The 114,042-nt window shown below is 43.6% G+C and overlaps 2 protein-coding genes and 3 non-coding genes across 5 annotated transcripts; all 5 read left to right on the top strand.

Annotated features, from left to right (window-relative positions):
• Nucleotides 1-6,464: 6,464 nt before the first annotated feature.
• Nucleotides 6,465-71,861, top strand: LOC140210111 (sortilin-like). Its single transcript, XM_072278953.1, has 20 exons — nucleotides 6,465-6,700; nucleotides 18,518-18,577; nucleotides 26,534-26,607; nucleotides 28,298-28,400; nucleotides 33,114-33,278; nucleotides 38,894-38,967; nucleotides 43,794-43,843; nucleotides 45,910-46,037; nucleotides 46,436-46,580; nucleotides 49,799-49,954; nucleotides 51,078-51,184; nucleotides 51,691-51,793; nucleotides 56,215-56,386; nucleotides 59,164-59,354; nucleotides 61,094-61,283; nucleotides 62,259-62,375; nucleotides 65,658-65,766; nucleotides 66,110-66,222; nucleotides 68,659-68,773; nucleotides 70,929-71,861. The coding sequence occupies exons 1-20, from the start codon at nucleotides 6,527-6,529 to the stop codon at nucleotides 70,941-70,943; spliced, it is 2,361 nt and encodes a 786-aa protein (XP_072135054.1). The 5' UTR covers nucleotides 6,465-6,526; the 3' UTR covers nucleotides 70,944-71,861.
• Nucleotides 71,862-88,131: 16,270 nt separating this feature from the next.
• trnav-cac (transfer RNA valine (anticodon CAC)) lies at nucleotides 88,132-88,204 on the top strand. Its single transcript has one exon. It is a non-coding gene; the product is annotated as a tRNA-Val (tRNA).
• A 2,611-nt stretch (nucleotides 88,205-90,815) lies between these two features.
• trnav-cac (transfer RNA valine (anticodon CAC)) lies at nucleotides 90,816-90,888 on the top strand. Its single transcript has one exon. It is a non-coding gene; the product is annotated as a tRNA-Val (tRNA).
• A 2,443-nt stretch (nucleotides 90,889-93,331) lies between these two features.
• LOC140209556 (ciliary microtubule-associated protein 3-like) lies at nucleotides 93,332-113,373 on the top strand. Its single transcript, XM_072277820.1, has 6 exons — nucleotides 93,332-93,385; nucleotides 97,349-97,488; nucleotides 100,258-100,353; nucleotides 103,469-103,602; nucleotides 108,796-108,913; nucleotides 109,218-113,373. The coding sequence occupies exons 1-6, from the start codon at nucleotides 93,367-93,369 to the stop codon at nucleotides 109,284-109,286; spliced, it is 576 nt and encodes a 191-aa protein (XP_072133921.1). The 5' UTR covers nucleotides 93,332-93,366; the 3' UTR covers nucleotides 109,287-113,373.
• Nucleotides 99,401-99,473, top strand: trnav-cac (transfer RNA valine (anticodon CAC)). The gene has a single exon. It is a non-coding gene; the product is annotated as a tRNA-Val (tRNA).
• Nucleotides 113,374-114,042: the final 669 nt, after the last annotated feature.

Raw genomic sequence — 114,042 nt, 5'->3', positions numbered from 1 at the left:
CTTGGCCAATATCTCCCTATTACATTGAGTGATCTCAGTAGGGGCGGCCGAACTGTTCACATGGTCAAAACCAGGCACTCCGGTCTGAACCAGGTAAAATGGCTGAACTGGAGTTAGCATTGCGCAGTGGTTGTTATATACCGGTTGGCATTGTTGTTATGCTGTTGTTGATATTTTTTATATGTTGTAAGTCCAAAACATAAATCTAATTTAAAAGAAAAGATGGAGAGTCCAAAAGGTGTGATGCTAACTTAGTTTATACCTTAAGTGTGGCACACATATATCATGTGGTAGCATCATGATGTATGCAATTCATTTATTTTAACAATTGACCTGTAATGAATTACTTAAATGAACAAAGAATGCCTAATCAACAACATTTTTAAAAGATTAGTTCAATATCACTGAAATGTTAAAAACACCACAGTATTGTACTTAGGTTGTCATTGGTTTTGGGTGGTGTTGTACCATGGTTGTTGGGATTGTTGTATGATACTTGGTTTTGCTGCTGGTGATGTTCTAGGTTGACTGTTGTTATATTGTTGATGTACTGTGGTTGTTTTGCTGAACTACAGTTGGCGATTGTTAATATACTGCTATTGTTGCACAGTAGCTATTTTGCCATTGTAAGGCTTCTGTCGGTATTGTTTCACAGCAGTTGGTGTATATATTGGAACACCTTTGAAGTTGCTGCACTGCTGTTGCATCGTTGTTATTGTTGCTGCACTATGTTGTGGTAATATTCTTATTCTTGAAATTGTACCATTGTTAATGTTGTTGCATTGTTGTTGGACTCTTGTACCACTGTGTAGAGTGTGTTACAGGGTTGTTGGACTGTTGTACCACTGTGGAGACTGTGTTGGTGTTGGACTGTTGTACCATTGTGGAGACTGTGTTGCAGTGTTGTTGGACTGTACCATTCTGGAAACTGTTGTACCACTTTGGAAAGTGTGTTACAGTGTTACTGACATGTTATACCACTGAGGATAGTGTTACAGTGTTGTTCAACTGTTGTCATACCACTGTGGAGACTGTGTTGGTGTTGTTGGACTGTTGTACCATTGTGGAGACTGTGTTACAGTGTTGAACTGTTGTTCTACCACTGTGGAGAGTGTGTTACAATGTTGAACTGTTGTACCACCGTGGAGATTGTGTTACAGTCTTGCTGACCTGTTATACCACTATGGAGAGTGTGTTACAATGTTCTTGAACTGTTGTACCACTGTGGAGAGTGTGTTAGTGTTGCTGACATGTTATACCACTGAGGAGACTGTTACAGTGTTGTTGACCTGTTGTTGTACCACTGTCGAGACTGCATTACGATGTTGTTGGGCTGTTGTACCACTGTGGAGAGCCTGTTACAGTGTTGTTGACCTGTTGTACCACTGTGGAGAGCGTGTTAGTGTTGTGTGAACTACTGTGGAGAGTGTGTTACAGTGTTGTGTTGAACCACTGTGGAGAGGGCGTTACGGTGTTGTTGAACCACTATGGAGAGGGTGTTACGGTGTTGTTGAACCACTGTGGAGAGGGTGTTACAGTGTTGTTGAACCACTGTGGAGAGGGTGTTACGGTGTTGTTGAACCACTGTGGAGGCTGCGTTACGGTGTTGTGTTGAACCACTGTGGAGACTGCGTTACGGTGTTGTTGAACCACTGTGGAGACTGCGTTACGGTGTTGTTGAACCACTGTGGAGACTGTGTTACGGTGTTGTTGAACCACTGTGGAGAGTGTGTTACGGTGTTGTGTGAACCACTGTGGAGAGGGTGTTACGGTGTTGTGTGAACCACTGTGGAGAGGTTGTTACGGTGTTGTTGAACCACTGTGGAGAGGGTGTTACCGTGTTGTTGAACCACTGTGGAGAGGGTGTTACGGTGTTGTTGAACCACTGTGGAGACTGCGTTACGGTGTTGTTGAACCACTGTGGAGGCTGCGTTACGGTGTTGTTGAACCACTGTGGAGAGGGTGTTACGGTGTTGTGTGAACCACTGTGGAGAGGGTGTTACGGTGTTGTTGAACCACTGTGGAGAGGGTGTTACGGTGTTGTTGAACCACTGTGGAGACTGCGTTACGGTGTTGTTGAACCACTGTGGAGACTGCGTTACGGTGTTGTTGAACCACTGTGGAGAGGGTGTTATGGTGTTGTGTGAACCACTGTGGAGAGGGTGTTACGGTGTTGTTGAACCACTGTGGAGACTGCGTTACGGTGTTGTTGAACCATTGTGGAGACTGCGTTACGGTGTTGTTGAACCACTGTGGAGAGGGTGTTACGGTGTTGTGTGAACCACTGTGGAGAGGGTGTTACGGTGTTGTTGAACCACTGTGGAGAGGGTGTTACGGTGTTGTTGAACCACTGTGGAGACTGCGTTACGGTGTTGTTGAACCACTGTGGAGACTGCGTTACGGTGTTGTTGAACCACTGTGGAGAGGGTGTTACAGTGTTGTTGAACCACTGTGGAGACTGCGTTACGGTGTTGTTGAACCACTGTGGAGACTGCGTTACGGTGTTGTTGAACCACTGCGGAGAGGGCGTTACGGTGTTGTTGAACCACTGTGGAGACTACGTTACGGTGTTGTTGAACCACTGTGGAGACTACGTTACGGTGTTGTTGAACCACTGTGGAGAGGGTGTTACGGTGTTGTTGAACCACTGTGGAGAGGGTGTTACGGTGTTGTTGAACCACTGTGGAGACTGCGTTACGGTGTTGTTGAACCACTGTGGAGAGGGTGTTACGGTGTTGTTGAACCACTGTGGAGACTGCGTTACGGTGTTGTTGAACCACTGTGGAGAGGGTGTTACGGTGTTGTGTGAACCACTGTGGAGAGGTTGTTACGGTGTTGTTGAACCACTGTGGAGAGGGTGTTACGGTGTTGTTGAACCACTGTGGAGAGGGTGTTATGGTGTTGTTGAACCACTGTGGAGGCTGCGTTACGGTGTTGTTGAACCACTGCGGAGAGGGTGTTACGGTGTTGTTGAACCACTGTGGAGGCTGCGTTACGGTGTTGTTGAACCACTGTGGAGAGGGTGTTACGGTGTTGTTGAACCACTGTGGAGAGGGTGTTATGGTGTTGTGTGAACCACTGTGGAGACTGCGTTACGGTGTTGTTGAACCACTGTGGAGACTGCGTTACGGTGTTGTTGAACCACTGTGGAGACTGCGTTACGGTGTTGTTGAACCACTGTGGAGACTGCGTTACGGTGTTGTTGAACCACTGTGGAGAGGGTGTTACGGTGTTGTTGAACCACTGTGGAGAGGGTGTTACGGTGTTGTTGAACCACTGTGGAGGCTGCGTTACGGTGTTGTTGAACCACTGTGGAGAGGGTGTTACGGTGTTGTTGAACCACTGTGGAGAGGGTGTTATGGTGTTGTTGAACCACTGTGGAGGCTGCGTTACGGTGTTGTTGAACCACTGTGGAGGCTGCGTTACGGTGTTGTTGAACCACTGTGGAGACTGCGTTACGATGTTGTTGAACCACTGTGGAGAGGGTGTTACGGTGTTGTTGAATCACTGTGGAGGCTGCGTTACGGTGTTGTTGAACCACTGTGGAGAGGGTGTTACGGTGTTGTTGAACCACTGTGGAGAGGGTGTTAAAGTGTTGTTGAACCACTGTGGAGACTGCGTTACGGTGTTGTTGAACCACTGTGGAGAGGGTGTTACGGTGTTGTTGAACCACTGTGGAGACTGCGTTACGGTGTTGTTGAACCACTGTGGAGAGGGTGTTACGGTGTTGTTGAACCACTGTGGAGAGGGTGTTATGGTGTTGTTGAACCACTGTGGAGGCTGCGTTACGGTGTTGTTGAACCACTGTGGAGGCTGCGTTACGGTGTTGTTGAACCACTGTGGAGACTGCGTTACGATGTTGTTGAACCACTGTGGAGAGGGTGTTACGGTGTTGTTGAATCACTGTGGAGGCTGCGTTACGGTGTTGTTGAACCACTGTGGAGAGGGTGTTACGGTGTTGTTGAACCACTGTGGAGAGGGTGTTAAAGTGTTGTTGAACCACTGTGGAGACTGCGTTACGGTGTTGTTGAACCACTGTGGAGGCTGCGTTACGGTGTTGTTGAACCACTGTGGAGAGGGTGTTACGGTGTTGTTGAACCACTGTGGAGACTGCGTTACGGTGTTGTTGAACCACTGTGGAGACTGCGTTACGGTGTTGTTGAACCACTGTGGAGAGGGTGTTATGGTGTTGTGTGAACCACTGTGGAGAGGGTGTTACGGTGTTGTTGAACCACTCTGGAGAGGGTGTTACGGTGTTGTTGAACCACTGTGGAGGCTGCGTTACGGTGTTGTTGAACCACTGTGGAGAGGGTGTTACGGTGTTGTTGAACCACTGTGGAGAGGGTGTTATGGTGTTGTTGAACCACTGTGGAGGCTGCGTTACGGTGTTGTTGAACCACTGTGGAGACTGCGTTACGATGTTGTTGAACCACTGTGGAGAGGGTGTTACGGTGTTGTTGAATCACTGTGGAGGCTGCGTTACGGTGTTGTTGAACCACTGTGGAGAGGGTGTTACGGTGTTGTTGAACCACTGTGGAGAGGGTGTTAAAGTGTTGTTGAACCACTGTGGAGACTGCGTTACGGTGTTGTTGAACCACTGTGGAGAGGGTGTTACGGTGTTGTTGAACCACTGTGGAGACTGCGTTACGGTGTTGTTGAACCACTGTGGAGAGGGTGTTACGGTGTTGTTGAACCACTGTGGAGAGGGTGTTATGGTGTTGTTGAACCACTGTGGAGGCTGCGTTACGGTGTTGTTGAACCACTGTGGAGGCTGCGTTACGGTGTTGTTGAACCACTGTGGAGACTGCGTTACGATGTTGTTGAACCACTGTGGAGAGGGTGTTACGGTGTTGTTGAATCACTGTGGAGGCTGCGTTACGGTGTTGTTGAACCACTGTGGAGAGGGTGTTACGGTGTTGTTGAACCACTGTGGAGAGGGTGTTAAAGTGTTGTTGAACCACTGTGGAGACTGCGTTACGGTGTTGTTGAACCACTGTGGAGGCTGCGTTACGGTGTTGTTGAACCACTGTGGAGAGGGTGTTACGGTGTTGTTGAACCACTGTGGAGACTGCGTTACGGTGTTGTTGAACCACTGTGGAGACTGCGTTACGGTGTTGTTGAACCACTGTGGAGAGGGTGTTATGGTGTTGTGTGAACCACTGTGGAGAGGGTGTTACGGTGTTGTTGAACCACTCTGGAGAGGGTGTTACGGTGTTGTTGAACCACTGTGGAGAGGGTGTTACGGTGTTGTGTGAACCACTGTGGAGAGGGTGTTACGGTGTTGTTGAACCACTGTGGAGAGGGTGTTACGGTGTTGTTGAACCACTGTGGAGACTGCGTTACGGTGTTGTTGAACCACCGTGGAGGCTGCGTTACGGTGTTGTTGAACCACTGTGGAGAGGGTGTTATGGTGTTGTGTGAACCACTGTGGAGAGTGTGTTACAGTGTTGTGTTGAACCACTGTGGAGAGGGTGTTACGGTGTTGTGTGAACCACTGTGGTGAGGGTGTTACGGTGTTGTTGAACCACTGTGGAGAGGGTGTTACGGTGTTGTTGAACCACTGTGGAGAGTGTGTTACGGTGTTGTTGAACCACTGTGGAGAGGGTGTTATGGTGTTGTTGAACCACTGTGGAGAGGGCGTTACGGTGTTGTTGAACCACTGTGGAGAGGGTGTTATGGTGTTGTTGAACCACTGTGGAGACTGCGTTACGGTGTTGTTGAACCACTGTGGAGACTGCGTTACGGTGTTGTTGAACCACTGTGGAGAGGGTGTTATGGTGTTGTGTGAACCACTGTGGAGAGGGTGTTACGGTGTTGTTGAACCACTGTGGAGAGGGTGTTACGGTGTTGTTGAACCACTGTGGAGACTGCGTTACGGTGTTGTTGAACCACTGTGGAGACTGCGTTACGGTGTTGTTGAACCACTGTGGAGAGGGTGTTACGGTGTTGTTGAACCACTGTGGAGACTGCGTTACGGTGTTGTTGAACCACTGTGGAGACTGCGTTACGGTGTTGTTGAACCACTGTGGAGAGGGTGTTACGGTGTTGTTGAACCACTGTGGAGAGGGTGTTACGGTGTTGTTGAACCACTGTGGAGACTGCGTTACGGTGTTGTTGAACCACTGTGGAGACTGCGTTACGGTGTTGTTGAACCACTGTGGAGAGGGTGTTACGGTGTTGTTGAACCACTGTGGAGAGGGTGTTACGGTGTTGTTGAACCACTGTGGAGAGGGTGTTACGGTGTTGTTGAACCACTGTGGAGAGGGTGTTACGGTGTTGTTGAACTCCCGTTGCGTCACTGTGAGAGCTGCGTCATTGCGTTCTTGTGGTACCCCGAACTGCAGACGCCAAACAGGAGGCGGGCCCAGTGATGTCACGCGATCGGATTGATGTGGGGTCCGCCAATCACCGGCGGCGTTCTGGGCAGGGGGTCAGCCCATTGGATAGCACCTTGGGCGAGGCGGAGACGAAGCTTTAAAGCGGCCGTGATGCCGGCTTGGCGCTGACGGTGCTGCGTGAGGTGAACATGTCCGAGGCGGCGGGGCTGCTCCGGCTGCTGCTGCTGGCGGCGGCTGCCGCCGCGACTCCCGCCCTGGCCTCCGCCTCACGACTGCCCCGCGGTAGCGTCAGCGAAGCCGAAGGGGTCTCCTGTCAGCAGAGCCGGGCTTTCCAGGACAACCTGACCGAACACACGCACGAGGTGAGCGGGGGGTCCCGGGGGTCCGCCATCCGCCATCCGCCATCCGCCATCCACCAAGGGTCGGGATCAGGGAGATCGGGGGTGGGAGTCGGAGCGGAGGTCCCGGGGGCGGCGATCTTGGAAGAGTGATACCTGGGGGTCCAGGCGATAAGGCTGGGGGACGGGGAGCTCCAGCTGGTGATCCGGATGTGGTCTTGAAAGGAGGTTATTCGGGGCAGTACGGCCTGGGGGACAGGCGAGTCCTGCCGTGGCTCCAGGTGGAGGATCGTTGCGCAACCTCGGTGTCCGCAGTCGCACTTAGTGTTCTCTATGATGCATCGACTGTGACATTTCACCTGATGTTGAAGGGTGAGGCGTTCGTTCCACAAGGTGCTGGCACTTGGCAAACCGGGGTTTTGTTGCGATGTTTCCCTGGGCGACCGTCCGCTGGTCTCATACTGTCCATCTGTTTGCCAGGCCGAGGAGCAGCCTCGATGGGCCGAATTGCCTAATTCAGCTCCAATGTTTTATGGTCACATGGTCTCCACCTCCGGTTCCTGTAAGAATTCCCTTCTCTCCCCCCGACTCTATCAGATAAACAGATTTTACATACCAGAGCTTCAATCATCTCTGGTTAAGCCTTCACTTAGTTGACATCTGAATTGAATCTATTGTGTTTTCTGCTCTTGCCCTCTCCTCCCACTCAGTGAAAAGATGGGGTTCATTTTATTCTTGCATTGCACCCCACCGTTTACAGATCTCCCTCCATAATCATCTTGCCAGCACCAGGAAATTCTCACTTGCTCTCTTCCAACGTCTAAAGGGACCATTCCCCCCTGACTCTAGTCTATCTCCATCGATGTCAACTCACAGCACTGCCCTATCCAAATACAAGGAAGGCAGCACCTGTTTCTGTCACCACGAGGACCCAACCAGCTTATCCAGGCAAAGCAGTTCTTCTAATATAGTGTGTTAAATTCAGTGCTCAGGATGAGGCCCCATCTGCATCAGAGAAATCAAATGTGTGACTATTCTGTTCAGTCTGCAGGAGTGATTGAGAAGGGTCACACACCACCAGGTTCAGGAACAGTTATTATACCTCAACCAACAGGCTTCTGAACCAGCACTTACCTCAACACTGAACTGATACCACAACCTATGGACTCACTTTTAAAGACTCCACAACTCATGTTCTCCATGTTATTTACTTTTACTATTTCTATATTTTTTGAATATGCAGCTTGCTGTCCTTTGCACATTGGTCATTTGTCAGTTTTTTGTGTGTAGTCTTTCAATGATTCCTATTTCTTTGTTCTACTGTAAATGCTTGCAAGAAAATGAACGTCAGGGTAGTAGTATATGGTGATGTATGCATACTTTGATAATAAATTTACTTTGAAGTTGGTGGCCACTTTGACTCTCCATCCCTGTGTTTATGACTTCTTGTGCCAATCCAGTGAAGCTGAACACAAGCCTGGGCCAGTGATCCATCTCCTGTTGAAGTACGTCACACCCTACAGGAACTTCAGATTCAAAGGTTAAAAGGTTCAAAGTACTTTTATTATCAAAGTACTGTATGTATGCAGAATACGACTTTTCAGTTTCGTCCTCCCACAGGCAGGTACGAAATAGAAACACGTTGGAATTTGTTCAAGAAAACATCAAATACCCACCGCGCGATAAAAGAACAAATTGCGCAAGCAGCAAAAAGCGGGCTAATAACCCATAGAATATAAAATATCGAACCAGGAGTCTGGCAGTGTTCAGCTTAGTTCAGTTCAGCGCTGTACAGCTAGCCCACTGTGGGCTGCACGCAGAGCCATTCTGCACTGAAGCACCCCAGTCTGTTTTGATTGCCCTGATCAGACCGCTCAAAAACAGCAAAAAGAGTAACCAAAATCCGGAAGTCCATCCACCATGAACCTCAAGGGAGGGAGGGAGGGAACGTTGACTCAGACCATGAGATGCCTGTGTCAGACATTTTCATGCCTTACAAGGCGCAGATTGCAAGTCTGTGTGGGGCGCCACTCCTCGCACAGACACTAGAGCAATGTGTGGTTAAATGCCTTGCTCAAGGACACAAACACAGCTGCCACAACTGAGACTCGAACTAGCGACCTTCAGGTCACTAGACAAATGCCTTAACCACTTGGCCATGTGCCCAATGTGAACCTCAAAGTCCCCCAAAATGACTCCACAGCCTCGCTGATCAATCCTTCCAGCATTGACCCCAAGGCTCCTGCGCGTTCCACCGACAGCAGCTAGGAGAGGAAGAGGAAGACCGGTCAAACACAGGCAGAGTGGACCAAAAAACCTCAGCTCTCATCCTCGTCGACTTCAACCTTGCTCAACTCCTCAGTGGAAGAGAAGCAGTGGAGTTGATCATGGTGTCCAGGCCTCCAGGCTGCACACTCTGCTCCAAACCTCACCAAACTCCCTTAGAGACAGCAAAGCACCAGATCGCTCAATTGGCCTGAAAACACACCATCGAAACAGCTCACACATTCCAATCGCACACAGCTCAGTAGCGGAATCATATTTGAAAGTAGTTTCGTAACCTCTCTGCAGGACGTCGCCGTTGGTCGCGCTGTTGGCTGGCACCATCTTGTTCAGATAACCAACTTGTTCAGTTTTGTTGGAACTGACCAGTTCTGATGAAACTTCACCAACCTGTTACACAAGGGTTGGCTGTCTCTCTCCAGGTGTTGTCTGACCTGCTAGGTAGTTCAGAGAGTTTATTTTCAGATGTCTAGCTAAAGCAGTGAAATATGTCTCAAAGTTCCAGCAGTGACTTTGCCCTCTGCTCCGTTCTGTCAGCTCCTCCACCACCCCCGTTTACATCTCCAGACAGATGTGTCCAGGATCGTGAGCAACACAGTGGATGAATATCATCCTAGATAGGGTTGGGAATGTTTGTCTCAGTCCCTTTTATTGTCTCCATTTTGTTGTAGAATTGTAAATTTGCAATATACATATTTTTATAACAAAAAAGACAGCTAAACTGTGATTAACAAGCTGTAGTTAGCATGGTGTTATTACAGCTTGGGGCGTCGGAGTTCGCCGTTCAATCCTGGTGTGCTCTGTAAGGAGACCCTGTATATTCACCCCATGGAATGCATGGGTTTTCTCCAGGTCCTCTGGTTTTCTGCCACAGTCCAAAGACGTACTGGGTAGGTTAATTGGTAAACAACCAATGTGCAAGACAAACTGTGCAAAAAAAAACTCAGAGCACGAGTCCCTGAAAGTGAGTCTGTAGTTGATGGAATCAGTTCAGTATTGAGGTGAGTGAAGTTATCCATGCTGGTTCAGGAGCCTGATGGTTGAACGATAATAACTATTCTTGAACCTGGTGACCTGCGAGGCTTCATCCTACCCTGATGCTGTCTTGTGATATGAAACTCTTTGGAAGTGTAGTGGCAGGCACTTAACCTTATATATTCTGTCTGTGTGACTAAACATCTGGTCGTTATCACAGTTTTGGGCTGCTGGCTGTATGTAAATTGCTTGTCTTATTTCAGACATTGCGCTAGTAACTGCACTTTTTTAAAAAAACTGTGTTTACTGAAAAATGTTTCTGCTCTGTCAGGAATTATTTTTAAAAATTGGCATTGATTAACATTTGTGAAGTGAGTTATAATGTCCTGAGGTTTGAAAAATGTTCTAAAATTAATTCCATTCCTGAATTTCAGGAACTTTGAAGTTCAGCTTTGCTCTCTCATTGCATCTGCTTTCTCTTGCTTGTCTTCTGGTTCCTTATCTTCGCAGTATCAGTTTGAAATATAACTGATTTGACGCAAATTATAGCATAAACAGAAGAAAGTCTGCGGATGCTGGAATTGTAAGCAACGCACACAAAATGCTGGACGAACTCAGCAGGTCAAGTAGCATCTATGGAAAGCAATAAATAGTCAACATTTCAGGCTGAGACCTAAAGAAGTCCTGCAGAAGGTTCTCGGTCTGAAACATTGACTGTTTATTCCTTTCCATTGATGCTGCCTGTTGATCATTTCCGCTTTCTGCATATTTAAGTCCACCTTACCTGTCAACAAAAATGGAGTACATACACAAGTAATGTCATTTAATCTTTAGAATACCCTTAACTTTTTTAAGTCACAAAGTTGCATCAGAATTTTTAAAAGTAAAAGGTTTTTAATGAGTTTGTTTATCACTCCTGTAATGCCATAAATACAGTTAAACTACTTTGTGAGCATCAGGGTTTGTGAACATACTGAGTAAAGAGTATTTTCATCCAACGCAATTCATGTTCTTAAAAATATCCTCCTAATCAATATAATTTCATAAATACCATGGGTGTAGAAGATTCTGATTTTAATTGGTATGAAACTAGACGCTTTGATTTTAAGTAAGCATTTTGAATTTTCGGAAGCTACTGTTATTGGAAATGTGCTGTCAAATTTGGTAACAGTGAAGATCATGAGATGTGTTCGTCAGATTATAACTTGGTGTGTGTACTAAAATCCTCACTTCCTATATAAACCAGTTTATACTGCTCAACACGTGGTTGCATGCTGTGGTCACTAAGTAATGTAGGGGGTAGAATCTGTTCTCTTTTTGAGGCTTGTGTATTTGTAGTGACAGGCATGTCAGAACAATTCATATTCGGAATCCTAAGTATTTTGTGATTTGATTATTTTAATTTATTTTTGAAACAAGCGCTGTAGTTTCAAAAGCAGTCACAATTTATGAATTGCAGCTGTGAAAATGTGCAAGTTTTTAAAGTAGGTGTTATCTGCATTCTTTAAAGTGTATGTGAGACTTGCAATTTTCAGTGTTTCTGCTGGTCCTTGTTCAGAACTTCCTTAAGTTTATGTACAAGCCAAATTGCAACTTCAAGATTCTAATTTTATTTCAGACATTTCATATGAGGATAGGTTGAGTGAGCTCGGGCTTTTCTCTTTGGAACAAAGGAGGCTGAGAGGTGAATTGGTATAAATTGAGTGGAGAATCAGAGGTTTTTTCTCAGGACGGAAATGGCTAATACGAGGGGGCATAATTTTAAGGTGATTGGAGGAAAGTATAGGAGATAGTTTTTTTAATATACAGAGTGATAGGTGCATAGAATGTGCTGCCAGGATTGGTGGTAGAGACAGATACCTTAGGCCATTTAAGAAACTTAGATGGGCACGTGTATAGAAAACTGTTTTACTATGTACAAGGGAAGGGTTAGATTAATCTTGGAGCAGGTTGAAAGGGTGGCAGAATATTGTTGGCCAAAGTGCCTGTACTGTGCTGTTAAGTTGTATGTTTTGTTTCTGACTGGAGCGTCTCAGTTTGTGTAGAAGATTACTGTTTGTAACTTGGGCAGTATTTTTCTCTGTTGTGTTTATTTTTCACTTGCATTGTTGATTTTTAATCCATTTCTACTGATTACATCAGTTACTTTTACTGGTGCATGGTACTAGTTTGCTTTTTGCCTTACTTTGTTGATACCTTGTTTTCCTTTATAAAAAATCTGGTTCACTACAACTTTCCTCCTTGTCAAGCTTTATAAAATAATTACTGTGTAACTCACCTCTAATTGTTGGCTCATTCTGATTTGAATATAGTGAGTCACTCTTCCTTCAGTTAGTCCTGACGAAGGGTCTCGGCCCGAAACGTCGACTGCACCTCTTCCTAGAGATGCTGCCTGGCCTGCTGCGTTCACCAGCAACTTTGATGTGTGTTGCTTGAATTTTGTGTTCATTTCTGGTCATCACATTTTAGGAAGGATGTGGAATCTTTAGAGAGGGTTCAGAGGGGATTTACCAGGGAAATGCCTGGATTGGTGAGCATGTCTTTCGAGAATTGATTGGATTTCTTCTTTGAAGGAAAGGAGGATGAAAGATGACTTCATAAAACTGTTCAAGATGACAAGATGGGGCAGCATGGTAGCATAGTGGTTAGCATAGCATTTTACAGTACAGGCGTCCCGGGTTCAATTCCCGCTGCTGCCTGTAAGGAGTTTGTACGTTCTGCCCATGACCCTGTGGGTTTCCTCCCACAGTCCAAAGGTTGGTAGGTTAATTGGTCATTGTAAATTGCCCATGATTAGGCTTGGGTTAAATTGGGAGATTGCTGGCTGGTGCAGCTCGAAGGACCGGGAGAGCTTATTCCGCGCTGCACCCGAATAAGTAACAAAGAGGTGTAGATTGAGTGGACAGCCAGAGACTTTTCCCCAGGGCAGAAATGGTTACTACAAGGGGGCATGATTTTAAGGTGATTGGAAGAAAGAGGAGGTAGGTTTGTACACAGAGTGGTGGATGTTTGAATCACCCTGCCAAGGGTGGTGGTGGAGGCAGATACATTAGGGAGATTTAAGAGACTTAGATAGGCACATAGCAGAAAGAGAAATGGAGGCCTATGTGGGAGGGAAGGGTTAGGTTGATCTTGGAGTAGGTGAAGGGTCAACACAACATTGTCGACTAGATGGCCTGTACTATGCTGTAATATTCTATGTTCTAAAAGTGGGGCTTGTATGTAAGGTTTTGTGCTAGTTAGATACAATATGGAAACAGACCCTTTATCTCACTGAATCTGCACACAACCATCCAAGGTCCATTTACAGAAGTCTCCATGTTCCCCTAAATTCCCTCCCCATGCCTACATTCACACAGTCTCTCTCCAGACTCCACTTCTCACCTACACACTTAGCAAGTTACAGTGACCAGTTAATTTTCCAGCCAGGTCCTTTGTAACTTGCTGTAAACAACGCAGTGATGGAAGTACTCAACATTCCAAGTCAATGACCTGTTTGAAACCCGCAGAGTCATTTTGGTTATTTCAGGTTTCAAGTTTAAGTTTCTTTCTCTTTAGAAAAATATGCCACCATCTGTACAAATAAGCTGGAATATTCTTGACTTGTAGCTCGCCTGTGTTCTCTGGTATTGGTTGCCATGGTAATATAGCCCCAAAACCCAGAAATTCCTTAATAGAATATAAATTGCCTTGTACGCAATATTTTTTAAGTTTGCAGCGTGTTTGCAGTACATAAACTTAGTTGTATAGCTAAGTTCACTTTGTCTTAGTGAATTTTCCTGTCTGCTACAAAAATAGCTTTTTATGGTGTTATCTGCATTTGTGTACAGAAGCGTATGGCCTCAACAGTTACGCGGTTAACTGCTGTACTGAAATAGTTCCATCTTCCTGTGTGATGTGCTATTCTGCCAAATAGTCTGAAATTGGTTCTTCACTTGGTTCAGTGTTGGTGTTTTGCTGCTGCACAATCTGAACTGCTGCACTATAATCGTGCAGAACTTCTTAGATGGTTCTAAAAGTTCTATTCCCTTCTTTTACTCTTAGCTTAGGGGTAATAGACTTAAAATCACTTGAAAGCTGTTTTCAAATTTGAGCGAAGCCCAATAGCCTTTATGTTTTGGTATCCCACACAAAACATATTTTGCCCAAGCAGTACTGAGGCAATAGCTTTGTTTGTGTGGCAAACAGAAACTGTTTTCATGTGTTCGACTAAACTTTTTTTTTACAAGACTAACTTTTCCACTGAAAAGAAGGAATCCAATAGGAGAGGACCATGGAAGAAAGGGAAAGAGGAGGGGACCTAGAGGGAAGTGATCGACAGGTGAGGAAAAGAGGTGGGGTGACAGGGGAACCAGAATGGAGAGAAGATTGGAGGCTATCCAGACGGAATATAAGGTATTGCTCCTCCCAACCTGAGCTCGGCCTCATATTGGCAGTAGAGGAGGCCATGGACCAACATGTCAGAATGAGAATGGGAAGTCAAATTGAAATGGGTAGCCACTAGGAATTCCTGCCTTTTGCGGCGGATAGAGCGAATGTGCTTAACGAAGCGCTCCCCCAGTCTACATCAGGACCTTGAAAGGCGGGGAGGAGCAGGTGTAGTGCTTGTCCCACTTGTAGGGTTAAGTGCTAGGAGGGAGAGCAGTGGAGAGGAAAGAGTCACTCTTTCAGTAATTGGTATTTCAGAAAAGTTGATGCAAGATTGTGTTCAGTCTGCAGATTGTGAAATCTGGTAATAGAACAACAAATTAATCTTCGTAGTGCATGTGATGTGAGCAATTAAGGTAGATGAATTTTCCATCTAATTGACTGTTACAAGAACTCTCAATAGTTCTGAATGATGCCTGATCTTTGGGGTGGGATCAAATTTTTCACAGCTCTTCCAGTTGCTGTCAAACATGACCAGCAAAGGCTGTCAACAGCTGCTGAATAAACTTTTCCCCTCTCTCAGAAAATACCAGGCACCTGATCACCAGCTGTCAGCTAGCAACAACCATACTGATGTTCACCGTGCATTGAAGAAAATTATTCGAAGCACACTCATTGAAAAGTTAAAATGTCATTGGCGTTAAAGTTCAAAGTAACTTTATCATCATATCACCATATGCAATCTTGAGATTCAGTTTCTTGTGGGCATTACAGGAAAATAAAGAAATACCACAGGGTTTATGAGAGACTATAGATAACAAAGACTGACATACGTCCAATGTACAAAACAGGATTAATCGTGCAAATAATAAATAAAAAAGAAGAATGATGAATTCTGAGAACATGAGTTGGGGAGTTTTTGAAGGCGAGTCTGTAGTTTGTGGAGTCAGTTCAGAGTTGAGGGGTGTGAAGTTATCCACGCCAGTTCAGGAGTCTGATGGTTGAAGGATAATAACCGTTCCTGAACCTGGTGGTGTGGGACCTAAGGCTTCTGTGCCTCCTGCCTGATGGCAGCAGCAGGAACAAAGCATGGCCAGGATGGTGGATGCTGCTTCTCAGAATCGGGTTTATTATCACTGGCATGTGCCGTGAAATTTGTTAACTTAGCAGCAGCAGTTCAATGCAATACATAATATAGAAGGGAAAAAAATTAATAATATAGGTTAAAAATCGTGCAAAAAAAGACAGAAGTAAGATGTATATTAAAAAAGTGAGGTAGTGTCTAAGGGTTCAATGTCCATTTAGGAATCAGATGGCAGAGGAGAAGAAGCTGTTCCTGAATCGCTAAGTGTGTGCCTTCAGTCTTCTGTACCTCCTACCTGATGGTATTTGTGGGCATGTGGCCAAGTGGTTAAGGCATTGGACTAGCGTCCTGAGGGTCGTGAGTTCAAGCCCCATCCGAGGGAACGTCTTGTGTCCTTGAGCAAGGCACTTAACCACACATTGCTCTGCGACGACACTGGTGCCAAGCTGTATGGATCCTAATGCCCTTCCCTTGGACAACATTGGTGTCGTGGAGAGGGGAGACTTGCAGCATGGGCAACTGCTGGTCTTCCATACAACCTTGCCCAGGCCTGCGCCCTGGAGAGTGAAGACTTTCCAGGCGCAGATCCATGGTCTCGCAAGACTAACGGATGCCTTTATTATTTATTATTATTACCTGATGGTAACAGTGAGAAAAGGGCATTTCCTGGGTGCTGGATGTCCTTAATAATGGATGCTGCCTTTCTGAGACACCAGTCCTTGAAGATGTCCAGGATCCTTTGTAGGCTAGTGCCCAAGAAGGAGGTTGTCCTTGTAGATGACTACTCACAAAGACTGACAGGCAACCAATGTGCAAAAGAAGACAAACTGTGTAAAAAAAGGATAATAATAAATAAATAATGCTGAGTACATGTATCGTAGAGTTCTTGAAAGTGAGTCCATAGTTAGTGTTCGGTGTTGAGGTGAATGAGCTTATCCACACTAGATTAGGAGCCTGATGGTTGTAGGATAATAACCATTCCTGAACCTGGTGGTGTAGGATCTCAAGGCTCCTATACCTCCTACCCAATTGTATTAGCAATCATGGCTTGGATGATCCACTACTTGCAGCCTTTTTTCTCTAGAGATTGTTACCATCCCCTCAGATCAAATTTAAATGGGATTTTGAATGTGCTGTGACAGGCACTAGTTTGGATAATTATTTGTCATTTGCCACACATCACATACTTTGAAAGTTAATACATTTTGTTGGCCAAGCATATTTTGCAACCATGGTTACTTCGTCCTTCTGCCATGCATAACCTTTAAGGACAAATTTTCAAGTTGGACCAGCTAGCAAGGAATTCCAGGTAAAATCTAGAAAGTTGGAAGTATTTGAGGCAACCAGACATGTTCAGTAATATCAAGGGTGGTGTTGGTGGCAATTGTAACTGGTCAGTGGAAATGCTGAAACACAGGCGTATAAAGTTCAGTTTCCCTCTCCAACCCATTCTCCTGCTTTCTGCCCATATCTTTTGAAGCCCTCACTAATCAAGGGGCTGTCAAGCTCTGCTTTAAATATACAGTTTCTAATGACTTAGCCTCCACACCCGTCTGTAGCAATGAATTTCATAGACTCAGTACCTTCTGGCTAAAGAAATGTCTCCTCATCTCTTTTCTAAAGGGACATCCTTCTATTCTGATGACCTTTTGCATCACAACCTGGTACTCCAGCTGCAGTGCTGTCGACAAAAAAGTCTTGCAGGGGGTGGTTAGGGGAGCAGAGAAGGTTATTGGGGTCTCCTTACCTTCTGTCCAAGACCTCTTTCAGAGTCGATGCTTCCAGAAGACACGGTACATCATTAAAGACCCCTCACACCCTCTCCATGAACTGTTTGTTCTTCTGCCATCAGGCAAACGTTACAGGAGCATCAAAACTAAAACCACAAGGCTACTAAACAGCTTCCTCCCACAGGCAGTCAGACTGCTAAATAGCTGCTCTACCTGACTCTGCTTTGGACGCTTTTAACTTGCACTGGACACTTATTACTTGATTTTAACTGACATGTGGCTGTTGTGTTTTACTACTTATTGTTATGTTTATTTAGTGTTGTGTTTGTTATGTTATGATTGCACTGCCCCTGAGAAACGCTGTCTCATTCTGCCCTGCAGAGCTGATGTACGGTTAGAATGACAATAAAGTTTTCTGAATCTTGAATCTTCCAAAGAGATGAGATGTGCCCTCTGATCCTAGACTCCCCCACCATTGGAAGCATTGTATCTAGATCCTCACTACCTAGACCTTTCAAAATTTCAATTTTAGTATTCACTCTTGAGTTTCACTATGCAATATTGTAAAGAATGAGAGAACAGGCACATCCTTCTCCCCAACCCCTTGATTGTTCTACCCCCCCCCCCACCCCAACACCAGTGGTAATATTAGCGTTCAGTCAATCATAGTGTGCTGTGATGTATAACGTAGGTGATCATGGTCTTTCCATGAGCATGATTGCTCTTGGTAAATCTTTCTACAGAAGTGGCTTGTCGTTGCTCTCTTCAGGGCAGTGTCTTTACAAAACAGGCAACCCTAGCCATTATCAATACTCTTCAGAGGTTGTCTGCCTGGTGTCAGTGGTCACATAACCAAGACTTGTGATCTGCACTAGCTGCTCATTTGACCGTCCACCACCTGATCCCATGGCTTCACTCAACCCTGATTTTTGGGGGGGGGGGGGTGGGGAGGAGGAGGAGGGGGGGCTAAGCAGGTGCTACACCTTGCCCAAGGGTGACCTGCAGGCCAGTGGAGGGAAGGAGCGCCTTACACCATCTTTGGTAGAGACATATCTCCAGCCCACCACCCATAATGTTAGTGTAGCCAGATAACTTACTAGAGTCTGTAACTTTGGGGCATGGAAGGGAGCTGTAGCAATCCAGATGGTCATAGCGAGAATATGGAAACCTTGGAGAAAGTTCTCTCCATGGATGCTGCCTGACCTACTGAGGTCTTCCAGCATTTTGTTTGTGTTACTCGAGAGCATGCAAACTCCATACAGCGCTGCAAGGCAACTCTGAGACAGGTTAGCGGTGTTATGGAGTAGCGGCAGGAAGAACTCTGCCCCATAGTACATAAGTACAAATCAGGATATGACATTTTTCTTTGCAATAAAAATGCTAAACACTTTATTTTTGCAGTATCGGTTTGTGGACCTGAGTGGATCTGTGACATTGGCATGGGTTGGTGATGGAACTGGTGTAAGTATGATCTGAGCTATGTTTTTCTTAGTTTTGTCTCTACATTTTGTAACCTCAAATGTCAGCACCATGCTGAAACAAAGAGGTGGGCGGCTATTTTAAATGAAACATTAAATGTTCTCTAGAGCCTGTACGTACATCTTGTGGAATGTAAGATAAACCTAGTCAAATTTGAGAAAACAAAAATGAGATTTAATCAGTTTTCAAGTTGACACTTTTATTATGGTATTGGATGGCAGAAATTTTATGTGCATATTAAAGTAATCTTTGATGTAGCATGTTTTGAAAGAACTTTCTACAACAAATTTGTTTGTCCACATATTATATACGGATGAATTTATTCCATATCTCAAATTTAGGGCAGTGATTTGTGATTGCTATCAGGGTAAGTGATAGTATTAGCCAACCTGCCTTTTCGCCATTTGGGTTACAGAAATTTGTAAACACTTTAAACCACTTTTTCTATAATTCTGTTTACATTGTAATATGTGATTATATTTATGTACTTATACCCATTTTATTCCATATCTGTACTTTAACTTATAAGTATTATTATAATTATAATTGTCTTCATTGCAAGTTCCACCAACATATTACAACAAATTTCTAATACATCCAAATGTATATGTTGAATAAAGTTGATCTTTGATCCTTGACAATATTATTAAAGATCTTCCTCACGGTCTGCTGGTATGGGAAATGTATTGCTCTGGCTGCTGTAGAGGTGGCTGAACAGAATTCGTGAATGTGTGTCATGTTTTGACCATCAGATAATTTTCTTTTGACTGCGAATTATAAATAGTGACACATACCTGTCACGTACCCCATGACGGGTTAAAGAACCAGCAGAAATGGAAAACACTTTGGAGTCTGGTATTGCTATAACTAATGGCATTTATTAGTAACTACACAATACAGTAATATAAATGCAATAAATCAAACAGATTAGCAATGATTATATATAAGTAAGTATATCAGTAAGTGTGGAAATATATGAAGACCAAGCTTCTTCAAGTCTAGGGGTAAATAGGTACAGTCTAATGATGATGAGTCAAGTTCAGTTCAGTTCGTGGTATTGAGTTGAGTAGTGATGAAGAGAGAGGGAGAGATTTGAGTCTTCAGGTGAGCTAACGCCATCAATCTTCCCATTGTCCTCCGAAATCCTTTAGAAGTCACCGACTGTGACCACAACAAAGGGGACCGTTCTTCTGTGGTGGAGCTATCAAACCAGGCAAGAGTTGGACACACAAATAACTCCCCACCGGTCACACCCTGTTCACACTGCGAGAGCCACTGATCGATCCTTCAAAACCCATTTTTTCTGTGGACACAACAAAGCTCATTCAGTGTCCAAAACCATGTGTCTGAGGTCTATCATCTGACCTCCTATTTATCTCCCTGTGCTTAATACCAACTGCCACTCGAACAGCTCCTCCCTTCTCTGTCTGTAAGAATTTCCAAGCAGTTGGTGTTAAATACCTCTCTCTCTCTCTCTTTTCAAAAGCACAGTTCATAGGGGTAATTCAGGACCCCATCACACCCCCTTCCTTGAGAGAAAAAATTTTGAAGAAGGCAAAATTTTTGTTTAACTGGAAATTTCAGAGCTTGAAACAATACATATATATTCATCAGATGACAGAGCAAAACGTGCACAATTTCCAACTTAACATCTGGATAAACAATCAGCTATAATATTGTCAGTACCTTTCACATGTTTGATTTTCAGGTCGTATTCTTGCAATAGCAGACTCCAATTTAATAACCTTCTATTCTCATCCTTCATCTTAGTTAGAAAAACCAACGGATTGTGATTCGTGTAAACCACAAGTGGCCTCTGAGCAGGACAAACATAGACTTCAAAATGTTGTAAAGCCAGAATAAGTGCTAGCAATTCCTTTTCGATGGTGGAGTAATTTTTCTGGTGCACATTAAATTTCTTTGGGAAATAGGCTACTGGGTGTTCAATGTCATCCACTCCCTTCTGTACCAGTACCGCCCCAGCAGCTTCGTCACCAGCATCTGTTGCTATAGAAAATGGCTTGGAAAAATCAGGTGCCTTGAGCACAGGATGATAACACAGAATGGTTTTCAGATGTTCAAATGCCTCCTGGCAAAAATCACTCCATACAAATCTTTCACTCTTCCCTAGGAGTTTTGGTAAGGGGAGAGCGATATCAGCAAAGTTCTTACAAAACTTACGATAATACCCAACCATTCCTAAAAATCTTCTTAAAGCTTTCTTGCCGGTTGGAATAGGAACCTCAGCAGTAGGTTGAACCTTGGTCTGTACAGGAGCCAGTTGGCCCTGGCCTACTACATAGCCCAGATATGTAACTGTGGCATGGCCAAACTCACTTTTAGCAAGGTTCACAGTAAGATTGGCCTTAGGAAGTCTGTCAAACAGTTTTTCTACCGCTGCAATATCCCACGTGTCATTCCAGACCACTAAATCGTCAATATAAGCCCCTGTGTTTTCTAAACCTCTAATCACAGAATTGATCATTCTTTGAAATGTCCCCGGAGCATTTTTCATCCCCAAGGGTAAAACATTATATTCATACAGTCCAGACGGTGTCACAAATGCTGATATCTCCTTAGCCCTTTCTGTCAAAGGAACACACCAATATCCTTTTAACAAGACAATCTTTATAAAGTAAAGAGTCATCCACTCTCTCCTTGTTCCTTCTTGTTTCCAATTTCTTGTTCAACCATTTTACTTTCCTCTAATTTCATTCTGTAAGGATGCTGTCTGATGGGCTGGGCTGAATTTACAATGACGTCATGCCCTTCAGCTGTACACTGACTTAGAATGTCAGGGAATAAATCTTTATGCTTGCTAATTAATTCCTTCACTTGTTTTTGCGGTGTAGGTTAAAACTGATGGACTTTCTCAGTAATATTTTTCAAAACAAGGGAATTCTTAAATCTTGTTGATTCAGTGGGTTAAAATGATTTTTCATCTCATTTTCAGCCTCCATGACTCCATTTGTTTTTATAACAGTACCCACAGGTGCTACCTTATCAAACAAGTGTTTTATTTTAATTTGAACATTCTGCAAGCTTTCCTTTGCAAGGTCACAAACCTTATTAAATCTTTTCCGCATATTGACCCATATTTCCACATCAGACCACAGTTCTCTGAGTAGGGTCAAAGGTCCTTTTGGCCTGTGACCGAACACAGGTTCAAACAGACTACCCTCCAGTGATTTTTGAATCGTATCTCCAACAGCAAATAAGAGTAGGGGAACCCCCTCTTCCCAGTTTTTCCCATTTTTCACACAATATGTTTTAATCATGGTCTTAAGAGTGGAGTTGAACCATTCCAAGATTTCCTTGGACTCTGTGTGATATGCAGATGACACAATGTGCTTAGCTCCCAGTTCTCCAACTATCCCCTGGAATGTTCTCGAAGTAAAGTTACTACCTTGGTCAAGTTGAATTTCTTTGGGCAGACCTATCAGTGTGAAAAACTTAATGCTTTTACCACATTCTTGGCCTTGATGTTTCCGAGAGGCATGGCTTCAAGGAACCTAGACGCAGCACACATAATTGTTAACAAGTACTGATGACCAGCTGCAGTCTTTAGCAATGGGCTGACACAATCCACTATGACCCTAGAGAAAGGTTCACCAAAAGCAGGTATCGGTTTAAGTGGTATTACTTGAATAACCTGATTAAGTTTCCCCTCAACTTGACAGGTATTGCAAGTCCTGCAAAGATTCACAACATCCCCTTTTAAATTAGGCCAGTAGAATTCCTTCATAAATCTGTTCCCTGTCTTTCCCACTCCAAAATATCCACCTGAAGACATATTGTAAGCCACATTTAACATTTCAGCCCTGTAAACTTTCGGAATCACTAGCACAATAGCCCAAACCTCACTTGCAGGCACAGTGGCTGGTCTCCACTTCCTCATCAACACCTCATCTTTAGGGTAATATCCCACTGTCTCTTTCTGAATTTCATCCTCAGAGAGAGCTGTCTCTTTTAAACCCACCATTTCAGAATCTTTATTCTGTTCCTCTATGAATTCCTTCCTCGACAAACCTTTCTCATACACCTTACTCTCCAAATCCTGTTGTAACATGGAAGGTAGAGAAGTCTGTGACACATCATCAGACTTTAAACCTCTGGTTTTGCTATTATGGGCCTCAGCAGACTTTCTAAACATGCTTCGAGTAATTACGCATGTGGGATAAACATCAGTCTTTCTGTGTGGTTCATTAGCAACAGCTTTGCTCATTAGTCAAATTGTTAAATCACCCTTTCCTTGGAGAGGTGTCAACCTCCCCACATTGTTTACTAAACTTAGCACCATCACCAGACTTATAAGAACCATGTGTACATTGTGGAAGAGGCCAAACAATCCATTTGTCAAATTTCTACGACCTTTACTTCGATTTGTCTCCCTAGCAACTTCCACCAGTGATCCCTCCTGGTCACAACAACCCCTCAAGTTTTGTCTCTCCACACCCCAAACTTGAACAATCATAATCTTGAAGGTGTTTACCTCCAAAATGTTGAAACAAAATTCAACGGAGGGGGACATACTTCCTCAGCAGGCCTTTGTCTGGGTCAAAGGTCATGCAACCAATTCAACCTTCCCCAGTACTTTATTCAAAAGTCCAGGAACAACACTTCTCCCATTATTTTCAGTAACACTTACCTCACCAATTTTTATCTCATTACTAACTTTTAAAACACTGTCTAATACAAGTGACTGAGAATTCTCAATTTCCACTGGTACCAAGGTTAACCCCTTATTCACTGACCCAAAACCATCTGACACGAAAGAACTGCATTCCTTTCCAACCAAGCCAGACACCTCAGACCTTAACTGAGTTTCAACACAAGGTTCAGTATCCTGTGAATCCACAGGTACTTCAACAACCTGAACACAGGCAATCGGGACAGCTGCCTCTTCTGGGCTTTCATCACATGTCCCAGTTTCAAATTCAAGGTCACCCCGAACCTCCCAGCTACTCTCTGGGTAACTCTCATCTGGAGTAAACTCAACCTTGTGGGTTAAAACAATTTTGTCTGCTTTCTTAGCGAACCCCCACAGGGTGGCAGCATCCTCTTCATCTAGGTATGCCCTTGCATCACAACTTTTAAATTCGTCAAACAAAACAAGCTCTTCCGAGCTGTAAAAATCATCAGGGTACGACACTAAACCTCTCAGCTGCCACACCTCCCTCTCAAACTGTCTCTCTCGTTCTATCTCTTCTCTCCATTTGTCTGCCTCTTCTCTCTGTCTGCCTTTCTAGCCTCACGAACCCTCTGCTTTTCTGCTTCATCAGCCTCGAGCTGTTTTAATTTCAATTTCAATTGCAACTGAACCTCAGCCTCAGTAAGTACCTTACCTTCAACGAATAACTCTTAACACCTCGTCAGCAAACTTCCCCTTAGTTATATAATGCTGGGCTATTGCCGTCTGCATCTGAGCTTTCCTCATTTTAGTGGTCACCTTTAGTCTTAACTTTTGAGCAATTGCCAACAGCACATCCCTTTTAGCATCATCCAATGCTTCAGGGGTTGGTTCTGCCATAAAATTACTAATCTCAAACTCCTTTTCTGCTGACATTCCAGACAAGCAAATCAAAAGGGATTTTCCCCAATCAATTCAAACAAGCCTCCCACACAACTTGTTCATATCCCGGATGAGCCCCCAATTTTGTCACGTACTCCGTGACAGGTTAAAGAACCAGCAGAAATGGAAAACATTTTAGAGTCTGTTATTGCTATTAACTAATGGAATTTATTAGTAACTACGCAATACAGTAATTTAAATGCCGATAAATCAAACAGATTAGCAATGATTATATATAAGTAAGTATATCAGTAAGTGTGGTAATATATGAAGACCAAGCTTCTTCAAGTCTAGGGGTAAATAGATACAGTCTTACGATGATGAGTAAAGTTCAGTTCAGTTCGTGGTATTGAGTTGAGTAGTGATGGAGAAAGAGGGAGAGATTTGAGTCTTCAGGTGAGCTGATGCCGTCGATCTTCCCGTTGTCCTGCAAAGTCCTTTAGAAGTCACCGACTGTGACCACAACAAAGGGGACCGTTCTTCTGTGGTGGAGCTATCAACCCAGGCAAGGGTTGGCACACAAATAACTCCCCACTGGTCACACCCTGTTCGTACTGCGAGAGCCACTGATCGATCCTCCAAAACCCACTTTTTCTGTGGACACAATAAAGCTCATTCAGTGTCCAAAACCATGTGTCTGAGGTCTATCATCTGACCTTCTATTTATCTCCCTGCGCTGAATACCAACTGCCACTCAAACTGCTCCTCCCTTCTCTGTCTGTAAGAATTTCCAAGCAGTCTTTGTAGAAATGTAAACATACTGTGAGCAGTCTTCGCCTCTCTCTCTCTTTCGCTCTCTCTTAAAAACAAGATGTCAGTGTTAAAATCTCTCTCTCTCTCTCTCTCTCTCTCTCTCTCTCTCTTTTTTCAAAAGCACAGTTCATAGGGGTAATGGAGCACAGTTCATAGGGGTAATTCAGGGTCACATACCAAATATGTAAAGTCTTTTAAAGTAAAGCATGGGTGTCTTCCCCACATAGTAGTAAGAAATACTCACCGTGTTATCCTGTTTGTCATTATTTTGTGGAACAAATTTCATAAACCACAACTATCAGCTTGCAAATTTCATAAACCACAACTATCAGCTTGCAAATTTCATAAACCACAACTATCAGCTTGCTATGTGTTGCCTGGCTCTACGGAACGGAAGCTTGATTGGGTCTGTTTAACTTTTTCTTGAACGCTCATCTGGTATATTTATTTATTATTTATTGATATACGGTGTGGTTTAGGCCCTCTGGCCCTTTGAGCTGTGCTACCCAGCAATCTCCCAATTTAAGGGAGGGGAGGGGAAGATGGCGGCGCGATGCAGCACGCACAGCCGCTCCGAAATGATATCATATTTGTTAAGTAGGGGCCGTGCAGAATCTTGATTTGATGGAGACAGACGTGAGAAGCATGGAGGAACATCTGGAGAAACTTCTGAAATGCCCGCTTCGCTGCCGCTGCTACTGTGTGAATCCCTGGAGGGGAAGGCCCCAAATCCTCAGCTTTGCCTATTGCCTGTTGCCAGGGCCGGGGTTGAAGCGCTCGGCAGAGATGGTTCACGGTACTCGGTGTCGGAGGGCTGGTTGGAGGCTCGAAGTTTTTGGACGGACTCGAGTCGGCTATGGTTGGGTCCTTCCAGGGTGCTGCATCGGCAAGTTTGCGGCGCTGGAAGCTCATGGCAGGGAGAGTTTTTTTTTCTTCCTTCTACCGTCTGCATGAGATGATGGGACTTTCGAGAGACTTTGAGATTTTTTCTTACCGTGCCCATGGTCTGTTCTTTATCAAATTACAGTATTGCTTTGCACTGTTGTAACTATATGTTATAATTATATGGTTTTTGTCAGTTTTTCAGTCTTGATTTGTTTTGTGTTTCTGTGATATCATTCTGGAGGAACATTGTATCATTTCTTAATGCATGTATTACTAAATAACAATAAAAGAGGACTGCGTGTCCTCATAATCTAATCTAATCTAATTAAATCCTAGCCTAATCACAGGACAATTTACATTGACCAGTTAACCTGCCAACCAGTTTGTCTTTGGACTGTGGGAGGAAAGCAGAGTTCCTGGAGAAACTCACGCGGTCACAAGGAGAACATACAAACTTCTTACAGGCAGCAGCAGGAATTGAATCTGGGTCACTGGCACTATAAAGCTTTGTGCTGACCACTACTCTACCATGCTGCTGTGATTACTGACCTATTGGCCATAAATCAAAAACTAGAAAATGGGAGTTGAGTTGGATAGCTTTTTTTCCCCCATATCTATGAATGTAAATATTTTGTTTTTGGAGTTCAAACTGTTTTGGTTCTAAGCATTTTGTGTTGATACGGTGGAAAGTTTGGTCATGTGATTACATGTATTTTTTTCGATCACAGGTTCTCTTGGCATTAACAACTTTCCAGTTGCCGTTGTTGGGCAAACACTTTGGACAATCACAGTTGTACAGAAGGTAGTGTATAAAGCTTTCAGTGTCTTTTGAAATGGAAATTTGAGACAACTGAGGATGTTACATTAATGAGTTTCAACTTGTAGGTTTGGAGAATAATAAATCCCATTGCAGAAAACAATTTTGGGTGATTAATAGACCATGCTGAAGTTAGGGATGTCTGAAAAATAAATTCCTTTTAAAGTAAGGAATAGCAGTGACAGCTGTCTCACTTACAACAGAGCATCCTGCATATCTCTTCAGACAATTTCCTTCGTTTGTGCAGAGAGGTATGATGTCGACAATCATGGTCTTTCCATGACCAGGATTGTTCTTGGGAAATTTTTCTACAGAAGTGGCTTGCCATTGCCTTCTTCTGGGCAGTGTCTTTACAAGATGGGTGACCCCAGCCATTATCAATATTCTTCAGAGATTGTCTGGCGTCAATGGTCGCATAACCAGGACTTGATATGAACCCGCTGTTGATATGACCATCTACCACCTGCTTCCAAGGCTTCACATGATCCTGATCTGGGGTGGGGGGGGGGCTCTAAGCAGGTGCTACACCTTGCCCCAGGGTAACCTGCAGGCTCATGGAGGGAAGGAGTGCTTCATACCTCCTTTTTAGAGATATATGTCTCTGTAATAAACCAATTTACAAATATACTGGTAATCTTTCCTCTTCCCTCCATCCTGATGCAGGGTCTTGACCTGAAACATCAACTTACAGCATTTGTGTCCACTGATTCTGCTTGAGCCTCTGATGTCTTCCAATATTTTGTATCGGATTCTGCCTATTGCCAATTCTTGTCTTCACGCTCTACCTGTATATTTACCTCATCAACTAATACACTGAGCCCTTTGTACACCAACATTTGCAAATTTCTCGATATTTAAAGAATTTTTGTTCTCTTGAATGTGGTCCCACAGAACACATTTGGTGCCTTCCTGCACTCATTCAGTCTGTGCCTCTTTGCCTCCTTACAAATTCTCATACCTCATTTTTCACCTAGCTTTGCATCAGTTGCAGACTTGTATAGTACATATTTTTATCCAAGCAATTAATACAAATAGCAAACAGCCTAATAAAGGCCAACATGTTAATTTGACCTCAGATTCACTGTATATATCTCAAGTGAGTGAATTAAGTCATTGGAATAGAATTAGGCCATTTAGCCCATCTAGTCCACTTCACCAGTTCATCTTCACTGATTTATTTTGCCTCTTAACCCCATTCTCCTGCCTTCTCCCAGTAACCCTTGATGCCCCAACTAATCAAGAATCTATTAACATCCACTTTAAACGTATCCAATAAGTTGGCCTCCACAGCTTTCTGTGGCAATGAATTCCACAGATTCATCACCTCCTGGCAAAAGAAATTCCTCCTGTTCTCTGTTCTGAGGGACTTTCTTACAATCTGAAGCGATGCCGGCTGGTCCTAGACTCCCTCACTATAGGAAACATCACCTCCATGTCCAGTAGGCATTTCAATATTCAATAGGTTTCAATGAGATCCTAAACTCCAAGTACAGGCCCAGAGCTCTTCATACGTTAACCTTTTCATTCCCACGGTAATTCTTGTGAACCTCATCTGGACTCTCCAATACCAGCACATCCTTTCTTAGATAAGAGGCCCAAAACTGCTCATGATACTCGGCACTTTCAAATATTGTTTAATTATCCTGGGCTTTATCGTATTTTACTTTCGTTTCAGTGATAATTATGGGAAGACTTACTCTGATATTACAAAGCTCATCAATAATACATTCATTCGTACTGAATTTGGAATTGCTATTGGTCCTGACAACTCTGGAAAGGTAAATCATATTTGATTGCTAGATCTGTTCAAATGATATAATGCTACTTTTTATTGTTTTTAAAATGTCCTTACATTTTATTGATTTTGGACCTCCTGCTGTAGTCAAGGTTAGGATTGACAGCCCTGGATTATTTTGCTGCATCATGTAAAACTGCAGGTGTCGTCCATTCTGTGTAGTCAGCACTGGTATGGTATGCCATGCTCATATCAGTGAAAACGATCATTTTGGGCTGCTTTGCATAAAAACAAGAACAGTCAGAAGGGGGAACAGTTTCTTCCTTCAAATTATTAAGCTTCTGAACTCCCTGTGGCATCACATTCAAAGTGTCACTGGTTAATCTGTTATGTACCTTACAATATTTAATTTATGCACTTTAGTTTGTTTATTTATTTGTGAACCATCTGTAGATTTCATCCTTATTTTCATAAGTTAATATGTGTTATGTATGCTGCAGTGCTTTACTCCCTGGTTCAGAGAAACTTTGTCTCATTTATATGCATGTGTATAGTTCTACGACAATAAACTCAGGGTATGGAAAATATTAGTGAAAAACTTGATCAGGCATATATGGGTAGCTTAATCGATACAGGAAGACTTAAAAGTAGGAAAAGATTTTTAATAACTCAACTATGAAATAAGACAATTTTTTTTACTAATGCTATTTGTGGACTACAAGATAAATATCAACAAGAATATGAATCAGGTTTAATAGCACTGACAAATATCGTGAAATTTGTTGATTTGCAGCAGCAGTATAGTGCTTTACATAGAAAACTAATTACAATGATATATTATTAGATCTCATTGAAACCTATCAAATATTTAAAGGCCTAGATAGAGTGGACATGGAGAAAATGTTTGCTATAGTAGGAGAGTCTAGGAATAGAGGGTACAGCCTCAGAATAGAGAAACGTTTATTTAGAACGGAAACGGAGGAATTTCTTCGGCCAGGGGGTGACGAATCTGTCAAGTTCATTGAATGAACTGCTGCGGAGGCCAAATCATTGAGTGTATTTAAAGCAGAGGTTGATAGTTTTTTGATTAGTTAAGGTGTAAAAGGTTACAAGGAGAATGGGGTTGAGGGAAATAATAAATCAGCAATGATGGAATGGTGGAACAGACTCGGTGAACCGAATGGCCTAATTATGCTCCTATGTCTTATGTATATATAATCTGGTGGTGGTGGGGAAGAAGCTGTTCCAAAATACACAAGTTTTTTCTGTTTTTCTATAAGCCCATCACCCCTACTGGGGCATCAGCTGTTGATAGCGGCTTGCCAGAATCCTCAAGGTCTTTGGAGCCTCTGTTGGCATTTCTGTAGCTCTGTGTTTTATGGATTGGGGTTGCTAGCTCCATTCCCGACCCTCGTCCTTTCACAGCCAGGCTTGGGACTGTCCGTGGCAGGGTTCAGGTAGCTAGAAGTAGCAAATAAAACGTTGGGACAGTCAGCAGATTGGATAGTAGGTCGGGTAAACTAGGAAAGTTACAGCTGGAGAGCCTGCATTAAAACTAATCAGCTCAGGTTTTATCTGAAGTTGTTCAGATAAGTTTTGATTTCCAAGGATTTGAACTGTGCTTGGATGGAAGATGAGCTTCTGTTTCATGAGTGTGCTTTGCACCTGTTGCCAATATATCAGAGGCTAAGGACAGAAAGAAGTCAACATGATCACTGAAGTGACTGGCAAATGGAAATTTGCTCTCTCTTTTGATGTTGCTGAAAGCAGGCATCCAATTCTGCCTTTCCTTTCTACCGTAGAAAGGAAGTCATGTTCTCAGTAGCAACTGGGATACCCTAAATTGGGTTGGGGGGAGGGTGTAGATACACTTTGGGTGGGGATGCGTCTCTACCAAAGGAGGTGTAAAGTGCTCGCTCCCTCCTGCAGGTCACCCTTGGACTTGCTGTAGCACCTGCTTAGCCCCGCAACACACACAAAAGGCTGGAGGAACTCAGCCAGCCAGGCAACATCTGTGGAAAAGAGTACATAGTCGACGTTTTGGACTGAGACCTTTTCATCAGGACTGGGGAAAAGAAGATGAGAAGTCAGAGCAAGGAGGTGGGGTGGGGGAGGTAAATGATAGGTGAAACCGGGAGGGGATGAAGTAAAGAACTGGGAAGTTGATAGGTGAAAGAGATAAAGGGCTGGAGAACGGAAATTTGATAGGAGAGGGTAGAAGACCATGAAAGGAAGGGAAAGTGGAGGAGGTGATGGGTAGGAAAAGAGATGAGGTGTGAGAGAGAGAGAAACGGGAGTGGGGGAATGGTGAAGGGGGGGGGGGCAAGACGACCCCAACAGACTCACAGGTGAAATGTAGCTTCAAGCCTGATGACATGAACATCAATTTCTCAAGCTTCTGATAATTGCTTCCCCTGCCCCCGACATCGCAGTGTTGTCATGGTGAATGAATTAGGGTTTCGTTTGGGTTTACATCTGCCTATCGGAGTTAAATGGATTTGAAGCGTCTTCATGAAGATGTCCAAATCTTGCTTTTGTAAATTTGTGGCTATTCATTCCATTTCATCAGCATGTGAAGTAATAATGTATGTCTAGAGGTACATGGTTAGTACTGTTCCACAGGAACTGCAATAAGACCACTACGGATTGTGTGATAAATTATAAATAACCTGAATGAAAATATTAAGGTAAATTTGCAGATGATGCAATAATAACAGTGAATATGTTCAGAGGAATCTTGGGGTTCAAGTCATAGCTTACTGTAAGCGACTGCACAGCTTAGTGACGGTAAATAGACAATAGGTGCAGTAGGCCATTCAGCCCTTCGAGCCGGCACCACCATTCACTGTGATCATGGCTGATCATCCACAATCAGTACCCTTTTCCTGCCTTCTCCCCATATCCCTTCACTCCGCTATCTTTAAGAGCTATATCTAACTCTTTTTTGAAAGAATCCAGGGAATTGGCCTGCACTGCCTTCTGAGGCAGAGCATTCCATAGAACCACAACCCTCTGTGTGAAAAAGTTTTTCCTCAACTCTGTTCTAAATTGTCTACCCCTTATTCTTAAACTGTGGCCTCTGGTTCTGGACTCCCCCAATATCGGGAACATGTTTCCTGCCTCTAGCGTGTCCAATCCCTTAATAATCTTATATGTTTCAATCAGATTCCCTCTCATTCTTCTAAATTCCAGTGTATACAACCCCAGTCGCTCCAATCTTTCAACATATGACAGTCCCGCCATCCCAGGAATTAACCTCGTGAACCTACAGTAAATAAGGCATATGGCATGCTTGCTTTTATTGGTTGAGGAATTGAGTTCATGAAGTTGGGAAGTTGTTGGCAGTTATATAAAAACTTTTGTTGGGCCACATTTGTAGTATCACCCCATTATAGAAAAGATGTGGATGCTTTGGAAGGAGTATCTTTTTTCCTGGGGGTTGAAATGTCTAGTACTTGAGGACATACATTTCAAGCTGGGGAGGGGTTAAGTTCAAAGGAGATGTGAGGGTCAGTTTTGGTTTACACTGTGGGGTGCCTGGAATGGTCTAGCAAGGTTTTAAGTGGAGGCAAATATGATAGAAGCATTTAAAATGTTCTTAGATAGCACATAATGTGTAGCGAATGGAGGGCTATGGACATTGTGTAGCCAAAAGGGATTAGTTTAGGCATTTAATTACTTCCACACAACATGATAGTTCTCTGTCCCCTCCCCCCACCTTTTAAATCTACTCCTCAGCTATTTTTCTCCAGTCCTGCCGAAGGGTTTTGGCCCAAAACGTTGACTGTACTTTTTTCCATAGATGCTGCCTGACCTGCTGAGTTCCTTCAGCATTTTGTGTGTGTTGCTCAGTACAGTATAGGCTCTTCAGCCCACAATGATTTCCAGCATCTGCAGATATTCTCGTTTATACTTTATACTTTATTGTCGCCAAACAAGTGATACTAGAACGTACAATCATCACGGTGATATTTGATTCTGCGCTTCACACTCCCTGGATTACAAATATTAAATATTAAAAATAGTAAAAATTAGTAAATATTAAAAATTTAAATTATAAATAGAAAATAGAAAAATGGAAAGTAAGGTAGTGCAAAAAAACGGAGAGGCAGGTCCAGATATTTGGAGGGTACGGCCCAGATCTGGGTCAGGATTCGTTCAGCAGTCTTATCACAGTTGGAAAGAAGCTGTCCCCAAATCTGGCCGTACGAGTCTTCAAGCTCCTGAGCCTTCTCCCGGAGGGAAGAGGGACGAAAAGTGTGATGGGCCAAAGGGTCTGTTGGGTGCTGTTTTGTTATCAGAGTTCAGTAGTACTATACAAAAACAGACCTTCTCACCCATTGACTCTGCACTGATGTTAAAAACTGATTTTTGCTAATCCTTCATTGGGGTTCCCATAGACCCTTACCATTAACCAGGGGGTTCGTGGGCCTACATTGATACAACTTTATTTTCTTCTTAACCCATAAACTGCCCCAAGATTCTCCCACTCACGGACACGCACATTGGGCAGTTACCACCAGCCTGCACACTTTTGGGAGCACTGGTCATGAGGATAATGTGTGCATTCCACAGTGACGGCACCAGATGTGAGGATTGAATGGGGCAGCTGGGATTGTGAGGTAACAGTTTTAGCTGTGACACTGTAATATTCTGGACAGCATTGATAAACAACTTGAGAAATTACTCTGTATTTTAAATGGAATTTTAGCTGTGGATTTTAAAATATTGATTGTGCTTTTTCCTTTTATTTTAGGTGATCCTTACTGCTGATGTTTCTGGAAGGAGTAGTGGTGGGAGAATATTTAGATCAAATGATTTTGGAAAGAATTTTGTCGCTACAAACCTTCCTTTCCATCCACTATTGCAAATCCTTTATCATTCAGAGAATTCGGAACATCTGTTGGCATTAAGCGTCGATGTAAGTATATCAGAGAGAAAATACTAGTTAATTTTTACTACAATATAATACAATACAATAAATACAATATGTTTTGTTTGTGCCATTTTTAGCCTTCTGCAATTGGTTTTGTCATTATAATCAGCATCTTTTGATTTGACACATTCATGGCTTTCTGGAATCAATGTCATCTTGTATTATTAAAAAAATCAAGATTAGCTTGCTGAAACACAGTACGTGTTTTGTTTTATGTCAATGACTAACAGTCTAAAGATGTGCTGGAACAGCTGCAAACTGTTACACTATCCACTACACCACTGTGCCACACTACACTTCCCTCTGGCCCAAGCTATTTTATTCCACCACATTTTCCCTTGCACCATTGTCCTTTCTGTCAGTCTCATCACAGTACATCTTTTCACTTTTTGAAATTCATTCACCTAATAGATAATGGGGCTTCTCTCTGCTTAGCATTTGTATAATTCTCTTTCTGAAGGATGAGACATCAGATCTCTGTTTACATAGAGACATAGAAAACCTACAGCACAATACAGGCCCTTCAACCCACAAAGTTGTGCCGAACATGTCCTTACCTGAGAAATTACCTAGGGTTACCCATAGTCCTCTACTTTTCTGAGCTCCATATACCTGTCCAGGAGTCTCTTAAAAGACCCTATCGTATCCGCCTCCACCAGTGTTGCCGGCAGCCCATTCCACGCACTCACCACTCTTTGCATAAAAAAAACTGATATCTCTTCTGTACCTACTTCCAAGCACCTTAAAACTGTGTCCTCTCGTGCTAGCCATTTCAGCTCTGGGGGAAAAAGCCTCTGACTATCCACACAATACCTCTCATCATCTTATATACCTCTATGAGGTCACCTCTCATCCTCCATCGCTCCAAGGAAAAAAGGCCAAGTTCACGCAACTTGTTCTCATAAGGCATGCTCCCCAATCCAGGCAACATCCTTGTGAATCTCCTCTGCACCCTTTCTATGGCTTCCACATCTTTCCTGTAGTGAGGCGACCAGAAATGAGCACAGTATTCCAAGTGGGGTCTGACCAAGGTCCTATATAGCTGCAACATTACCTCTCGGCTCCTAAACTCAATCCCACGGTTGATGAAGGCCAATTCCCCATATGCTCTCTTAACCACAGATTCAACCTGCGCAGCAGCCTTGAGTGTCCTATGGACTCAAAGCCCAAGATCCCTCTGATCCTCCACGCTGCCAAGAGTCTTACCATTAATACTATATTCTGTCATCACATTTGATCTACCAAAATGAACCACCTCACACTTATCTGGGTTGAACACCATCTGCCACTTCTCAGCCCGTTTTTGCATCCTATCAATGTCCCGATGTAACCTCTGACAGCCCCCCACACTATCCACAACACCTCCAACCTTTGTGTCATCAGCAAGTTTACTAACCAGTCCCTCGACTTCCTCATCCAGGTCATTTATAAAAATCACAAAGAGTAAGTGTCCCAGAACTGATGCCTGAGGCACACCACTGGTCACCGAACTTCATGCAGAATATGATCCGTCTACAACCATTCTTTGCCTTCTGTGGGCAAGCCAGTTCTGGATCCACAAAGCAAGGCCCCCTTGGATCCTATCCCTCCTTACTTTCTCAATAAGCCTTGCATGGGTTCCTTGTCAAATGCTTTGCTGAAATCCAGGTCTCTGAAATGGCCACAACATCACAGCTCCAAGTACTGATCCACACTCTAAGCTCATCTGCTTTGTTCGTAATACTCCTTGCATTAAAATAGACACATCTCAAACCGTTGGTCTGAGTGCGTCCCTTCTCGATCACCTGCCTATCCTCCCTTTCGCACTGTCTCCAAGCTTTCTCTATTTGTGAGCCAACTGCCTCTTCCTCCGTCTCTTCAGTTTGGTTCCCACCTCCCAGCAACCCTAGTTTAAACTCTCCCCAACTGCCTTAGCAAACCTCCGTGCCAGGATATGGGTCCCCCTAGGATTCAAGTGCAACCCATCCTTTTTGTCCAGGTCATGCCTGCCTTAAAAGACGACCCAATGATCCAGAAATCTGAATCCCTGCCCCTTGCTCCAATCCCTCAGCCACACATTTACTCCACCTCACTCTATTCCTATACTCACTATCGCGTGGCACAGGCAGTAATCCCGAAGTGACTACCTTTGTAGTCCTGCTTCTCAACTTTCTTCCTAACTCCCTGTAGTCTGCTTTCAGGACCTCCTCCTTTTTCCTGCCTATGTCGTTGGTACCAATATGTGCCACGACCTCTGGCTGTTCTGCTTTGCACTTCAGGATTTCATGGACGTGGTCAGAAACATCCCAGCCCTGGCACCTGGGAGGCAAACTACCATCCGTGCTTCTTTCCTGCGTCCACAGAATTGCCTGTCTGACCCCTTAACTATAGAGTCCCCTATCACTGCTGCCATCCTCTTCCTTTCCCTACCCTTCTGAGCCACAGGGCCAGACTCTGTGCCAGAGGCACAGCCACTGTTGCTTCCCACAGGTTTGCAATTTGCATTCACGGTTCTGGTTTGTTACAAAAAATGTTGAAAGCTATAGGCAGTGATCTGAGCCTGCAGCTTTAAAATTTAACTAATAAAACTAATTAGGCAAAATAGCGTAGCAAAAAGTGAACATTGACCAATGCAGCGTGGTTAACCAAACGTTTCACAGTACCAACTCTAAATTGGGGGTTCTATTCCCGCCACAGTCTGTAAGGAGTTTGTTAGTTCTTCCTGTGAACTTTTCTCCAGAATTTTATGGGTGTTGCTCTGGATGGTTTGTTATCTCACACGTTCCCAAGATCAGGTCAGTCAGTTGTGGGCATGGTATGTTGGCACCAGGAGCAGGCTGCCCCAGCACTTCCTCGGACTGTGTTGGTCGTTGACGCAAACAACGCATTTCACTGTATCGCAAATGAGAAAGTCTGCAGATGTTGGAAATCAAAGTAATACAAAATGCTGGAGGAACTCAGCAGGCCAGGCAGCATCTATGGAAAAAAATAAACAGTCAATGTTTCCTGCTGAGGACCTTTATTGGAACTTCATCATACATTTCACTGTATGTTTTGATGTACATGTGACAAATAAAGCTGATCTTCATAATCAACCAATTCCCCAATTCCACCTTGAAATGTGCAATATGTTGTTGGCAAAAAATAACATTTTCAGTTGAATTAGCAAAATTCAAAGTTTCTAATCTTTCTTAATGGTTTAATAATTCAATGGTTCAATTTAATATTAAATAATGTATACATTATACAACCTGAAATATTTACTCTTTGCCAGCATCCTTGAAACAGAGAAAGAAAATCCCAAAGAATGAATAAGAGAAAAAAGTTGGACCCCCACGGAACCCCTCCCACGCACAAGCATCAACCGTCCAACCACTTGCTCCAGCAAAAACATCGACCCCCCCACCCCACCACGCAAGCAATGGCAAACCCCCAGAGACCATGATCTAGAGTCCATCAAAAACTATTGTTTTTGATATCACTAACGAGAGAGGTATTGAGAGAGTGCTTCTGCTACAGTGAGAGTAAAGGCCAACAGCTTGCTGTTTCGATGTTACTTAACTGTAGTATTCCAACAAAGCTAAATTCTATTGTACTTCTTGCTGTAAACCCCTGCAAGAAAATTAATCTTAGGGTAGTATAGAATAACATACACTTTATAGTATTGATAAACTTATAATTATAAAATTCATAATATATTTTCTTTAAATTATCACTAAAACCAATCAGGTGGAAGTTTACTGGATGTTGTAAGATTGCACCCCAAGCAATGTCCTTCTTTGAAGATCACTTTTTCTCCCTTAATTCATCCCTTGCTGCTTTTTGCTTGTCACCATGCACTGGATATTCTAAAGTAGTTTATTACATGAATGGGAGTTAGCTCAAGAGAGGCAGATAATGAGAAGTCAACGTTTAAGCCACAAGGCATATTGTTTTATTACGTGCATTTCTACAACAAACAAATGTTTGTCAGTGAGCTGGGAATGTTTATATAGAACAAAACAATCATTGAAATACCTATTCCCATTCCAACAGGTCAATCCATGGCCTCCTCTACCGCCGCGATGAAGCCACACTCAGGTTGGAGGAGTAACACCTTGCATTCCATCTGACTAGCCTCCAATCTGATGGCATAAACATCAATTTTTCAAACTTCCTTGCACCCCCCTTCTTCACCATGCCTCATTCCCATTTCCTTTCTCACCATACCTGCCCATTACCTCCCTCTGGTGTTCCTCCCCGTTCCCTTTTTTCCATGACCTTCTGTTAGATTCCTTTCTCCAGCCCTTTATCTGTTTCACCAATCAACTTCCCAGCTCTTTACGTCACCACTCCCCCCCTCCCGGTTTCACTTATCACCTACCACTTTGTACTATTCCCTCCCCTCCCCTCACCACCTCACTCTGACCTTTCATCTTTTTTCCCCAGTCTCAATTAAAGGTCTTGGCTCGAAATGTCCACTGTTTACTCTTTTGTATTGATAGCCTGCTGAGTTTCTCCAGCATTTTGTGTGTGTTGATTGGAATATAGATGCTGGTAATCTAAATTGGTTTCATTATACAAATGAGATTATTTTTGCATTGGGGCACATCAGGATCAGTACATTTTGGCCCGATTAGGCAGCAGTCCCAATTATTTGAAGTTTCATGAAAATAGTTAAAAAGGTATAAAGGAGGCAGACTGTGTAACTGAGTAATAAATAATATATTTCAATGAAATACAGAACGACTTAGAACACTACCAGTACTACAACAGTATAAAACTGTAGTAGTCTAATAGTTATCGCCGGAGGAAGTCATCCAGGTTGTGGTCTGTGTTCTTTTGATTGATTGTAAGTGAACAACATTAGCACAGGCACCTTGTGCAGATAATGTCTTCCTATATTGCTTTTGATGATTGCATCCTCTTAATCAGGGTTTCCCAACCTGGGGTCCATGGACCCCTCAATTAAAGGTTGGGATCCCCTGACCTAAACCTTCATTTTCATTGTAACATTGACGATGATTGTTGATACCTTCAAATTCTTTGCAGCTTCTAACTTGTTGAAGTATTATACGCTGGATGAATTCCTCTGGCAATAATTATTAGGATCAGTTCAGTTTTATAGTACTGTAATAGTATTGGTGCTGTTCTAAGTTTATTTAGGTATATAATTTGTTTCGTTTTCATTCCCAATCCCAGCTATTTCTGCACCTCCAAGCCTGAATACTTGAAACCACAGTGAGCAAAACAGTTCTGAAATGTCTTACTGCTCATTTCTTGCCAGTTATCAGTGACAAAAATCACTGCTGTTTGAACACAAACACACACAACTGACGCTATTTAAAAACTGCTCTAAGCGCAGTGTAGTGTCTTAACGGCCACACAAGTTCACACGACTGAGGCTAGTTAGAAACTGTTAGGTAACAGTCTCTTGTTCCAATTAAGCAGCATAGTTTCCCAAGTAAGCAAAGGAATCCTGGCTATTTTTTCAATGAGTTGTTCTGTAAGAGTTGTCCCAAATAACGGGTTGCCTGGTTAACTGATGCCCAGTGAACCAGAATCCACTGTGTACTCATGACACATTGATTTGTCTAATCCTGTTTTTCTTTTGACTGCTGTCTTATTCAATAATATTCCAGAATGAGTTGTGGTTTTCCCCTGATTTTGGTGAAATATGGAGAAAAATACATGACTTTGTATGCCTTGTGAAGTGGTAAGTAAAATTTGGTTAATAGTTACCTCAGTGGCAGTTTATTTTAACATTTGCAATAACTAATTAGACTTGAACTTTTTGTTTAATATGGCACCATTTCCAAGTCTAGAGTGGTCCAAGCTCTCCATTAAAAGTGAGGTGGGAAGTTGGCTAGTGTGGTTGGAGAATGTGGAGGGTTTGTAAGACAAGTAAACTTCAGTCTGATTTGAAGTGTACCTGCTATAGTCACCCCTGGTTTATGAAGGCAACTCCAAAGAGTTTATTAATGACCTTATTTCAGTGCTGCCTTGCAAGAGACAACTATAATAGAATGGATGTGAAGCTACAGAGCAGAGGTTCCCAGCCTTTTTTATACCATGGATCAATACCATTAAGCAAGGAGTCCGTAGACTCCAGGTTGGGAGCCCTTACTAGCAGCTCAATGTTCTGGGGTTTTATTGTTGTACACGTGACAGAGCAGGAGGGATTAAAGGGGGAGGGATGGCATTACCAGTCAGGGAGGATGTCACAGCAGTGCTCAACCAGACTGCAGAGCTTGTCTAGTGAGGCTTTATGGGTAGAACTGAGGAATAAGAAAGGTATGACCACATTGGTGGGACTATTTTAAAACCCACCCAACACTCTGCAGAATTTACAGGTGCAAATTTGTAGAGAGATTGCAGACTGCTGCAAGAAACATAAGGTTGTGATGGTAATACACGCACAGTGCTGGAGGAACTCAGCAGGCCAGACAGCATCTATGGAAAGGAGTAAACAGACGACGTTTTAGGCTGAGACCCTTCATCAGAACTGGGAAAAAAAGATGAGTCAGAGTAAGAAAGTTGGGGGAGGGAGGAAGAACCACAAGGTAATGGGTGAAACCGGGAGTGGAGGAGGGGTGAAGTAAAGAGCTGGGAAGTTGATTAGTGAAAGAGATACAGGGTTGGGGAGGGAGGAATCTGATAGGAGAAGAAGAAAGATAAGGTGGAGGAGCACCAGAGAGAGGTGATAGGCAGATAAGGAGATAAGGTGAGAGAGGGGAATGGTGAAGGAGAGGGTGGGGGGGCATTAGCAGAAGCTTGAGGAATCTATGTTCTTGCGATCAGGTTGGAGGCTACCCAGACGGAATATAAGGTGTTGCTCCTGTAGTCTTGAGTGTGGCCTCATTGCAACAGTAGAGGAGACTGACATGTCGGAATGGGAAGTGGAATTAAAATGAGTGGACCCTGGGAGATCCCGCTTTTTCTGGTGGACAGAGCGTAGGACATACAGATTTCAAAGGGGGATGTGTATGCTGTTTTGAGACAAATTAGGGTGGATAGATCCCCGGGGTCTGGTGGGTTGTTCCTTTGGACCCTGTGGGATGCTAGTGCAAAATTGCAGGAGCCCGAGCAGAGATGTGTAGAACATCCTTAGTCACTGGTGAGGTACCGGAGGGCTGGAGGACAACCAATGTTGTTTTGAACTTTAAAAAAGGCTCCAAGGATAAGCCAGGAAATTGTATGTCGGTGAGTATGATATGAGTAATGAGATAGTTATTGGAAGATATCCTGAGGGAATGAATATATATTTGGGTAGTTAGTGAGTAATTAGGGATAGTCAACATAGTTTTGTGTGTGGTAAGTCGTGTCTAACCAAGAAAGTTGAAGGCAAGGCCTTTGACGAGATCCCACATGCAAAATTGGTCAAGAAGGTTCAGTCATTTGGCATTCATGAGGTAGTAAATTGGATTAGACATTGGCATCACAGAAGAAGCCAAAGAGTGGTAGTAGATGGTTGTCTCTCTGACTGGAGGCCTGTGACAAGTGGTGCGCCTCAGGGATTGGTGCTGGGTCTGTTGTTGTTTGTCATCCATGTCAGCAATCTGGATGATAATGTGGTAAAATGGAGCAGAAAATTTATACATGAACCGAGATTGGGGGTGTAGAGGACAGCGAGGAAGACTATCATAGCTTGCAGCGGGATCTGTACCAGTTAGAAAAATGGGCTGAAAATTGGCAGAAGGGATTTAATGCAGACTGGTGTGAAGTATTTCACTTTGGGAAGCCCAACCAGGATAGGTCTTACATGGTAAGAGGTAGGGCACTGAGAAGTGCGGAAGGACAGAGGGAACTGGGACTATAGATCAATAATTCCTTGAAAGTGGCATCACAGATGGAAAGGGTTGTAAAGAAAGCTTTTGGCACATTGGCCTTCATAACTCGACGTATTGAGTACAGGAGTTGAGATTTTATGTTCAAATTGTACAAAGCATTGGTGAGGCCTAATTTGGTGTATTGTGTACAGTTTTGGTCACCCAGGTACAGGAAAGGTGGGAACAAAATTGAAAGAGTGCAGAGAAAACTTACAAGGATGTTGCCAGGTCTGGAGGACCTGAGTTATAGGGAAAGGTTAAATAGATTAGGACTTCATTCCCTAGAACGTAGAAGATTTATTCCGTAGAACATAGGGAGATTTGCTGGAGGTAGACAGCATTTTGAGGGGAAGAGACAGGGTAAATACAAGCGGGCTTTTTCCACTGAGGTTGCTTGGGACAACAATCAGAGGTTATCGGTTAAGGATAATGGGTGAGAAGTTTAAGAAGAACATGAGGGAAACAACTTTACTCAGGGTGGTGAGTGTAGACCGAGCTGCCAGTGCAAGTGGTGAATGTGGGTATTAAACATTTCAGAGAAATTTGGATAGGTACGTGGATGGGAAGGGTATGGAGGGCTATGGTCAGGGTGCCGGTTGATGGGATTAAGATTTATGGTTTGGCGCAGACTAGATAGCCAAAGGGTCTGTTTCTGTGTTGTCATTTTCTGTGACTTTATGACTAACAGCTGTTTCTGAGATACTTGTGGCACCAACAGTCATTGAACAGTCAAAGTCACTTCGATCACATTCCTTCCCCAATTTGATTTTTGATCTGAACAACAACTGAATCTCTTGATCATGTCCACATGCTTTTATGCATTGACTTGTTGCCACATGATTGGCTGAATAGATATTTGCATTAACAAGGAGGTTTACTTAATAAAGTGGCTCATGTTTTTCCATTGTTTAAAAAAGGATCGAAAAGTAATCCGGGAAATTATAGGCCAGTAAGTTTAACGTCGGTAGTAGGTAAGTTATTGGAGGGAGTACTAAGAGACAGAATCTACAAGCATTTGGATAGACTGGGACTTATTAGGGAGAGTCAACATGGGTTTGTGCGTGGTAGGTCATGTTTGACCAATCTATTGGAGTTTTTCGAGGAGGTTACCAGGAAAGTGGATGAAGGGAAGGCAGTGGGTATTGTCTACATGGATTTCAGTAAGGCCTTTGACAAGGTCCCGCATGGGAGGTTAGTTAGGAAAATTCAGTCGCTAGGTATACATGGAGAGGTGATAAATTGGATTAGACATTGGCTCGATGGAAGAAGCCAGAGAGTGGTGGTAGAGAATTGCTTCTCTGAGTGGAGGCCTGTGACTAGTGGTGTGCCACAGGGATCAGTGCTGGGTCCATTGTTATTTGTCATCTATATCAATGATCTGGATGATAATGTGGTAAATTGGATCAGCAAGTTTGCTGATGATACAAAGATTGGAGGTGTAGTAGACAATGAGGAAGGTTTTCAGAGCCTGCAGAGGGAGTTGGACCAGCTGGAAAAATGGGCTAAAAAATGGCAGATGGAGTTTAATACTGACAAGTGTGAGGTATTGCACGTTGGAAGGACAAACCAAGGTAGAACATACAGGGTTAATGGTAAGGCACTGAGGAGTGCAGTGGAACAGAGGGATCTGAGAATACAGATACAAAATTCCCTAAAAGTGGCGTCACAGGTAGATAGGGTCGTAAAGAGAGCTTTTGGTACATTGGCCTTTATTAATCAAAGTATTGAGTATAAGAGCTGGAATGTTATGATGAGGTTGTATAAGGCATTGGTGAGGCCGAATATGGAGTATTCTGTTCAATTTTGGTCACCAAATTACAGGAAGGATATAAGTAAGGTTGAAAGAGTGCAGAGAAGGTTTATAAGGATGTTGCTGGGACTTGAGAAACTCAGTTACAGAGAAAGGTTGAATAGGTTAGGACTTTATTCCCTGGAGCGTAGAAGAATGAGGGGAGATTTGATAGAGGTATATAAAATTATGATGGGTATAGATAGAGGGAATGCAAGCAGGCTTTTTCCACTGAGGCAAGGGGAGAAAAAAACCAGAGGACATGGGTTTAGGGTGAGGGGGGAAAGTTTAAAGGGAACATTTGGGCTTCTTCACACAGAGAGTGGTGGGAGTATGGAATGAGCTGCCAGACGAGGTGGTAAATGCGGGTTCTTTTTTAACATTTAAGAATAAATTGGACAGATACATGGATGGGAGGTGTATGGAGGGATATGGTCCGTGTGCAGGTCAGTGGAACTAGGCAAAAAATGGTTCGGCACAGCCAAGAAGGGCCAAAAGGCCTGTTTCTGTGCTGTAGTTTCTATGGTTTCTATGGAATGTTTTTTGGGACATTTGTGACTGACTGTGTAATTTATGAAGCATAGTATTGTTTTATAGTCCTTGACCGATCAGTAAATACAATATCATCTTTGTGGTTATTGTGTTATCTAGACGCCTTTATTACTAAACAGTGTTAACAAAAAAAAATTATTAGTGTCCAGAGATGGTAGCATGTTCTCTCATATATCTGATTCAGTGTGTATAAAGAACTGAAATGTCTCCCACTCATCAGATACATTGCCATGAATTAGTTCATGTTTAAAACTCCAGGGTTTTGCTAGTGGTGTTTAATTTGCAAATCTAACTCGTACATCTGTTTTGTTTTAGTTCCTGTCTGTAATTCATGCATTATCATCATTTGTTTCTCTTTCTTTTTGTCCTCAGGGGGCCAAAAAATAGAGTTTTCTTCACTACCCACCTGAATGGATCTTGCAGTAAGTTGCCTCTCCGAAGCACTTAAATCCCACATCCCAATACCTCATGACAAGCTCTCCGAAATGTTTTTTGTCTTGGTTCATAATTCAAAGTGTAACGTTGATATACAGGTCTCTTGTACTTTTCTGCTTCCATTTGTGTGCTTTTAAGGGTATGGTTCTTATGTTGGCATCACATTTACTACTGAAGGAATTATATAGAATATAAAATGGTATTGCATAAGATTTTGCAAATAAAGCTGCTCTGGCAGGTTTTGTGCGCATAACGAAAGTTGCCGCCCTTTTTCTTCATTATGAACAAACCAAAATCGGTCAGTCACCTTGTATTGACGACATTACGTCAGAAACCATCTCCTAAAGTGAACACAACAACTCAATGACAGTGTTTCTGAATTATGTAGAACATTTCCTATTATGAACAATACGTGTCACCCGTCACCCATTACATACCTGCACAGGAACAGGCCCTTCAGCCTATGCTGAACATGGTTCTAATTTAAACTCCATATCCGCTTGCAATGGATCTATGTCCCTCTATTCCATGTTCTTGTGCCTGTCTAAATGGCCCTTAAACATTGCTGTTGCTTCCACCATCTCCACTGGCAGCCTGTTCCAGGCTCCAAACACTTCTGTGTACTTCAAATCAAAAGGAAATAAAAACTCACCTCGCACATCTCCTTTAAATTTTCCCCATCCCTTTAACACTAAAAGCAAATTGTTGTCGTGTGAACAAAATCACCGGAGAGACTTGGCTGACCAAATGAGGCACAGCAGGCATCATATTGAGACCCTTTCAGAGGAAGAGATCTGCTTGACCCAACACTACATCACATTCTATATGCTAAAGATCAGAGGACAATTCCATATTTACAATGCATCCACAATGCTTCCTTTGAATTACACACAGCACCCTCTTTGCACCCACACTACAGACACTCTAATGAATTTTAGCTGTGATTCATGGCCCTTAGGAACCCATTGTTTAGAGTTGCATTTTAAATTTAACCTACAGTCCATATTCGGATTTGAAGATTGGTGGCTGAAGTTAGTTGCTGAAGTACTAACCCCAGAAACACCGTAACACAAATATTTAAAGTGCAGCCACTATAAGGACGCAACAAAAAATTTGTTCAAAGCAAGCTCCGTCGTTATCACGTTGTGTGACAATAACCCGATCTTTAGCGATCCGTCACAAGTAGTTCTGCTAACAGTTCAGCATTAGCAAAAGTGCACCCACACCATTCTCCTTGTTCAGGGAGAAAGAGGAAGTTGAAAGGTGGGACAGTTGTGTAGTCCTGTAACTGGTTTGAGTGAATCTGCTGAGTAAACCATTTTCAAAGTTTTTTTGTGGCTGACAAAATGGTGTGAGTTAGCAGAAATGCAAACAAGCTATTACTACTCAAATTTTGCTTCTGTAGTTACAGAAGAGTGAGTCTCCTTTGGTCAGTTGTGTTGGTTGAGTTACCAGTACAATATTCTGAGTGCCTTTTCAAGGGAACTTAAATGTTTAATTACTTTTAAAAATACTTTTGTAAAATAGTCAACTTTTTTCTATATATTCAGTTTTACTTCATTTAAGTCTCTTGCTAGTATTCATGAATTCAGTAACTGCAGGTAGTCTTTTTAACTGTATAAAACTCTTGCCTAGAATTGATTCAATCCTCCATTAAGGAGCAAACTTTTGGTACCAGAATCTGTGTATCCATCAGTAATAACTGCACATATTTATTTTCTTTTACCGTGCTTTTTGTGCACGCTGATTTTGCAACACCCGTTTTTGGTTGTTTCCCTATTTTAGTGAAACATTGAGCATAAATCACAGTAAACTCTCCAGTATTGTTCTTTACAGATTGCAGATCAAATCATCACGGATTTTGTTTCAATCAGGCGGCCAGATTTTTGAGTTTATAATACAAAGCATTTGTTTTTTTGTAGTCCAAATGTATTGGAGCTTATTTGTATGTGTTAACTGCTATGCAAAATGTTGATTTAAATATTCTAGTAAATGTTAAACAAGATACCTGTTAGTAATGTGTTTCGCAACCCATGAACTTTTGTTTTTGTAGCTGCAAAGGGTTTGTTGGAGCTCAAACGAACAGATGATTTTGGAAATACTTTCAAAACTATTGCGTCAAAAGTTTATTCATTTGGACTAGGGGGCAGTTTCCTCTTTGCTTCAGTTATGACAAACAAGGTAAAGATTTTTTTTTAGAAATACTCAAATTTTTTACACAACTTGAATTGCTCTTAGTGATACAGACATAAAGCACTGCAGCACAGAAGCAGGATCTTTGGCTCATCTAGTCCATACCAAGCTATAAGTCTGTCCAGACTCATTGACCTGCACCTGGGCCATAGACCTTCATACCCCTCCCATCTATGCATTTATCCAAATTTCTCTTAAATGTTGCAATTGAACCTAGATCCACTACTTCCGCTGGCTGTTTGTTCCACACTTATTACTTTATTCAGTATGGCTGTGTAGTTTTAATTTACGTATTAAATGTGCCTTACAAATGTTGTTTTTTGTAATCCTTGGATGTTCTCACCATTATTCATTAAAAAGTTTTCATTATTTACATTGTCACTTAGGCCAGTTTAAGGGCACTCCATGTGTCTAAGGATATGGGAGAGACCTGGAATATAGCACAGTTGCCTCACGTAACCACTGAGCAGTTCTACTCCATTCTGGCTGCCAATGATGACATGGTGTTTATGCACGTCGATGATCCTGGTGGTAGGTAGTCACGGTTATCTTCCTCTCATTTGACTACACTCTCCCTTGTCTGTAGATAGATGATCAGCTGCCATTTGTGTGCCGAAGCATCTCCTCCTTTGCTTCCATCATCTCCTTTTTCCCTGCACAGTCTCTGTACAGTTAAATATCAGAAAGATTAACTATTGATTTCCGTGCTAGATTCCAGCCATTGATTTAATTGCTCCCCTTCACCTCTTTTCAAAAGTTACCTTGGCCCATCAGCATCACCAAAACTGTTTCTCCAGCCAGAATATTGGACTCTGTTGTCATCTTATTATACCAGTAGATGATTTCCACTTGCCAAGTGTCAGCCCACCAGCCACTGAAGTTTTTACCTTTGTCATTCTGCAACCTGATTATTCCATTAGCCTTCTAGGAGACTTCCCATAAAATTCAATTCGAGAAATTTTAACTTGGGTATATTTGGAGCAAATCTACCCTTGTTCTGTCCTGCACTGCATCCATCAACCAAGTCCTTGTTGACTTTGCCCAGCTCTGTTCTCCTCAAAGCCTTCACTTTAAAATTGTAATTATTTTTAATGTGCTTTCCAGTTCTACTCCTTCACAACTCTAAAGTTCAGATTTGCTCTTTTGTGCATCTCTCATTAAATGCTGGAGGAGCTCAACAGGTCAGGCAGCATCTATGGAAATGAATAAACAGCTGATGATTCGGGCAGAGAGCCTCCTTCAGAACTTGCTTTCTTCCTTCTTCCCTTTGTGTCCTGAAGAAAAGTCTCAACCCAAAACGTCAACTGTTTGTTCATTTCCATAGGTGTTGCCTGACTTGCTGAATTCCTCCAGCATTTTGTGCGTGTTGCCAGCATCTGCAGAATCTCTTGTGTTTGTGCATCTTCCCTATGCTTATACAGTACTGTGCAAAAGTCTTTGGCACGTGTATATTGCCAGGGTGCGAAAGACTTTTGCACAGTACTCTAGTAATTTTATGTATTGCACTATATTGCTGCTTCTGCAAAAAAAACCCAAACAAATTTCATGACCGATGTGAATAATGATAAACTTGATTCTGATATCGTTCTCTATTGTGGACTAAGAGTGGGAAGGGAACAGGGAGAGAGAAATCATGGTTGGGGAGAGGGAGGGAGTGGGAAGCACCAGAGAGATGTTCTATAATGATCAATAACCCAATTGTTTGGAATCAAACGATCTTGCCTGGTATCTCAGGGCAGGGTGTGTCTGCATCCACGCCACCACCCCACCCCACCGCTCCTACTGTCCCACACCCCTCCCACAGCGCTGCACCCTTGCCATTCCCAATATCCTTTGCTCCCACCAGATCTACAAATTGGCTCTCAGCTCTATGTTGACAAGTACCATACTGTGCAAAGTTCCTAGGCACCCTAGCTATATACGTACCTATATGTGTGTCTAAGATTTTACATAGTAGTTTAACTATCCACTCACTTGTTCCTTAGACCATAAGACATAGGAACAGAATTAAACCATTCAGCCCATCGAGAGCCCTGCTATTCCAGCATGGCTGATCCTGGATCCCACTCAACCCCATAACTTAACTCGAACTTGTGTCATTAGGGTGTCCTGTTCTGAAGGTGTTTCAGGAAACCTCCACCTAATCACTCAGCAGGTCAGAATTTTCAGTGGAGAGGAATAAAGAGCCAATGTTTTGGGCCGCAACTCTTTTCGAGTCTTCTCCATGGATACTGCCTGACCTGCTAAGTTTTCCATAGTTTTGCTTATTGCCCTGGAATTCCAGAATCTGCAGAATCTCTAGTGTTTATGATTTGCTGCTTCTTATCAAACGTTTTGCCAGTCCCTTCCTGGTATTTTTCTGACTAGGGTGACATGAAAGACTGGTATTACTTTCTGAAGTGCCCTTTTGTTACCCCGCATTGTTTGATATCATTCATGGTTTTGAATTCTGAAAGCATTTTGAGCCACCAAATCAAACAGTTGATAACTTGAATCCTCAACTTATCTTAAGCACTTGTTAGAGGATTCCATGTAGTTTGTCCTTCAGTTAGTCCTGACGAAGGGACTCGGCCCAAAACGTCGACTGTACCTCTTCCTAGAGATGCTGCCTAGCCTGCTGCGTTCACCAGCAACTTTGATGTGTGTTGCTTGAATTAACAGCACCTGCAGATTTCCTGTTGCTTGTCTAATAGTAAACTGTCTTTAAGTCATAGTCATACTTTATTGATCCCAGGGGAAATTGGTTTTCGTTACAGTTGCACCATAAATAATTAAATAGTAATATGTAAATTATGCCAGGAAATAATTCCAGGACCAGTCTATTGGCTCAGGGTGTCTGACCCTCCAAGGGAGGAGTTGTAAAGTTTGATGGCCACAGGCAGGAATGACTTCCTATGACGCTCTGTGCTGCATCTTGGTGGAATGAGTCTCTGGCTGAATGTACTCCTGTGCCCACCCAGTACATTCTTGGAGACATCGTCCAAGATGGCATGCAACTTGGACAGCATTCTCTTTTCAGACACCACCGTCAGAGAGTCCAGTTCCATCCCCACAACATCACTGGCCTTACGAATGAGGTTGTTGATTCTGTTGGTGTCTGCTACCCTCAGCCTGCTGCCCCAGCACACAACAGCAAACATGATAGCACTGGCCACCACAGACTCGTAGAACATCCTCAGCATCATCCAACATATGTTAAAGGATTTTAAAAGATGTTTAAGGCTTGTTTGCAATAGAAATTCCAATTAGAATTTTATTGAGATGCGGCATGGAATAGGCCCTTCCGGTCCTTTGAATTGTGCTGCCCAGCAATTCCCCCGATTTAATCCTAGCCTAATCACAGGACAATTTACAATTAATCTGCCAACCAGTACGTCTTTGAACTGTGAGAGGAAACCGGATCATCCGGAGGAATCCCATGCACTCACTGTTTAAATGTCACAAGTTACTTCTCCTCTGGCTGTCGAGTCTGCTGCTCCAGTTCTCGGGAATGGAACCCTTGCTTAATCAAGGGACTACCAGTGCTAGGAATTGAGCTTTTTTAAATTAATAAATTACTGCAGTAATTTAATTCTATCTCACTGATCTGCATTGATTAAAATTGCAGTGGTATTCATGTGCACTACAGTACCTTTTTAAAAGCATCTGAGCTTGTCTAAGATTTCCAACATCTACACCACATTGTTCTGTTTGGCTTATTCTGTTCAACTAACTCATAGCATTAAATTTTGGTTTTCTTCCCCATCCAGACACAGGCTATGGTACCATTTATGCTTCAGATGATCGCGGAATAGTGTATTCTAAGTCCCTTGAGCGACACTTGTACACAGCGACAAGAGGCGAGACGGACTTCACAAATATTACCTCACTGCGTGGAGTATATGTTAGTAGCATACTTGCAGAAGGTAAGGAAACTCTTGTTTACAGGGTGGAGGTATTGTTGGTCAAACTAGTGTTAATTGCTTATCTCTAATCATCTGCAAAGTAGTGGTAGTCACTGCTTTGACCATCTGGGATGTGACTCCTATTCTTTTTTTTAAATTTTATTTTTATTTGGATAAGGAATTCACAAATATCATGTACTTTTTTCACACATATAACCTTTTCCATTTTTTTATATGTATAAAACTACAATTATTTATACATTCTTAAGTACACATTGAGATGATATAAAAGGAAAATAAACATTTAAATAGATAATTATGTACTGTGGTAAATCTAACCTATTAGGCTAAGTAATACAGTGCGATTAGATAAAAAGTTCTGAGATTGGATCTAATTTTGATGAAGAATGCACTTTAAAACTTCAGCAGTATAATTAAACTCTTTCGTAAAAGCAAGCATGTAAAATTGCATTATGTTAAGCTTGATATTATTTGGAATCTTGTTCCCTTTTCTGAAAAAAACATGCAAGATGCTGGAGGAACTCAGCATGTCAGACAAGTTGATGCTGCCTGACATGAGTTCCTCCAGCATTTTCTGTGTTTTACTTAATATTTCCAGCATCTGCAGACTCTCTTGTGTCCCTTTTTCTGAAAAGTAACAAAGGAAGGGAGATAAGTAAGCAAAAATTAGTAAATATAACAGTTTCCATATTAGGTGATTAGTGGCTTTAGTGCAAGCTTTTATTATTAAACTGTGATGTGCTGGTTTTGGTATTCAGTATGTGCTTGACTGGTGCACAAGTCTTCTGTTTATTAGATGCTCTGAGAACTTGCTTAATGGCTATCTTTTTTTTCCCCTTCATCTTCCTGCATCTTTGTTTCATGTGGAAGGGGTAAGATGGCCGAACTGCTCTCTGCTTACAGTTTTTGTGTTGGCTAATGAATTGCACCTTAAGCTGAGAATCTGCGGCTCTGTGATTGGGCCAAAATACTACTGTAGGTTATACAGTGATGGAAATGTCTGTCACTCACTGCAACCTGGCTTCTAATTTAATGTCACTTCACTGCTGAAACCTCCAGTAGTTGTAATTAGATTTTGGTATCATGTCTAGACTATTAAATACTGTTTGTGTTTTCTCTTTAGATGGTTCTGTTCAGTCTGTCATTACATTTGATAGAGGAGGGAAATGGCAGCCGTTAAGAAAACCAGAAAACAGTGATTGTGATTCAACTGCCAAAAATAAGGATGAGGTGAGTATATGCTGAAGATGTAGCTCTGAGTCCTCGTGATGTGTTAAGATCTTTCCTCTGCCGCATGCTGATGAGGGATTTGTGTATAGAACATCGAACAGTAAGCACAGTACAGGCCCTTCGGCCCACTATGTTGTGCTGACCTTTTGGCCTACTCCAAGATCAAGCTAACCTTTTACTCCCACGTAGCCCTCCACTTTCATCCATGTTCCTATCTAATAGATAAGTCAAGTATAATTCAAATCATTTAAAAATGGTAGAACTTTCTAATTCACATCTTCCGCTGGTATACCGGTAAAAAAAGAGCCATTTTAGTAAAGTTTACCACAGAACAGAACCATTAATTTGTTATTAGTTATAATTCATGCCTCTTGAGTGTTGTCCCTCTGCCAAAGTATATGTTTATTCTAATATTTACTTTTAAAATATTTTTATCTTAACAGAAAACAATCTCTGCAGTTTGATTCATTATTGAGTAGTCCTAATTCTTGTCTTTGATTCTCCAGTGTAGTCTGCACATCCATGCATCCTACAGCATTTCTCAGAAACTGAATGTGCCGATGCCACCGCTGTCTGAACCCAATGCTGTTGGTCTGATCATTGCACACGGTATTAATCTAAAACTTTTTAATCATCTCAGTGTTTTCTTTCTCTAGACACTACAATATCATCTAAGCTATTTGTCTATTTCACTATTCCCCTTTAGCACTATTTTTATTGTACCTTCTAGTAACCTTTTATTGTGCTTTACTGCTGCCACAAAACAGTTTTGTCTTTTAATTTTTAGTAAATTGTTGACAAGTTTTGTAATTTCTCTTTTGATTTGACATGATGCACAATTGTTTGTGGATTAGTTCTAAAAATCCAAATTCCACAGCATTTCAGAATCAGGTTTAATATCACCGACATGTGTCGTGAAATTTATCGATTTGGGCAGCAGTGCGTTGCAATACATACAGTGCCTTGTAAAGGTATCTCAACCCCAACAACTATTTTTACATTTTACTGTCTCAGTTTCTAAATTTAAAATATATTGAAGCAGGATTTTTAGAACTAATCTACAAACAATTGTGCATCATGCCAAATCAAAAGAGAAATTACAAAACTTGTCAACAGTTTACTAAAATTTAAAAACCAAAATTGTGAGGCTGAAAAAGAATTCATCCCCTTTGTAATTACTACGCTGACTTTCCTCGGGTGCAGTACTGCGTATTACCCTACCAACTCACCGAATTTGTTGATGTAGAAAATTGGGGGATCACCTATTTTCAATGAATTCATAATAAATACCCCCTTTCTCTGTAATGTCAAACAGTGTGGTAGATTTTCAATAAATCAAACCAAATAGATAAAGCAAAAGAGCATTCAAGATAAGTCAGGGACATGATAATAGAGAAGCACAAATCTGGGGAAGGGCACAAATCCAGCTCAAAGGCACTGAACATGCCTTGGAGCTCAGTGCAGTCCATCATGAAAAAGTGGAAAAATATGACCACTGGTTAGGTCAGGCCACCCCTCTAAACTTAGTTGCCAGAGAAGAATGGCACCTATAAGAGAGGCTACTGTGATGCCAACAGTCACTCTGAAGGAGCTGCAGAAGTCAGTGGCTGCATTTGAAGCTCATGGCTCCACAATTTCTAAGGCCTTGTGCAAAAAAGGGTTTTGTAGGAGAGTAGCAAAGAATCCCTGGCTTTTAAAAAAAAAGCCCTTATCCTTGCCCATAAAAACTTTGCGAAGCTACATTTAGAAGATACTGTAAAGATGTGGAAGAATGTCTTGTGGTCTGATGAGACTAAAGTGGAACTTTCTGGCCTCAACACTAAGCAATACGTATTACTGCGCATCAGCCAGGTAAAGTATGATGGATGTGGGGATGTCTTTTCTGTAGGAGGGACTGGAAATCTGCTCAGGACTGATGAGAAGATGAAAGCTGCTCTATAGAGAGACCCTGGATAAAAATCTGCTCACCTCTGCCAGAAAGCTTAAACTGGGGAATAAGTTTGTCTTTCAGCAGGACAATGACCCAAAGCACACTGCCAGAGCAACCACGGGGTGGCTTCAAATGAAGAAAATTGATGTCCTTGAGTGGCCCAGTCAGAGTTCTGACCTTAACCAGATCTGGCTAAGCCTCGATTGCTGGCCAATGCCGCTCGCAACTAACCTGGCACAACTTGATCAATTTTACAAGGAGGAATGGGAAAAATTTTGCTTCATCATATTGTGCAAAGCTAATACAGACTTGTCCAAAAAGGCTACTGGCTGTGATAGCTGAGAGATGGTTCAGCTGAGTACTGAGCAAAGGAGTATGAATACTTTGAACTGTTGACATTTCAAAGTTTCTGAATTTTTTAGCTTTTGATGCTTTATAATTTTCTGTTTTTTTTTTGGAGGGGGTTACTGTGAAAAAAGGAGCATGTGATTCACAAATAAAAATTCTCAGTTAAATTGATCAAAATCCTGGTTGTAATACTCATTGATGTGAACAAAGAATTGGGGGCTGATTACTTTATCAAGGGATCGTAGGGGAAAAAAAGTCTAAATTACAAAAAGTATATATAAAAATAAATAAATAATCTGTGCAAAAAGAGAGGGAAGATGCTGAGGAAGTGTAAATGGGTTCATTGTCTATTTAGAAACCTGACAGCAGAGGAAAAGAAGCTGTTCCTGAAATGTTGAGTGTGTGTTTTCAGGCTCCTGTACCTCCTCTTTGATGGTAACAGTGAGAAGAGTTCGTGTCTTAGGTGAAGGGGGCCCTTAATGATGGATGACATCTTTTTGAAGCATCACCTTTTGAAGGTGCCCTGGATGCTGGGGAGGCTAGTGCCCGTGATGAAGCTGACTGAGTTTACAATTTTCTACCTGTTTTCCGATCCTGTGGCCTGACCCCTACATGCCAGACGGTGATGCAGTTAGAATGCTCTCTGTAGAAATTTGCAAGTGTCTTTGGTGACATAGTAAATCTCCTCAAACTTCTAATGAAGTATAGCCACTTTTGTGTCTTCTTTGTAATTGCATCAATATGTTGAGCCCAGGATAGATCCTTAGAGACAGAAACTGCTGTGACCCCTCGATGCGGGGTGCTGTGTGTTCCCTCAACTCCCCCTTCCAGAAGTCCACAATCAATTCCTTGGTCTTACTGACACTGAATACAAGGTTACTGTTGTGACACCACTCAACCATCTGTTCTATTCCGCTCCTGTATGCCTTCTTGTCACCACCTGAAATTCTGCCAACAGTAGTTGTCTTGCTGGTGAATTTATAATGCCGTTGACATGTGCCTAGCCACACAGTTGTGGGTGTAGAGAGAGTAGAGCAGTGGGTTAAGCACGCCATCACTGATTGTCAGTGAGGAGGAGGTGTTACTTCCGATCTGCACTCATGTGCCAGTGAGGAAGTGAAAGGCCCAGTCACAGGGGGAAGTACAGAGGCCTGGGTCTTGGAGTTTGTTAATTAGAACTCAGGGTATGTTGAATGCTGGGCTGTAGCCAATAAACAGCAGAATATGTCAGTGACAATGAACCTGATTCTGATTTTGGAAGCATTGGTGATTTTGTGTAGTGGTAGATTTTAATTCTGCTGTTTCCCTTCTTGGTCCACTTGCATTGGCTGACTGTTGCTTATCTTGAGTACCTTCCTCCCAGAAATCGTAATAGCTCATAATGGTAGATCATCAGGGCGTGGGTCTCTGCTGCACACAGGCAGGAACTGAATGATCCTTCAATATTGCCAGTAGAGTGGCATTAACATGTCACTCTAAAGTTTGTCTATAATTTTGTTGTGGAATGCACTTTAGATATTGAGTACTTGCATCTTTTACTTTTTGAGCCACAGGAGAGATGCTGAGCAAAAAGTATATTAATGCCGTTAAGGAAAACCCAAGTATTGTTACAGCATCTTGCTAACATGTCGTTTGAATCAATTAAGTACTTCAGAATCAATTAAGTACTTCAGAATCAGGTATATTATCACTGACATATGTAGTGAAAATGGTTGTCTTGCAGCAACAGTACAGTGCAATACTCTGTACTGCCTATTATGTCACTGGCGTTTAGGGCAGTAATGAAGGTCCACCATCTCTGACCATGTCCAGGGCTTCCTTCATCTTGACAGTAGCTCTGTTTTCACTGCTCTCGGTCGTGCAAGTCCTAGATGGAGATTCAGGAATACCATCCCACTCAGATGTAGAAGGATTTTCATTACTGTTTCCATAACAGTTTTGTTTTACCAGTCAGGATTGTTAGCCCTGAGTTGAACCCCCGAACCTGAAGGGCTGGTGAACTACTCTTATTCTGGCCTGTGGCCTCTGCCCTTTGACCTGTTTGGCATGGGTGACCCTACCAAGTGCCAAAGCATAAAGCCCTGACTCCAGCCAACATAGCTCTCCGGGTCACTGAGGCACATAGGCCTCTAAAACCTACGGCATGATTGTAGCCCTTTTGGAGGTATGAACTGTAAATTACAATAAAAGCATATTAAAAATAGATCAGTGATACAAAAAGAGAGCAAAAATAGTTCATGGGCTATTCAGAAATCTGATTATGGTGTGGAAGAAGTTGTTCTTGCTCAGACTGTATCAAATAAAACAGATTTTCTTCAGTGCAGATGTTTATTGAAAATCAATAATGTTGCTCTTGGTGCTTAAGAAGGGCTAATGGAAAACCACTTAAGTAGAAAAGATTTGCCAAGAACAATGTGGTCATGGAAAGACCATGATCGCCACGACAAACAACACTGCACAAAACTAGCTAATGTTTTTGAACAGCAGCTAGTTTATAGTACCAATCTGTTCTCTTTAATGCATGGCTATTAAATTTTAATGTTCCCTTCCTGCATTAGAACTTCTTCCTAGTCATTTAAGATGTTCCTTCAAGTGAGAGTAAAACTATTAAATGTTCTTCTACTGTTGTAGCAAATTGTTAAGTGATGGGGTTGCATATCTACGGTTTTCAGCAATGTGAGATTTTATCACAGAGGTAATTGCTCGGTTTTTAGTCACCCAATAGTTGTAATTTCTGTTTCGTCATTTCTAGGCAGCGTGGGGGATGCTATCTCTGTAATGAATCCTGATGTGTACGTGTCTGATGATGGTGGATACTCTTGGTTTAAGGCTTTAAAGGGACCCCATTATTATGCCATCCTGGATTCTGGAGGCTTGATAGTTGCTGTGGAGTATAACTTGTATCAGCGTGTCAATACCATCAAGTAAGTATTGTTGCTCAATAACATGCCAGTGCATTTGATTGTCAGTCTCCTGGAGATAGTTGCATAGTGTCAGGAGTGAGAAGCAATTTCTTCAATATATTCAACCATGAGGTGCCTGCATTTTCATAAGTATACTAATTATACTGGATGTCCGTAGAACATATGTGGTTGGTATCACTTCAGAATACTTTCAAAGATCTTAAAATTTGATTTTTTTTCCCCCTGTGTGGTGAGTCATTTGGTTCGTGGGGGTTTAGATTTTGTACAGAAGCAATTACAATATCACGTTGTATTAGGAGCATAGAAAATAACAGGTTTGGACTTCCACGCCTACTCAAAAGTTCAGTAAAAACAAAAGACTAATAAAGCTAATCAAGGAAAATCAGTATCATCATGATCTAGCAATAGATTTTTTAAAAATAAAAATAGAATCCTTGGCTCTTTTGAAAAATAGCATGCATTTTGCTGAATCTCAAAAATACAACATGGATTCAAGTGAATGTTCCATTCTTGAAGTGCTCTCGAAAGAGAATTACTAAAATAGGAAGGGAAAGGGGGATTTCAGTGACAAACAGACTGGAGAAGCAGGCAGTTTTGAAAGCTAGAGATAGTCATGAGGAAATTTGTTCATGAAATGTTTAGATTAAGAGAGACTCATAGCAGAATCAGGTTTATCATCACTCACGTATGTCATGAAATTTGTTTTTTTTTTGTGGCAGCAGTACAGTGCACTACATAAAATTACTACAGTACCGTGCAAAAGTCTTAAACCCCCACCTATATATTAACACGAGGAAGTGTGGGGATGTTGGAAATCCAAAGCAACACACACAAAGTGCTAGAGGAACTCAGTCGGTCAGGCAGCATCTGTGGAAAAGATTGAATGGTCGACATTTCGGGCTGAGAAGGAAAGGGGAAAAGGCAAGCTGGAAGGTGATAGGTGAAGCTAAGTGGGTGGGAAAGGTCAAGGCTGGAGTTGAAAAATCTGATAGGAGAGGAGAGTGGACGATTGGAGAAAGGGGAGGAGGAGAGGACCCGGGGGAAGTGATGGGTCAAAGGAAGTATAAATTCAGACTGGAGAACAGAGGAAGTGGGGAGGTGGGGGTGGAATCGATATTTATACCATCGGGTTGTGGGTATCCAGACGTTTATTGGGGGGACCACTTCGTTGAGCACCTCTACACCATCTGTCAGAAGCAGCACCTTCCGGTGGCCAAACGTTTTAATTCCAGTTCCCATTCCTGTTCCAACGTGTCAGTCCATGGCCTCCTTTTCAGCCAAGATGAGGCCACCCTCAGGGTAGAGGAGCAACCCCTTGTATATTCCATCGGGGTAGCCTCCAACCTGACGGCATGAATATCGATTTTCCCGTCTGGTAAAAAAAACTCCCCCTGCCCCCAAGGGAGTACATGGGTTAATAAGTTATGCAAGATGCATTTAACAGTGTTGTTTTCCTAATTTCCACTCATCATTCATCTTTAACGTCCGTGCCCAACTCATCCGGCATTAATGTTAAGATGAAGACCTGTCATTCCCTGTTTCCCTCACTTCAGTCAGTGCTTTGGAACTTGGTCAGCCAACCAAACTCTAATTCAAAACCCTCCAGGTGCCTGTCAGCTTGTCCTTTCTTGTTTTACTGGAGAATTAACTGGACAATAATGAACAGAAACTGCAGTTTGTCAAGCAGCTGATTTTTTTTGTTGTTAATGGAACAGCATTATTAATGTTGCAAGTTCAGGATGGATTGACCGCAGTACCTAGCCTTTGTGCATAACCCATGCATCCATGGGTTTATTCTTCTGATTTATTAAATGGGTTTTTGAAAAAACTATCTGAATAGAACATAGCGCACAGAACAGTATAGCACAGTTCAGGCCCTTTGCCCCACGTTTTTAACGTATTCTAACATCAATCTAACTTTTCCTTCCTACATTCTTCAGCCCATCACCCCTACTGGCCACAGGCCACTGACAGCAGATCGACATAGTCTTCTGTCCTGAGCCAGACTTTCAATTTGTCCCCAGGTGTAGCCCACCTCATCCTAGTCTAGGCAATGATCCTTCTAGTATCAGGGAGGGATGAGGTCTTTGCAACCTCTGTTGACATTTCTGTAGCTCTGGGTTTTGACAGAAAGGGGTTGCCGGCCCATGCCTGACCTTCCTCCTTTCGCAGATGGGCTTGGTGGAGTTTCCCTCCTACATATCCCTCTATCTTTATTTAATCCATGTACCTATGTAAAAGTCTTTAAAATGTCCCTGATGTATCTGGCCGCATATTCCAGACACCAACCACTCTGTGTAAAAAAAGAACACTTACCTCTGACATCCCCCTATACTTTCCTCTCAACTCCTGAAAGTTTATGACCCCTTGTATTAGCCATTTAATACCAGCTTCCTAATTATTTCTCTCCCTGATTATTGTAAAAGAGGACAGTTTTTCTGAGCTTACTATTCTAAGCCTCTTTGAAATGTTATTTTAAAGTTAATTTTGATCCTGGTTCATATATCTATGCTTCACTGGCTCGTCTGGTAGTTTGGCAGAACCTTGATGAGGTGGATTTAATTTGATCATCATTCTTTTTTGACAGAAAGCAATGAAAGACCGCCCAACTTGGGTGCTCAACCAGAGTGCAGAAGACAACAAACTGTGCAAATAGGAAAAGAAAAATAATAATAATACATAAATAAGCAATAAATATTGAGAACATGAAATGAAGAGTCCTTGAAAGTGAGTCTCTTCTGTAGTTCTGTGTCTCAGTGAGTTTCTTTGGTTTCTAGGTTTTCAATCGATGAGGGACAGTGCTGGTATTCATATAAATTCACCAAAGACCCCATTATATTTACTGGCCTTGCTTCGGAACCAGGAGCTAGATCGATGAATGTCAGTGTCTGGGGATATGTGAACCTCATACTTACACAAAGCTGGGTCTCAGTCACCATCGACTTTGAAGAGCTCCTTACAAGAGACTGTGAGTTCAGATTCATTCCTCTGGAGAGCCGGTACAGTTTAAGTGAAACACCTTGGCGGTTATTGAATTCGAACTGTCTCGTTGTTGCTGAATGTCATTTAAGTTGCAAGTACTCGAAAGATTGTAGGCTGTTACTGCGCAGGCTGACAAATGAGTTAGGTTGTTTAGCGCCGGGTCTCTTCCCGATGATTTGTCGTCACTGTGATCTTTATGCCCTCCACTGTTGAATGCGTTTGTGGAGAGAAGTTACTGGAACCACTGTCATATTGCAGCAAGTGGTTTATTTTAAACCAAATACAGCTTGGTTTGAACATAAAGGCTCTGCAACGATGAATGACTCGGCTATTCAATTTAGTAAATGGATTAACACTAGTTAAAATAAATATGTTTCCTTGCCCTTTAATGTTATTTATTGAGCGATACGGTACAGAGGCCCTTCTGGCTCTTTAAGCCGTGCTGCCCCGGCAACCCCACAACCTCATTTAATCCTAAGCCAGTCATGGGACAATTTATAATGACCAACTAACCTTTGCACTGTGGGAAGAAACCAGAGCACCCGGGGAAAACCCATGCATTCTACAGTACAGACTCTCTACAGAATGGTGTGGGAGTTGAACATGGAGCAGCAGACCGTCCCGAGCTGTAATAGAGTTGTGCTATCCACTACACTACCGTGGTGCCATCGTTGGGTTCTCTTGATCAGATCGGATTCATTTATTTAATCACGCGTTCATCAAAACACACAGTGAAGTCCATCATTTGTGTTATCAGCCAACGCAGCCTTAGTACGTGCTGGGGGAAGCCCGCAAATGTCGCCACACATTCCGGCACCAACGTAGCATTCCCACCATGTTCAGCAGAGCAACGCTAACAGCAAAACAAGCCCCTTCCACTCACTCACTCACACACACATATAGGCCTTGACCCCGGACTCTCAGACATCAGGCCTCCAAGCTCCGGTCCCTGGCCCTGACTTGCAGGCTCTTGTGCCCTTTGTCTGGACAGACAGATCATAGAGTCTGAGTCACACAGCACAAATACAGTATGGGTCCTTCAGCCCACCTCATCCGTGCTGAACATCCTAAGCTAGTCCCATTGCCTGGGTTCGACCTATACCACTCCAAAACTTCCCTATCCGCATACCCGTCTGTGTCGTTTAAATGTGGTTCTACCCACCTCCAGCACTTCCTCTGGCAGCTCAACCCGTGCACATATACCAGCCCCTGTGTGGAAAAAGTTGCCTCTTGAGTTCCTATTAAGTCTTTATTCTCTCACCTTAAACCAATGGCATCTAGTTCTTAATTTCCCAACCTTGGACTAAAAACTCCTCAGCCTTTATATAAAATCACCCCTCAGTTTCCTATGCTCTAAGGCAGGGTTTCCAATCTTTTTTTTTAATGCCATGAACCCTACCATTAACTGAGGGATCTATGGACTGCAGGCTGGGAGCCCTACTCCAAGGAGAATTGTCCTGGTCTGTCCAATGTCTCCTCTACCTCAATCCCTCGAGTCTTGGGGTGGACCAACGGCATCTCAGACATCACAACACTGAGATGACCACTTGGGCTGTTCACAGTAACTAATTAGTATTTAGAAGAGCAATTGATGAGCAGTACCATAGAAAACTACGGTGTGAGTACTGGGATTAGTAGAGGTACATGCTTTTGAGTTAGCATTAACACATAGGGCTGAAGGGCCAGATTCTTCACTGACTCGGTGTTTACTTCTTATTTCCCCAGGTTCTGATGATGACTACATACAGTGGCTTGCCCATTCGAGTAACGTTAATGATCCCAATGATGGCTGTATGTTGGGCTACAAAGAGAAGTTCCGCCGCTTGAGGAAATCATCGTTGTGCCGGAATGGACATGGCTACATCGTCAATAAACAGCCCAATGTCTGTCCCTGTACCCTGGATGATTATCTGTGGTATGCTGCTTATCCAATGGTTCACGTTACATCTCTTCATCCATTCTAACTGTTTGAAATATGTAGCATTTGGTAAATCAGCTGATTATTACAATAGTCTAGAAATCTGTGAAGTACCTTGTAGTGGGCAAATGTGGACTAGGTTAGCTTTGTGTGGGAGCAGAGGGATATCGGGGTCTTCACCCGTAGATCCCTCAAAGTTTTCATACAACTTGTTAGGGTTGTTAAGAAGGTATATACTGTGTGTTGGCATGTATTAGTTGAAGGATCAAGTTCTAGAGCCATGAGGTAAAGTTGCAGCTCTATAAAACACTGGTTCGACCCCACTTGGAGCATTGTATTACAGTTCTGGTCGCCTCAGAACTGAACACATCATACCTTTAGAGAGGTGCAGAGAAGATTTACTAGAATTCTGCATGTATTGGAGAGTACACCTTATGGGGATAGATTAAGCTGGCTAGGACTTTTCTCTTCGAAGCGAAGGAGGGTGAGAGGTGACGATTAGCGGTGTAAAAGGTAAGAGGCATAGATAGAGTGGACAACCAGTGAATTTTATCCATGGCAGAAATGGTTTAATATGAGACAGCATAATTTTAAGGTGATTGGAGGAAAGTATAGGGGAGATGTCAGAGGTAGATTTCTACAGAGAGTGGTAGGTGCGTAGAATATGCTGCCCGGGTGGTGGTACAGGATGATGCATTAGGGACATTTAGGAGACCCTTAAACACATAGATGAAAGGAAAATGGAGGGATATGTGAGAATGAAGCGTTAGTTTGATTTTGGAGTAGATTAAAAGATTGGCACAACATTGTGGGCCGAAGGGCCTGTTCTGTACAGTACTGATCTAAAATGTAGTTCTATACAGCTTCAGAAACCTCCGAGTCAACCGACAGCAGTGTTAGATGAATTTTGAGGTTTGATAAATAGTCTTGGAAAGACTTTATTTCTCAAGCTTGTTATCTTTTCCTCTCCAGTGACTTTGGATACTATCGAAAGGAGAATAGCTCAGAATGTATCGAGCAGTCTGATCTTAAGGGCCATGACCTGGAGTTCTGCCTACAAGGGAAAAAAGAAATACTGAAGACAAATGGGTATGAATGTATCCTAACCAAATTCATGCGGCGGGGGGGGGGGGGGATTTATACATTTGCACAAACGTTGCCTCCTAATGCGCCTTCCACACATCTGAAGTTCTATAAATGCAGCTGGGGTTAATGGTTTGATTTGGGAGAGAGTAGATGGACTTGCAGGATATTTAGCGAGGTTTGGCCTTCCGTGCAAATTTCGTTCCAGGTCAAGAGCATCATTTCGTCTGTACTCCTGTTAGGTTGTCAGATAACCTGACTTGGTGATGTGTATGCCCACCAGAATTAAGCACTAGAAATCTCTGGCTAATCCAGCAGTTTCCCCCCATAGTTTAAACAGTTAGTCTGTGACATCTATGGAAGCACAAAGTCAAAGTAACATTTATTATGTAAACCGTCAGACTCCTCAATACCCAGAGCCTGGACTGACACCAACCTACTGCCCTCTACTGTGCCTATTGTCTTGCTTATTATTTATTGTAATGCCTGCACTGTTTTGTGCACTTTATGCAGTTCTGGGTAGGTCTGTAGTCTAGTGTAGTTTTGTGTTGTTTTACGTAGTTCAGTGTAGTTTTTGTATTGTTCATGTAGCACCATGGTCCTGAAAAACGTTGTCTCGTTTTTACTGTGTACTGTACCAGCAGTTATGGTCGAAATGACAATAAAAAGTGACTTGACTTGACTTGAAAGTAGTTATGTTACTAAATACTACCTTGAGATTTACTTTCTTGCAGGTTTTAACAGAAAAATATAAAATACAATAGAATTCATAAAGATAAACCTACACTGATAACCATGGATGGAGGTGTATAGAGGGATATGGTCCAGGTGCAGGTCAGTGGGACTAGGCAGAGAAGAGGCTCGGCACAGCCAAGAAGGGCCAAAAGGCCTGTTTCTGTGCTGTAATGTTCTATGATTCTATGGTTCAATGTGCAAAAGAAGACAAAATGCGCAAATAAATGAAAGTAATAATACTGAGAACATGAGTTGCAAAAAGTTCTTTAAGTCTATAGGCTGTAGAATCAATCCCAAGTTGTGGTGAGTGAAGTTATCCATACTGGTTCATGAGCCTGATAGTTCTCGGGTCAAACCTGTTCCTGAGCCTGGTGGTGTGGGAACTAGAGTTTCTGCACCTCCTGCTGGACGGGAGCAGCAAGCAGAGAGCATGGCCTAGATGGTGAGAGTCTTTGATTATGGATGCTGCTTTCTTGTGGCAGTACTCCATGTGGGGAAGCCTTTCCCTGTGACGGACTGAGCTGTATCCACTTCTTTTTGTAGCCTTTTCTATTTCTGGGCATTGGTGTTTCCATACCAGACCATGATGTAGGTAGAATCCCTCCACTGTGCATCTATAGAAGTTTGTCAAAGTTTTTGGTGTTGTGCCAAATCTGTATCAACGTCCAAGAAAGTAGAGGTGCTGTCGTGCCTTTATTGTGAATATCAGAAAACCGGTGTCCCAGGTTTACTGATGGGTCAGGCCCAGTCTGTTGTTCATTGAGAACCAGATGGATGATCTATTAAGTAACTGCTGGTGTGGAGCAATGGGCCAGTAAGTCCTGGCCCAATACACACCAAGGATTCAAAGTTTTGAGCTCAGTACCCCAACCGGTTTCCGGCATGTGTAGAGAGGATGAGAAGTACCTTGTTCCTTGGAGGATAAGTTGTTCAGAACTGACGGGGAAGGATAGCATTGAATCCACCAAGCAGTGGACGTGTTCTGATTGCCAAATGTGTTCTATAAACTCCACTTCCAGCAGGTCCTCCACAGGTGACGACAGGGCTCCATTTCTGAAACCCTTCGTAACCTGGGCAGTTCATAATTTGGAAATGCAGCCCCAAAAAGAGTTCCTACAGGGCAGAAGGTGCCTGGAAAGGTCTGTTTTCCGTGGAAACAGTGAGCCTGGAGAAGCATTTTAAATCTTACACTATAAGATGCAGGAGAAGAATTCATCCCATCAAACCTACTCTGCCGTTTGATCATGGCTGATTTATTATCCCTCTCAACCCCATTCTCCTACTTTGCACATTTCTTTGTTTTTACCATTTTTAATGATGAAGCTGATGTTAACAAATGTGGCCTGCAGACGAGTTTTTGGTGGTTTTACAAAGGATACTGATGCTGGCCTGGGTGTTGTATCCCTAGACAGGATTCTTAAAGTGGGTATCAGTGGGTTAACTAGAAAATATTCTTCTTGGGTTTGATGTGGCAAAGTTTCAAGTAGTGTCAAGAACAGTTGCCTGCAGCACCTGGCAAAGCCACCCCGTGGTGTCCCAAATACTCATTTGTATGTATGAGCTGCACAGAAATCCAGTACTTGTACAGAATTTGCTAACGTTTGTGATTTTTTTAAATGAGGCAATAAACAGGAACTGAAGCATAAAGGATGTGATTCCTATTAAATGTTTGACCTTATCAGCAACCTCCATGTATTCTCCTGGTTTAATGTGATTTGCAATTTTACATAAAGGACTTTTTTGTTTAAGATACCACGTCCACTTTGTCAATTATATTTGAGATCTTCAAGTCAGTCATGTGCTCTTTTGAAAAGTTTGCCATAAAAATTGTTCACTTTAATTTTGTGGTGTAGTCCGGAATAGGTTAGGGCTATTTTCCATGGAGTATAGGAGAACGAAGGGAGATTTGAAGGAGGTATGCAAAGTTGGGGGCGATAGACAGGGCATAGGTTTTCTCCAGGTCCTCTGGTTTCCTCCCACAGTCTAAAGATGTACCGGCTAGGTCAGTTGATCGTTGTAAATTGTGCTGTGGTTAGGTTAGTGTTAAATCAGGGTTGTCGGGGGTTGCTGGTCAGTGCAGCTTGAAGGGCCAATTCACGTTGTATTCCTAAATAAAAATAAATAACGCAAACAGGCTATCTCCGATGAGACTGGAACCAGAGGTCACTGGGTAAGAGTGAAAGATGAAATATTTAAGGGGAACCTGAGGGGGAACTTGTTCGCTCTGAGGATGGTGTGAACGTGGAACAAACTGCCTGCAGACATGTGGATACAGTTTCAATTTCAATATTTAAGAGACGTTTCGATTATGTGCATGGACACGAGGGGTGCGGAGGGCTGCGGTTCAGGTGTGGGTCTATGAGAGTAGGCAGAATAACGGTTGAGCATGGAATAGATGGGCCAAGGGGCTTGTTTCTGTGCTGTAGTACTCTGAATCTAGTCATGGCTTTACCATGAGCTAAACACACTGAAGACTGATTATTATGTTTAATTCATTCTGGACCATTTTAAAGTTTCATATGCTGACAGATTTGTAAATATCTTGTACTTTAGATACCGAAAAATTCCAGGAGACCAGTGTTATGGAGGTGTCCAAGTGGATCGCACTGTGAAGGATATCAGTAAAAAATGTGTCAGTACTTTGATTGAACCCCAGGAGCTGGTAAGTGCGCCTATAGTCAAGATTTGCCAATGGGGGCATTTTGACTTAGACAGAAACAAAAATAACATTTTGGATAGAATAATAAATTTCTTGGTTAAAATATGCACAAGTAGTGTTAGCTTTTATTCTGCAAACATTTTCAATTTGACAATTATGGCTAATTGTTTGTATTGAATTGTAAGATATTAAAATTGGCAAGACTGATTCTGGTTTAAATGCTGCTGTTCAGTCCTTGGTAATACTGGCTTAGCTTTTGGGAGCACCGTCAAAGTGGCTTGAAGAGGGAACTGAAATCTCTGATTATAACACTATATGGATTAAATAAAATTTCCTTTGATTTCAGCTTGGTTCACACAGTACCAACTCTGTGCCAATTATTGCCACAGTAATAGTACTTTTACTGATCGTGGTAATCTTTGGAGTGATCTTTATCAAGAAATATGTATGCGGTGGACGGTAAGTAGATGTGACTTTCTGTTGTTATACGTAACAAACTTTAATTTTCCACTTCAGGTCATTGTCCAGTTAGAAAATTATTTTGAAAATGGAAGGGAACAAATCCAATTTTTTTCCTCCGGTGATGGGGGTTCAGTGCAGGGAAGTTGATTTGTCTTGTATTTCAGGCTGTATTTTGCTTGCTGTCTTTGAGCCATTTCGAATGCGCTGTTAAGTTACCCATGAATTAAATTTGTACGTGCGGTTGTCTTGGGGATCTCTAATAGTGCATTTGTTCAAAAGCTTGTCAGCTGTAGCAGGGTTTGCTGGCCATTACCTCCTACGGGGCAAAAATTAATGTCATAAATGGCTGTGATGCATCACTCCCCAGTGAGCTGAGCACCTTTTAGGAATGCTTTGAAAGGGAGAAAAAATGCACCTGTGTAAATTGGGATCAGCCAGCTACCTTTATCTGGCTGAGAAGTGCAGGTCAAGGTTCAAAGTGTACTTGTTATCAAGGTATGTATACAGTATATAACCCCTGAGATGCGTCTTCCTGCAGACAGTCACAAAGCAAAGTAGTACCATGGAACCCATTCAAAGAAAACCTCAAACGTGCAAACGTGCAAAAGAAAAAGAACAAATTGTGCAAATGCCAAAACACGAGCAAATAGCACACAGAATATTAAACATCAGACTTCAGAGGCTTGAAGCAGGCTGGGAGCGTTCAGTTCTATTTAGTGCTGTGTTGCTCATTGACTACAGGTTGCAGAGCCAACCCGTTCCAATCAAAATAGTGCAAAATAGCGATGATGAAAGGGTTCATCAGAAACCAGAAACACACATAACATGAACAGCAGATTCTTTTAAAAATGAGTCCACTCCACAAACTGCGGCAATCAAACCTTGCCCAAGACTCCTGCACCTTAGAATGAAATATTCAAGGTTTATCCACTTCACAGGTTTCAGTAAGGTCCTAGTTTAATGTGCAATGGCTTTCATTAGAATCGTAGCATAAATCTTGGGTCAGATTTGAATATGGTACACACTGGGAACCTGTGTGTGAAGAGCTCAGCATTACCACTAATTTAAGTGAATCTTAAAGTACAGGTATCACATATAAAGTGCCAGTGACAAAAGCAAAAGAATTTTTTTTATCCCTTTGGGAAGGATCATGGGGTCAAGATGACAAAATGCAGATGAAATCATGCTGTTTCCATCTGCAATTTTATATGTGCTCCTTGGAATCATGCGTGTTTAGTATTTACTTGAAGTATATAATCCTTTAAAGAGGTCGGTGTCTGTTTCTGGTTTCCATAACTTGCTAAATCTTGAGTAAAAATTTGAGGAACCAAGTGAAAAGGATTTGTATTCCTCCGTTCTAACATAATAGACTCCCTATAATTCTCTATTTTCAATTGAGGTCATAATCTCAACGTACACCATTAACAGAGACCCAATAGGTTTGCTCAAATGCCACAGAGTCAAAGAAAAGTACAGCACAAAAAACAGGCCATTCAGCCCATCTAGTCCATGCTGAGACCATTTAAGCTACCTACTCCCATTGACCTGCACCAGGACCATAGCCTTCCATACCATCCTGTACCCATCCAAACTTTACTTAAATGTTGAAATCAAGCTCACGTGCACCACTTGAACTGGCAGCTCATTCCTCACTCTCACAACTCTTGAGTGAAAGAAGTTTCCCCCTAAATTTTTCACCTTTCACCCTTAACCTGAAGATTCACTCAAATTAATGGTAATGTTAACCTCCCAACCTCCGTGGAAAATCCCTGCTTTCACTTACTCTATCTATTGTTAGTTGTTGTTGAGTGCAGTTGAATTGTTGTCGACTCATAGTGACCAGATGGGTAGGATAGTTGTCCATAGGGTTTTTGTGGCAAGATATGGAAGCAGATTGCCAGGCCTTTCTTCTGCGTAGATACAGCAGCTGCCCAGGTTGGGACCCAGCCGGATTTGAACTCAGGGCCATCCACCTCAATTCCTTAGAATATAGAAGATTGAGAGGAGATTTGATGAAGTCATAACTTATTCAATCTTTCCTTATAACTCGGGTCCTCCAGACCCAGCAACATCCTTGTAAATCTTCTCTGTACTCTTTCAACCTTATTTACATCTTTCCTGTAGGTAGGTGACCTGAACTGCACACACTACTCCAAATTAGGCCTCAACAAAGTCTTATACAACTTTAACATAATATCCCATCTCCTGTGCTAAATACTTTGATTTATGAAGACCAGTGTGCCAAAATTTATGACCCTATCTACCTGTGACATACCTCCAGATGTACCTCTAGAATATGCCTGCTGCCTGTTCTTAGTATCGGCTGAGACTGGAAGACCAGTTTCTTCTCACGCACTTTCTTCGATGAAAATGGTTTATGAGCATTGAACTAACAACCAAACTGTAATTTCTCCGTTTGTTTTCATCTTTCAGATTTTTGGTACATCGGTACTCAGTCCTACAGCAGCACGTGGAGTCAAATGCTGCAGATGAACTAGACAAGGCAATATCTGCCAATAAACCAGAGTACCATGATGACTCCGATGAGGCAAGTATAGAATAGTTTATTTTGAAGTACCACGGGCAAATGCCAGTAGCTCTCTCTGCTAGTTTGATTGTTGGCACTTGATTAGTGTTTTCAGGCCATCTTCAGATCTACCTGTCCGGGAGGTGGTCAGAAGTTTGCAATGCTCTGAATTTGAGCAGGGTGTTCTACTGATATTGAATCATCACTCTCAATAACACGGACAACCATTTTTTTAGAATATGTTGCTTCCTCACAAATTTTTCTTTGTTTATGATAGGCCACTTGAAGCTGAATGCAAATATAATTTCAAACTACTTGCATCACGTAGGAATTTGGAGAAACAAGAAATTTACTTTTATTGAGTATAATGCACTTAATTGCATAATGATGCAGATGCTTTGCAATAGTTCAACTAAACTAAAAATGTTTTGTTGGTGATTTTTATTTGTACTCAATATCTGAGGCTTCTTGCTTAAGTGTCCAACAATAATCAGCTAGCATTGATGGATTTCAGTTGCCCTGATACTGTTTCTCCGTGATCACAATGTCCTGGTGAAACCTTTCACCATGCTCGTCACTGACAGCACCAAGGTTTGCAGGGGAGAGTCTAAATAGGAATGCAGAAAATGAATCTTTAGTGACATGTTGCACTTTATGGTTTTATATGGTTGAAGCATGTTGTCAACCAGCTACATGGAGTTGCCAAGAATATTTTCAGCAACATCCTTGAATACCTTCCATGCGATTTTCTCCGGTCCCACTAGAAGTTCTTTGAATTGCCTGTCATTGATGACCTGCTTGATTTGTGGACCAACAAAAATGCATTCCTTAATCTGGGCATCAATTACTCTGACTTGAATTATGAATTGAAATAAGTATAGGCCATTTCAAAAAGAATGGTGTATGATGGGGAAATTTCATTGTGATTTTTATGGACATGGCATCAAAGGTTACAGTGAGAAGGCCAGGAACTGCGGTGAGGAGGAGGTAGAAAAAAAGATCAGCCGTGATTGAATGGCAAAGCAGACTGGATGGGCCAGATGCCCTAATTCTGCTCCCATGTCTTATGGTCATGGTCTTATGATCAGTAGTCCAAAATCTATAAAATACACCCAGAAGTATTTGGGAAGCAAAATCTTTGTTGTCCAGTGTAATAGTCACTGAGAGAAGGCACTGAAACCGGCCGTTCAGCCCACCGTCCATGCTGACCCTCAGCAAATCATTTGCCCTAATCCTACAGAAATTCACTTTGTATATTCTTTTCATTTTCACATCAACTCACAACCCCCACACAAGATTCTGCCACTCATCTACACAATATGCAGCATTACGTCTGGGCGCAGCAAGAATGGCAACAGGGTCATATAATTAAAGGTTTTCAAGCTCAGTCATGTTAGTAACGTACATGCTGGGCAAGTGTGGGAGTGACAGACTGGGCCAGCTGAGTCAAAAGACATGCGCATTTAAAAGCCCACGCTCTGAAGAGAGAAAGCCCTCCATGCATCGGAGGCCTGATCAAATCGTTTGGCCACATGCATACCTGCCTTGTTCTCGCTACCGATCCAATACGGTACCGGCACAATTTACAGAAACAAGGCTGACATGCCAACCCTCATGTGAAGGGGTTCACAGGTTAATCTGCTCTGTAAATTGTGCCTTTTCTCTTGTGCGAGGAAACGGGAAGAAACTCACTGAATCACAGAGAGAATGTGCTAACTTCACATCAATAGCATGCAGGGTCAGGATTGAACTCGCCTGCCTGGCACTGAGAGGCAGTGGCTCGACCAGCTACACCGCTCTGCTGTCTGTAGGGGTGGGGAGAGGAGTCATTTCCCTCACTACTCTTTCTGGGATCCAAATCACCTCCAATGCCAGCTTGGATCTCACTGAAGCCTGTGGAATACTGAAAGACCAAGATAGGTGGATGTGGAGAGAACATTTCCTATAGTGGGGGAGAGTAGAACCAGAGGACACAGCCTCAGACTAGAGGGATGTCCCTTTAGAATGGAGATGAAGAGGAGTTTCTTTAGCCAGAAGGTGGTGAATCTGTGGAATTCATTGCCACAGACGGCTGTGAAGGACAAGTCAATGGATGTATGTCATTAGGTATATTTACATGTAACAAATAAAGGTAGTCTTAAAAAAAATTAAAAGCTGATATTATTTCTTTTAACAGGATCTTCTGGAGTAGAGAAAACTATTTTGAAGTTACAAGATTCTGTTCTTGCCAAACAAACATCACTTTAGTTCTGTAGAAATGCTGCTGCCTCCGTTCGGATGTTCTCGGAAAATTAAACTCTGATTCGACAGCAGGTGCAGGCGATGTGATACTTTTATGAATGTGGTGTATCTATATCTACACTCAACGTGGGACAGCTGTCCTGGTTCACTGGAACTGTGAGGAGAGAAGAGAATTGGTGTTGACCAGAGATGTCTTCATTAAAGAAGGGGAATCTTCTGTGATTTTTTGATTTTGATTTCTTTTCAGAGCTTTTTAAAATCTCCTTCTGGGTACACAACACTCTAATGGGCTTATTTTTATATGACCTGCCACTTTTGGGGAAAAAAAAAAGGCCTCACTAACGAACATAAACTTTTTTTTTGTCTTGGGACTAGTAATGTGACAAATTAAATTCACTGGGTGAATTCATAAATAGTAATATAGCTTGGAGCCCCATTGAATCCACAAACCCAGTCAGAATTCTACACCTAGGCTTGAAAAGTGGCATTAACTTCAGCAGTCCTTTTCACAAAACTACTCAACATGTTGTGCCACATGTTTGGATTAGTGGTCTTGGAATTTCTTTCTCATAACAAGCTTTTAATTAGGAAAGTTAAACCCTGAAAAGCAACGATCACATAGGAACTCTGTTATAGAGATATTGCTCTATATACTTGACATTAGAGATGCACATATTGATATATGAAAACTAGTTCAACAATGTATTAAATCAGACATACTGTTTTAATTTACCGTTTGAAAGTGTTATACTTAAATCATGAAGAAGTACTTAATGACAGCATTCACATTTAGAGTCAATCCTAATCAATTGTCAATTGTAATTTAATTTTAAATTAAAATTGAATGCTTGTGTCCTAGCCTGCTGCACTTTTTTTTCCTGTTTCTTTCATTGCTGGTGAATATATTTTTAAAGAAGTATTCAATAACCTCAGAGCAACACACAAACGCGCGCGCACACACAAAATGGCGCAGGTCAGGCAGCATCTATGGAGGGGAAAAAACAGTCGATGTTTTGGGCCGAGCCCCTTCATCAGGACTGGGAGGGAAGGAGGGATAAGCCAGAGGAAGAACGGGGGAGGAGGAGGAGGAGTATAAACTGGCAGGTGATAGGTGAGGGGGGGGAAGTGGGGTGAAGTAAGAAGCTGGGAGGTGATAGGTGGAAGAGGTGAAGGGCTGAAGAAGGAGGAATCTGATAGGAGAGGACAGTAGGCCATGGGAGAAAGGGGTGAAGGAGAGAAACCGGATGGACATGATGGGCAGGTGAGGAGAAGAGAAGGAGTGAGAGGCGAACCGGAATGGGACTGGAAAAAGAAGAGAGAAATGGGGATGAAAGGAGAATTCAATAAATCGAATAATATCTGATTCATGGCCCGAGTGCCTCTCTGACAATCCACTAAGAGTATGAATCTTTCCAGCTGACATTTGTCTTTAACTGGTTCAGTGCTAAATTGGAGAGCCATGTAAAATTGTTGTGCCTTTTACTTTTAGTGTGTTATCTCAGTGCTATTTATTTTGAAGAAGTTGCAAGTTAATTGAGTATATACATTAATTTGGGAAAACTTCTGGGAATACTCTACAGCTGTTAATTTATTTGTTAACAATATTCTACACTTACACCTCTTGAATTCGAAAAGCTTTAATAACGAATCAGTTTCTTGCTTTTGAAGATGATATTGAATTGTTCTTTGCTTTGTGCTGCCCATGTACATTGTGAATGGGAAGAATGGAAATGTCTCTCTGTGAATCGATGTCGCAGTATACTTACCCATAAACTCCTCCAAGCAAGCAAATGCTCTGATTGTGCATGCAGTTTATGAGGTGACGGAGGCTCTGAAACTTCAGAACTGTGATCTTAGAAGGGGCTTTCCACCTTACGCATTTATTCATGGCTATATTTGTTACTTTTGTCTGTGTAGGGAAATGTGATGATTTACTGCTGTCCAATATAAGCATCACTGTATGATTCAAACTTTGAATATTCTTCTACTGGATTTAGACCTATGCAAGCTTCATCATATTATTGTTATGCTTTGCACATTGGGTTTTGTGCATAATTTTGCTGCATGTATCTTCCCATAATCTTTGTTTCAACTTTATATTCTGTCAGTGAGCAAAATTCTGGTCCTCCAGAACCATGGTATTAAATGTATGCTTATGGTGTGAGCAATCTTGAATTAAAAAAATAACTTATTTATAGAACACAGTTCATACAGACAATGTAATTCAAAGTGCTTTTCAATGGGTAAAGTGCAAACATGAAAAAACAAAATGATATTAGTTAAAAACAAGGTTAAGTAAATAGGGTTGAACTGGTGTTTGAAAGTGTCAACTGAGTCTGCATCCCTTATAGTTTTAGGCATTGAAATTCCAGAGTTTATGAGCTTAGTTCAAAAAAACTGACCTGCCAATTTTCTTTTGAGGGAGATTGTTTAAATTTAAGAGATAGTGGAAGAAACTCGATCAGCATTGTTAAAAGAAAGTGATTCTGTGACTCACTCTGGTCGCAGATTATTAAGAACCTAAAAATGAGTAAGAGACCTTTAAATTCAATTCTAAAAGATACAAGAAGCCAATGCAGAATAGTTAGTACAGGAGTGATGAGCTCTCTCGTCCTGGTTTTGGGTAAAAGTTTAGCAGTGGTGTTCTGAATGAGTTGAATTTTCAATAGATTGCTTTGAAAGGCCAGTAAAAAGAATGTTGAAAAATATAATTTCTAAACAGCCCTGTTATTGTAGTCGTTTATTATCCAAGTAGCAGCGTGAACACCAGGTCTGAGGGAATTTCCATCATGTTTAGAGCTGCACCAGTCTGATTCCTGAGCATCCTTGACCCGAGGCCAAGTACAACACTTGCAATCCTCACTGAAGACCATTTTCTCAGCACATTCCTCGAGGATGGCTACCTGAGCACGGCGGTAGAATTTGGTTTGACTTGCTGAGTCCCTCCGTGCACCATCCTGGATTACAGATGGAACCCAGGTTGGGGTCAGGCTCAGCTCTTCCCAGCCTGGAAGAGAAAAATGTAGATTGATTCACTTACAGTTAGCTTCACACCAAAATAGGAATTGATTCCATCAGCAGATAGCTGGTGTGCTGAGGATAGTAAACAGCAAAGGGTCAATATCTTTAAACACGAAATCCAGAGCGTCACATGCACAAAATGCTGGAGGAATTCAGCAGGTCAGGCAGCATCTAGCACCTCCGCTCCATCTGCCAAAAGCAGAGCTTACTGGTGGCCAAACGTTTTAATTCTGATTCCCATTCTGACACGTTGGTCCGTGGCCCCCCCTTGTGCCAAGATGAGGCACCCTCAGGGTGGAGGAGTAACACCTTATATTGTATAAAAGTTGCCCATCCTCTGGGTCCCCTCTGCCTTGTCTTTCTTCCCAGACCTCCTGTCCCATGATCCTCTCGTATCCCTTTTGCCAATCACCTGTCCAGCTCTTGGCTCCATCCCTCCCCCTCCTGTCTTCTCCTATCATTTTGGATCTCCCCCTCCCCCTCCAACTTTCAAATCCCTTACTCACTCTTCCTTCAGTTAGTCCTGACGTAGGGTCTAGGCCTGAAACGTCGACTGTACCTCTTCCTAGAAATGCTGCCTGGCCTGCTGCGTTCACCAGCAACTTTTATGTGTGTTGCTTGAATTTCCAGCATCTGCAGAATTCCTGTTGTGTACACCTTATATTGTGTCTGGTTGACATACAACCTGATGGCATGAGTACAGATCTCTCCTTCTGGTAAAAATAGACCTGATGGATTTGACTGGTTTCTCCATTCTCAGTAGCCACCAGTATGCTGGAATTAACATTATGGAGATGTGGTCAGAGAGGCCTAAATGGGGGTGCAGGGTGGTTTTGTAAGTACCGCGTCTGTTTGTATAAACGTGGTCCAGTCCGTTTGTTCCCCTCGTGGCCATGGTGGCATATTGGTGGAATTTGGGTAAAATGTCCTATAGGTTAGCATGACTGAAGTCTGAAGAGACCAGCTGAATGGTTGCTTTGTAGAGAGCTAATAAAGCTCTCCCAGTGTGCCCTTGGCGTTCATACTGGAGGGGATGTAGACAGCGATGATGAACACAACAGCAAATTCCCTGAGCAAGTAATGTGATTGGCATTTAATTGTAAGATATTCAATTTCCCCTGAGCAGTGACTGCTAACTACAGATGAATTGTGCACCAAACTTTGTGAATTCCACCTCCTTTGGATTTCCCCAACAGGGAGTTCTTGTTTACGCAGAACAGAGCCATCCCATGATCAATCTGACCCTTCCCTCTCACATAACCTTCCATTCTCTATCATCCAAGAGTTTCTTAAATGCCCCTAATGTATCTGCCTTTACCACCTCTGGAAGGGTGTTCAATGCACCCACCACACTCATTAGGCATTTCCACCCTGGGGAAAAGGTCTCTGGCTATCCAATCAATCTATGCCTCTTATCATCTTGCACACCTCTATGAAGTCACCTCTCACCCTCCTTCACTCCAAACAGAAAAGCTCTAGTTCGCTTACCCTATCCTCAGAAGACATGCTCTCTAATCAGGGCATCATCCTGTCTAATTATTACACATTCTTTCTATAATGGGATGGCGAGAACGGAACATCGAATGTTGGTGTGGAATACACTGAGTTCTGATGCCAACATACCTCTAATATGTGATTTATATACTGAATACGGCCTTTATTTCCTGTGGAGCATGAAGAAAGCTCACCTCTGCCCCAGGATACTGACGGACTTTTACCACTGTACCATTGAGAGCATACTCACCAACTGCATCTCATTGTCCTATATTGGACTGCAAAGCACTCCAGCGTGTGGTGAAAACTGCCCAGCGGATTATCGGCACCCAATGGCCTACCATTGAGAACATCTACCATAAACGCTGCCTGGGCAGGGTGAAAAGCATTATCAGGGATGCATCTCACCCTAACCATGGGCTTTTTACTCTCCTCCCATCTGGTAGGCACTATAGGAGCCTCCGCTCCCGCACCAGCAGGCACAGGAAGAGCTTCTTCCCTGAGGCTGTGACCCTGCTGAACCTCACATCACAGCGCTAAGCAGTATTGCATCCATATTGTACTGTCTCAGTACTTTTATATTTGTGTGCTGTAGCACTTTTTTATTCACAGTTATTTTGTAAATAACACTATTCTTTGCATTTCTGGTCAAATGCTAAATGCATTTCATTGGCTTTGTATCTGTACTCGGCACAATGACAATAAAGTTGAATCTAATCTAATCTAATCTAAAAGTCTTTGTAAAATCCTCCTTTGTACGCATAATCCCATCTGATAGTCAACAGAGGAACACCTCAAGGATTTGTGCTTAGCCCACTGCTCTACTCTCTCTACACTCATGACTGCGTGGCTAGGCACAGGTCAAACACCATCTATAAATTCACAGGTGACACTGCTATTGTTAAAATCTCAGACATCTATGAGGAGGGGTACAGGAGTGAGGTAGATCAGCTGATTGAGTGGTGTCATAACAACAGCCTTGCACTCATTGTCAGTAAGACACTCCAGTCCTCACCGAGGGATCAGCAGTGGAAAGGGTGAGCAGCTTCGAGTTCCTGGGTGTTAATGTACTCAAGGATCTGACCTGGGCTGAACACGGTGACGCAATTATGAAGCAACTCCTCTTTGTTCAGGTAACACACACAAAATGCTGGAGGATCTCAGGTCTTGGACAGAAACATCGGCTGTTTATTCCTCTCCATAGATGCTGCCTGACCGACCTGCTGAGTTCCTCCAGTATTTTGTGGGCGTTGCTCTGGATTTCCAGCATCTGCAGAATCTCCTGTGTTTATCTTCTACTTTGTTAGGAATTTGAGGAGATTTGGTAATGTAGCCGAAGAATCTAGATTTGGAGTTAGAGGGTTTGTTCGTTCATAATGTGCTGTGTCATTTCCCTGTCCCTAATCACCAATCTGACCTCTAGTTTCCTCTTGTCACTGTGCTGAGTGTTGCTGGGCAGTGTGCCTCATCTGGCTGAAGGGGCCTGTTCCACACTGTCTCGTCATCATCACTATCTCGACTTGGGCAGCCATGGTCCCTCCATCACCATGATTGTCCTTGGCAAGTTTTTCTACAGAAGTGGTTTGCCATTGCCTTCCTCTGGGCAGTGTCTTTACAAGACTGGTGAGCCCAGCCATTATCAATACTCTTCAGAGATCATCTGTCTGGCGTCAGTGGTGGCATAACCAGGACTTGTGATGTGCACCGGCTGCTCGTGCGACCACCCGGGGAGTAGAAGGTAGTAAAGCAAAATCAGGTTTATTATCACTGTCATATATGATGGGAAATGTCTTTCTTTGCGGCAGCAGTACAGCGCAAAGACCTAAAATTACTACAGTACAAAATGTGAATCAAGAAAGGAGAGGGAACTTAAGGTCCAAAGACAACGTTGTGTTTATTGTCAGGTGCACCAGTCCATGTGTGCACAGGTGCAATGAAAGTCTCGGTGCAGCAAGGCTTACTTCTGCAGAGCCATCTCAGGGGCAAAGTGGCAATTCGGGACCAAACCTGACTTACTGGAGGATGTTCGACAGCTGTGACAGGGCTTGAGTGCCATCACCTCCTGCAAAGTGAAACCTCGCAACATAGGTGGCAACAAGGCTTCACTCCCAGATGAACACAATGCCTCCTGTGCTCACTTTGACCATCAAAACAGGGAGGAACACTCAGTGCCCAGTGTCAGTCTTTGAGGCTGACGTACCTTCAGGAGGGTGAGCTCACGAAGAGCATCCAGCCCAGATGGGGCAACTGGCTGAACACTAAAGACCTGTGCTGACCTGGAGAGTTCACTGAGATCTTAAACCTCTCACTCTGGCTATCATCCAGGAGCACTCGTCTGCTGTGCTGAAGTGCTTTGAGAGGTTGATGATCAAACATATCAACTGAGAAGGACTTGGATCCACTCCAGTTTCCCTACCGTCACAACAGGTCCACAGTAGATGCCACCTCATTGGCTCTTCACTCAACCCTGGAACATCTGAACAGGAAGGATGCATACATCAGGATGCTCTTTATTGGCTATAGCTCGGCATTCAATATCATCATCCCCTCAAAACTTAATCAATAACTTCAAGACCACCTTGTACAATTGGATCCTCACTTCCCTAACTTGCAGACCCCAGTCAGTTCAAATTGGCAACAACATCTCCTCCACAATTTCCATCAGTACAGGTGCACCCCAAGGCTGTGTGCTTAGCTCCCTGCTCTATTTGCTTTGCACTTATGACTGCGAGGCTAAGCACAGCTCCATTGCCACATTCAAGTTTGATGGCGACACCACTGTTACAGCGGATTCAAAGGTGGTGATGAATCAATCAGTATACAGGAGGGAGAGTGAAAATCTGGCTGAGTGGTACCAAAACAAGAACCTCTTACTCAATGTCAGGAGGGGGAAACCAGAGGTCCAGGAGCCAGTCCTCATCAGGGGGATCAGAGGTAGAGAAGGTCAGCAACTTTAAATTTCCCAGCGGTATTATTTTGGAGGACCTGTCTTGGGCCCAGCATGTAAGTGCAATTAGATTTAGATTTAGATTATGAGGACACTCAGTCCTCATTTATTGTCATTTAGAAATGCATGCATTAAAAAATTATACAATGTTCCTCCAGTATGACTTACGGGGGAAGCACAGCAGTGCCTCGACTTCCCTAGAAGTTTGTACAGATTTGACATGACATCTAAAATTTTTACAAACTTCTATTGATGTATGATGGAGAGTATATTGACTGGCTATATCACAGCCTGGTGTGGAAACACCGATGCCCTTGAACAGAAAATCCTAATAGAAGTGGATATGGCCCAGTACATCACGGGTAAAGCCCTCCCCACCATTGAGCACATCTACAAGAAATGCTATCGCAGGAAAGCGGCATCCATTGTCAGGGACCCCCTTCATCGGGACTGGGTCTCAGCTAGAAACGTTGACTGTCTATTCCCCACCCACAGAGCCCGCCTGAGCCGCTGAGTCCATCCAGCTGTTTGTGTGTTGCTAAGAACCAGTCTGGAACATATTTGGCACAAACTAAAGATTAGCTTTATTTGTCGCATGTGCATTGAAACTTTGAAACGTGCATCATTTGCATCAACAACCAATACAGTCCAAGGATGTGCTGGAGGCTGTCTGCAAGTGTCACCGACTACGTTACCATGGTGAGACCCAGACTCTGCAGTGATTCAAAAAGCCATTCTACTCCTTTCAAGCGTAAACACGAGGAATTCTGCAGATGCTGGAAATTCAAGCAACACACATCAAAGTTGCTGGCGATCGCAGCAGGCCAGGCAGCATCTCTAGGAAGAGGTACAGTCGACGTTTCGGGCCGAGACCCTTCGTCAGGACTAACTGAAAGAAGCGATAGTAAGAGATTTGAAAGTGGGAGGGGGAGGGGGAGATCCAAGATGATAGGAGAAGACAGGAGGGGGAGGGATGGAGCCAAGAGCTGGACAGGTGATAGGCAAAAGGATAACTTCGCTGTTTGATTTAATGACTGACTCTCCTATAGAGGCGGGAGGTCCCAAAGGTTAATGTGTCATCAGAGTGCTTACGGTGGTCTAGCAAAGTGTGTGCGTATGCAGAGAATGCCGTGGAAAATCTGCCTTGCAGCAGCACTACAAATACAGAGCATCAGATAAGCAGCATCCACAAGGAAAATGTAAATCAAACACACTTTAGCAAGAAACAATGCAATTAGTACAAATAAAGTCTATTTTAGTGCAAAACGATCACCAATGTTTAGAAAACAAAGAAATTCTGCAGACGCTGGAAACCCAGAGTAACACTCACAACGCAGTGGAGGAACTCAGCAGGTCGGGCAGCATCTGTGGAAGCGATCAGTCAACTTTTGGTCCGGAACCCTTCGTCAGGGGTTACAGCCCGAAAGTTGACTGATCGTTTCCACAGATGCTGCCTGACCTGCTGAGTTGAACCCTGTGGCCTTGTTTAAAAGTTCACATTTAGGATCAGTTACCACTCATCTGAACCTGCTACAGGTATTAGCTTTGTGTCTTCACGTTAGGATGCCTAATAGAATAAACAAGATATGATTAATAACTCGTGTAAATTACTAACATAAACTAAATGCCTGAATCCTGGAAACAGACGTATTCTCCAGTGAGATGAGGACCTTCACTTGGCACGTAGTCCCGTGAGGGCCTTCACTCCGCCCAGTTCGCACTCTGCGCATCTTCAGCGGTACAGCATTAGCGCTCTCTAGTGGCTGAAAGTCCGCAATTCCCAGCCAATGACTGATGGAGTTCACCTCGATTCTACAACGTACGGTGCTAACAGAGTCCATGTGTTCTACCGCAAAATACTTGAGCCATAAGACATGGGATTGGAATTAGGTCAATCATCCCATTGAGTCTGCTCCACCATTCCATCACGGTTAACTTATTTCCCCTCTCAACGCCATTCACTTGCCTTCTCTTCGTAACTAATCAAGAACCTAATATGATTATCGCCGCTTACATTTTACCCCAAACATAACAGTAATGTAAATTAAACTAGTAAATATGTTCATTATGGTCAGGTGCTGTGAAAATATAAATACATTTTTAAACACAAGAGATTCTGCAGATGCTGGAAGTCCAGACAAAGCATGTACAAAATACCAGAGGAAGTCTGCAGGTCAGGCTGTATACTCCTTTGTCCATTCGTCCCCCCCCATCCCTGCCCACCGATCTCCCTCCTGGTACTTATCCTTGTAAGCAGAACAAGTGTTACATATGCCCTTACACTTCCTCCCTTACTACCATTCAGGGCCACAGACAGTCCTTCCAGGTGAGGCGACACTTCACCTGTGAGTCGGCTGGGGTGATATACTGCGTCCGGTGCTCCCGATGTGGCCTTCTATATATTGGCAAGACCCAACGCAGGCTGGGAGACCGTTTCGCTGAACACCTACGCTCTGTCTGCCAGAGAAAGCAGGATCTCCCAGTGGCCATACATTTTAATTCCACATCCCATTCCCATTCTGACATATCTATCCACGGCCTCCTCTACTGTCAAGATGAAGCCACACTCAGGTTGGAGGAACAACACCTTATATTCCGTCTGGGTAGCCTCCAACCTGATGGCATGAACATTGACTTCTCTAACTTCCGTTAATGCCCCACCTCCCCCTTGTACCCCAACTGTTATTTATTTATTTATTTATTATTACTAATTTGTTTTTCTCTTTTTTTCTCCCTCTGTCCTCTCACTATAACTCCTTGCCCATCTTCTGGGCTTCCCCCCTCCCCATTTCTTTCTCCCTAGGTCTCCCGTCTCATGATCCTCTCCCTTCTCCAGCCTCATATCCCTTTTGCCAATTAACTTTCCAGCTCTTAGCTCCATCCCTCCCCCTCCTGTCTTCTCCTATCGTTTCGGATCTCCCCCTCCCCCTCCCACTTTCAAATCTCTTACTATCTCTTCTTTCAGTTAGTCCTGATGAAGGGTCTCGGCCCGAAACATAGACTGTACCTCTTCCTATAGATGCTGCCTGGCCTGCTGTGTTCACCAGCATTTTTTGTGAGTGTTGCTTAAGAATCGAAGTTTTATGCCGAGACAGACTGGAAACAAAGGGGAAAGATGCCAGGACAAGAAGATGGGGCGAGGGGAAGGAGTACAAACTGGCAGCTGACAGGTCTGGGTGAGCACATGGTCGAAGAGTTAGAGATCACTGAGGGAAGTTGTGAGAGAGGTCTCACTGAACTCTCTTCAAAGAGAAGATTTAAATGTCTTCAGGGTAAACAAACCTCAAGGAGCCTTGGCGTTAGGGCAGGAAATCATAAACACAAGAAATTTTGTGGATACAGGAAATCCAAAATGCCGGAGGATCTCAACAGGTCAGGCAGCATCTATGAACAAGTTCTTATCAGTGTGGAGGAACAACGGGATCTTGGGGACCACATGTATAGATCCCTTAAAGTTGCCACATAAGTTGATAGAGCAGTTAAGGATAGTGTGGTGGCCTTCATTAGTCGGGGGATTTAGTTCAAGAGTCCTGAGGTAATGTTGTAGGCTCTATAAAACTCTGGTTAGACCGCACTAGGAGTATCGTGTTCAGTTCTCGTGACCCCATTATAAGAAGGACATGAAAGAGATCCTGTGGAGAGGCTGCAGGGGAGATTTATCAAGATGCATCCTGGATTAGAGAGCATGTCTTACGAGGAGAGGTTGAGCAGGCTGGGGCTTTTCTCTTCGGAGTGAAGGAGGATGAGAGGTGACTTGATAGAGGTGTACAAGAGGCATAGACTGGGTGGACAGCCAAAGACTTTTACCAAGGGTGGAAATGGCTAATACCAGTGGATTAAATTGATTGGAGGAAAGTAAAGGGGGGGGTGTCTCTATCTCTTTTTTTACATAGAGAGTGGTGGGTGGGTGGGTGGTAGAGGCAGAAACATTGAAGAGACTCTTAGATAGGCAAAGGGATGAAAGAAAATTGGAAGATTGTGTGGGAGGGCAAGGTTAGATTGATCTTGGAGTAAGTTAAGAGACTGGCACAGCATTGTGGGCCAAGGGGCCGGTGCTGTGTTGTACTGAACAGTGGTGGTAGTAGTGTAGGAACCAGGCGCCAACTCATTGTCTCTGTGTTGACCACCCTCACTTCCAGTTAGGGGTATGTGTCACGTGGGTTTGGGTGGCGGTGAAAATAAACGAAGGTAGTCATCTGTTCGCCTGCACAGAGAGAAAAGGAGCACACACTTTTTTTTATTGACCTTTCGTCCTTGCTTGAATTTGATTCGATTACGCTCGTCTTGCTTGTTTTTGTTTTACATCAATTACGGAAGTGTCAAATGAAATTGCGGTTGGTTTGTAATAAAGGATTAAACGTACTTTCTCGACTTGGAACTCGGTTAGCTGGGAGCTCATCAAACCGTGTGATACTCCCTCACTTCACCTGTCAGAGACTTATAGTTTGTTTGATTGAGAGCATCCTGACTGGCTGCATCACTGCCTGGTATGGGAACTGTACCTCCCTTAATCACAGGACTCTGCAGAGAGTGGTGCGGACAGCCCAGCGCATCTGTAGATGTAAACTTCCCACTATTCGGGACACTTATAAAGACAGGTGTGTAAAAAGGGCCCGAAGGATCATTGGCGACCCAAGTCACCCCAGCCACAAACTGTTCCAGCTGCTACCATTCAGGAAACGGTACCGCAGTGTAAAAGCCAGGACCAACAGGATCCGGGACAGCTTTTTCCAGCAGGCCATCACACTGATTAATTCATGCTGACACAACTGTATTTCTATGTTATATTGACTGTCCTGTTGTACATACTATTTATTATAAATTATGATAAATTGCACATTCAGACAGAGATGTAACATAAAGATTTTTACTCCTCATGTATGTGAAGGATGTAAGTAATAAAGCCAATTCAATTCTTCCTCTCTGTCATCAGATTTCTGAATGGTCCATGAACCCATCAACACTAATTTGTTAATCCTTTTTTTGCACCTTTTTTGGTAATTTATACTAATTTTATGCCTTTGCACTGTTCTACTGCCACAAGATAGTATATTTCATATCATAGATCAGTGACAATAAACCAGATTCTGATTTCTGCTTTACTTCCCCTTTCGCCGCTTTATTTATGTATAGAGTGGACAGTCTGAATAGTATGTAGACTGCATTTGTTCACTGTAGTCTGTATGTGTGACAATGATAAGTCTGTCATGGTCTGGTCCGTGAAGTCCACGTTCTGGTTCACGTCCGGTCTGTGGACTCCGGACTCCAGGTCTTCTGGCTGTCCCTTGTTTCAGTTGGGCTTAATCATAGGCACCTGATGCTCATCTTGGGGCTGGGAATATAAGTGGCCCTAGGTTCGTCTTGTCAATATCCTGTCTTTGCCTCTGTGGGGTAAGTCAGGCTGTCTTTGCCATTACACTGCGGTTGGATCTGTCCTTTCCTCTGTTGGATAAGCCAGGCTGTCTTTGCTATTACCCTGAGGCTGGACTGTTCCCTTCCCTTCCCCTTCCTTCTGGAGCCTTGCCTGCAACCTTGTCAAGTTCAACCACTGGAGTAAGACTGGAGCCTTGCTGTGTCAAGATAAGAAACTGTCTGTCATTGTTTGGAACTGTCTCTCTGTGTCCTCGCCTTCGCTAGGTAGGTCCAGCTTTTTGCCGCTACCTTGAGTTGGAACTGTCTCTGTGTCCACGCCTCTGCTAGGTAGGTCTGGCTGTTGAGAATTGTCTTGTTGCGTTCAGCATTCTGTGTAGAACCCCGGCCCCAAGTCCTGTTCCCAAGGAGGGATCCAGGCTCTGTGTTCCATGTCCCTGTGTTCCTGTCTCTCAAGTCCAAGGCTCCATGTTCCTGTGCTCCAGACCAAGGCTCTGTGTTCCTGTCCTCCCCAAGACCAAGGCTCTGTGTTCTGCATTCCTGTCATCCCATGTCCAAGGCTCAGCTGTTCCTAAGTACCAAATCAAGGCTTTGTGTTCTTGTCCTGTCCATCTGCTTCGTCCTGTGCTGGAGTTCCCTCATCCTGCCCAGGAGTCTTTTGTTCTGTCCTGTCCTGTAGCCTTGCCTAGTCCTGTCTCCCAAGACCACGTCATGTCTTCGCCTAGTTCTGGAGTCTGAGCCCGAGTCAAGACCCAGGTTTTGGGTCCTTGTCCAGTCTCCGGCTCAGAGTCCAAGCCCAGGCTCCTAGTTCCCAGTTCCTTGTTCTGGTCCCACTTGCCTAGCCAATGTCCTAGCCCAAGTCTGTGTTCTTGTCCCAGCTCTCTAGTCAAGTCCTGTTTCTAGTACTGCACTTCAGTGCCTGTGTCTTGCATTTGGGTCCTGTCTTCAGCACCCCGTTTCCCCCCCCCCCCCCATGCCATTATGACAAAGTCTATTAATAATTGTTAGGAAAGATATGCATGTGGACTTCCTGATGGAAAATGATCCAAATCAAAGACCGTAAACAGAGAAGGAGAAGCTCTCTATATGGATCAGGTGGGAACTTAAATAATATAGTGCAAGATAGCACCAATAAAATATATATTTCATAATGCAGATGGAATACAGTGTGGGGAAGTGCACCTTGGTAGAAGGAATAAAGGAGTAGACTATTTTCTAAATGGGAGGAAAATTCAAAAATCTGATGTGCAAAGGGACTTGAAAGTCCTCATGCAGGATTCCCGAAAGTTTAACTTGCAGGTTGAGTTGGTGGTGAGGAAGTCCAATGTAATGTTAGCATTCATTTTGAGAGGACTAGAATATAAAAGCAAGGATGCAATGCTGAGGCTTCATAAGGGATTAGTCAGACTGCACTTGGAGTATTGTGAGCAATTTAGGGCCCCTTATCTTGGACAGGATGTGCTGGCATTGGAGAGGGTCCAGAGGAGTTCACTAGAATGATCATGGGAATGAAAGGGTTAATGTATGAGGAGGGTTTGATGACTCTGGGTCTGTACTCACTGGAGTTTAGAAGAATGAGGTGGGGATCTCATCGAAATCTATCGAAAACTGGGAGGCCTAGACAGAGTAGACTTGCTCCATCATTGAAATGTTCCCACAATCAATAAACTCATTTTCAAAGACTCTTCGTCTCATGTTCTCAATATTAATTGCTTATTCATTTATTATTATTGTTTCTTCTTTTTCTATTTGCACAGCCTGTTGTCCTCTGCACTCTGGAGGAACGTCCTAGTTGGGCAGTCTTTCATTGATTCTGTTATGGTTATTGTTCTCTCGATTTAGTTTAGGATGCCCACAAAAATGAATCTCAGGGTTGTATATGGTGACATACATGTACCTTGATAATAACAGTTACTTTGAACATGAATGTCCTAGCCTGTCCAGCCTCTCCCTATATTATTACTCAGCCCCTCAAGTTCTGGCAACTTTCTTATTCATCGGCTATACACTCTTCCCAGGTTAATGACATATATCCTTCAACCAGGCAACCAAAAGTCGCTCAATACTCCAAGCGTGGCTTTACCAATGCTGTATCCTGTACAACCCCAACAAAATCCTCCATCCCGCCCCCGCCCCCCACCCCAGCAGGATAAGTGAACCAATGGTACGGTACAGGGCATCACAGTAGTAGGTCCAATCACAAACAAGAGAAAATCTGCAGATGCAGGAAATCTGAGCAATCTTCCTTCCTACAGTGGACGGGCTGAGGTGCACCGAGGCCGGGACGGGGGATCTGTGGCAGGCAATGAAGGTAAGTTTCAGATCTCTGGGCATCCGATTGGGAAGCCAGTGATGTGTTCAGAACCATTTCTCGGAGCGACACGATGAAGAGCGGACCGTGCGGCAGGGATGGTGTGGTGTCATTAATGAATCATCCCTGGCAAGGAGGGGTGATGGTACGGGGGCATCTCAAATGTGGCTTGAGGCTGGTACAGGGACAATACCAACGTGGGGCACGAATCTGGGAGGGAATGGATGGGGATCCAGTGGGGATGGGACAGAGATCTGATGGGGACAGTGATCTTGTGGGGGCGGGAGGCGGATCTGGTGGGGGGACGGACAAGGATCGAATGAGTACGGGACCGGGTCAGTGGGGACGGACAGAGATCGAGTATGACCGGGATAGGGATCTACTGAGGATGCGATAGGGGATCTACTAAAGACGGGATGGGGGAATCTAGTGGGCATGGGACGGGACAGAAATTTGATGGGGACATGGATCAAGTGGCGACGGGACAAGGAAATTTGGTGAGGACGGACAGGGATCGAGTGGGAACAGGACGGGGAATCTAGTGGGGACGGGCAGGGGTCTACTGAGTACGGGACGGGGCATCTGTGATATGCAGCGAAGGAACGTTTCAGATTTCTGGGCTGTCCCGATTCTAGACCCCGTCCGGTTCACCGAGCTGCGGGTGGACAGAGCACTGCCGGCACTCTGTTCGCTTGACGCATTCGCTGCCGGCGATGGCGGTAACCAACGCGTCACCCGGGCAACGAATTGCGACAGCGCAGCGGCAGCGGCAGCGGCGGCGGCAGCATGGCCAAGGTCTGGGCCGGGGAGCTGGTCCGGGCCCTGGCAGAGTCCTGGCGCCCTGCGGGTCTGACGCGGAGAGATTCCCCTCTTCCAGCCCGCCGGGGGATTCCCTTCTCCTCTCTCGCGGAGCTCACTTCCTCCGATCACCATGAGTGCGGAGTCCTAAGTTTAAACCCAGAGACTGTCCACCCACCTCTCCTGGGTGGTGACTCCCACCCACTACTTAAGAATGCAGTGGATTCAATCCCAGATATCCAGGACCCTGGCACCCGGGAGGCAACCATACCATCCAGGAATCCTGGTCTCGCAACAGAACCTCCTGTCCGTTCCCCTAATTAATGAAACGCCTATCACCACAGCTCACCTCTTCTCTCCCTTCCCTTCTGAGTCACAGAGGCAGACTCAGTGCCAGACCCCACCCCTAACACTGTCCAAAATGATATACCTGTTGTTGAGGGGGATGGACACAGGGGCACACCGCACTGGCTCTTTAACCCCTTTCCCCTTCCTGACTGTCACCCAATTTCCTGTGTCCTGCAGCTTGGGTGTAACTACCTCCCTATATTCCTATCTATCAGCCCCTCAGCTCCCCGAACACGGAGTTCATCCCGTTCCATCTCCAACTCTTTAACGTGGTTCGTTCGAAGCTGCAGCGGGATGCACTTCCCGCAGTCGTAGTCGTCAGGGACGCTGGAGGTCTCCCTGCCTTCCCACATCCCACAGGAGGAACATTTCACTATTCTGAGCAGCTATAAAGGGGGGGGGGGAAGCTATTCTTTCCTTTGCTTTTTTTTCTGACAGAAGCCTCTCTTCGTTTGGTACAGCTTATTGTGAGACGATGCTGTACCAGACCAGACTGACATGACCGATGTCAGGATGGTAGTGTAGAATTGCACCAGTATGTTCTGGGCAAGGAAAAGAGAATCTGACATCTGTACCAGGGGACTCGGGGTGCTGTAGTTAAATCAATAATACGGAGTAAGTCAGATATATTTAAAACATTCCCCTTTCATTATAAACCAATATCCTTTTGTTCTAGACCTCTGTCCTTGGAAAAAAAAGGCTGCAACTATCTACCCTAACTGTGTTCTGCATAATTTTATCAAACTCCGTCAGATCAGCGTCCTTCTCCCCAAAGAAAACAATCTCAATTTAATTCGTTGCTTGTAAACAAAACCCTCCAGTATTGGAAACGTCGCCGTGCCTATCACGGTTTCTGTAGTGTAGCGGTTATCACGTTCGCCTCACACGCGAAAGGTCCCCAGTTCGATCCTGGGCAGAAACAGTTTTGACTCGTGATTCAGTTTCTCACGTATTTCAGCCGATCTGCCCGGTTAGTGTAACTTTTGGGGTTGATTGGGGTTTAATTCACTCCGCAGACTGTGAAGGGTCACTACTCGTAGGTCTGCTCCAGGTGCTCTGGTTTCCTTGCAGATTCCAAAGGCCCCCACAAAATGCTGGAGGAACTCAGCAGGCCGGACAGCATCCATGGAAAACAGTACCGTCGGCGCCTCGGGCATGAACCCTTCGGCAGTGTCTTGTTTGTGGGTGCGTATCACAAGTCCAGGTTATGTTACTGCTGACACAAAGCTGACAATCTCTGAAGAGTATTGATAATGGCTAGGGTCACCTGTCTTATAAAGAGACTGCCCAGAAGAAGGCGATGGCAAACCACTTCTGTAAACATTTGGTCATGGACAGGAAGAAAGAAGAGGAACTCTGCCGTTAACGTGGGCACAGGACAGGGCTGCTGTCTGGAGACTCGGCAGAACCTAGTGGGCATGGGACGGGACAGGAAGTTGATTTGGTGAAGGTCCCGACCGGACTGCCACTCCTAGCTAGCCATTCGGGGCTGGGGGGAGGTTGGAGGGGAGACGGGATCACATCAGCCTGGTGGGGTTGGGACATGCTCCTCCAGCCAAGGGCTCACCCAAACACCTCAGCAGCAAGGAGGGTGGTCCAGTGCAAAGCTAACGTCTCTGCCCCTGCATCGTGTGTGGGTTCGCCTCTCCCTGCACCAACACTCATCTGCTCTTCTCTCCTGGCTCTCCGGTTTCGAGGATGTGTATCAAAGGTTTCTTAAATGATTGTGAATAAAGCGACTTCTCGGAAGGGGGAGGGGGCAGATTAAAAACAGACGGAAGACCATGATCGCCCACGTCAAACGGCATATAATGATGATGACTGTCAGTAAGTTGTGGGCACGCGGAGGGGACACTCACTAATCCACACCGCCCACCCCAGGTATTTATTAACCTGGGAGTTAAGGGGATAGCCCAATAGATAAACGGCAGTGAACATTTGGAATACAGTAATTACCGGTTACGGACATGGAGTTAATAACATCAAATGCGAGCGGTTTGTGGTTCTTGGAACGGTGAGAGAAATGGAATTATTTTGAAATTCGTTCCTGGATGCTGTTACTGATGAGACCACCGTTTAATGGCCACTTGTCAAAGATATTTAGTGTAATTGAGTGGTTTGCAGGCAATTTCATTCAGTAGCTAAATGTAAGTTACACGGCCGTCAACAGGTCAACGCAGAATACACTGTCTCCGGTACAGCATATGGTTCAATAGGGCCTCGTCAATGTGGCCCTTATTTCCGCCTCCGCCAAAAGCGTGTCCCAGGCAACGTTGATTATTCAGTAGCAAAAACCCAATCTGCCGCAGCTAGTCATAGTCATAGTCATAGTCATACTTTATTGATACCGGGGGAAATTGATCAATAAAGTATGACTATGACTATGGACTCAGCAGGCCAGGCAGAGGGATGGACGAGACCCAGCATCAGTCCTGACGAAGGGTCTCATCCCGAAGCGTCGACTGTACCTCTTCCTAGAGATGCTGCCTGGCCTGCTGCGTTCACCAGCAACTTTGATGTGTGTTGCTTGAATTTCCAGCATCTGCAGAATTCCTCGTGTTTAAGTTAAGACCAGTGGTATTTTCCAAAGTCTGGATAAATGGCTGTAATTCCAAGAAACACATTTGAGACTATAGTTAATTGATGAGATTAAAAAGATATGGATGACTTAAGAAATTTAAACCCTGAAATGGAATGGAAATGTTTGAGTCAGTGGATTGGAATGAAGGCTCCACTTACACACACCTTCATACATGCCAGTCTGCAACAGTTCTGCACGTTCATTTACATTATTCCGTATACTGCATCATTCAAATATGACACCTTCAGTCCTTTATTCACCCTTTTCGCTTCTGTCTGCTTTTTACATTGCAACATCGCGTTAACTGCAATTTTGCTCTGTCAACAGCCTCTTCTCACTACACATCGCTCTGTTTGTAAGTCCGCTACTTCATCTTCGCCACTATTATCCGATACCTCTTACATTTAAGTATAAGCAGCTCAGGCACAAGTCACACCATGCTGAACCTTTTAATTCCTGACTTTGTCTGAGGTCTTACCAACATCTGCCTCCACAACCTCTCCACTAACTGTTTTGGTACTCTGGTTCCCATCCCCTGCAACTCTAGTTTAAACCTCTCTGTGTCGCACTAACAAGTTTTCTCACTAAGAAGGCTTAGAATTAGAATCCCCTCTTCCTTTTCAGATGCAAACCGTCCCTTCTATACAGGTTCCACCTTCCCTTTGAAAAGAGCCCAATGATCCAAAAATCGTATGCCCTCCCTCTTACACCAACTCCTTTGCCACATATTAAACTGTAAAATCTTCCTAGTTCTGAACTCACTTTCACGTGGCAGGGGTAGCAATCCTGGAGGTGCTACCCTTTATCTTGGCACCCAACTCCCTGAACTGCCTATGCAGAACCTCGTCACTCATCCTACCGCGTCCTTCTCTCCAAAAAAAACAATCTCAATTTAATTCGTTTCTTGTAAACAAAACCCTCCAGTTTTGAAAACGTCGCCATCCCTATCACAGTTTCTGTAGTGTAGCGGTTATCACGTTCGCCTCACACGCGAAAGGTCCCCAGTTCGATCCTGGGCAGAAACATAGTTTTGATTCTTGCTGCTGTATCCCAAAGGAGAATGTGATTCAAGCAACACACATCAAAGTTGCTGGTGAACGCAGCAGGCCAGGCAGCATCTCTAGGAAGAGGTACAGTCGACATTTCAGGCCGGGACCTTTCGTCAGTCCTGACGTGGCCTGCTGCGTTCACCAGCAACTTTGATGTGTGTTGCTTGAATTTCCAGCATCTGCAGAATTCCTGTTGTTGGAGAATGTGATCCGAACGGTCTCATTCAGCTGTCCGAAGATCTCGCCGCAAAAACAAAACATGGGATACTCCTGTAGTTCACCGTAGCGGTTAGCGTGACGCTTTACAGCCGGCAGCTGTATAGTTTGGGGTTTCATTCGCTCCGTTGGCTGTTTAGTTCTCCCCATAGGTCTGGTCCAGGTTCTCCGGTTTCCTTGCAGATTCCAAAGACGTGCTGTTTGAGTGCCGGGGTGGAGGTACATTTTAACCATTTAATGGAAAAAGCCTATCCACGTCAACTCTATCTATCCCCCTCATAATTTTAAATACCTCTGTCAAGTCCCCCCTCAACCTTCTACGTTCCAAAGAATAAAGTCTCAACTTGTTCAACCTTTCTCTGTAACTTAGGTGCTGAAACCCAGGTAACATTCTAGTAAATCTTCTCTGTACTCTCTCTATTTTTTTGACATATTTCCTATAATTCGGTGACCAAAACTGTACACAATAATCCAAATTTGGCCTCACCAATGCCTTGTACAATTTCTCTCTACCAAAGGAGGTGTAAGGCGCTCCTTTCCTTCACTCGCCTGCAGGTCACCCCTGGGCAAGGTGTAGCACCTGCTTAGCCCCTCCCCCCCCGCCCCCGATCAGAGTCATGTGAAGCCATGGGATCAGGTGGTGGATGGTCGTATGAGCAGCTGGTGCATATCACAAGTCTTGATATGTGGCACTGACGCTAGGCAGACAATCTCTGAAGAGTATTGATAACGGCCGGGGTCACCTGTCTTGTAAAGACACTGCCCAGAAGAAGGCAATGGCAAACCACCTCTGTAGCAAAATTTGCCAGGGGCAATCATGGTCACGGATAGAGAAAAGAACAAGCAGATCAAAGACAGATGGGAGACCGTGATCGCCCACGTCATACGACCCGGCACATAATGATGATACCTGTTAGGGTTAGTAAATTGTGGGCATGTTATGGTGGCGCGGAGGGGTCACTTACTGACCCAAACCTCCCACTCCAGGTATTTATTAACCTGGAAGTTAAGAGGGTGGCCCAATAGGTGGCCCCAGTGAATATTTGGATTAATTTACTGGTTAAGAACGTGGAGTTAATAACATCAGTTGGGACCAATTTGCGATGCTTGGGACGGAATTACCTGCTGAATTCCTCCAGCATTTTGTGTGTTGCTGTAATTATCTTGATATTTGTTCCTGGATGCTGGTGTTACTGATGAGACCAGCGTTTGGTGGCCACTTGTCAAAGACATTTATATCACGCCGAGCTGCATTCGCTGTTGAGATCAGATTTATTTATTTTCTGAATTTCATAGTGATGGTTTTGAGGATTTAGAGAGGAGTTAAGGGTCAGGTGAGTGTTTGTTGGCGATACGGTGCGGAACAGGACCTTCGGCCCCGATGAGACGCACCGCCCAGCAATCCATCTAATTAACTTCAGGGACAGTGATGTGGGGAAACTAGAGGTCAGAACAGGGATTAGGTACGAGGATGTGGAGGAGTTCGAGGTCAAATCAGGGATTAGGTACGGGGATGTGGAGGAGTTAGAGATCAGATTAAGGTTCAGGTACGGGGATGTGGAGGAGTTAGAGGTCGGATTAAGGTTCAGGGCCGGGGATGTGGGGAAGTTAGAGGTCAGATTAAGGTTCAGGGACGGGGATGTCAGGGAGTTAGAGGTCAGATTAAGGTTCAGGGACGGGGATGTGGGGGAGTTAGATGTCAGCTCTTTGCTCGTGTTCGAAGTCTAACAACGTGGATGGGTGACGAAGCACATCAGGAGTTGAGGCATCCGTCCGCGATTGGGAAGCCAGCGATGTGTTCAGAACCATTTCTCGGAGCGACACGATGAAGAACGAACCGTGGGGCAGGGGTGGTGTGGTGTCATGAGCCAGGATTAACGAATCATCCCTGGCAAGGAGGCGTGATGCTGCGGGGCATCTCAAATGCGGCTTGAGGCTGGGACTGGGATCCCTGGATCTGGTGGGGACGGACAAGGATCGAGTGGGAGCGGGATAGGGATCTACTGAGCACGCGATAGAGGATCCAGTGGGAACGGAACGGGGACCTGTGGCAGGCACTGAAGGAACATTTCAGATTTTCGGGCTGTTGCCAATCCGGACCCCGCTCGGTTAACCGAGCTGCTGGAGGACCTGGCGCTGCCGGCACTCTGTTCGCTTGACGCATGCACTGCCGGCGATGGGCTGTAACCAACGTGTCACCCGGGCAACGGATTGCAACAAAGCAGCGGCGGTGGCAGCATGGCCAAGGTCTGGGCAGGTGAGTGGGTCCGGGCCCTGGCAGAGTCCTGGCGCCCTGCGGGTCTGACAGCTGAGAAGCCCTCTCCTTCTTCAACAGAACTCCCTACTCTCTCCCCGATCACTCTGTGTTCAGAGCTGTAAGGTTGGAAGAATGAACACAGAGGATGATCACCCACCGCTCCTGGTTGGTGTCACCTTCTTGCCCTGGGACCTCACTAATTCAGGTCTTTAAAAAGTATCGTTCAATCTGTTTCATTCGGTCAGCAGGTACCAGGTTATAAACCAAAGGCTCTGACATCTATTTGTGTTAACTGTGGAGAGGGAGTGGGGAGTGGGGGAAAGAGCGCGTTGGAGGTTGGGGGGGGGCAGGGGGGAGAGAGCGAGAGAGAGAGAGAGAAAGAGAAATGAAAAATCTTCAAGCCCAATATCAGCTCAGTGTTTGGATCAAAGGTGGGTCAATGGAGCCGAGGTACATTTGGTAGCAGAAATCCCGTGGGTATGAATGTAAATAATAGTTCTCTAATGTAGATATGAATCCTCCCCCTCATTGAATGATAATCTCTTAGCAACCTGGGTCAGGGCACTTCATCAGGATTGGAAAGAAAGAGGGGAGTCGGCCAGTATAACCGGTTTAAGTGTCCCTTTGTGAAACTTAGTCAGCCTTCATCGTACAAGCATTGGAACTCATTTTAACCCTGTCAAGTACATAGCAGTTGCTGAACTAGTCAAATTAAGACCAGTGGTATTTTACAAGGTCTGGATAAATGGCTGTCAATCCAAGAAACACGTGTGAGACTATAGTTAATTGACGAGATTAAAAAGATGTGGATGATTTAAGAAATTAAAATCCTGAAATGCTGAAATGGAATGGTAATGTTTGTGTCAGTGGACTGGAATGAAGGCACTGCTTACACACACCGTTGGTCAGAAACTGCTCGAGAACTGATTTATTACAGTTTAGAGGCAGGACACGTAACTCCACACCGAACAATCCATGCAGTACCGTTCCCGGCTCACTCCCTGTTGCTCTGCAAGTCACTCTCCCTCAAGAACTCGAATAATTTTGCAAGTTCTGACTGGTTCATGTCCTGCTCAAACTATCTGGCCCTCAGCAATTTTCCAGAAGCAGATGGACATGTCTTCTGTCTGTGGGGGTTCATGGTCTGTGAACAAGTTGCTGTATTTATGGCACTGTAGTAGGGATTGACCAGATTTAATTCCACATACTTCAACTTCCTTAATGTCAAAAAAAGCTGATCAATCTTTGCTTTCTTCTTCCTCTGGGGCCTTAGCTCTCCGTGGGGCAAAGGCCATTGATGACCTCCCGTCTCCATCGTCTAAAGTCGATGGTGTGGTTGGAGTTCATCAATGTTTCTGTAATCACTGCACAAGGGGACTGGCCTATACGACAATCTGCTTTATTAAACATCATCATGTATTAAACTTTAGTTTTTGTGAGATACACTTCTATTTGGGAGGACTTGCAAAAGTGCTGAAATAATTCACGGATCTAATTTTTGAAATGTGAAATGGTACTGAATTGTTCAGACTTGGGCCAGGACCGACCCTTCGGCTCACAATATTGTGCCAACCTTTTAACCTACTCCCCGTTCAATCTAGCTTTCCATTCCGACATAACCCTTCATTTTTATTTCATCCTAAGAGTCTATTAAATGCCCCTTATGCAAATACCTCAAGCTCCACCCCGGTAGCCTCCTCCCCGCACTCACCACTTTCAATGTAAAAAAAATCGTACCTCTGACATCCCCCTGTACTTTCCTGCAACTACCTTAAAATTATGCCCTTACCACCCTGGGAAAAAGGCATTGGCTGTCCACTCTGTCTATGCCTCTTATCATCCTGTTCCCCTCTATCAAGTCATCTCTCACCTTCCTTCGCTCCAAAGAGAAAAGCCCTGGCTCTCTCAACCTTTCCTCATAAGACATGCTCTTTAATCCAGGCAGTATTTTGTTAAATCTCCACTGCACCATCTCCAGGCTTCCACATACTTTCTATAATGAGCTGGCTAGAACTGAACACAACATTCCAAGTGTGGTCTAGCCAGGGTTTTATAGGGCTGCAACATTACCTCACGGCTCTTGAACTCAATCCCCTGACTAATGAAGGCCAACACACCTTCTGCCTTCCTAGCTATCCTGTCAACTCATGCAACATCTTTTGGGGATCTATGGACTTGGACCCCTAGACCCCTCTGTTCCTGCACACTGCTAAGAATCACTTCACACTTTTGGATTGAACTCTGTCTGTGTCATGGTCCGGATCGGGGTTGCTTTAAATTTACCTTGTTTATGTTACGATCCAGACCGTTGATTCCCTGTTTTCTCATGTCCCTCGACTTTGGTGATTAGAGGCAAATAAGGCTCGGCTGAACCGGTAGTTTATAGTCTCCGGCTTTCAGCTGTTCGGCTCGGGACCGTCTGCAAAGTCATCAAAGGTACAGTGTGCCAATGTCATCTAGCCGGAGCAAGCCTAGTCTCTGCCGAAGCGAGTGCCGGTAATTCGCCCTTCCTCACCGGAGCAACCCTGTCCAGTTACCTCGCCAAAGCGAGCCTGCAAAGTTTCCTCACCGAGGTGGGTCCGTCAGTTAACCCGCCGGAGAGAATCAAGAACCGCTGTCTACTGTTCCCGGGCCGAGTCGAGAGCTTGCCACTACCCGGAGGCTCCAAGTCAAGTCCTGGCTCCGGCGGCGTTCAAGTGCCAAGTCAAGTCCTGTCCCTGGCAGCTTCCCAGTTCTGAGTCAAGTCCTGGCCCTGGCGGTCTGTGATTCCTGTCCTACCCCCTTGTCTGAATCCCTTCTCTGCCCCTCTCGCCTCTAGCCCTCGTCTGCAGCCCCCAACTGCACTTTGGTCTAGTTCCATCGCCAGAGCTAGATAGGTACTGTCTGGTGTTTATTCGTGTTGGTCTTGTCTTGTCTTGTTCTCGCCTCCGTGGGGTAAGTCAGGCCGTCTTGCTGTTGCCCCGTGGGGGGGGGGTCATGTCTTGTTGTGTCTTGTCCTCACCTCTGTGGGGTAGCTCAGGCCGTCTTGCCGTTGCCCAGTGGAGGGTCATGAGTCCTGGCCCTATGTCCTGTACCCAAGGGGGGGTCCCGGCTCTCTGTTCTGTGTCCGACTATGGTTCCGTGTACCTGCTCTCCCGAGACTGAGGCTCTATTTTCCATGTTCCTCCTCTCCCTAGCCCATGTCATGTCCATGCCTGGTTCTGGGTTCCGAGCCTGAAGCAAGACCCAGGTACTGGGTCCTTGCCCAGTCTCTGGCTCTGAGTCCATACCCTAGTTGTAGTCCTCAGTCCGCTATTCCTACTCCTGCCTTGCTCTCCTGGTATCGAACAATAAACTAAATTTTAATTAATCTCTCAAGATGTGTCTTGCATTTGGGTCCACCCTTGCTCCCTATGCCCCCACCATTGTGACAGTCTGCCACTTCTCAGCCCAGCTCTGCATCCTATCAATGTCCCATTTTACCCTTTGACAACCTTTTACACTATCCACACCACCACCAACCTTCATGTCATCTGCAAATTTACAAACCCACCCTTCCACTTCCTCATCCAAGTCATTTATAAGAAACCACGAAGACCAGGGGTCCAAGAACAGATCCCTGAGGAACACTGCTGGTCACTGGCCTCCAGGTAAAATATACTCAATCTGCAACCACCCTCTGCCTTCTGTGGGCATGCCAATTCTTTATCAGCCATGTTTCCCTGGATCCCCTGCCTCCTGACTTTCTGAATGAGCCTAGCACAGGGAACTTTGTCAAATGCCTTACTAAAATCCATATACGTCACATCCACTGCTTTACCTTCATCAGTGAGTTTCATTACTTCCTCAAAGACAAGTTGATGAAGCGAGAACAGTGGCTGTGGTGTATGTGGATCTTAGTGAGGCGTTAGTCAAGGCTCTCCATTGAGAAGGTAACTGCTATTGAATTGCAGTACAGTAATAATTTCTCTTCAATCCTCTCAGGTTCTCGGAAATCTTTGCCTCTCAATGTGCCTGAGAGACAGCTGTTCCCACTTCACTGGGCCTCAGACAGACTTGGAAATGAGTTTCCCCCGATAAGAGGATCCCCGAACTGTGGACCTGGCTGCTACGACACCTTTTCTGTATGTTCCAGGTGATTATTAAATTTTCCCATTGGTGGCAGTACATAAGTGGGCCAGATGTGGGACTAACTGGCCACTTTGGTCAGCATGGACCAGTTGAGCCGAATGGACTGTTTCCATGCTGTGTGACTCCATGACTATGACCAAAGTGAGCAGTGACTGTAGACATGATCACTGAACATGAGAGAGGAAGCTCAACATGCTGCTCTGCCTCATAACCTTTCACCTCAGAAACAGGAGCAGGAGTGACCTTGGCAAAATAGTTTCTAGGTCACAGAAGGATGGCCAGCCTCTCCCTCCCCGCTGGTCCCTGGCCTGATAACTAAAATACTTTGCATCAGTCTGTCAAGGAAATGTCACTCCTCAAAGATGATCAAAAATACTAGATGATTAGGGAGAAAATGGCTAATACGAGAGGGCACAACTTTTAAGGTGATTGGAGGAAAGTATGGGAGGATGTCAGAGACAGTTTTTTACACAGAGTGGTGGACTGTCCTACCAGGGGATGGTAGAGGCAGATACTTTAGGGACATCTAAGAGTGGTTCCTTAAGGTTGTCATAGCCGGGGCAGAGGGTGTCAGTGAGGATAAGCTCCCACGGCCTATTAAGTGCTCTCAATGGTGTCTGTCTCAAACAGCCTCTAACAACCAAGTCCAGCTCGGGTCCTTCTCGTGTGGCTTGGCTACTAGGTCCGTGAAACTGTTCCTACTGAAGGGGCAAAGGCAAAACCAGTCACTTCAGGCAGATGGGGCTCTTCAACCGTGGTTGGCAGCTGAGCTAGGAGAGGGAAAACTCTGATCTCAAATTTCCACTGCCTTGTGGCCATACCCACTCATGGGAAGGCTTCCAGAGTAAACCCCGAGGAAAAATCCAGAGCTGGAGTCTCTAAGGCAGACCTACGTTCAGTTCAACGTTGTGCAAAACCGTGTTGGTCTCTCCCGTTCCTTTGGACTCGTCGGCTGCATGGAGAGGGGGAGCTTGCTGCACGGGCAACGGATCGTGGGCCTTATTGTACTGCCCTGGCTTGCATATTATGTAGAGAGCTAGGATGCACGTCCACAATGGAGAGCCTCAGATAGGTTGATGGTTGATAGAAAACTGGAGGGCTACGTGGGAGGGAAGGATTAGATTGGTTAAATGCCAGACCATTCCATGTTCTGTGATCACAAGACGGGGCACAGAAACAGGCTTTTCAGCCAGACTCATCCTTGCCCGTCTATGCTAATCCCATTTTAACCCAAATCTATTTATTTCTTTCCTGTTTGGAATTGGAATATTACTGAGATAAACCACATTACTGAGACACAGTGAAAAGCTTGTCTTGCATACTGTTCATAGAGATCAAATCATTACACAGTGCATTCAGGCAGCGCAGTAACCGTTGCAGAATAAATAGTACAGTACAGTGAAAATGCTGTACAGGTAAACAATAAAGTGTAAACCCTCTAGGATGGCAGTGCAGAATTGCACCGTATGTTCTGGGGAAGAGGAGTAAACACGGAGAATCCCGACATACGTACAGAGGAATCGGGGCGCTGTAGAATGACGTCAATAAAACCTAGTAACTCAGATCTCTTTTAAATCTTCCCCCTTTCACTTCAAACCCGTTTTTTTTGTTTTAGACCCCTGCGCCTGAAAAAAGGCTGTAACTATCTACCCTATCTCTGATCTGCATAATTTTATAAATTTACATTCACTCCAAAGAAAACCCAGCTTAATTAACGCAACACGCAGAAAATGCTGGAGGAACTCCGCAGGCCAGGCAGCATCGATGGAAAAGAGTACCGACGACCTCGCGGGCCGAAACTCTCTTCAGCAGGACTGGGGAAATAAAAAATGAAGAGCAAAGACCCAGATTTTCTTCTTGTAACCCAAGCCCTCTAATGCCGGCAACGTCGGAGGAGCTCTTACGGTTTCTGTAGTGTAGCGGTTATCACGTTCGCCTCACACGCGAAAGGTCCCCAGTTCGATCCTGGGCAGAAACATAATTTTGACTCGTGATTCTGTTTCTCACAGGAGAACGTGTTCTGGACGTTCTCGTTCAGCTGTCCGAAGGGTTTGCAGCAAAAATTAAAACTCTGGGAATGGCACGGTAGCAGTTAGGGTTCACAACTGCCAGCTGTAAAGGTCGGGGTTTAATTTCCTCCGCTGTCGGTAAAGAGTGTACGTTCTTCCCGTGACTACTCGTGGGTCCCCTCTGGGTGCTCCAGTTTTCTTCTGTTGGGGTAGTAAGTTGTGAGTATGCGGAAGCACATCGTCGCTGATTTGATTTGACACAAGCGATGCATTTCACTGCCTGTTTCGATGTACTTGTGACAAATGGTCTGTATTTTTAAAAAATCTAACACTACCACATCCTTTCCCTCACTCCAAGTGTGGCTCAGTCAATGTCTTGGGGGAGCTGCAACATGGCGTCCCAAGTCTTACATGCTGGTGGAGCTCAGCAGGTCAGGCACATCGATGGAAAGGAGTACAGTCGACGCCCGAAACATCGACGGTACTCTTTTCCGCAGATGCTGCCTGCCGTGCTGAATTCCTCCAGCATTTTGTGTGTTCCTTGGATTTCCAGCATCTGCAGATTTTCTCGTTTGTCCCAAGTCTTAGCTCACTACCTGAAAGGCAAGCGAGCTAAATGTCGCCTTCGCCACTCAGTCTCCCCGTGTTTGCAGAAACAGATTCGGACTTATTTAGAAGGTTCCTTAGGTCCGGCCTGCATTAAGTCTGTGTTGGAATTAGCGTGTTGTTGACCACATTTCCTTTCTTCTACAGCAATACAGTATATCCGGTAACTTGGGAAAGAAGCCAGAGAGTAAAATAGGATATACATTAGGAGCAAGGACAGCGGCTCGATTCTCGCCTGCAGTAGTAAGTGAATGAGCAAAACCAGCAATAATGAGTCCTGACGAAGGGCCTCGGCCCGAAATGTCACCTGTGTATTCCTCTCCATAAATCACCCTGAGTTCCTCCAGCATTCTGCCAGTGTTCCTCTGGATTTCCTGCATCTGCAGAATCTCTTCAAAGTTCAAGGCAGATTTCTCATCTGAGTACATCTATTTCACCATATGCTATCTTGAGATTCGACTTCTTGTGGACCTTTACAGTAGAACAAAGAAATACTATGATTAGTGAGTAGTTAGTGAAAAACTACACACTAAACAAAGACTCACAAGCAAATGAACAGCAGATACCTGGAACAAAAGAAAATCTGCAGATGCTGGAAAACCGAGCAGCACTCACACAAAATGCTGGAGGAGCTCAGCAGGGCCAGGCAGCTTTTATGGAAAAAAGTGCAGTCGACATTTTGGCAGATACCTGGGAATACCACCAATTGGAAATCCCCCTCCAAATTACCAATCATCCTGACTTGGAAACATATCGCCGTTCCTTCATTGTCACTGGGTCAAAATCATGGAATTCCTTCCCTAACAGCACTGTGGGTGTACCTACACCTCAGGGACTGCAGCGGTCCAAGAAGGTAACTCATCACCCACCTTCTCAAGGGCAACTAGGGATGGGCAATAAATGCTGGCTTAGCTGGCAACGCCCACATCCTGTAAATGAATAAGGACAAAAAAAAATGTGCAAAAAGAAAAAAAAATCATGCAAATACAAGAACAACTAATAATCAGAACACAAATAAATAATCCTGAGAACATCAGCTGTGGAGTCCTTGAAAGTGGGTGCATAAATTGTGGAATCAGTTCAATGTTAAGGTGTTGAGTTTTGTGTGTGTTAGGAGTGCTACTTGTGTTCACTGAGAGTCAGCCTAACCTATTCCACAGCCCCTGTATATAACACTCCAGTGGAGTGCCTAGCAATCAATGCAACAGACCACAAGCACAAACAAGTTTCCCATTGCTGTGGGCAGTTGGTTTGATGATACCTGGTAAATGCAGGACGTGCAATGTTGAACCCTGCTCCAGAAACTCTATTCCACTGAACAGAACCAAATTCGGGAATTTGGGTGAATAGTAATGAGTGGTCTGGAAAATGGCCACCTGTATGTTGCTTTATGACTCCTGCCCCATAATCTGATATTCCAAGTGCCAAAATTAGCTGTGTCAAAAATAACAGAGTTAAGGCTTGATTCCAGTGTTTGCAACAAGTGAGGGCTAGTAAGATCACTGTAGGAACCTGGGAAGAGGAGTTACCCTTCGAGTTCCTTCTATCACCTTACCAATCAAACCACACCTGTCCATCTGGGTCCTGCTCTACCTGTGGTTAACAAAACATACAGTATATTTATTTTGGATTTAAAATTGATAACTGACCCAGCAACAATGCAGCTCCAAACTTTTCCTCACTCTTTGTGCTGCTGTTGTGCAAACACCTTTGAATCAGAATCAGATTTTATCACTGACTGACATTGAATTGACTTTATTTCTTACATCCTTCACATACATGAGTAAAAATCTTTATATTGTCTCCGTCTAAATGTGCAATGTGCAGATTAGTAATTTGTAATAAATAGTATTGCAAATAGAATAGTTTTTGTAATAATATAGTAAAATATACAACACAACAGTCAATATAGCTTAGAAATACAATTCTGTCAGCGTGAATTAATCAGTCTGATGGCCTGGTGGAAGAAACTGTCCCAGAGACTGTCGGTCCTGGCTTTTACGCTGCAGTGCCGTTTTCCGGATGGTAGCAGCTGGAACAGTTTGTAGTAGGGGTGACTCAGGCCACCAATGATCCTTCAGGCCCTTTTTTACACACCTGTCACTGTAAATGTCCTGAATAGTGGGAAGTTCACATCCACACATGCGCTGGGCTGTCCGCACCACTCTCTGCAGAGTCCTGCGACTGAGGGAAGTACAACTCCCATACCAGGCAGTCACACAGCCAGTCAGAATGCTCTCAATTGTGCCCCAGTAGAAAGTCCTTAGGATTTGGGGTCTCATGCCAAACTTCTTCAACCATCTGAAGTGAAAGAGGCACTGTTGTGCTTTTTGTGACCACACAGCTAGTATGTACAGACCAAGTGTGGTCCTTGGTGATGTGTATACTGAGGAACTTGAAGCTGTTCACCTTCTCAACTTCAGATCCATTGATGTCTCCATTCCTCCTGTAGTCCATAACCAGCTCCTTTGTTTTTGCGACATTGAGGGAGAGGTTGTTTTCTTGACACCACTTCTTCTCTGTAGGTTGCCTCGATATTATTTGAGATAAGGCCAATCAATGTAGTATCATTTGAAAATTTAATTAGCAGATTGGAGCTGTAGGTGACAACGCAGACATGGGTGTACAGAGTACAGGAGGAGGCTTAGGACACAGGCCTGGGGGTGGGGCTCCTGTGTTAGAGGGTCAGAGCAACAGAGCTGAGAGAGCCCACTCTTACCACCTGTCAGTGATGACAGGAAGCGCAGGATCCAGCTACACAAGGCAGGGTGAAGACCAAGGTCTCTGAGCTTCTTGTCAAGCCTGGAAGGAAATATGGTGCTGAATGCTGAACTGTAGTCCAAGGACAGCATTCTCACATAAGCATTCCTCCTCTCCAGGTGTGTATGTGTGGTGTGTAGAGACGTGGCTATTGCATCATCCGTTGATCGGTTGTGTCAGTAGGCTAACTGTAGGGGGTCCAGTGTGGTTGGTAGCATGCTGTAGTTGTAGTCCTTGACCAGTCTCTCAAAGCATTTTGACATAAAATGACCATAAATTACAAATAAGTAGTGGGGAGAAAGGGATAATGAGATAGTGTTCATGGATGAATGGGCCATTCAGAAATCTAATGGCAGAGGGGAAGACATTTTCTGAATCATTGAATGTGGGTCTTCAGGCTCTGTATCTGCTCCCTGAGGAGAGGAGGCATGCCCTGGATGGCGAGGGTCCTTAGTGATGGATGCCACCATCTTGGACACCCCCTCTTGAAGATGTCCACAATGGTGGAGTGTGTTGAGTGTGTGATTGAGCTGGCTGAGACTACAACCCTCTGCAATTTCTTGCTACTCTCTGTTTAACATTAATGTGTTCTCTGCAGGAGAGCATATCACCTGGCCCAGCAGTATATCAGAAAAGATTTGGAAGAGGTCGTGGTTTCAAACCATCAACTTCACCATTTGGTTCCACATCAAAAAGGAATAATGAGAGCTCAAGTAAACTTCAAGTTCCTGGGTATGTAAATCTCTGTCACAATTGTTAATTGGTAATTGGTTAATTACTGTCACATGTACAGAGATCCAGCAAATCCCACCCAGACAGATCATTCCATAGTACATGGAGGCACTACAAAAAGAATACAAAACAGACTGTTTTACATATAGTGTTACACTTACAGAGAAAGTGCACTGCAGGTAGACAATAAGGTTAACAAGGTAGAAGAAGGAGGTTAAGCAGAATCAGTTTTAATATCACCAATTTATGTAGAGAAATTTGTTGTCTTTGCAGCTGCAGTACAATACATAATAGAGAAAAATAAACTTAATTACAATCAGTATGTACAATGCCTATAAAAAGTATTCACCCCCCCCTTGGAAATTTTCATGTTTTGTTGTTTTACAACATTAAATCACAGTGGATTTAATTAGGCTTTTTTTGACACTGATCAACAGAAAAAGACTCTTTCATGTCAAAGTGAAAACAGATCTCTACACAAAACAATTGAATGGATAAATATTCACCCCCCCCCCTTTAATATGACACACCAAATCATCACTGGTGCAGCCAATTGGTTTTAGAAGTCACATAATTAGTTACAAGGGGTGATTGATAAGTTCGTGACCTAAGGTAGAAGGAGTCAATTTTAGAAAACCTAGCACATTTATTTTTCAACATAGTCCCCTCCTATATGTACACACTTAGTCCAGCGGTCGTGGAGCATACGGATCCCTCGTTGTAGAAGTGGTCCACAGCAGGGGTGATTGATAAGTTCGTGACCTAAGGTAGACGGAGATGAGTTATTAACTTCAAACTTTCTGCATTATCACTCAAAGAGTTGAACTGCACGTGCATGTAACGAGAGCGTCTTGGACCTCCAAGTGGTCCAAGGTAGAAGGAGATGAGTTATACTGCTCTCGTTACATGCATGTGTAGTTCAACTCTTTGAGTGAAAATGCAGAAAGTTTGAAGTTAATAACTCATCTCCTTCTACCTTAGGCCACAAACTTATCAATCACCCCCGCTGAGGACCACTTTCTGGAGGCCCAAAATGCCGACTTCTACAAAGAAGGGATCCGTATGCTCCACGACCACTGGACTAACTGTGTAAATGTAGGAAAAATAAATGTGCTAGGTTTTCTAAAATTGACTCCTCCTACCTTAGGCCACAAACTTATCAATCACCCCTCGTAAATGGAGATCTGTTTTTGGAGACCTGTGTGCAGTCAAGGTGTTTCACATGATCGTAGTCAAAATACACCTGTATCTGGAAGGTCCATCTGCTGGTGAGTCAGTATCCTGGCTGGCAAAAACTACACATGAAGATAAAAGAACACCCCAAGCAACTCTGCAAAAGGGTTATTTTCATGAGAAGAGGGAAAACATTGTATCATTTTTTAATGCATGCATTTCTAAATGGCAATAAACGAGGACTGAGTGTTCTCATAATCTAATTTAATCTAATTGAAAACCACAAGTCAGGTGATGGATACAAAAAAATTTCCAAGTCACTGAATAACCCTTGGAGTACAGTTAAGTCAATCATGAAGAAGTGGAAAGAATATGGCAGAGCTGTAAATCTGCCTTGAGCAGACCATCCTCAAAAACTGAGTGAAGAACGGGACTAGTGAGGGAAGCCACCAAGAGACCTATGACAAGTTAGAAAGAGTACAAGCATCAGTGGCTGAGATGGAAGAGACTGCACATGCAAATGTTGCCCAGGTGCTTCACAAGTTGCAGCTTTATGGGAAAGTGGCAAAGAGAAAGCCACTGTTGAAAAAACTCACATGAAATCTCAGCTAGAGTTTGCCAGAAGGTATGTGGGAGACTCTGAAATTAGCTGGAAGATGGTTCTATGGTCTGATGAAACCAAAATTGAGCTTTTTGGCCATCAGACTAAACGCTATGTTTGGAGTAAGCCAAACACCACACATCATCAAAAACACACCATCTCTACCGTGAAGCATGGTGGTGGCTGCATCATTCTGCAGGGATGCTTCACTGCAGCAGGCCCTGGAAGGCTTGTGAAGGTAGAGGATAAAATGAATGCAGCAAAATACAGGGAAATCCTGAGAACTGCAACTTGGGAGATTTGTTTTCCAGCATGAAAATGAAGCCAAAGTTTCACAGGAAATGGCTTAAAAGCAACAAACTTAATGTCCTGGAGTGGCCAAGTCAGAGTCCAGACCTCAATCCAATCGAGAATTTGTGGCTGGATTTGAAAAGGGCTGTTCTCTCACGATCCCCATGCAATCTGACAGGGCTTGAGCAATTTTGTAAAGAATGGAAAAAAAATTTGCAGTGTCCAGATGTGCAAAGCTGACTGGGACCTATCCACACAGACTCAATGCTGTAACTGCTTCAAAGATCCATCTACTAAATACTGACTTGAAGGAGGTGAATACTTATGCAATCAATTATTTTGTGTTTTATATTTGTAATTAATTTAGATCACTTTGTAGACATGTTTTCACTTTGACACAAAAGAGGCTTTTTCTGTTGATCTGTCAAAAAAAAACTAAATTAAATCCACTGTGATTCAATGTTGTAAAACAACAAAACATGAAAACTTCCAATGGGTATGAATACCTTTTATAGGCACTGTATATATTAAATAAATAAGTAGTGTAAAAATAAAAATATATAGTGAGGTAGTGCTCATGGATATCCAGTCAAAAATTGGATGGCAGAGGGGAAGAAGCTGTTCCTTAATTGTTGAGTGTGTGCCTTCAGGCTCTTGTAATGCCTCCCTGATGATAGCAATGAAAACAGGGCATGTTCTAGATGGGGGTCCCCTTTTTGAGGCATTGTTCCTTGAAGATGCTATGGAGGCTAGTGCCCATGATGTAGATAAGTTTACAACTCTCTGCAGCTTATTTCAATCCTATGCAGTAGCCCTTCTCCCCACCCCATATCAGATGGTGATGCCACCAGTTAGAATGCTCTCCATGGTACATCTGTCAAAATTTGCGAGTGTCTTTGGTGACATTCCAAATCTCCTCAAACTCATAATGAAATATAGCCATTGTTGGGCCTTCTTTGTAGCTGTATTGATATGTTGGGTCCTGGATAGTTCCTCAGAGGTGTTGACACCCATAAACTTGAAATTACTATTTCCACTTCTGATCCCCCTACGAGGACTGGTGTGTGTTCCCTCGTCTTACCCTTTCTGAAGTCCACAATCAGCTCTTTGGTTAGATAATCAAGATTTCATCTTTAGCATATAAGAGGTCCATTGAAGAGTCTCATAACAGCAGGGTAGATGCTGTCCTTGAACTTGGTGGTAGGTGCTCCCAGACTATTATGTCTTCTGCCCGATGGGAGAGGAGAAATAGTGCTGATGTCTTTAACCTTTACAAAATAAATAAATGCTGCAATAAAAAGAAATAATAAGGTAGTGTTCATAGATTAATGGACTGTTCAGAAATCTGATGGTAGAATTCTGAATCATTGTATGTGGGTCTTCTAATGGCTGTCCTGGGTGATGAGGTCCTTAATAAGGATTGGAGTTTTGTGTGTGAGTTGGGGTGTGGGAAAAGGGCTTCTTCTGTTGTTATTTGTGTTGTCTGCTGAACATTGTGGGCATGCAGAACACTTGTAGGCTGCTCCCAAGTTGTACTGGCTGTTAACAGAAACGATGCATTTCACTGTATATGTGATAGATAAATAAATTTGAATCTGATCTGCTGGATGCCACCTTCTTGAAGCACTGCCTCTTGAAGATGTCCTTGATGGTGGGGAGAATTTCACCTGTGATGGAGCTGGCTGAGTCAACAAAGCTCTGCAGCCTCTTGTGATCCTGTGCATTGGCTTCCACACCAGGCCGTGATACAGTCAGATGAATGCTCTCCATTGTACCTCTGTAGAATTTGTTAGAGCATTTGGTGACATACCAAATCTCCTCAAACACGTTATAAAGTACAGCTGCTGCCATATCTTTTTCGTGATTGCATTTTCTTCATGACAGTGTGTAAAGCTTTACTTGGGAGTATTTTTATTGAGCACTGTAGTTAGTTACATGAGTCATATTGTTGCAAGATTTTCATCTCAATTATGTCTCTTCCTGAGATTTAATCTTGTAGATCATCAACAAAGTCATATACTCAGTGGCCACTTTATTAGGCACACCTGCTCTTTAATGCAAATATCTAATCAGCCAATCACATGACAACAACTCAATGCATAAAAGCTTTCAAACACGATCAACAAGTTCAGTTCAGACCAAACAATGGGGAAGAAATGTGATCTAAGTGACTTTGAACGTGGAATGATTGTTGGTGCCAGACGGAGTGGTTTGCATATCTCAGAAACTATTGATCTCCTGGGATTTTCACACACTACAGTTGCTAGAGTTTACAGAGAATGGTGTAAAAAAAAAAAAAAAAAAAATCCAAGGAGTGGCAGTTCTGTGGCAAAAATGTCTTTATAATGAAAGAAGTCAGGCAAGTCATCGTCATACTTTATTGATCCCCGGGGAAATTGGTTTTCATTACAGTTGCACCATAAATAGTAATAAAACCATAAATAATTAAAGTAATGTGTAAATTATGCCAGGAAATAAGTCCAGGACCAGCCTATCGGCTCAGGGTATCTGACCCTCCAAGGGAGGAGTTGTAAAGTTTGATGGCCACAGGCAGGAATGACTTCCTATGACGCTCTGTGTTGCATCTCGGTGGAATGAGTCTCTGGCTGAATGTACTCCTGTGCCCACCCAGTACATTATGTAGTGGATGGGAGACATTGTCCAAGATGGTATGCAACTTGGACAGCATCCTCTTTTCAGACACCACTGTCAGAGAGTCCAGTTCAATCCACACAACATCACTGGTTCAAGGTGACAATAACTCAGATAACCACGCGTTACAACAGTGGTGTGCAGAAGAGCATCTCTGAACGCACAATGCATCAGACCTTGAAGTGGATGGGCTTCAGCAGCATTAGTCCATGAACATACACTCAGTGGCCACTTTATTAGGTAGAGGAGGTACCTTTACCTAATAAGAAATTGTGTAATCCATAAATTTACAACCTGTACAAAATAACAAATGGGAATGTATTCATAATTTAGAAATATCTACTCATGAGTGTCTTGGTAAGGTTAATTAATTTATTCCTTTTCCATTAAGAATATATCATTTCACATTAGTTTTTAATTGATGTTGAATTTATCTGTCCAAATTAACCTACATATTGAATTTGTTTTATTTGTAGTCCTGGTACATATGACCTCAACACACCAAGAAACAGACATGTTACGTGGCCAATGAAGTTTGATGCTCCGGACTGGAGTTTAGTTGCTGCTCCTAAAAAGCGCACCTTACGGATTGAGGTATGGCTATTAGACTGATAGTGGCCAAATGTGTTAAACAGCTCCCAGTGCTGCCAGTTCAGGATATCATTTAAAAAAACACAGCTGCAGTGCTGTTTTGTCTGCTCTTGCTGTTGCTTGTGTTGTCCTGCTGCTGAACACTGCGGGCATGCTATATTGGCACTGGGGATGTTGGCCTGGGCAAGGACAGATATTAGTTTGATGACTCTTCCAGTGAAGTTAAAGGATAGAAATAATATCAGCAAACAACAGTTCTTTCAGCAGTGGAGAGAAAAACAAATATATCTTCTTTTTTTACTTTTAGCTTGCTGGTGACAAGGAATTCCGAAAACACAGAAATAGAGTGGCATATTTCAGCTTGTACCACACTTGACGATGTCAAAGACTGGATGTTAATACAACTGTCATGAATTATCATTCACTACACCATCATTTGTACCATTTGTGGATCACAGAATGGTCTTTTATAATGTTGTCCACAACATAATCTGAGATTGTCAGTGTAATAGATCTCATTAAACAAATACAACTTAGTGAATGTGTTATCTTTCATAGTTAGTAAACAGTTCACTGTGTCAATTGCAAACTGCCTGAAATATCTCAGAATAATCAGTAAAAATGTCCTACTAGATCTCATTGAAACCTATCAAATATTTAAAGACCTCGATCGAGTTGACATGGAGAGGAAGCTTCCTGTAGTGAGGGAATCTAGGACCAGAGAGCACAACCTCAGAATAGAAGGATGTCCTTTTAGAGCAGAAATGAGGAGGAACTTCTTTAGCCAGAGTGGTGAATCTGTGGAATTCATTGCCACAGATGGCTGTGAAGGCAAAGTCATTGGGTATGCTTAAAGCAGCGGTTGACAGGTTATGGATTAGTAAGGGTGTCAAAGGGTATAGGGAGAAGGCAGGAGAAATTACTAACATGGCAGGGGGATGGGAACCAGTATGATAGAGCTGAGGATGAGGGAGTTTACAAGTAGATGATGGGTGTAACATGAATGTAAAGAAAGACAAGCCAATGATTGGTTACAAATGCAGAAAGAGCAAAGAGTTAAATTGTACCACAGACACAAAATTCAAAAGGGCGATAATTTTTACTGATTATCCTGAGATATTTCAGGAATGAAGGTGATGTAGTTAAACACGTGTAGCATTCAAAATAAAGTGGATGAAACCATGGCGTAATTAGAGATTGGTCGGTATGACGGACAGGCAGGAAGGCATAGGCAGTGGTGTGGCTCTGTTGGTAAGAGATGGAATTACACCTTTAGATAGAGGTGACATAGGGTCAAAGAATGTCGAATCTTTGTGGGTGGAGTTAAGAAACTAAGTAAAGTAAAGGCATCCATTAGTCTTGTGAGACCATGGATCTGAGCCTGGAAAATCTTCACTCTCCAGGGCGCAGGCCTGGGCAAGGTTGTATGGAAGACCGGCAGTTGCCCATGCTGCAAGTCTCCCCTCTCCACGACACTGATGTTGTCCAAGGGAAGGGCATTAGGACCCATACAGCTTGGCACCAGTGCTGTCGCAGAGCAATGTGTGATTAAGTGCCTTGCTCAAGGACACAACACGTTGCCTCGGCTGGGGCTCGAACTCACGACCTTCAGGTCGCTAGTCCAATGCCTTAGCCACTTGGCCACGTGCCCACACTAGTTAAGAAACTACAAGGGTGAAAAAACCATTATGAGAATCATATATAGGCCTCCAAATAGTAGCCAAGGTGTGAGATTGAGATTGCAAAGGGAGCTGGAAAAGGTATGTAATCATGGTAATGTCACAATTGTTATGGGGGACTTCATGGGAAAATCAGGTTGGTGTTGGATCGCAAGAGAGGAAATTTGTTGAATGCCTACGAGATGGTTTTTTGGAGCAGCTTATGCTGGAGCCTACTTGGGAAAAGGCTATCTTAAATCGGGTGTTGTGTAATAACCCAGATCTGAATAGGGAGCTTAATGTAAAGGAGCCCTTAGGAGACAGTGCTCAAAATATGGTTGAATTCATGCTGCAATTTGAGAGGGAGAAGTCGTCACATGTATCAGTAGTGCAGTGAAATAAAGGGAATTACAGAGGTATGAGAGAGGAGCTTGCTCAGGTGGATTGGAGGAGGATACTAGTGGGGATGATGACAGAGCAAAGATGGATGAAGCTCCTGGAAATAGTTCACAAAGCGCAGGATAGATAAGTCCCACAGAAGAAGTTGTTCTCAAATGGCCAATAGTCAACGAGAATTGGAAGAGCAAATCTGCAGAGAGATAGCAGGCAATTGCAGGAAACATAAAATTGTGGTGGTAGGGGATTTTAATTTTCCATATATTGATTGGGTCTCCCATACTGTTAGGGGTCTAGAAGGTTTAGAGTTTGTAAACTGTGTTCAGGAAAGTTTTCTAAATCAATATATAGAGGGACCAACTAGAGGGGATGCAATATTGGATCTCCTGTTAGGAAATGAGTTAGGACAAGTGACAGAAGTCTGTGTAGGGGAGCACTTTGGTTCCAGTGATCATAACACCATTAGTTTCAACTTGATCATGGACAAGGATAGATATGGTCCTAGGGTTGAGGTTCTTAACTGGAAGAAGGCCAAATTTGAAGAAATGAGAAAGGATCTAAAAAGCATGGATTGGGACAGGTTGTTCTCTGGCAAGGATGTGATCGGTAGGTGGGAAGCCTTCAAAGGAGAAATTTTGAGAGTGCAGAATTTGTATGTTCCTGTCAGGATTAAAGGCAAAGTGAATAGGAATAAGGAACCTTGGTTCTCAAGGGATATTGCAACTCTGATAAAGAAGAGGGAGTTGTATGATACGTATAGGAAGCAGGGAGTAAATAAGGTGCTTGGAGTATAAGAAGTGCAAGAAAATACTTAAGAAAGAAATCAGGAGGGCTAAAAGAAGACGAGGTTGCCTTAGCAGTCAAAGTGAAGGATAATCCAAAGAGCTTTTACAGATATATTAAGAGCAAAGGGATTGTAAGGGATAAAATTGGTTCTCTTGAAGATCAGAGTGGTCGGCTATGTGCGGAACCAAAGGAAATGGGGGAGATCTTAAATAAGTTTTTGCGTCTGTATTTACTAAGGAAATTGGCATGAAGTCTATGGAATTAAGGGAAACAAGTAGTGAGATCATGGAAACTGTACAGATCAAAAAGGAGGAGGTGCTTGCTGTCTTGAGGAAAATTAAAGTGGATAAATCCCCGGGACCTGACAGGGTGTTCCCTCGGACCTTGAAGGAGACTAGTGTTGAAGTTGCAGGGGCCCTGGCAGAAATATTTAAAATGTCGCTGTCTACAGGTGAGGTGCTGGAGGATTGGAGAGTGGCTCTCATTAACAAAAAAAGGATCGAAAAGTAATCCGGGAAATTATAGGCCAGTAAATTTAACGTCGGTAGTAGGTAAGTTATTGGAGGGAGTACTAAGAGACAGAATCTACAAGCATTTGGATAGACAGGGACTTATTAGGGAGAGTCAACATGGCTTTGTGCGTGGTAGGTCATGTTTGACCAATCTATTGGAGTTTTTCGAGGAGGTTACCAGGAAAGTGGATGAAGGGAAGGCAGTGGATATTGTCTACATGGACTTCAGTAATGCCTTTGACATGGTCCCGCATGGGAGGTTAGTTAGGAAAATTCAGTCGCTAGGTATACATGGAGAGGTGGTAAATTGGATTAGACATTGGCTCAATGGAAGAAGCCAAAGAGTGGTAGTAGAGAATTGCTTCTCCGAGTGGAGGCCTGTGACTAGTGGTGTGCCACAGGGATCTGTGCTGGGTCCATTGTTATTTGTCATCTATATCAATAATCTGGATGATAATGTGGTAAATTGGATCAGCAAATTTGCTGATGATACAAAGACTGGAGGTGTAGTAGACAGTGAGGAAGGTTTTCAGAGCCTGCAGAGGGACTTGGACCAGCTGGAAAAATGGGCTGAAAAATGGCAGATGGAGTTTAATACAGACAAGTGTGAGGTATTGCATGTTGGAAGGATAAACCAAGGTAGAACATACAGGGTTAATGGTAAGGCACTGAGGAGTGCAGTGGAACAGAGGGATCTGGGAATACAGACACAAAATTCCCTAAAAGTGGTGTCACAGGTAGATAGGGTCATAAAGAGAGCTTTTGGTACATTGGCCTTTATTAATCAAAGTATTGAGTATAAGAGCTGGAATGTTATGATGAGGTTGTATAAGGCATTGGTGAGGCCGAATCTGGAGTATTGTGTTCAGTTTTGGTCACGTCACCAAATTACAGGAAGGATATAAATAAGGTTGAAAGAGTGCAGAGGAGGTTTACAAGGATGTTGCCGGGGCTTGAGAAACTCAGTTATAGAGAAAGGTTGAATAGGTTAGGACTTTATTCCCTGGAGCGTAGAAGAATGAGGGGAGATTTGATAGAGGTATATAAAATTATGATGGGTATTGATAGAGTGAATGCAAGCAGGCTTTTTCCACTGAGGCAAGGGGAGAAAAAACCAGAGGACATGGGTTAAGGGTAAGGGGGGAAAAGTTTAAAGGGAACATTAGGGGGGGGCTTCTTCACACAGTGAGTGGTGGGAGTATGGAATGAGCTGCCGGACGAGGTGGTAAATGCGGGTTCTTTTTTAACATTTAAGAATAAATTGGACAGATACATGGATGGGAGGTGTATGGAGGGATATGGTCCGTGTGCAGGTCAGTGGGACTAGGCAGAAAATGGTTTGGCACAGCCAAGAAGGGCCAAAAGGCCTGTTTCTGTGCTGTAGTTTCTATGGTATGGTTTCTATGGCAGGGGTAGGCAACCGTGGCTGACAAGTGAAGTTAAGGACTGCATAAAAGCCAAGGAAAAGGCTACCGGACTTCACTGGCGTTTTGCAGCAGCAGTACAGTGCAAAACATAAAGATTACTATATGTTACAAACACCTTCTTCCTTCCTCATCCCTTCACTAGGCCTTAATTAAATTACACCTTTTAAATACTGCATATTTTGAAAAACCGTAGAATTACTTTTCTTTCCTCCACATTACCACACTCAGTGTTTTAGGAACAGCTTCTTCCCATCTGCCATCAAATTTCTGAATGCTCCATAAGCCCACGGACATGACCTCATTATTCCTCTTTTGCATAATTTGCTTATTTTTGTAACTTCTACTGCCATGAA

This window comes from Mobula birostris, chromosome 14 (assembly GCF_030028105.1).
Source record: "Mobula birostris isolate sMobBir1 chromosome 14, sMobBir1.hap1, whole genome shotgun sequence".
Taxonomy (NCBI): Eukaryota; Metazoa; Chordata; class Chondrichthyes; order Myliobatiformes; family Myliobatidae; genus Mobula; species Mobula birostris.
Note: the sequence above shows the minus strand (reverse complement) of the source record. Positions and strands in the feature narration are given on the sequence as shown.

Bases quoted from the DNA above. Each gene is read 5' to 3' on its own strand.
- LOC140210111 (XM_072278953.1), top strand. From the start codon at position 6,527: ATGTCCGAGGCGGCGGGGCTGCTCCGGCTGCTGCTGCTGGCGGCGGCT. The intron at 43,844-45,909 runs GTAAGTTGCCTC...TTGTTTTTGTAG, and splicing joins CCACCTGAATGGATCTTGCA to CTGCAAAGGGTTTGTTGGAG. The intron at 59,355-61,093 runs GTGAGTTCAGAT...TTATTTCCCCAG, and splicing joins AGAGCTCCTTACAAGAGACT to GTTCTGATGATGACTACATA.
- LOC140209556 (XM_072277820.1), top strand. The intron at 97,489-100,257 runs GTATGTTCCAGG...TTTCTTCTACAG, and splicing joins GCTGCTACGACACCTTTTCT to CAATACAGTATATCCGGTAA. The intron at 103,603-108,795 runs GTATGTAAATCT...TTTTATTTGTAG, and splicing joins AGTAAACTTCAAGTTCCTGG to TCCTGGTACATATGACCTCA.